The sequence below is a fragment of the Rhinolophus sinicus genome, linkage group LG02, assembly GCF_036562045.2.
Source record: "Rhinolophus sinicus isolate RSC01 linkage group LG02, ASM3656204v1, whole genome shotgun sequence".
NCBI lineage: Eukaryota > Metazoa > Chordata > Mammalia > Chiroptera > Rhinolophidae > Rhinolophus > Rhinolophus sinicus.
In genome coordinates this window covers 91195976-91340154 of record NC_133752.1, presented here as the reverse complement: position 1 = coordinate 91340154, position 144179 = coordinate 91195976, and the positions used below count along the sequence as shown (strand labels likewise).

Here is a 144179-nt window from a genome sequence, read left to right as displayed (position 1 = left end):
TTAGGGTTCTATATGACAAATGGTTCTTGATAATCTTCTCAGCTCAATTTTGGGAGACTAGACTCCCTGAAAAAGAAAAATGATTGACTACGTGTGAATAGATCCATCACACTTGAAGAGAGATTCAGATTGTGTTTAAATAAACACCACCACCAACAACAAAAGAACACCCAGAATAAACTTCAAAAAACATGTAACAACTGCCCCCAACTGCTCAGGAGGAGAAAAGAAATCAGAAATAGCTGAAAATCAGGAGCCTCAAGAATGAATTTGAAGACTGATACATAGACATCTTAAACAAAAGCAGCTTGTAACATTTACTGATGAATGACAGTCTGCTTTTGAAAAGGCTAGAAATCGAGATTGCTCAAACTAGAAGGATAGAGGATTCTGTACTTTGACTGTGGTCTGGGGATTGGGGTAGAATTCCTCCCACTTGTAGCTATCTTCACCATCTAGATTAGGCTATTTTCTGAGTATCATAAATAACGTGTAAAAACATTTCTAAATTTGGAAGTATATTTTGGTAATTACCTCATCTATTTGAATCTCATGAGATTTAAGAAAAACAACCAGAAAGTCCGAAGACTTCTTTACAATGGAATTTAAAGCGGTGGTGTTCACCTGAAGAGTCCCCTTTTTGAATTATCCTTCAAGAATAGGGAATATAGTCAATCATTTTGTAATAAGTATGTATGGTGCCAGGTGGGTACTAGACTTATCAGGGAGAATCACTTCATAAGTTATGCATATCTAACCACAATGCTGTATGTACACCTGAAACTAATATAAAATTGAATGTCAACTGGAATTGAAAAATGAAGGTGAAAAAAAAAATTCACTGTTATTCTGATTCTATCAGCACAGGTTCCTCACTTCCAGAATTTTTTCCTTACGATCCATTTTTCTTTATCTATTGCTGGAACAATACCTAGATTCTGCCACAGCACTGGTCCAGCCCAATGGTCCTGCTACATATATTACCTTCAAGGTTGTTTATTGTATTTTTCTGCTCTAGGATACACGTAATCACAGATTTTACTTTTGTGCAGATTGGTTTTCTATTGATTCTCAGTCTTAAATATTTCTTTGGTTAATTCGTCATTTTTATTTGCCTTATTCCAACCCATGAGAAAAGATCTTCATTCTGACTTTCACCTTAAGATATTTAAGTTATAAAGAAATTTAATATAAGGTGATCTTAAAAAATAACTGATTTATCTTATGAAGACCACGATTTAAGTGACAAAAAAATGATATTTCCTAGGTTTAATTATTTCAATAAGATTACAGGGGATGAAAAGTGATGACTGATTTATCATTAGTGTCAGCAAAGACCTCCTTAGGAAAAATATGTTGCACTTTTAGAGACTCAATATTATAACAATCTTCCTCATTTTACACATAATAACCCTTTGGTAATTAAAACTTATAGATTATATCATTATTTTTTATAGTACAGTGGGTTAAGTTAAACAGCTATTTAATTCAATGACAAATTCCGTTAAACTATTTTCCAATGTGTAAACTAAAATAGCTGACTGTTTAACAAAACTTTTCATTTTTTCAGCTGAAAATACAGACATCATATATAGATGCAAAGTCAGAGCAGAATCAACTGATGATCACTTTTTGACAATTATAAAGGTTTCATTCATCCCACTTAAATTCACTAAAAGAATGTCAACATTTTCTATATCTCAGATTTTGTTTTTTTCTGCCTACAACTTACTTTCTTGGATTACACAGACTACTTCTTTAATCTTTTATAGTTACCTATATTCTTTTCTTCTCCCCGTCTATCCTTTCATTTTTATCGCTTTTTCTCTGTTTTGCACTTTCAGTGTTTAGAAAAACAAAATGGAAAAGATATAAAGCTTACCATTTCTACCAAGGATAAATATAAGAACATCCCAGCAGTAACTGTCAAGATCCAGTTTTGAACACATGGGTCAGTTGATACTGAGAGGCCAGTGTACAGTCCTATGAAGGCAGTTAGAGCACTTAGGAAATTCATCAGGATGGCAATCTTAACTGGAAGTCCAGAGCTTAGGAGCACAGCAAAGTCTCCTGAAATTTAAGGAAAAAGGAAAATATAATTATCAGTTAACTGGTGATGGCTTTGGTAATGCGCTATCAAGTTGTTTCAAATTTCAGCAACTGGGACCAATTTTGTAAGTTAAGCTGAATGATTTCCTTATATATTTGGAAATAGATACCTATATTTCTCTAGGATCCATAGCTAACTCATTACACTGTTAGAAAGTTACATTTCAAGAGCCTATTCCTTTTAGTGCTCCGAAAGATAGTACGTACAGAGAGAACGCTGACAACCTCTCCAGTCACTGATGTCCTGTGGCATTTGCAGGTTAGATAAATGCAAAATAAAGCATTTGCTATTCCCAGGTTTCTAAATCTTTTTGCCTGGAGACTTACCAGGCAAAATCACAAGGTAGTACACATGCGGGCTTTTCTTATTTACTTATGTAGGAAATGCTTAGGGGAAAGAGAAAACTACTTAATATGAGATTTAAAAATCATGGCAAAAGTTAATTAGGAAAACAAATTTGCCTTTAGAAAATGTTTTAAGGCCTTAATGATTTTAGAAAAATCACATTCTCTCCTTTCGTCCAAAAAAGAAGAAGAATGAACTCTTCAGCTGAGAGCCTCTATCTCTTAGTTTGGAGGATCAAGAAGAGGCTGAAATTCAATAAAGACAGTCTGGGGACTGAGTTTCCTAGTTGCTGGCCTGCCTCATTTGTCACACTCCCCTGCGTTTTTGTTATAGTAGCTAAAAGTAGGACCATAAGATAGGACAGCCAGACCAAGCACATTTCAATGGAGTCAGGAAGAAACTTGAATAAATGTTTCAAGAGGGATGGGTCAATGAAAAGTTGACAACTGGACTTCAAATAATAGACACTAAACACCAGAGGGCAGAGGTAGCCCCAGGGGGCAGCGTAGGTCTGAAAATAGTTGCATGAAGAGTTATTGCCAAAAGCCCTCTCACTAGGGCATGTGTGGGCCTGGGTCCAGCTTCTACTCTTTCTGGGTCTGTTTTATAAACATTTCTATCTCATCCTGGTTCCTGGGAGGCAGGGTTTAAATTATAGCACTATTAAGATTATCTAGAAAAAGAGTCTTTTGCACATCTGCTACCATATGCCTGTCATTTCAATTTTACACTAGGCTTTAGATGTCTTGTATTAATAAAGTTGATGAAACCATGGTTTGCCTTTAATTTAAATGTTATTTTATCACATTGGCCTATTTGTTGATATAATGGGTAAAGTTCCCCTCTTAATGTTTTTCCCACACTTACTATGCAGATTTTAAAGTCCTTGCCAAAGTTCTTTAAAAGGCAGTTTCTCTAAATGACTTTCTCCCAGATAGAATTCTCTAGAATCCAAAGAGTCACTCTGGCCCTGGGAAATATCATAGGGTCTAAGTGAATTTTGTCCCAAGTTATAGGATTTTTTTTTCTAGTTCTTTTCTGCTGATGTTTAAATAAATTGTGAAAGGAAAGCATTCATCTTTTCATCGTATGCTGGAAAAGGAAGCTTAGGAAACCATAGCTAGAAATATAGTATGATTTTCTCAACAAGCAAGAAACAGCGATTCTACTGTCAGGCTTACCCATTTCATGTGGAATTTCGTGACACAAGATAGCAATTGTCGTGGTCACTCCTGACTCGGATGAAGATGAAAAGGCTGTTCCAATCACAAGGCCATCTGCAAAATTATGCAGGCTGTCCCCAACCAATATCATTATCGCTAACAAGCTAATGGATTTGCCTAAAGAACCAAACAAAGGTGTGAGAAGCATGAACAGAGCACTGCATATTTCAGGAATCCTTCAGATATGACCACGTTTCCCATCCACCTTTGACCTTCTTAAGTCGCATCAGGTTAAGTAACCCCACTTCGTTTCAACTTTCACAATCAGCCAGGACTGGAGATGCAAATATGGTAACCAACACGGCTTGGATGTACGGTCACTGCTTTTTTAATGGGTCTAACCAATCATGAGATAAATTATGCACTGGCATTCACTATTCTATCACCTTGTCCAGCTGAATGAAGTGCCAAATGAAGAAAATAAATCTGGTTATAACCTCGCAAAATACCAGCATGACCTTTCCAGGAGTGTTTTTCATAAAGCATTCTAAGATGATTTAAAAACTTACCTGCAGAATGTCATTAAAATGAAGTCTGTTTTCCAAAACTGTCCCCCTGAGTCAGACTGTCCCCAGTGTCAACCTGGGGGAGTGCATGTTCTGCCAGTGTGTGGTCATTGTGTTATCCTGTCTAGTTGGTGCTAATGAGCTTTCTAAAGTGCTTCATTCAACTACTACCACGACAGAACCACTACCAACTCTGTCGATCCCAAAGTTAGCTTTGGAACAGTTACTTAATGTTGTTTTCTTTCTGAAAATAACTTTTAGTACTAGACCAGCCTGATGTTGAACAAAATAAGGAGAAGCTGTTTGTGTGGGACTCTATTACATAATAAACATTATCTGATTGGTGGAGAGTCAATGCACTAATTTAGATCATAACAAGTGTAATTAATGGAATAATTTAGATAATAACTGGGTTCAAGTTTTTAATGCACAGAATTTCTGTTTTCAAAAACCTAACATTGTGTATTAGTATAACACAATTATAGAGTTGTATGACTAAGGAATATAAAAAGTATTTCAGAGATAACACTTACTCTGACAGTAAACAATCTAGGTATACCATTTGATAAGAAAATCAGTTACGATAGTCTAAAACTTCATGAATTACTCAGTTGCTATACACTGTGTGACAGGTGTAAATAGTAGCTATTGTTCCTGTTAGAAGTGAACACAGTATTCTAATAATAGTACACTCAAAAATAGGGAGAGGATGCCTCCTGATTTCCATTATATGGTCTAAGACTGCATTATAATACGATTTGCTGTTTTATTTGGGAAATACAGTTGGACTCATTTCATATCCCATACCATGAAATAAGTAACTTCAGCTGACTAAACAGCAGATATAGCCCAGACTATCAGCCAGGAGACAGCTGTTTTGACTGTGTTGCAAAGATGCCCCATGAATTTTCCTTCTAAAAAGCATGCTTTATTTAGAATGATCACAGCGCGACTGACTTATAGCCTCTTTGTGGTTTACTAAGTCATTTTATTCCTTACTAAAAATGAGAGGATTCCAGGCAGCAGTCATAAAAACACAGACTACATATCAAATTACTGAATTCAGGGAGTTCTTATTGGCATTGCCTGGAAGCTCTCAAAATCGAATAATGCTACCAGGTCACTTGGCTGTTCCTGCCAATTTTCAGAAATAAAGCTCTTCTTTGTGAAAATATAATAAAATGAAATAATTTAAAGTAATACATTTGACAACATTGCAGCATACAAATAAATTGGATTTCCACATGCCTACATGTAGTATTGATATTAGCAACATATATTCAAATGGAAATTTTTTACCCAATTTATATTCTGCTAAGAAACAGTATGGCCTATTTTTGTTGCCTGTTATTTTATTATCACTGATTATGGGTTTCTAAATGTCAAATTATGGACATGTGACAAGCCACAAGGCAAATACACACTTTTGCATATAAGCCACAAGGAATACACTGTGCATATTAAGATAATTCAAACATTATTCAGCAGAAGAAACAACAAGCTTTCACTGGTAATTTATTCATCACAGAATTATCGATAATATTTTACCTTTCCTTATGTACCTGGCAGGCGTATTGAGTTCCACGTTTCTGACTTACTAGAGATTTTTCCATGAAACATGGGCTGGACCTTGTATCATTTTGCTTTCTGTTTATTTAAATCAGACTGTGGATAGGATTTTCCCATCCTGTCTTTTGAAACACTAGCTGAGCTCCACCAATGAGGTAATATGAAACAAGTAATCAAATATTTGAAGCTAATTCAATATGTCCCTGGCAAAAGGGCAATTGAGTAATCGAATTTTGGTTTGTTCATTTTTCATAGTATATGCCAAGCTTGATATCTGAAGTCAAAAGATATGAGGCCTATAAAATATTTAAATAAGACCATGTTACTCCCTGATCTGGCATCGACTCCCTGCTCCTAATCTGCCTGCGCAGATCCTCCTTTCCTCTTTTTCCTTTCAAAAAACAAAGAAACAAACAAATGTTTATTGTAGGCCTACTAGGGGCCAGGCATTCTAAAATTTCTCATGAAACTGAAGATTTGGAAGGAAAAATTGTACTAACGATGTCCTGGAAGCAGAATTGTATAGACTATATAATTACATATTTTGAATCAAATAAATTACAAGAGTTAACGCATTTAGAATGGTGATTGGTACAATCATGGGTGTTCTGATCAATATTTATATCACCAACCACATTGCATACTAGAGATAAAGACCATTCTTATTTTTATTCTCCATTGCATACACAGTGCCAGAAACATGGCACATCTTCAAACATTTCTTGAATGAATGAAAGAAGGTGAGAAAACATATGGATGCATGCATAAATGAATGATCAGAAAGAAGCTTTTGGTGAATTTGCATTTCCTTAGTTCCTCCATGTTGGAGTTTACTCCTATGTAATCTTGGGCAATGACTTATCCTAAAAATTGGTTTCTTCACTTGTACAATTTGGATAATATTCTTACCTCACTAAATGTAGAAGGATTAAATAAGATAATCCATGTCTAGTTTTTAACACTGTGGCTGGCATATAATAACTGTTAAATAAATGGAAGCCATTTTTATTATTGGGTAACTAACTCATTATGGTAGAATTAGGAATAACTAATCATAGCTGTTTAACATTAAAACATTGGGAAATTGTGTCACAAAAGAGTAATATAATTGAGAAAAATGGGGCAAAAATTCAGGAGCAAATGATGAAAGCCAAAAGAGACCAAAGAAAAAATTCCAAGAATTATTCAGAAACATAAGCAAAAATAAATAAATTCCTATTGAAAATCAGTAAATTAAATTCAGAAATAGGGAAAGGCATAGAAATAAACTTAAACAAATTATACAAATTAATTATACAAATTATACAAATTAATTATAGAATACAATGTGAATAATGAGGTATCATAGATTTGAACTCCATCATCTTAATGACAATATTACAAATGAGATAAACGTTTGTGATCAATTTTTAGAAGACTGTGATAGAAGACAAAAAGAAAACAACAAAAAAAACCAATCATGTCTTCAGACTTCATAGGAAGTGAAAAGCTCAATCATCACGCAAACATGATTTTAAAGGAGCTCTGATAACCACATATGTATTTACACTAATTGAAGTTTTTAGATCAGTTTTAAGCAATTGTAGAAAACAAAATTTTTAAAGAATGGAGTAAAGTTGATATGAATGGTGTGTTTGAAAGACTGATAGGAATGAGTCTTTATTAAAAATTCTATTGCAAAGGTTGTAATAATGAAATACATACCCAGTATGAAATTTATATGGTTTTGACACATTTATTTTAAAGCAGACGTCACTTTTTTCTATGGCACTTTCTATATTTTGTGTTTAGCTTTTTTTAGTGGGTACTCACCTTTTCTGTTGGAGGCTGTCATAGTGCCTATAGGAATTTCAGCTGCCTGGAAATCTTCTGGTCCTCTCTATTTTAAATTAAAAATAATAATAATAAATGATGAAAGATATGCAATAGCCATCATTTTACTAGCAAATGAAACATCTGAAGTTATGCTGATTTTTAAAAGATATTTTAATACTGTAGGGAATATTACCATGTTTCCCCCAAAATAAGACCTAGCCAGACAATCAGTTCTAATACGTCTTTTGGAGCAAAAATTAATATAAGACCTGGTATTATGTTATATTGTATTGTATGATATTACATTACATTATATTATATTATATTATATAAGACCCGGTCCTATATTATAGTAAAATAAGACCGGTCTTATATTAATTTTTGCTCCAAAAGACGCATTAGAGCTGATTGTCCGGCGAGGTCTTATTTTCCAGGAAACAGAGTAGAACTTCTAGATAAACAAATATAGAAAGTAGGGCTGAGAGTGAGTCTGCAAGCATGCTTTCGTACTACGTGCATTGAGATGAAAATAGCACTGCTATGTAGATCAGAGTCTCTCATAGAGTGCTAGAAGCTACTGAGACAGTCTGTAATTCAGACTTCTAAATAACGTGAGCTTTTCTGAAACCGAAAAGTTGAAGAAAAAAAAAAAGATTCTTGATTCTTGACCTAATTTGGTCTTCTCCTGTATAGTGGGTTGTGACCTGATCTGTAAGCAGATCATGCACTGTGGATGGAGAAGTACCCCATGCCAACCCAGCACCTCATTTCACGCATCGTAGTATAATACTGGTTTTGTTGCTTTGCCAGTCAGTAAAAGAAGCTTGCTGATTAAGAAAGGAGATCAACAGACTTACAAGAGACAAATATACTAACAATTTTAAAGTCTTCTCATCCTTTCATATGACAGGAAAGTGAGATTTTGAAGTTGACATTTATAATATGAGTTAAGATTACGTGATTTATTTCAGAGACTGACTCACGGTTCAATTTCTGGAAAGTCACCTCCCCTCCCTATGCCTCAGATTCTTATTCTATTACATGAGAAGAATACTTTTTATCTGCCTTTTGAATATGTTCTTTTAAAAGCATATTCATATAATTCTATCATCAAAATTGTGGAGACACAAATTTAATGTGTAATGTAAACATCTTTTTTTTTTTTAATGTAAAACAGAGAAAGTAAACTTAAAGTGCACATGTTGGAGTAATAGCAACTATTCAAAAGATGTAATGACAGGCTATTTTTGGAAAAAGGATGCTGAGAAGGTAAGACCTGTCAGATACAGGGTTAGAGGAGGAAGACAGCCTTCTTGCCTGAAATTGGGAGATCTAGAAATAAACAAAAATATGATCTTTTTACATTGCATTAAAAGCCTGATTGTAAAAGAAAAAGCTCCAGAGTTCCATTAAAACACAGGAGGTCAAATATTTATTCTAGATTTTTTTTCCCCAAAAAGCTATATATTGTCACACTATGTAAAGTCATTTAGAGGCAAACATCCATGATTCCTTGTTGATTGAAAGGAACCATAAGCTCCCCTCCTTCCTAAAAAACCGGAAATTGAGCCAAATGGTCCCTAAAGTTCATATTATTTCTATTTGCTTAGGTTGATCTTGCAGCTTAAATAACAAAAGAAAGAGTGACTATATTATTAGTGAGCTAGAATATTCAAATACAACCAAACTCATTAAGTTAGCATCAGAGATTTGCTTCTGTGCATCTTGGTGTTATAGACCTGTCATTCAAACAGAAGGAACAAGGTCATCATTAGAGTGATTTTAAAACTAATCTCAGTCTGAAGTTAACTTCTTTCAAACTACATGTGAAGAATCTAAACAACAAACACTACATGGCTCTTAAAATTGTGTTTTTAAAGGAACTTTTTTTGTTCTTATCTCTGAGTTATCTCTAGATGTGCAGTCTACTGTATTCTATTTCGTTGTGTTAATGTCTCAGGAGGAGCTTACTTATCTCTACTTCGTTAGGGACCTATCCACTGTAAACCCCTACCCCAAAGCCATGGTTATAAGGAGGCAAGTTTTCTCACTATCATATATTCCTTTCGCAGTTTTCCTGTCCCTTTATTTGTTACTTTGAGAATTAGAATGGGAATATTGTTTTCAACCTGACTGGAGGTTGCGTTTGGAGAATTCATGTGGAGCATTTTTGTCATGGAAAATTCAGTGTAACAAAGGCCCTTAAGCTATGAGACATCTCATTGAACAGAATGGGTTCTCTCCTGCATTGTGATGTGAACACCCACTCCTGGATGCACTAACTAATTCCTTGTTCAACATTTATTTGCACCCACCTGGCCATGGCTAAGGATTACTCAGAATGGAAAACTAAAGGTCAAGTGGTTTATAAAAACTGATAAACAGAAGGATCAAGTTGCTGCATATTTTGTCAATCTGAGTCATACGTGTTTCAAAGTGGTGCAGATAGCAATGATTTAAGTCTGAGGAAAATGCTTTTTACTCTTTAAAACAGGTGCTTGGCAAAGTTTTCCCAACTATTTATTATAGTTGAGAATAGACAAATCAGGAGTGGAATCTGTATCTACCTAACTGATTTTTGTCTATTCGTCCAGGAATGAAAGAAAGAAGGTAATCAAACCAGTAAAATACTTCAGATCAGTAACCTACCAACTGGATAGTTGAAGCAGATTTGCCTTTGCTTGACTGGTCACTTAATTCAGAGTTGAGTGCAAGATGGTGGGAATGCCCCACAGGCCCATTAACCAATGACACGCCCTGCTGGATGAGGATGGTTGAAAATTAGTGCTGAAGCCAGAAAAACACAGATGCAACCTTTGTCAGTTCCGTGGTTCTGGTTAACAGTTTGCACATTGGCCAGAGTGGTGGTGACACAAAAAGAGTAATAGGAGGATTTCATCATTAAAAAAATACTTGCTAAAATGTCTCCCCTCAAAGAAGCACAGGACTGCTCTGAACCATTACGCATATCAAAGTTTTAAGAATGCAACTTAAAAAATGTCTAGCTATGATTTGAAAATGCTTAAACAGTGGTGTTTTTATATTGTCTTTAATATTTTTTATTTTTCAATTACAGTTGACATACAATATTATATTGGTTTCAGGTGTACCACATAGTGATTAGACAGACATCCACAGAACTCACGAAGTGATCACCCCAATAAATCTAGTACCCATCTGACACCATACAGAGTTATCACAATATTATTGACTATATTGCCTGTGCTGTACTTTACATCCCCATGACTGTTTTTATAACTGGCAATGTGCACATTTTAATCGTTTCCCTTTCTCACCCACTTCCTAAACCCCCTCGCATCTGACAACCATCAAAATATTCTCTGTATCTACAAGTTTGTTTCTGTTTTGTTTATTTTGTTTTTTAGATTTCACATTTATATTGTTTTTTTTTATTTACTACAAAATTAAATTTTGAATTCTTTCTGATGGCGATATCAAAAGGATGACCATTGAAACTGTACTGCATCCTGTAATGACTAAATTATTAGGTTGGTGCAAAAGTAATTGAGGTTTAAAAGGTTAAAAGTAACGGCAAAAACGGCAATTACTTTTGATCTAACCTAATAATATCTCTAGAAATGTATTCATCAATTAAAGCATTTATAGCTTCTAAAACATGCACATTATTTTTCATTTTATACAGTAGCACGAATGTTGAAATTATGTTCTTAAAACTCTTTTTAAGTTCCCTGACAAGTTCAAGGACAATCTGAACAAACTAGATTTATAGATGTTCAGAATCAATTTCATTCATTTCCATCCTGGTTGTGCTGTTGAGATTAGAACTCCTTTTGTGGAAGTTAAGTACCTACAATTCTAAAGCAGAGCCATGATCGAAGCTCGCTGTCCTAATCTTCAATTACTATAGAATCCTGGCTTGGGCCCCCGGACAAAGAACAACCATGCTTCATTAAAACGGAAATTCTTTTACAGGATTTTGTTTAAAACCTGTTTGTTATGAAAAGTTTCAAATATACAGAAAAGCTGAAAGAACTGTAACGTGAACACTCAGATACTGACTCCTTGGATCCTACCATCGGCATTTGGTTATATCTATTTTTGTCACACATCTATCCATCTATCATCTCTCTACCCACCCACAAAACCATCTTTTTTTGATGCATAGAATAGAATTTTTGAATAAATTTACAAATGATAATAAACAGAGGCTAATATTTGAAAAGACTACTAAAGTCTGAGCTGAGTATGAGCATTATGTTATGTGAACATAGACAGTCAGGGATAAGTAAAAAACCGTAAGTACTACAAAGCCCCAATACTTTGTAAAGAAAACTTGCTTTATTTTAATCTCCTGGAGTCTTTCATAAGTGTTTACCTTTTTAACCATTCCACCAAACAGTTCATCTATTTTTTTATAGGATAATGTGCACGAGCAAAAATAAAATAAAATAAAATAAGCCACACTGTATTTTATGTATCATATACGTAGAAATCAATGAAATACAGGCATGAGGAAAGCCATGATTCAAGCTACAGAAAAAGATCTGTCACAAATAACATCCCTGAACGTCTTTTAAGTGCCCTGAGAATAGAAAATAATGAGTAATTTTGTGAATTTTCAAAATTTTTGTTTGCTTGTTTATTTGCTGTTGGTTAGGAAAGACATTTGGAACGATGATTAGTAGCGAGGCTCTGGGCCCCTTCAGTCTCAGGCGTGAAGTAGTCTCCTGTTTCTAAACTAGCCAGAAGGTCAAATAGCGGGTAGTAACAAGGACATCAACGGGTCAGCAACAGATGTTTGAAAAATTAATAACCATACTTACAGAGTAGCTGCCAGTCAGAACGACCTGTGTATTTTGGAAATCAGAGCCCCTCTCTTACACAGACAACTTCATGAAGATGTCAATTTTGGACAAGTACTTTCTCAATAAAAAAGGAATATTATGAAGCCCTACGGCAAAGGACAAATACAATTTAAAATGTACCTTGGGACGTGGTGATACAAGAAGAATAAAACATTTTTCTATCAAGAAAAATCCATGGATGCCTCCAATTAATCCCAACAGTTTCCAAATGTGACCTTTGCTTTCATGGAAATGTCCAGACTCTGAGGCTTCCTGCTTATGTAAACCAAGAACCTGAAAACATAAAAATAAAAAAGAGAGAGAGAGAGGCATAAAGAAATAACTTTCGATGACTTAAATAATAATTAGTAGGTTCTGTGTTGAATATACTCGACTTTCGTTCCAGAGAACTTCATGACAACTTCTGAAAACATTCAAAGCCCAATTTGCTTTTAAATGTATGAATACTTCTGAGACAGGATTCAGTCACAGTAAAAGAAAATGTGTACAAGAGAAAAGAAGGGAGAGCTTTGAGTAGTTTCTGCTAATGAACAGAAACAAAGCCTAAACTTATTTCAGTAAGTGGCCTAAATTTTCATGCATTCTCAGTCATTTAGCTGAATTTTTTTTTCAGGAGTTCAATGTGTATCTGTTCACAGCAGTGTCTTATAACAATCAATGCATTTTATATTGAGAACAAATATAAAGATACATTTCATCTAGGGTTTATTGTCCCATTGCTCCATTGCAATTAAAGAACACTTTTAATAAATGTTCCAAGAAGTCAGAAATCCACCTGAAAGACATTTTTCCATCACGTGCATACTGTATACCCACCAATACTGTCCGCAGTCTGGGACACAAAAGATATAAGAAGCATAAAAAAGATATAAGAAGCATCAGGAATTTTCCTCTAGTGACTCGTCCCATTGGTTGACTCATTCAAATAGTTGACTTCATGACTTCTTGTGAGCTAGTAAATTGTTATGTACCACATTACCTCCCCAGGAGAGGCAGTTTGGAAAATTGCTCAGTGGTTACCACATTTGGATATTAATGACCATTACATTAAAAAGAGGAAGAAATTCTATGTGTATATAGTGTATATGTATATACTCATAAATATATGTAGATATTTACATGTGTATATATATATTCATACATATATACATGCACACATGAGTACATGAGTGAATATATACACTGAGCTTATGCACATAATTAAAAACCAACATATGTTAGTCAATTTTTCTTCTGGTAAAGACAGTAAACGATACCCACCTAATATTTATAATTACCATTATTTCAGAAAATAAAGAACTTTGTAATAGCATAAAACAGGAGGAAAAAATCCACAATCTCAGAATAAAATGTAGATTTATAAGTTGAATAAAGTTAGTTAAAAAAGGAAATCAAGACAGTGACTTCTTTTTCTCATTTCTGTGCTGTCCTTTGAACACCTATCATATATCATATCCAGGAACCACTGATTTTTCTAGCTTTCCACCATATTTGTACTGGATCATTCTTCCTCTTCCCAATAGTTTTTGCCCTTGTCTCTTTCCTCAAGTAAAGCAACTGCCTTCTAAATTTCATGAAACCCAGCTAATCTTTTAAGTTTCCCTCCATAACACAGTCGCTGCAGAGCCACTTGTCAGTCCCACTGGCCCCCAAATCCTCCAGCTACCTTGAGCTGTGTGCTCCCCCATCAGGGGAGACCCAGTAAGCTTTAAGATCCTTTTTTGTTTCCCAGGATCCTGGAAATAAACAGCTCTGTAGCCACTGTGGTGACCTAGAAAAAGGCCCCGGCTACCGCCTCAAGCCAATAAGCTCTGAACTATTTCCAGAAAATTAGATTACAAGGGAAATTAAAACGAATAATGGTTTGTTTCATTTCTCCAATGCTCACTTTTCAGTTTTCAAAACATCTAATAACTATTGAGCCTCTAAGCAACAAGAGTGACCCTGTAGGAAATTGCCAGAGGCTTGTGGAAATTTTTAATATCTCAGCCTTGGCGAGAGGGAGGGATCATTTGTCCATCATTATCCATCATAAGATATTTCAGAGGAAATAGATGCTCTCATCTGAAGACCCTTCTGCCTGAACTCTTTCGCATCTCAGGTCATAGTCCTTTCCTTTCTGACAAATAAAGAGCCTCAAAGACGTCAACAGACCCAGCTTCCTGGTGCTCACATTTTTCTTTAGAAAAATTTAGACGCTCTTAGTTGGGCAAGAATCAGAAATTCATTTTGATGGTTCAAATGCAGAAAGGTTAATGATAGTGCTATTACAGAGGTATGGGTAAAGTCAGAGTATGAACATGGGATAATGAGGCACCGAGAAACGATCCACCCCAGGAAACCATTACCACTCAGGGCTGAAAGGGCAAAGGTTGGAAGTCATGTTACTGGAGCTCAGTGGGAGGTGGAGCTGGGGAGAAGGCCTCCATGGGGGCTACAGGACTGCAGGTAGGTAATCAGCTGCTCCTCAAGCAAGTACCAGAGCCAGGAGAGAACTAGGGGGGAATACCCCTGCCGCCCTCTCCTCCTACCCTGACTTTCAGTTGCACCTCCCATTGGCTGAACCCAAACAACAATCCATCCTGCAAGGGAGCTGAGGCGATGCAATCTTCTGGGGCACAAAAAGCAGCAGAGGAGGGCAGAGAATGGGATGGATGTGGTTTGGGGTTAACGAGAAAAACCAATGCAACGTCTTATAGCCCATTCATTTTCTTTTACGGGTAATTAGTAGATGCTTCATGAATTTTTCTTAATAGGAATCTATATCTGATCACCTTTCTTCATTTCAAAAAAATAAGAATACCATAGGGTGAATGTAATGACTAGTCATCTATTTTCTCCTCCAAGTGCTTTGGGGGAATAATATTCACTGCCATGCAAACATTGGCCACTGTATCTATTAATATCATCCAACTCACTGAAATTTTGCATAAACACCTCCAGTGGCTTACTGTAAAGAGAAATTAGAAACACTTTGTGTGAAACAGAAAGCAGCAGCTTACCTCAGGGATAAGGTGGAGCAGAGCATCCCCAGAGAGTGTCCCAACAGCCAGGCCCACAAACAGCTGTAAAATAAGGCTGTAGTTCTCTTCACATCTGTGGAAAAGGATCAGTGTGGTCCCGAGCATGGAGCCCAGCGTGAGCAGCATCACAGCCGCTGTGCTGTAGCCGTATTCTAAGTCAGAAGGAGATTGTGAAAGCCGTCAGTGCTCAACACCCTCTGTAGTGCCTCAGCTAGTGAAAATGCCAAAAGAATCCATCTTACAGTACAGCTGACAGGGATATGAAATTGTTTTATCAGAGTTATAGTGGGCAAAAGGTTTTCATTGTTAAGGAAAAGAAAGATTTTCACCAAATAACCCCATTGGTTTAAAGTTACCCAGATGACCTCTTATTAAAAATCGCTGTGGCAAGATTTCATTCTTTTTTTATGGCTGAGTAATATTCTATTGTAGCTATGAAGTCTGACAATTAAGTTCACAAACTTTGTTGCAACAATGTTGCTAACCTTTTTTTTTATATCAGAGGGAGTATTCATTATGAATTTGCACCAACTGGACAAACAGTTAACCAAGTTCACTATTTGGAAGTGCTGAAAAGGCTGCATGAAAAATCTAGACGACCTGAACTTTTCACCAACAATTCATGGCTCTTGCATCACGACAACGCACCAGCTCACACGGCACTGTCTGTGAGGGAGTTTTTAGCCAGTAAACAAATAACTGTATTGACACACCTTCCCTACTCACCTGATCTGGCCCCCAGTGACTTCTTTCTTTACCTGAAGATAAAGGAAATATTGAAAGGAAGACATTTTGATGACATTGAGGACATCAAGGGTAATACGACAACAGCTCTGATGGCCATTCCAGAAAAAGAGTTCCAAAACTGTTTTGAAGGGTGGACTAAGGTGCTGGCGTCAGTGCATAGCTTTCCAAGGGGAGTACTTTGAAGGTGACTAGTGATATTCAGCAATGAGGTATATAGCACTTTTTCTAGGATGAGTTCGCGAACTTCATTGTCTGACCTCGTATTTACCATATCTTCTTTATCCAGTCTATTGATGAGCACTTGGGTTGCTTCCATATCTTGGCTATTGTAAACAGCACTGCAGTGAACATAGGGGTGCATATATCTTTTTGAATTACCATGTTTCCCCAAAAATAAGACCCAGCCGGACCATTGGCTCTAACGCGTCTTTTGGAGCAAAAATTAATATAAGACCCAGTATTATACTATATTATATTATATCATATTACATTATATTATTTTACATTACATTATATTATACCCACTATTATAGTAAAATGAGGCCGGGTCTTATATTAATTTTTGCTCCAAAAGACACATTAGAGCAGATGGTCCAGCTAGGTCTTATTTTCGGGGAAACACGGTAGTGTTTTGGATTTCTTTGGGTAACTATCCAGAAGCAGAATTGCTGGATCATAAGGTAGTTGCATTTTTAACTTTTTGAAGAAGCTTCAGATCATTTTCATAGTGGCTGCACAAATTTGCAATCCCACCAACAGTGTACCCTTTTCTCCACATCCTCACCATAGATACAGAGAACAAACTGATGGTTGGCTGAAGGGAAGGGTGTTAGGGGAGAAGGGATTAGGAAATACAAATTAGTAATTAGGAAATTATCACAGGATGTAAAGTACAGCATAAGGAATATAGTCAATAATTTTGTAACAACTATGTGTCGTGCCTGGTGGGTACTAGGCTCATCAGTGGGATCACCGAATAAAGTATATAAAGCTCTAACCGCTATGCTGTACACCTGAAACTAATATAAAATATTGAATGTCAACTGTAACTGAAAAAAAAATTTTTTTAAAAACCTTCAGTGGAGCTTTATTATCCACAAGATAAAAATCCAAGTCTTTTTGTTTAAAATAAAACATCTTCCATAAACTGAAGAAAAGAAAATCACTGTGGCAAGCAAAGACCGAGCTAACCTCCTATCTCCAAAGAAATTAATTTCTCTCACTTTAAATTACAACTTCTGCTGAGAGACTCTGGTAATGATTTCCATCTAGTCACATTTACACCTTTTGAAGGCAAAGAAACAGTGTTACAGAGGTAGCATATGGTTTAGGCCCATGTAGACTTATGTTTGTGTATAAAATGAGTACTTTCTTCCAAAAGTTCTCAAAATTATTTGTAATATCAAAAGTGTTTATCATGGGGGCCAGCCCGGCAGCTCCGGTGGTTAGAGCTCCATGCTCCTAACTCCGAAGGCTGCCGGTTCGATTCCCACATGGGCCAGTAGGCTCTCAACCACAAGGTTGCCAGTTCTATTCCTCGACTCCCTCAAGGGATAGTGGGCTCTCCCCCTGCAACTAAGATTGAACACAGCACCTTGACCTGAGCTGCCGCTGAGCTCCCGGATGGCTCAGTTGGTTGGAGCGCATCCTCTCAACCACAAGGTTGCCAGTTCGACTCCCGCAAGGGATGGTGGGCTGCGCCTCCTGCAACTAGAAACAGCGACTGGATCTGGAGCTGAGCTGCGCCCTCCACAACTCAGACTGAAAGGACAACAACTTGAAGCTGAATGGCATCCTCCACAACTAAAATTGAAAGGACAACAACTTGACTTGGAAAAAAGGCCTGGAAGTACACACTGTTCCCCAATAAAAGTCCTGTTCCCCTTCCCCAATAAAATCTTTTTTTAAAAAAAAGTGTTTATCATTCTTAATGAGTAAAATGAGTGATTGAGGTAGTAAAAACTGATCAATGAATGTGTAACAGTTGATAACATAAATTTGGATTGCCTACATTTGGAATTATTGCTATAATATTTTATAACCTCCAAATGTATTCCATGTTTCTAGGCTTCTAGATTTTAAAAATATATATATTCAGAAAGCACAAGTTTTAAAATTATTCAAACAAAAGCAAATGTGTGTGAGAGGAGAAGATACAAAGGAGAAAGGAAAGAGAAAGATTAAAAGAGAGGGAACAAATGGCTTCCAGAGTCAAGTATAAATGATTTGGGAATAAAGAGTTATTCACACCACTGGTTTCTTTTGGTTGCAGATAATTCAGAACAAATACTGTTTTCTACTTATTTATAAATTACTAAGAAGTCATGGCAAACTGGTTTGTAAATAATGAAGGGAGGTAATTACAAAATTAAACTATCACTTCCTTTAATGACTACAGATAAATAATTAGTTAAATCAAACAATTTAGTTATCATGCTACTTAAAGCCCATTGTAGATTTTAACAAACCATCATCTTAAAGTTTGTTATAATAAAAAATACTCCATTCTCATTTTGCTTGTAGTTTTCTGGAAGGTTCATCCTCTCTACATTAGATCATATTAATGACACTAGCTGGTCATATAATAGACTTGGGATTTTAAGGGGACCTTTACTAAAGTATAAGTTATAAATGGTACAGGGTCCAATATTAATAGAGTTCGTGATATACTCAGAGGAGACAAAAAACTTTCAAACTTCAATATTCCCAATGTCATCATCATTCTTTTGCTGTGAGGTAACCACTATAAAATGATAGTTGTTCAATGGATATGGAATTTCAGTTTTGCAAGATGAAAAACTTCTAGAAATCTGTTACACAACAATTTGAAAGTAATACTACTGAACTGTACACTTAAGAATAGTTATGATAAATTTCCTGTATTTTTTTAACCATAATTAAAAATGTAAAAATAAAATGGTTTGGAATGGTCGTACACCTGCCTAGAAGTTTCATTCTGTTCTAATTTAGTAAAAAAAATACCTTTGTCATGAAAATATCCCTAGAAATATTTAACCAAGTTTCAAATCCCATTCTTTCACAGGTAGAGTGTGTGGGATTGTCCTTCTTCTAATACATAAATTTAAAACATGAAGATTGAACTTGAACGTGAGCACTCGGGTATCTCATAAAGTTCAAAGTTCCCACTTGTTTATGGTAGTAGCTACTGAAGATCCTACAATCTCAAGAACTGACAAGGACAAATTAGGGTCTGACATTTCCCGGCCAAAGTTTCAAGTTCTTCCGTTCTACCCCCTCCCCATTGTCCTGAGGGCAACTATAGTGGTGCCAATTAGAGGAGAATGGATGTTTCCTGACGTTAGAGCTTAGAGATATTTTTAGGTCCTCTGTGAGTCAGATTTCACATGCTCCCATGTGGCAAGGACTTCCTCTCACTTCTGTGGCCACCGGACTCTGCTAACTGACTTACCCCACTAACTAACTCCTACAGAGGTGCCATGGCGTCTTGATTGGAGTCAGGCTGCTTGCATACTTGCGCTATGTAAATGTTTCCCATCGCAACAATAGAATTTGACCTAATAAATTCTTAGCCGCTCATGAACAGCTACTTGGCACGGGTCTGAAACGTGATTTGTACGTGACCATCATGCTCTTTCCTGGAAACTCAGTTGGAGGTGGTGCTTAGAGGTTGAGTTTCAGCACATTGGACATGATTGTCTTAATAACATCTCCCTGTGTCCTTCCCTCTCCATTTTACGTTTCTGTGATTTCAAAAGGCCAAACACAAACACATCCCTTTAGATACTTAATGCAATATTTTAAATTGAGGACTGAAATGTTTTTCTAGGTTCTTCAGTGAGTGTGATGCTTGAATTTTACTCAGGAAGACTATTCCTTAGAAGAGTCTAGAAGGTCATTAGAAAGACAAAAACTTTTTCACAGATCTTTAGTTCATAAATGCACTTCCCAGTGGCCTGTATGTACCGGACACTGGGCCATGTGGTGGGAATAGAAACACGCTCATGGAAACTCCTAGGTGTCATGGTCTATGTACTTCATCCATTTTTGAGCCATCACTGACCACCAGGTGCTGAATTATTTAGCTGCTCACTTTTAGTGAAGCTTTCTGCCTCTCAGTGAATGTGGAGTTTTAGATATTTAAGCCTGGCATATTTTTGTTCACTTAAAATCTTCAAACAAGCCTCTTGATGCCTTGGAATCAACTGTGACTTAGAAGTGAGTAGCTGAACCATTCAGCTAGGATGGACTTTGATGATTGTCTCTGTCTCAAAGAGAAAGAAAGGCATCTCTGAAAAAAATAACGTATATAAGGCCCTCAGATCAATGGTAATATTTAACGGTTGCATCGATTAACGGTCACATTTTTACTATCCATCATGGATGTTCTTAGGCTACAATTAATATATATATATATATATATATATATATATATATATATATATATATATATATATTGCTTTAAATTACAGAACACAGATTTGTGCACATTGTCCCATTTGAGCTGGGCAGGTACCCTAGAAGCCTAACAGTAGGGCTCACCTACTGCACTGATCCAATGGGACACAGGTGAGTGTTTATCCCAGGGGTACCTGCCAGGTCTGGGAGGCTGATACCTGCCTACACCGCTTGCCTCTGTCCCAAAGCAGCCTCTTTGGATTACGCCAGAGTGCCTTTATTTTTTGTATACGTGCCATGCTGTGTGAAAGGATGGAAAGCCATGTAGGACATCACTGCTTTTCATCGTGCAGAAAAAGAGATGGGCTCAGGGAAATAAAGAGATTTCCGAAGATCACAGAGTTGGCTGGGGATAGAAGCCATGACTCAACTCTATATTTCAGATTCTAATATTACATTCTTTCTCTTACACCATGCCACTTCTCAACTATGCACTTTTAAGTTGGTCTATGACTGAGTCCTACATAGGGGATAAAATCAGTTTATATAAATTGTATACAAAACATAAAATATTCGTTGCAAGCTAGCATGGCATAGTGATTAAAAACAAGGACTCTGGGGCCATCTTGCGTGGGTTTGAATTCCAATTCCATCACTTACCAGCTGTGTGTCTTTGGGCATGTCACTTAATCTCTATGTGCCTCAGTTTTCTAATCTGTAAAATGGGGATGATAATATCTAGCTCATAGCATTGTTATGAGGATTAAATGAGTTGATAAACATAAAATGCTTAGAACAGCACCTACTATATAGTAAGTATCCAGTGTTCACTGTTATTATTATATAGATTGTGTGCATAAGCCCTCTGAGAAAAGAAACAGAACTTACTCTCCAGAGTGGTAGGTGGCAGTTTTATTTGTTGGTCCTTGGGCAGCTGGCAAGAGCAGCTGAGCAACTGCTGGATGATTCCTGGACTCATTTGCTTAAAGCCCTCCTTAGAAATTGGTGAAAGGCTGTCTTGTAGAAAGATCTGTACCAGCTGCCCAGCAGAGAAGCAAGTCTGTGTGGGAAAAACAGATATTGTTACTAAGCTCAGCACTGCAAAGTCGCCATCAACTGCCATTCCTGGGGAGTCAGAACTAAACAGAATGGCTAAAGTGGACATGTGAAGCCATAGCATTTAGCGTTTACACACCAGCTCGTTCACACAGCATTTGCCAATTGACATCCCTTCGCCGTGAAAACAATGGAAATCATTGTTTTTGCCTACTGATATTTACCTAAATATTTGCAATTTTATATTATATAGGCATATTTATAAGAGATAAGGATTACAAATAAACAGGAAATGCAACCGGTCTCTAAAAATTGCAACAAGGCATTTTTCCATCTCAGAAGTGTTAAAGGCTGATGTTGTGTATCAAAAATCACACTTAAGGATGGCTGGTGGGCTCAGTGGTTGGAGCACAGTGGTCTCAACACCAAGGTCACCAGAGCTGAGCAGCGCACCCCACAACTAGATTGAAAACAATGATTTGACATGGACCTGATGGGTCCTGGAAAAACACACTGTTCCCCAATAGTCCCCAATAAAATTAAAAAAGAAAATTACATTTAAAAGTTTTAGTATGTGGGTGAGTATGGTATATAGTTCCACCAGCACAAATGGATATCTTGTATTGAAATAAGACCCCAATACAATATTTTTGTGATCTTTAGTTGCAATCAATATCATGTTTCCCTGAAAATAAGACCTAGCCAGACAATCAGCTCTAATGCATATTTTGGAGAAAAAATTAATATAAGACCCAGTCTTATTTTACTGTAAGACTGGGTATAATAAAACATAACGTAACATAACATAATATAATATAATACCAGGTATAATATAATATAATATAATATAATATAACATATAATATAATACCAAGTCTTATATTAATGTTTGCTCCCAAAGACACTTTAGAGCTGATTGTCCAGCTAGGTCTTATTTTCGGGGAAACACGGTAAGTTATTATTATTTTTTTAATCAGTGATTTAAAAGGCTTGTTTCTTCAGGGCCAAGCATCTTTTCCTTTCTGTTTCCATCTGCATAAATCTATTTCTTTCAGTCTGGCCTTCTCTCTCTTAAAAAACACCTGGCCATATAAGCCCAACTCTGAAGTGACTTTTCAGTCCACAAACCCAAGACTGGGTCAATCCGGCAAGTCCTGACAGAGACCTGATTGTTTCAGCAAAGCCACAGATGGGCTCTCCTGGGTCAGACAGCCATCTGGTTCAATCCGTTTTGCCCACAAGAAAGAAGGTGGGATCATGCTGCTTAAATATGGCTGCTGGCCTCACTCCTGTGGGTGAGGAAGGCAATTCTCAGAAAGGAACTGGGCAAGAACTCCAAAAGGTTTCTATTGCAAAAAGCAACAACAGAAAACTAAACTTGTGGGTGTTTTCCTTATCAAAATAATTTTTGTCAAAGACAATATTCTCTTTTGCACCATCTGTTGCTAATGGAATATAATTACCTCATCATTAAAAGTACTGACATCAACAAAGAAAAACTAGCAACAAATTTTTGATGATGAATCCTCCATAATAAACATTCTTATTGGAAAATACTTGACTGGGAAGTAAAACAGTGGAGAAATACATATGAACATGCATCTTTCCCAAGTTCACTGTCAAGAAATTGAACAGTTCCACTTCCGCAGTATCTTCTCATAGAGTAAGGTTACTCTAATATAAGCTTCTGTGCCCTCAATCTTTATTTGCTTTTCCTGTACTATTTAGATCATTGTTTTAAATTTCTTCTGAAATCACTAACACAAATATCCTTAAAGGTAATATGTCATATTCTATAAAATTTTGAACACGAAGTATTTTTAATAAAGAATAGAATATTTAGATTACCCAGGTAATAACCTTTAAAATATCTTTATTCCTTTACATAAAACTTCAATGTATGTGCATACTTGTGTTGATGTTATCAGACTTCCATGGTACCTTTACATATGCTAAAGCAGTAGCTCCTGAACTTAAGTTTTGAGAATTCCTTGGAGGGCTTGTTAAAAGACACAGTGCTGGGATCCATTCTCAGAGTTTATGATTTAGTACATTCTGGGGTGGGACCTGAGAATGTGCATTTCCAATGAGTTGCCAGGTGATGCTGATGCTGCTGGCTCAGGGACAACACTTTGAGCACCACCGGTCTACACAATATAGGCAAGATCTTCAGAATCTCCTATCTTAGGGTCCCATCAATAGTTACAAGGAAAGCGACATGTTGGGGTAAAGAATTGTAGAAGACGTTGTTTTGTTTATTTTGCACAGTCTGCACAGAAAAATGATGATTACTGTTCTTAGAAGATGCATGCTAATCCCTAAATTTTAAGAAGTATCCTTCATTCTTTATGTAAATAGGGTCTCCGCCAGGCAAATTTGTTCCCTCCTAAAAGCTAGCCCTGAAGAGGCATTTAAGGAGCTTCACAAACAAGGATTAACATAGGCAGTAAATCTTGTCACCTTCAACTGACTACAATAAGCATGAATTTGAAAGAATCAAATAGGTACCTTCTCACAGAAAAGTAAAGAAGTATTAGAAATTCACTTCTAAAAATATATAATAGCAAAAATTTGTGATACTGCCCAATCGTATATTCATATCTTATGGAAACAGCATTCAGTACTGATAGGACTATGTGAGGAGTTTTGCTCTTTTGAGATAAGATTTTGCTCAATAGGATTGCCACTTATCTAAGATACAAATGATAAAACCAGTTTTTTAAAATCAACATTTCTTAAATAATAGGGGTGCTGAACATGCTATCAGACAGCCTATGTATGCTGTGTTTCCCCGAAAATAAGACCTAGCCAGACAATCAACTCTAATGCATCTTTTGGAGCAAAAATTAATATAAGACCCAGTCTTATTTTACTATAAGACCGGGTCTTTATAATATAATATAATATAATATAATATAATATAATATAATATAATATAATATAATACCCGGTCTTATATTAATTTTTGCTCCAAAGGATGCATTAGAGCTGATTGTCCAGCTAGATCTTATTTTCGGGGAAACACGGTATATCCTCAGTTTCTGTGAATTTAAGCAATTACTTATTAGCTCTATACCTCAATTTCATCATCTGTACGATAGACTAATAGACTATAACCTAAACTGTTATAGTTGTAACAATTAAATGAGTCAGTGCAGGTCAAATAGCACAGTGTCTAATACGTAGTAAGTACTCAATAAATGTAAGCCATTATACATCAATCTGTCATGATTTTACATGATTAGGGCCAGGAAGAATTGTATGATCAAAATTTGAGAAATGCTAGATTCAATAAGATTAAAAAAGTGTGTTTATTAAAGGTCTTCCCTAGATACCTTAGAATGCTACAGTGCAATGTGTATCCCCAGCATTTCTCAAACAACTGGACTATAGCACCCCATTTCAGTAAGTACCAAGGTAGACTAGTGAATGTACTTTGGAACACAACTTTAGGAAATATGAATATGGCTATGTTTACAAGCTCATATATCACCTTTTCTCAGAATCCATCTCAGAGCTAGCTATCATACTATGCCAATATTTCTCCGTTGCTCACAGTCCAAATTAATCTCTTTATAATCTAATCTAAATTTAAAAATTTGTTCACCATTGTGAGTACTTATGTAATGCCTATATCCTCCCACTACCTTTAAGCTCCATAGGAGCTTTGCCTATTTTTGTTCAATACCATAATGGTGACTGGCACATAGTAAAAGTTTAATATATGTATATTGAGTTAATTATTCATGCATTCAATATAGACCCAAGGAGGAAAGAGTAATATATATTATTCATCTAACTATCTTGGCCTTGCATTTATGTTTGCAGAGATCCTCTTGTAGAAGACAAAACAGAACAAAACATGACCACTCTGTGAAAAAATAATATTTTTACATTTAAGGAAATACGCATTATCTTTTAAGTTTTCTACAACTCTTATAGAACTTTCATCACCAGGCTTTCTTTGACACTAGCAAATAATTGTTTAAGAGGAATAATGACAATACCTGATCCCAGGAAATTGGACCATCACCTGACTCTTGGTCCATGGATACAGACAGATTAGGGTAACTCCAATCATGGATTGTTATATTGTTTTGTTTTCTTTTAAGCTGATGGATTTTATCTTTTCTGATGCAGGTACTTTTGGTCCAGAGAGTGTTGAGGAGTCGGTCTAGTTCTAGAAATTTCATACAAAATCTGGTGTCACATAGAATAAAGACATGTCAATATCAGAATAATCACAATTTCACCTGGCCACAGGACAGATATTTTCTTAAGCAAATTTGGTTCTAATGAAAAGCCAAGATTTTATTCTGAACCATAATAAATAACATTTATATTTCACATGATTCCCTCATAAGACCTTGGGTAAGCTTTGGGACTGAATCAATCTTACAAAGATGTTCCCATAATTTTTATCTCCTGGAGATAATGAAATAATCAATTCCACCAATGGAGTGCCTTCCATTGGGCCAACTAATTAGTTTCTAGGTGTTTCCTATAAAAATGTAAATGAAAGGTGGTCTCATTCTTAAGAGTTTTATTCCCCTGAGGCACTACACATCGATTATAACTTTAATGTAGTTAAGCCAATCAAATTATTTTCCTCCTAAGTGTTTATGCAGAAAAGGGAAAAGAAATAAAAGAAAGTTGAGATTATAGAGATAAAATAGACCTTGTTTTCTAATGCTACTCTGTGGTATGGTTGTCAGTTCATAGATTGCAGTTTAGCTTCCCTTGGTACAGCTCTAGGCTTTTAAAAATTGATTGATGCAAAGAATAATCAAATATAATGGCGAATTTCTTTGAAGTTATCCATCTTCTTATTTATGAATAAAATATCTCTGATATTTTCCTAAGTGTTACCATAAGTGGCAGGAACAATTACAAACTAGAGTTACTACAATATTTTATTTTAACTGACTAGCTTTCAACCAAAAAAATTATGAGACTTGCAAAGAAATAAAAAAAAATGTGACCCAGAGTCAGGGAAAAAAAGCAGTCAATAAATATGTCTTTGAGTATTCCCAGATGTTGAATTTAGCAAAGACTTCAAAGCAGCTATTGTAAGTATGCTCAAGGAACTAAAGGGAATCCTATTTAAAGAATTCAATGACACTGTGACAACAAGTCAACAAACAGAAAATTTTAATAAGGACATAAAAATTATATAGAAGTCTAAATGGAAATTCTGGAGTGGAAGAATACAGTAATAAAAAAAGAATTTCACTGGAGTAGCTCAACAGCATATTTGCAATGGTAGAAGAAAGAATCATTGAACATGAAGATAAATAGAAATAATTCAATAGAACAGAGAAAATATGATTTTTTAAAAAAGAACAAGTCTCAGAGATTGTGGGACAACAACAAGTATACTTACATACATATAATGGTAGTCACAGGAGAGGAGAAAAAGAAAGAAGTAGAAGAAAATATTAGAAGAAAAAAATGACTAAAACCTTTTTCAAATTTGATGTAAAACCTTCATCTACATGTTTAAGAAGTTCATCAGACATCAAGGAGGATAAATACAAAAAGACACATTATAGTCAAACTGTTGATAGTCAAAGACAAAGGTAAATCTTGAATATCAGTAACAGAAAAATGATTCATCACATACAAGGGAACACCAATACCATTAATAGCTGACTTCCCATGTGAACAACAGAGGCCAGAAAATAGTAGAATGATACATTCAAAGTGCTGAAAGAAAAAACTGTCAATTGAAATATCCAGCAAAACAACACTTTAAAAATTAATGTGAAATAAAATCATCCTCGAATAAACAATCAGACCTGCCTTGCAAGAAGCGCTAAATGAAGTTCTTTTGACTGAAAAGCAATGACGCAAATGATAAATTGAGTCCACAGGAAGAAATGAAGAGCACTGAAAATGTAAATATGTAGATTAATATAAGACTCTAAATTTGTTTTTCCCCATTTGTTCTCTAAACTCAATGAGAAAACACAATTTTTTTTTCAAAGTCAGAAACACGATGAGAACGCAGACACTCTGACATATGATTTATCATTATTGGGATTATTAACCAATATAATTAGATGAGAAAGCAATAGAGACACAATAATTGGAAAGTAAGAGGCAAAACTATATTTGGAGATGATACTATATATCTGAAAAATCTAAAACAAATTAATGCAAAAATTAAAAATTTTCATCATGGAGCATGTTATAAAATTAATCAATTAATCCACAAAAATCAGTAACTTTCATTTATACAAACAAAAACCAGTTACAAGATACAATGAAAGAGAGGATGCCATTTAATGAAGCCAAAAAAGAAAGTTAAATGTATAGTATGAGTGTAGCAGAAAATGTCTAAAACTTATGTGAGAAAGTAATAAAACAGTCCACAAAACACACATGTAGACATGAACAAACGGAAAGACATATTATGTTCTTGGATAAAAAGATGCAACATCTTATGCATGTCATTTCTTCCTAAGTTACTTTATAATTTTTATTTTCTTTTTTGCTATCACAAGGTTTTATCCCACAGCTTGACAGGTTGATAATGTTTGTTAGGAAGAATAAACAAGCCAGAAATATCTTGAAAAGAAGATCACTGAAGAAGGCTAGTTCTACCAGATATTAAAATATACTATAAAGCCACTATAAGTAAAACACTATGGTACTGACACATGAATAAAGTGGGAAAATAGAACAAACTAGAAAACAGAAATAGACCTGACTGCATTATTATTGCATTATAAAAAACTTGCACCTCAAATCAGTGGGGGAAATAATTTTCACTGCATGTAAAATAAGAGGTATAAGGAAAACTATACAGTCACATAATAAAAAATAACCTGGATCTATTCCTCACAACATACACTAGAATCCAAAATGGATCAGAAATATAAACATAATAAGTACTAGGAGAAAGCATGGGTGAATTCCTCTATAACCTGGAAATGTGGGAAACTTTCTTAACTGTAACTGAAAATCCAAGAGCAATAAGAGAAAAGTTTGATTAACTTGTTTATATTAAGATAAAAAATATTTGGGAAAACAACTGATTCCAGCTCTAGGCAGGAAATGTACAAGATAAACCTGGAATATCATATCCTGGGGAGCAAGGAAGACATAAAATGTTTTAAGGGTTTTGTCAGAAGTTCTTAGGAGCCAACTTGAAAAAGATTCCACTGGTCAAAGAGGGAACAATCTGAGCACTAATTAGGATAATAATGACAATAGACTGAGAGCTATGAATCATAATGATATGAAAAGCTTATTGTTCTCCTTTGAAGCATGCAAGGAAACTATGCTATTTTTTTTAAGTGGTAAATTAAAAATCAAGATTATTTTTACTTTGAGAACCTCAATAAAATAAAATCATGATGAGGGGAAGTTTTTCCACTATGGAATTATTATATTATTACACTAATAGATGAAGAAGAAATGAAAGAATTGGAAGATCACCATTAGGTAAACACTAAATAATTAATCAAACCAGACAAAATCATCAATAGCTTATAACTTCAGAGAGACAACTAGATGGTATGTGCCTCCTGATGGAAAGTACCAACTATAAGATTGTATCCCCAAATAAATAAACAACCTAAAACTAATCAAGCCTCTACATATAACAACCAATATACATGAAACCCAGTGCATAGAAATACATGTTAAATGACTAGCAATGCAAACAGCAAAATCCAGGTGGGACAAACAATCCCCACTTGTTTCCAACAAAAAATTTGCAACAAAGTAGAGAAGGTGAAGTTGGGGGAAGGCATGACAACTGTAAAAGAAACTGAAGAGACATACCAACAATTTGCATGTTATGGACCATATTTGGATCCTCACTCAATAAAAAAATAAAAATATTTGTTTAAAATCAGGAAAATGTGAACATTAATGAAATTGTTATGGTATTAAGGCATCATTTTTTTTTAACTGTGATATTGCTACCAAGATGCTTTTTTTTTTTTTTTTTAAATCCTTCTCTTTTAGAGATTCACACAGAAATAATAATGATTATTTGCTTAAAAATAATGAAGTGCTGGGAGAAGAACGGGGCAAATATAACATAAAACAAGATCATAGGATTGCTAGTAATTGTTGAGGCTAGATTCTGTGCACACAGGGGTTCATTACATTATTGTTTCTACTTTTATGTTTGAGAATTTCTAAAATAAAACATGTTTTAAAAAATCACAATGCTAGCATACTTTTTTTCCCCTACTCCAAAATACAATTAGTAGCAGTAGAGCTCTAGCTTAGAGGCAGGTGTTAGAGAAAATGCCTTGTGGCTTCTGGAATGAGCATCTAATTGCACTGAGATTGAATGGTACTCCAAAATGGAACTTTGAATTCTCCAATGCAAAAATGGCTGATTTTTGCCCAAATGGGCGATACTGAACATCTCTCATGAGCAATTATTTGGGTTTTTAAGCAGGGTCCACAATGATCAGTATCTGAAAAAAACTTGTCTTGACCTTACCTCTTGCCTCTCACTGATGTCTCTTTCTATTTTTTTAGAGTGCTCAAGCCCTCGAGTGGCGTACACTTTTACATTATTGGAAAAGTAGAATCATTGCATGCCTTCCACTGGAATGAAAACTCTACTGCTAAAGTTCCCCAACTCCTTTTCCCTACATCAAAATTGTTCTCAGCATAACATGGCTTTCCCTGGTTTATTTCCTACCTGTGACAAGCAAGAAGCATGGTTTAATTGTATTTCAACTTTCCTCTTAACAGAAACTACTAATGAATTATAGAAAAACACATGTCTTTCAATTTGCTATGCAAACGAGTCAGAGTAAGTGCGACACTGAGTTGTATGACGCGCAGCTCTCAATCCCTTCTTTCAGAGTTGGGAGATTTATCCAGATCATAAGGGTGTTGTTCTTGATCCTTTGGTAAATTCATATGCCCCGTTATGTTGTTACTTCCCAAAAGGAAGTGTGTTGGCAACAGCATCAGCTATGCCGTAACAAACCAGGACCCCTTGGTATACAAAGTTCGGCATTTTGATGCAGATTTAAAAAATAAGTCATTTTACTTTTAATGTCTTGTCAAGAACAAAGAAATGTGCTAAACAAACATTCTGATCCCATTTATGTCATTACACTCTCCAAAAGCGGGCAGTCATAAATACAGACAAAATAGTTATTTTGTATTACTTTTATTCAAAATTAGATGACTTAACTTTTACAGTTCCAAGCAAACTACTATCAAGCCTCTTGCACCATTTGGCATACTATTTCATCAATCTACACAATATTTTGCCACCCATGGCTCAGCACTATAAACCAAATAGGAAAGTGTTCAGTTAGTACTCATGGCAGGTCATAAGAAACTCTTCTTTTAGCTCGACACCCATAATTTCATCATCAGTGCTGAAATGGGCTGAGTCTATATTTTTGGTTCAGCACCATATAAATACCATCATAGTTTGTTTGCCTTGAAAAGGCTACCCAAGCTGTCTTGCTACATGCGAACATAAAATGGTATTTAAAACATACCCAAACAAAATTAGTCTTCGAAAAGCGTCAGTCTTTCTTTTCCGCACAATTGATTTGGTAGGTGTGACTTGGAGGTTAAATTCATGAAAAACATCCTTACCTGACAGATGTAGAGTATTTGTACTATTCAAAGAACTGAAAATATATTCTGTAAAATAGTCTGGGGAAGGCAAGTTTCTTTGCCCCAGACAAACACCTTGGAGGGACAAAGCAATGATTGTTGCTGCCAACTGAGGAAGTGTATTTTCATCAGCCCCATCACTGCTTACGATCCCAGACTTTTTCTGTAGCACTTTGGTCTCCATACACTAAAAACAGACACAGAGTAAGAAAATTGTAACCTCTGAAGTTATTTTGATTAAAACATCTCCAGGATTTTCCCCAAAAACAAGGACTAGTTTTTCATCTAAAAGAAGATGGAACTGTGGGAATATGGTTATCATCATTCTCTAGTCTGAGATATAACTTTATTAGGAAAATGCTTGTTTCTTTTATCTGCCACAACACTGAATTTTCTAACTCCCATCCCACTGGTCCTTGTTTATCTAACCTTTCTCATTGCTCCCTTAAAGATGTGTTTTCTCCAAGGAGACCTCTCGTTCTTACCATTTACGTCCTTTCCTTTGGTGAATTGTTTCTTTCTAGCTTCACATACAGCCTGCAGTGTAATGACTTTCAAATCTGTATTCCTGACCTTGACTTCACACTGGCTCTGCTGCCTTGTATCATCATAGAGCATGTCTCCTTTCACACCTGCCTGTATTCTCAAGTTCAATGTGTGCTGTTTGTAATTCTAAGCTAGCATAGTGTCTGTGTTCTTTGAAATCCCATAGCACATAGGACATACGACATCGGACCTTTTTCATGTGTACATCAATTTTCCTCGATTAAATTATCAGCATCAAAAAGGCTAGAATCTTGCCTTACATCCCAGTACTATTACCATTTTTTATTTAAATATTTATTGAGTGTCTACAATGTGCCTACAATATGCTAAGTCTGTTACATATATACTCTCTCTTCATTCTCCCAAAGCTCTGTGCAGTGGATACTCTTTTTCACAGACCAACTGACCAATAAATGGCCGAGTCCCAATTTGCACTCATGTCTACTCCACAACCTATGCTCTCCATATATAGAAATAAATTGAAACCCAGGTGGGTGATGGGACTTTCATATCATCAAAACAAGTGCCACAGCATAGTGCTTGGGACAGATAAGTAAGGCTTTAATACCATCTCTGCTATTTCTAACTGGGTGACCTTGGACAAAATGATTATCCTTGCTAACCTTCACATGCATTATCTGTAAAAATAATGAATATGACAATGCCACCCACCACTTTAACCAATGCTCAAAGTTATTAACCGTGCTACCCGAAAATAAGACCTAGCCGGACAATCAGCTCTAATGTGTCTTTTGGAGCAAAAATTAATATAAGACCTGGTCTTATTTTACTATAATATATGACAGGGTATAATATAATGTAATGTAACGTAACGTAACGTAACGTAACGTAACGTAACGTAACGTAACGTAACATAACATAATATAATATAATATAATATAATATAATATAATATTAGTATAATACTGGGTCTTATATTAATTTTTGCTCCAAAAGATGCATTAGAGCTGATTGTCCGGCTAGGTCTTATTTTTGGGAAAACATGGTAAAACAATACAGTAGTTTGCACACAGGATACAGTCAGCTAATCTCAGCTACTATTATTGTTGTTTCTAGTGTCCAGGAATACATTTCATAGATAGCAGGCTGGAGAAGATGGCAAGATCCAAATCAAGGAAAGCATTATATTTAGTGTCATGAAAAAAATTCCCCTGAAGACTCCAGGGGAGCCACTGAGTGATATAAACCAGAGAATAATGCAATAAGGCATTTTATAAAAATATCACTCTGGTGGCAAAGTGGTGAATGGATTGACAGAGGTAGAATTGAAGGGCAGGAAGTCTAGTTAAGAAGTTATCAATGAATCCAAGACATTTCTTGACCCAAGATGATAGCACTAGAGATGGAAAGAAGTAGACACACTTGCGGAATATGGGAAGGTAGACTAAAGGACTTGGAGGACAATGTAAAGGAGAGCAGAGAGTCAAAAATGACTCCGGTTTCTAGGTTTGGCAACTGTATAATGGTAATGCCATCCCATACCCCTGACCCCCAATTTTTCCCAATTATCCAAGATCCAGTACCTGGTGCTTTCCTAAGTACTGCAACTGCAATGATGGCCAAGACCAAAGGCATCCCTGATCTGGAGCTTAAAGTTTAGTGTTCTTAATAAAATAACAATGTGATCAAATATAAGATAACAATTGTGGCAACAGCTTTGAAGGAGAAGCACATGGTACAATGAGGGTGAAAACAGACAACTAGTCTACCCATTCAGGCAGATCAAGGAAGGTTTCTTTGAGATTGTGACAGACAGATCTGAAGGAGTCGAGGAAGGAACATTCCAGGCAGAAGGAACAGCATGAACAAAGCTTTTGTAGCAGGAGAGAGGATGGCAAATATGAAGAACTAGGGCAGTAGTGAGAGCAGGTAGAGTGAGGGGAGCGTGGTGAAAGTTAAAGGTCCCCTGGCAGGTAATGGAGTCCCTTATCCTAAAAATCAACAGGAAGCTAAAAAGGGATTTTGAGCAAAAGATGAGAAGGGTGGCTATATAACTGGGTTTGTATTTTGATATGTTCACTCTGGCTACATGGTGGAGAATAAGCAGATTGGACAGAGACTCAGAGTGATTACTAGATAGTACAGCTAGAAGGCTACTGAGGTGATCCAGGTAGAAGATGGTGATGATGGCAACGGAGAAAAGTCAACAGGGTATAGAGAGCGTCAGGAGGTGACATCAGTAGGACTTGGAGATGGATTAGACATGAAGGGGGAAGAAATTTAGAAAACTAAATTTCTAGTTGGGCAACTGACTAGATGTTGATGACATTTACTGACATATAGAGAAATACAAGAGGATCAGGTCTGGCCAGGTTAATTTATGACCTTAATTTTGGATATGTTAAGTGAGAGGTGCCTTTACAATATCCTTAAAAGAAACACTGTGTAGGATACGTGGGTCTGGAGTCCAGAGTAGAGGTCTGGAATGGAGGTACACTCTTATGCGTCATCTGTATGTATAGATGCCCTAGTCTGGATTAAACATGGAATGACAGGCGAAGACCAAGCCTTAAGGAGCAATAATGCTTAAAAGCAGCATGAAGAAAGAAGAGGCTGCAAAGGTGAAAATGGATGCCAGAGAGATCAAAAGAAAACCAGGAATGTGTGGTGTTATATAAGCCAAATTAGAGAATGTTTCCAGAGCTCCAAAAGCAACACCAAATAAAGGGCAGGTTCAGGAAACAGTAAGGCTTTAGATTTTTAATATTGAGTTTCAAGTGCTAGGGAGATATCCAAATGGAGATTTCTGCCAGGTTGGTGTATATATGTGTTCACAGCTCAAAAGATAAATCTGAGCCGGCAGCAGAATTGAACGTAATCAGTACGTATTTAGTTGTGCATGAAGTTGTGAGAGTATATCACTCAGCAAGGGTATGGAGAGAGAGTAAAGGAATAACTGAAGGTGGGGCTGTGAGGACACCAAGATTTAAGGATGGCAGGTCAAGTGGGTCCTCCAAAGGAGCTTGATACAGAATAGCTGGACAAGTGAGAAGAAAATCAGGAGATATGGGTTGATGGCAAGAAAGAAAAACATGAAACATGGGATGATAGAAATCAATGGGCGAAAGAAAGCTTCATGGAGGCAGGACTTGACAAAAGTGAGGGAGCAAAAAGTAGGACATAGATTTTGAAGAAATAAAATGTATGGGAATAAAGGATGAGGGAGAACAAAGACAGATAGCTCTCCTATGAAGCTTGGCTACCAGAAGGAGAAAGCGGGCTCATCAAACAAGGAATCCAGAGAAGATTACTGTGGTCAGTGTTGCATTCTTGTGACATAGAACAAGAGTGAAAAGTGCCGATTGGACTTTGTTTTTAAGTTTGTAATTGGTGGAGAGCATATTCATAGTTGTGGTGTAGAGCAGACTGAAAGGCTGAGTGTCAGAAACCAAAGTTTTTATAAATCTGGAGAAGTAGCCAGAAGTTCCATAAATGAAGACAACAAGTTGAAATAACAGATAGTATGAACCTCAGAGAGGTATGAATTTTTCCATGGATGTTTTGAAAGAGTAAGTCGCAAAGTACCACTGAGTACCACTGAGGTACCGCCATTTCCAGCTCCAGAGTCCTTAGGGTGTGGTCATGATGCCCGTCCTCCATGTAAGAGGCAGGGCTAGTGGAGAACACTGTACAGATGCCTGTTCGTCTACAAGGGAAACGGCAAACAGTGGAAAGAACAGAGAGGTATGAGCATTAAGAGATTGACTCAGAAAGATGAAACAGAATAGTTTGGACAAAAGAGCATGAAGGAATGGAGGAGGCACCTTTACTTTCTGGGCTACCGGGGAGGATGGCTAGATTAGGGTACAGTGGTGCAAAGTCTTCTCAGGAACTGGAGACAGTGGTTTCCCCAGCAGATAATAAGCCTAATAAAGGGTTATGACTCAACAAGAGCTCAATTCTTTTTGACTGAATAGATGGTCTACACATGATATTGAATTATTCTATTCTGTTCTAGGATGGTTAATCTCACAAACATTTGGAAGCCCAGTTCTGTGCAGTGTGTATTGGATAACCAGAAATCTGTGTTGAATATACACACATCTTCTGCTTTTTAGGTGCTGGGTTTCCATTTCCATTTAATCTGCATCAAAAGGCAGTAACAGATAAAATGACTAAAATCCTGGTGGCTAATTTGAACCAATCTCGTATTATATAGCTGTTGCAAAGAAGAAATTATATGTATGCACACCTCCAGATTTAAGCAGAAAATCAAATTTTACAAAGGAACGCCATTTTCTTAATTGGAAATATAAACAAAATGATGGCCAAATTTTGAGATTCATGAGATTAGTTACTAAGGTGATGTTTACAAAGTCCTTAGTAAATAGTTTTCCATTTGTTCTGCCAATAAAAAGAAAAAAACTAAACATATGTAGAGCAAATTGGAGGATATGTTTGCTGGCCGATCAACCACAGCATAATTGTGCAGGTACTTTGAGCTTCTAGAAGCCAGTATTGAGGCCAAAAATTAAATTCATCAATATATGTTGCTATAGTCTGAATATTTGTGCTGCCCCCCACCCAAATCCATATGTTGAATTCCTAACCACTAATGTGACGGTAGTAGGAGGTGGGGCCTTTGGAAGGTGATTAGGTCATGAGGGGGGAGCCCTCATGAATAGGATTAGTGCCCTTATGATGGGGACACCAGATACTTCCGTGCCCCTTTCATCACGGCATCTATGAACCAGGAAGGGGTTCTCACCAGACACCAAATCTGCCCACTGTCTTGATTTTAGACTTCCCACAAAAACTGTGAGAAATAAATTTCTGTTGTTTATAAGAAACCCAGTTTATGACACTCTTGTTATGGCAGCTTCAGTGGACTAAACCATGAATGAATATTTCAAGAGAAAAAAACATGTTTCCCACACTCTTCAGGATGTGCTGGTGGCTCCTCAATTAATTCTTTCAGAAATATGGTTTTAAGAAACTTTCGTATGGTCAGAGAAATGTATCTGCTTAAACTTGCCAGGGCAAAGCAGAAAGCCAAAAGGTAATTGGAAGGCCAGCTTTTGCTGGGATAGTAATGAAAGCAACGGGAGATCAGGGACCCATCTCCTAACAGCTGTGAGAGAGAAAAAGCACTTGAAGGGGCCCCTGAAAACATGCATCAAAAGCTACAAAAGAGCTATTAACTGCACTGTCATGAATCATGCTTTCTGCAAGCTGCTTCTTCTGTGAAATAAATAATAAATCCATCTCTCTCAAACTGGCTCTGCCTTCTCCTTCCCTGGCCAGAAGGCAAGACAAATAGACACAACGCCTTCACCACTATGGGTTAGTCCTTGGAGATTGATCCAAAGCTGTGAGTCATACAATTTCATGCTCAGGAGGCCTCATGAGAAGAGAACTGCCCTGTCACCTGGCCGGCCTGCTCTCCCACCCAACTTCCAGCTCAAACTCATCCTACAATAATTAAGCACTACATTTCCCCTCTTAGATTTAAAATATTAAATTACATCACTTAACATCCCCTAAGTAATGATCACAAACACCTCTCTTAGAAGTCCTTGAATGTCTTAGAAAGAAGTAATTGATGAAAAATAAGGCTCCTAGACTGTGTCTCAGTGGCAGTGTCCATTGGCAATTTTGCCTTTCTTACCTGGCTTCCAGAAGTGTCAAAGTACTGCCTGGTAAAGGCCAAGATATCTTCTGTCTCGTTCTGGGAAAGGAAATAGGAGTCTTCTTCCTGCCTGAGGCTGAGGAGGCTGTGTAGGTAAAATGTATACTCCTTATGGCTCATGTTGAGCTTTGAAGAACAGATCTCCTCCTGATGAACAATGTAATAGAGCAGGAGAAGAGAAACTCTCTGGACCACTTCCTCTCTGAGCTGATCTTGGAAGTCTCCTCCAGCTATTAGCAACAGGGCATCTGGTTCAAAGCACTGGGAAAAAAAAAAAAAAAGAGGAAAAAGCACAAAAACAGAAAAACAGAAACAAGATTTAGCAAGTAGTCCTAGAACTCGAATGCCTAAAGAGTCTCTGCCACTTATAAATGTATCAATAGCCAGAGAAAGTCGGAAGGCTTACCAGCCAGATTCAGATAAGACAATCAAGGCTGGACTTTTATGTAACAATGGTGCCCTCCCAGGGAGTCCTTATTCCCTAAGAGTGGTCCCTCCATCTCCAACTACAGTGCCACAAGTTGTCCATTTGCTACCCTGAGGAAAACCAGATAACTCTTTGGCTTTTAAAGCAATGCCCCACTGCATTTAGAATGCGTTCCAAGCTCCTTACAATTTTCTTCTTGGCCTGGCTCCTGTCTACCCTCCCTCCTCGACCTTATCTTAGCTTCTCTCCACCTCTCTCACCAAACTTCTGCCCCTGTGATTTTTCTGTCAGTTCCACCAGGCTCTTTCCTACCATCTTTCCAGTCTGCTTGTTCCCCTCACTTCTCTGATCTCAGCTTCAAGTGCCACCCCCTCATGGATGCTTCCTGAACTCCCTGTCAAAGTTGAAAGACCCCAGCCCCGTCTCATGTTCTCCAGCACGGTGCTGTTCAATAGAAATACAACGCAAGCCACACATGTGAGCCACACATGTCATGTTTCTAGTAGCCATATTTTTAAAAGTAAAAAGGAACTGGTGCAGTTAATTTTAATAACATATTGTATTGAAAATTCTATATGCAAGATACAATCATTTCAACATGGAATCAAAATTTGTCAGAAGACAAATGCCATATGATTTCACTTACATGTCGAATCTAAACAAATAAAACAAATGAATACACAAAACAAAAACAGAAACAGACCCACAGATATAAAGAATACACTGATGGTTGTCAAAGGGGAGGATGGAAAAGGGAGGAAAAACTCTCAAAATTCAACAGTGAAAAAGCAAACAACTCAGTTAAGAAATGGACCAAAGACTTGACCAGACACTTCACTGAAGAGGATAGATTGTGGCAAATAAGTACATAAAAAGATATTCAACAACATTAGACATTAGGGAAATGCAAAATAAAGCCATGGTGAGAATCACTACATATCTATTAGAACAGCTTTTTAAAAGAAAGTAAGAAAAAAAAAAAGACAATACCAAGTGTTGGCAAGATCCAGAGACACTGCAACACTTATCCATTGCCAGCACAAGTACAAAGTGGTAAAGACACCCTGGGAAAGTTGGGCAGTTTATATCTTACAGTTAAACACAATTAATTATTAATTGTGTGAGCTATTTGACATTCTTTCTGTCCTGCTAAGCCTTTGAAACCTACACCATGTATCCTACACTGACCAGCATATTCAGACGCGCCATCTACCAAATACCCAAGAGTCACGTACAGCTAGTGGCATCTCATGGCACACACCATTTTTCGGTTTCTTCAGAGCACTAGCATTCTAAAATTACCCTGCCTACTTGTGACTTTTTTCTCTCCCCTTGAGGACAATTGGTCCATTAAGGCCCAATTTCAGCTGCTTTGTGCACAGTTCACCTCAGCACCTAGTACACCTAGCACTTATGAGGTGGGAAAATGGAATGCGTGAACATCTGTTTTTTTTTATCCTACATAAAAGAATTGCTAAAAATGGTTCCATGATGCTTTATTTGTTTCACAACCCACAGACCGACACCTGGCTCATCCAGTCTGGGAAGTTTACCGTGTTTCCCCTAAAATAAGACCTAGCCAGACAATCAGCTCTAATGCGTCTTTTGGAGCAAAAATTAATATAAGACCCGGTCATAATATAATATAATATAATATAATATAATATAGTATAGTATAGTATAGTATAGTATAGTATAGTATAGTATAGTATAGTATAACACTGGGTCTTATATTATTTTTGCTCCAAAAGACGCATTAGAGCTGATGGTCCATCTAGGTCTTATTTTTGGGGAAACATGGTACGTGGCAGAAGGAGGAGTTTGGGGTAATATGGTGGGACAGACAGTGAGAAAAAGACACAGGGGCTCTAGAGGGGACACTTTCCCAGCAAGACAGGTGCCGCCTTTCTTTAGAGACAGTTGGGGAGCTCTGGAGAATTCTCCCAGGATCCCAGAAGAAACCCACTGCAGGGCACCTGCCTCAGAACAAAGGCATCTAAGGAAGCAAGTGCTGAGTCCCAGAAGGATTTGTCCCACTGTGGAACAATTTACTATAATATTTTTTAATTGAGATATAATTGACATATAACATCGATTAGCTTCAGGTATACAACATCATGATTCGATATTTATAAACATTACAAAATGATCACAATACAGCTAGTTAACATCCATCACCAGACAGTAAAAAATTTTTTTTTCTTGTGATGAGAACTTTTAAGATTTGAAAGTCTTAGCAACTTTCAAATGTACAAAACAGTACCGTTAACTATAGTCACCATGCTGTACATGACATCCCCAGGACTTAATTTTTATTGGACGCTTGTATGTTTTCACTCCCTTTACCTATTTGCCTACCCCCTCACCATAATTGTAGTATTTATATCTCTCAGTCTATTCCCTGAGGTAGAATTTTCAGGGGTTCTAATTCTATGTCTGCTGTGCACCCCACTGGGTAATATCTGATACAAACTGTCTGAGTCAGGAAGGAACATGTCCGCCATCTCTGAAGCAAAGCATTAATCACATTCTTCACAAGCCACACAGACTACAATCTTGCCCCAATTCCACTGCACGGGAACGAGAACCAGCAACAGAGGGCTTCCCAACAAGACCAAGACGTGTATGAAGCTCCACCACTGAAACCACAGCAGCCCTCTTCTGTTCCCTAATTAGCCCACAAGAAAACTCCATGGGTTGGAGGCTGTTGGCAGGACTGATAGGAAGACCCAACGGGGGCAGGGGGTTGGTTGAAATAAGTGTAAGAAAACCATTCCTTGTACCAAATGACCTCCTGAAACCAGACTATTGGTAGTATTAACTACCATTTTTTTTGGACGCCTTGTGCCCAAAAACAGGGCTAAGCACCTTATGTATCCAGGTATTCCTTGGTGGATAAATCTAATTGATTCTGGAAAAGGTGTCAGATAATGAATTCTTCAATGGTGGAAACATTACTGCATTATTTTAAATGAAAAAAAAAAAAAATCCCCAGCCTATATAATAATCTGCCAAATATTTCTGCATAATATAAAGCATGTAGAATACCAATTACCAGATTATTTAATGCACAACGAATTAACAGTTACATTTAGATATAGTACATAAGGATACTGAACAGAATCAAGTGTAAATTGTGTTTTCCTTATGAGGGAGGTAAACCCACAGTATATGTGGAAATTAAGTTAAGAGAGGGCAAACAACATACCTGAGGCCACACAGCTAGTAGTGGTTGCCCAACCTTAGTTCCTGCTCTGCCACTGATAGACTTTATTCTCTCATTCCATTGTCTGGTGCCATGGAGAAGATAAGCTGTGGACCCACCTATATACTTGCTCTGCAGCCCCTCACCCAATCCTTTCTCTTGCTCCTATTTGGTAGGGAGGCATTTGGCCAATGAGGAGGCGAGGGGTTTGGTGAGGCTCGAATATCAGTCGATGTGAACATGGTACAACCAGAGGGTGGAACGAGTTCATGTTCATAGACTTTCAAGTGCTGTTCAGGGTGTTCCATGAGGCTGGGTAGGTGGAAAGAAGAGCATCAAGGACACGAGGAATAGGATCTCTGTGAGGCCACCAGACCATGCACGTGTAGCCAAGGCTCGTTTGGCAGCACACAGCAATGATGTGGCCACCCTTCGTCCCATCTGAGGTGCCTGAGACCCCTGCCAGCTCATGGCTCCGCCTCAATGCTCTTGCTAGGTCTCTTTCTAGGGCTGGAATAGGAGGGGTGTGGCATGAAGCAGCAGAGCATAGGGTAAGATCTGTAACCCTGCAGGGGTTCACTCCAGGCTTGGTTTGTAAAAAGCAGACAACTTGGAAGGTAAATTGGTTCCTGACTTTGAAAAGTTTTAAATAGTTGGAGAAGCCCTTCGTTTTGACAGACAAGAGATCTTGGTCGTCTTGAATGACCAGATGTTTGCCTACCCCTTGCTTTAATTTTTCTGAGGCCTGCTGAAAGAAAGCTTAACTGTGAATGAAATGACTAGGGCTAAAAACTGTGTGCTCTCTTATGGTATTCAAATCTTAGACAAGTTCTCTTAATGCAGAATGTGGTGGCTCCAGGAAAGAACGCTGTAGGGAAAGCCAGCCTAAGAAATGTGAATTTTCTGAGCATAGACATGACGAAAAGCACTATAGGGAGACGGAAGGGCGGGCGTGAAATCAAGGGGGGACTGGAATTTTCAGTTCATCACCACTAGTTTTAGCTGTTAAACTTTTTGCAGTAACTCAGTTCCATTTGGGAGAAGATGTTTAATAAATTTACAAACACTGGCACCCCCAAAGCATCAAAACCTGTCTAAAGTGCTGTCTCTAATGAAGTGATTCTTTGTTCAAGAAGAATGGGTTCATTCAGGAATAATCCATTGATTTTTCCCTTTAATCTTGTCAGGTGGAAACATAAGGTTTAAGGGGGAGAAAAGAAACACGGATTCTGGGAATTAGTTTTAAAGACTTCATAAACTTTGGGGAAAGACTGGTGAAAACTCAAGAAGCCCTCCTTATTAAGTTAAATGGACTACTCGGATATTTGGTAGAAATTTTCTGTGGCACCCGGTAGCCCATTCAGATTGCTTCCCCCAGCTGCTTAATTTAGCTCTGTTTATTGTTTGCCTGCCAGGTGAGGGCCTCAGTGACAAAGAGCAATATGAAATCTTCCCTCTTCTAACATGAATAAGGCAGTTGTCAGAACTGCAGGATAAACATTAAGGGTTTTAGACCAAAACATGTTTAGAATTTGATTTTGGGTTATAAGGAGATCCACTGACCTCTTTTAAGTTCTTAGATTTTTATAAAATGTGTTTTTCTTTCTTCCTTTCTTTTTTTTTTTTTTTTTTTTTTTTTTTTTTTTTTGTGAAGGGGTCTAACTATTCACTGTAAAATACAAGAGGGAAGTTGTATTTCTTTTTATTCCTCCCAAACAAAGCTCTGGAAGGATGTCAGCTGATGGCAGGCACTAGCTTTCTGTGCATCTGTACTAGATTTAGGGGTATTTCTGACTGAGAAAAAGAAAAGTTTTAACTGAGAAGAGTTAAGATAAACTTGTTAGTTAAACCGGTTAAGAAAAATCTCGATGCTTTTCACACTTTATCCCATGACAGTTGTTATGACAAATGGGGTGACAGGTGTGAATTAAATGCAGGACCTTAAAGCAGTGGTTCTCTTCCTTGAATGTGTCAGAATTGCCTGGAGGTCTTGGTTAAAAACCCCAAGGTGCCAGGACAGTTGAGGGGGTTGGGGGAGAGGCAGGAAGGGGTGCTGAGGAATGTCTGGTTCCTCACAGCACTGCAGGTGCTTTCCAAACACCGCTCCAGTGTCCCTGGAAGGAGGGATTGGACATTTCCATGAGGCCCAGGAAATGTAAGGGACAGAGAGAGCTGAGCACCTGCGTTGAAGCCTATACCTACATGGCCATGTGCCCTCACGGTCTGCTCCCTGAGGAAGGAATCACCACCTCGGTCTCACAGCAGAGGAAGCTGAGGTTTAGCGTGCCCTAACAGCTCTAAGGTGCCAGAGCAAGGATTCGGCCCTTCATTGGCTGACTCCAGACACCATGTCTGTTCCCTTTGCCATGCCCAGAACGCATGCAGGGTCAGGGTTCTCATTACTGAAGTGGAATTTATTCTTTTGGAGTTACTTAATCTTTCATTAAATTCATTACAACTTCATTCTGACCCTTCTCATGAAAAAGAGAAGCAGCCATGATCCGGCAAGACTCTCCATTTTCAAAGGCTGCAGCTTGAATGGATTCATTTTTAAATGCACAGTGCTCTCAAATACTTCAGATTGATTTTTTAAAAAATTCAGTTTGTACCTAGACATAAAATAAAATTGGAGACTCTTCCCCCCCACACACAAATTCAAGATCCCCACTTTCTACTTTTTTCAGACATGTGGGGATATGAACTCACCCTTTACCTCCCTTTTTACCATAGAATTTCTAACGTGAATGCTGCCTCAGTGAGCAAAGTCTCTAAAAAGACAAAAAAGATTCAACAACAACCTGAAGTCCTGTGGCTTGCTCCAAAAGGCAGGTGTTTGTGAAATACATAGGACACTGTTTCTCCCTGGCTTTTTAGGAATAACATGGGGAGATTTTGTGGCTCATTGCTTATGGGCAATTTGGGTGAACTGTAGCCCTCTGAATAGGTTATTCTGAGATTTTCCTTTTTTGACCTCAGTCTGTTTCACATAGAAAGAGAAATAGCAGCAATAAGAGGGTAAAACATTTAAAGACAGTGTTTTACTTCCTAGGAATGGAACTAATTCAAACAGAAGTTAACTTGGCCAAACTCTCAATAATGTCACAGAACCCAAAAAATGCAAAACAACTCCTCCCCTTCCCCAACTGGAAGACAGTTTAGCATGTTTACAGTCCCCCTACTTAAACTAATATTCCACCAGCTTTAATAAGGCTCTTCATGTCATTAGAGAGGAACATTTCCCTGCAGCAAATTCTCAGAGGACATTAATAAGATATGACTCCTAGTTATTTCCAGTGGGAAGTCTTATGTTGCTATATATATAAATTAGTGTCATCACAGAAGCGTTGCCTATTGGAACACATGTTTTCTCTGGGAACCCTTGGGAACTGTACTAATTGTTGAATTGTTTATTGTTTGCACAGAACAGAACATTTTTCTCTATAAGACCCTTCTGTCAAAAAACAAACACACGAAAAAACAATTGGCCAGGAAATGTATCCCCTAGAATTAAGCAAGACTGAGAAAGTCTGCCAAAATTTACTGGGGGTGGGAGGGGTGGGGCAGTTAGTTGCTTCTTTTATTAATTTTTTGGCATCTTCATTTATTTATTTATTTACTTGTGGGTTCATTCTGAAAAATCTCATTGGTGAGGAGAAGAATGGTAAACTGTATTTTTGTTTTTTTTGTTTCTGGTGATTTTAAGACATGGGTTCTTGGGGCAGCCGGATGGCTCAGTTGGTTAGAGCACAAGCTCTGAAGAACAGGGTTTCTGGTTCGATTCTCACATGGGCCAGTGAGCTGCACCCTCCACAACTAGATTGAAGACAACGAGCTGCCACTGAGCTGTGTCCGGATGGCTCAGTTGGATAGAGTGCGAGCTCTCAACAACAAAGCTGCCTGTTCAATTCCTGCATGGGATGGTGGGCATGGGATTGTGGACTTCGACCCCTGCCACTAAAGACTGAAAACAAGGACTTGGAGCTGATGGGCCCTGGAGAAGCACACTATTCCCCAATATTCTGAATAAGATTTAAAAAAAACACACACATGGGTTCTTCCCTCTTGTGCTGCTCTTGGCAATCCCCCCACCAGGCCACCCACCCATACTAATGGGGACATTCTGATTTTACATTAAAAGCTGGTTTAACATCAATGCTAATTTTATATTAAAGTGTCCTGCAGAGATTTTTTTAAAAATTCCATCCCAGGCATGTTCAATTTCAATCTCTGGAAGAAGAAGCCCCCACCTGGATATTTTGTGAAACATGCCCTGGTGAAAGCAATGTGTAGCTAGGATTTGAGTTGGGTCTCATTTCACCTCCTCCTCTGGCACTTCCCTTCCCCAAATCAGATTCCTCATTTTTTAAGAAGATGATTATCCAATTCATTAAATATTACCCACCATGCAAAATATTAGAAAAAAACAACCAATCCTGGAGAAAGTACTTAAAAATCCAACATTAGACAAATATCAGATAGTTATTATTATTCCCAGAAAACAAACAGCAGCTATCTAACCAGTCACGTGCACATTCATTGCAAGCTCATAGAGAGGATTAGTAAATCAGAAAGAGAGAACTAAGTTCACACTCACAAATCAATACCTCTCAACCTGCAGAAAGGTAGTAGAAAGGCTTACACGAACATTACCACTTTCATAAAAAAAGAAAAAGTCTCCCCTTCTTTAAATGCTATATGTAGGATACTTAAGGATCTGTTGTCTCCCGAGTATGGGAGTTATGATACCACAATGCACTGCACACTTGGGTATTGGAAGGTTCATCTTTGGTTTTGCTTTACCGAAGTAAATGGCTAGAGATTCCATCGCTCTCTTTTGAACATGCCCTAGAACCTGATTCTCATTCTATGGCACTAACCAGATTGCAGTCTCCTTGCATCCTGTTTGTCCTCAGTGGGCAGCCAATTTTCTCCAACAATGTTTTGATGAAGCTTCTTGAGTAGTTCAGGGGTGGGTGTTTGTCAGCAGAGAGAACTCGGAATACTTCTGTCAGTTGGCCATGACTCCAGGGGCCATTGCTGTCCTGGGTGGAGGGTTTTTCTGTCTCAGTTGAGGGCACAAGGCTGAGTAGAAGGAACAATGGCATCCAAAATACTGAAAGCTTTGTCCAGAAGCACATTTCCACTCTTCCTTTATCTCGAGTCTGTCTTTGATGGAGATGGGTGGGTTGGTGTTCACAGCGTGAACTTGTAACTAGAGGAATTTCTGTGGTAAAGGGGGAAAATAAAGGCTTTAATTATTGTGCCTGCAACATGTTTGAAAGGATTCATTAATTGGGTGGCTAAGCTGATTTGCAATGACAAGCTGTTTCTGAACAACAGGGGCTCTGTAGGTCATTTATAACCCCAAACAGCAGGAAACTATCATGGTTGTAGACTTTCAAACTGTAGAACAGCCAAGAAGTTTGTTATATTGCCTCTCTCTGAACTAAACCTAGAGTCAAAAATTAGGAAGAATAAGTTTTTCTGTTTATGCTGCAGGTGGTACAAGTCATGGGACCAGGGACAGGAAAACACCCTCATTTTACCTCATTGGTAAGTAGAACTCCCATTTGTCTGTGGTCCTCATCACTGAGGAAAGTAAATAAAAGAAAATAAATTTTAGTAAATTACGATAGAATGTTGAGTGACAAGGTTTTAGACAAAGAGGGGTACTAGAAGAAAATGGTAACATCCAGAAAACACTGGTCATTTTCTAGATTTTAGTCTATTAAAAGTACAAATTATCTTTAAAAAACAAAAGAATTTCAAGACCTCGTGAACCCCGATAAATCCACATACTCAGTTGTCTCTAAAGGGGTGACGGGACGACTTTAGAACCAATCAGCTTTCTGGTAAAAAATTAATCTCTTCAACCAATCGCTTAAGAAATGCAAAATGTCAACAGCATCCCATGTCAGCTCTTGGCCCAGAGATGAGCTAATAGTGACTGTGGGTAGTGAGTGACAAAGATACTGGGATTACATTTATGGTTTAAAAAAAAAAAAGAATAAGAAGTTTAAGATTCTTAGGTTAGCATTTTAAAAATGACAGAGGTTGATACAAACAATTCTAAATCCAGTGCTTACCTTCAGAAGAAAGATAAGTGATTATTTATCTGGAGCTCTGCGGCTTTTTAAATCTCGGAGAGTACTGTGTGGTTACAAAGTCCTCTGTTTTTAAAATTCCTTGACCGTGCGCTGGGAGCTGGAGAGGATTATTTCAGCCCAGCAAGTTTTCAGTTGCTATGGAGAGAGCTGCTTGAAGGTAACAATGAAGGTGGATAAAAGTGAGAACTTTCTGTCTGGCAGGTTTTCAGGAAAATCAGATAAATGTGACTAATGAACCCAACTTTTTATATCAATATTTACTATTTTTTTCTTAGATTCATCTACAGTCACTTGTCTTGTAAGGGACAGATCGAGGTCAAATGATTTCACCTTGCAAAATAGAAAGATTTTAGAGTTAGACCAAGATTTTTTTTTTCTAGGTTTAGGAGCTAACCTTTTTGCACCCCTAGGTTTAGGAAATAGTTCAAAATGATTAATGAGACTAGAGAGACTAGAGAGAGGCAGTATCAAAAGTTGAGTTTAGGAAAGGTAAGGACAAGGAAACTTGTGCACCCTACATAAAAGTTTGGACCGCCTTATGTGCAGAGCAGAGCTTTTGAAGACTTTTAAACATGGTGCCATGCTCATATGTGTGATTTAAATACATCTGTCATACAGCAACATGGAGGATGAACTGGAAGGGATTGAAACAGTCAAACCAATAATTTGTTGAAAAGATAAGCTCTTTAGCACCTTATTTATTTCACAAGGTGCAGAGGTTGAAAAGATTGAAGGCAGTGGTAAATTTGTAAATAAGATATTTTCAAACAAGAGGAAAAGTATTTGTTGGAGGAATAAAGTTCTTATCTGGGAAGTGGATGCAAGTGGGGAACTTTAATTAGCTGTATATGTTCTGATCTCGGAGTCTGCAGCACAAGTGATTACATAGGGCCCTTCAGGCTTTGTGAAACAAGCTCTCGATACATTATTACTGAATAAGTGACTGACAGAACAAAGTGGTAAATTTTATAGGAGGTAAGAAGATAAACCCAAGATTTCAAAGTGAACAGAGTGCACATAAATGGCACATAGTACGTGAAAACATGAAGTGATTCAGAAGAATTGAGGGGGTGGGTAGACTTGTGACTTCAGTTCTATAAAAGGAGGAAGGGACCTACTGTTGAGGAGACAGAGGAAATGAGAAGTGAAAGAAGCTGGGATGATTAGTCTCCTCAATTGCTAACTGGATGTGAAAACTGGGAACAAGAGGGTGACATAATCCTAAGAGAATGCTGGTAACACTAATAGAAATATGGAAGGCATAAAAACGCCCAGAAAATGCCTTGGCCTCTCTTTAATTACGTATCACGAGCACTTGGATTTATCTAAACTCTCAAGGGAAGGGACGTGGTCCTTTTCTCTGGAGCTCTGTGGTGAGATTAACTGGAGTTAGAGTCAAGAATGGTCAGTCCAACCGAGGGGCAAGGAGCTGCTCAAGAGCTTCCAGCTGCAGATGGAGTAAAGGTAGAGAAGTGAGAGGGAATGGACTCAGGACCAGAAGGGCACTGCACAAAGTATCCTGCCAGCTCCTGCTCAGCTCCTGTTGCCATCCCCACAGTGGGGACCACCTGAGCATCATTTGCAGGCTCAGCCTCATCTGAGTCTCAGAGACGAAGTTAGGTGGTTGCTAAGGGAAAGTACAGGCATATCTTGGAGATATTGTGGGTTTGGTTCCAGACCACCACAATAAAGCAAATTTGTAATCACTGCTGATTACAAATGGAGGGTCTTCCCTTCAGTACGTTAAAAAAAAAAAAAGAAAGAAAGAAAAGAAAAGAAAAGAAAAGTCAACATCTGTGAAGCTCGATAAAATGAGGAACGCCTCTTGTCCAAAACCTATTGAGCAAATTACTTGGTTCTACATCATCTGCTCCCTTTAAGTATCTCAGCTTTGCCTTATATCTGGAATCAAGCCGTCTCCTCCTGGCCCAACTCCAATGAACAGGTCCGAAACCCTGCCATCCTGAACATCCAGCCCAAGTCCCAGCATATAACCTGCCTCGTTGCCGCAGAACTGCAGCCGAATTTGCTCTGCCCAGTACTCCCAGGACAGTGCTCCTGCTGGGACTTTGGGACCTTTTTCCTGATTCCCCTGTGCTGGCGTCCGGTCTGGAAGCCCTATATTTCCTGGTCTCTTATTTCCAGTGGCTACAGATTCCCTGGTAACAGGACCCCAGCAAGTTAGATCCTGCAGAAATTCTTGAACACCATTCACTTGTCTCAGCTGTTCCCAACACCACCATTATCCTAGTCACAAGCCTGAATCCTCCCAAAGTGACCTTCCTCCCATCGTCCATCACAGCTCCAGTCTGCTCCATTTGCCCCAAGGCTTATTCCACCTTCACAGTCATACTTACAACTCAGCCACCCCCCAGGTTCCCAGTAGTTCTGTCCCAAGGTGAGCCAGCAACACCGAGGGGCAGGGAGAAACCCCGGATGTAGGCTTTAAGGCAGGTAAAGCAGTGGAGAGCTGTCAAGCAAATGACAAAAAGTGGTGACATAAGAAACGTCCACTTTTGTATTTGGATTTTTATAAGAGTTTTTATAAGAGTTTATTTGAGCCAAACTGACCTTATGTGCCAGAGATCAAGATTTTAAATGCTCCAGAAAATAACAGGTTTGCAGCTTCTTGTATGCATTTGAAATTAAGGCGGGAACCTGAGGAAGTTTACATGGAGGTGGGAGAAAGCAAGGTGGGGACTGGACTACAGGATAGTTAACAAGATTATGTGCTTTCTTGGGGGTGGTATGGTTTCTTTCAAAGGTGAGCTAACCTAGATGCACAGAAACAATAGACAGGGCTTGCTTAAAGGCAAAGATACACCTTTTACTATCCTCTATGACCTGGTCGGTTAGGAATTTATAATCAGATCACCCTGTGAGGTTCTTTTCCCTAGAAACCCTTTAAACCCAGGAGTAAGAAGGAAACAAAATACTCAGCTGAACATGGTGGCATCATCTTGGCTTGTCCTTGGGTTGTAGCTTGAACTGCGGGTGCCCAATCTGCCTGCTTCCCCAGCAAGCCTGAAATCAGCCTTTCTTATACATGGCCGTGTTTGCAATCCAAACCAACTTCTAGGGGTAATGAGTTTCACTTGTTAACTAACCAGCTATGTAAAGAAGGAGGTAAATTACTCCTGAGGGATACTTCCCAGGCAGTTAGCCCCAGGTGGGAGCAGTCTCAATGCACTATCTCCTGATATACACACTTACTTGTGCAATCACGTGCAGTGGCCGGGAGGTGGGAAGGAAGGGAAGAGGGGCCTGCTGACCAATCTGTCCTTCCTTCAGTTTTGACTCTTTACGTTTTGGTGTGGCCTGAGTTTCAAACTTCTTCCTCAAGTCAATAGGTAATGTGTTTACATAGGTACCCTACCTTGACCTAAAAAGAATTTAAAGGGGCCCACCAGAAAGGAAGAAAACAAGATGGCAGCAACTGAAGAACAGAGTGAAACAAGCATAGCACCATCTTGTGGATGTAGCTCTGGGCCACCTACTGTGTACAGTTTTGCAGGTTGGGCATTGCACAACTCTGGGGACCATCATTCACTTCTGTAATCATCACAGATTTATATATTTATTACACTTGCCAGCAAATGCCTTGAGAAGAAGAAGTGTTGAGCTGGTGGAAAGACTGCATGCGCTTCTCTCCCCCAGTGTCCAGCCTACCCCTATGTGGCCACCTCTGGCAATACCGTGTTTCCCCGAAAATAAGACCTAGCCGGACCATCAGCTCTAATGTGTCTTTTGGAGCAAAAATTAATATAAGACCCAGTCTTATTTTAATATAATATAAGACCAGGTCTTATATAATACAATATAACATAAGACTGGATCTTATCTAATACAATATAAGACTGGGTCTTATATTAACACGTTGTGTATGGCGGGGTTTAAATCCCTCATGAAGATTCTCGTGATCCGTACGCAACGTGTTAATTTTTGCTCCAAAAGACGCGTTAGAGCTGATGGTCCGGTAAGGTCTTATTTTCAGGGAAACAACGGTAATATGAGTCCCTACAACTCTGAGCTACCTCTGGACCTAGCTTCTCCCCATGTGCCCCTTTACACTGACTTCTTTCCTCTTTCTCAAGACACTACACTCTCTAAATAATGATAATAAAATGTTGTTTAACATTTTTGAGTGTCTTTATGCCTCACATCTATTTTCTCATGTAATATCAATTGAACCTCATGAATTTCTCACTGTGTATTTCAGAAGTACTCACGGTCACACAGCTAGTAGGTGCCACCAGAAATCTGGGCCTGTGAACCTCAAAGTTGGTGCTTATACTACCAAGTGACTGTCTGTTGTGATGCCATCCATGCTTTACTTGTCAATCCCAGCCTCTTTTTACAATGCAGCGTGTGAGTACACAAAGGAATCAGCCGAGAGCCCATCATAAAGGAAATAGTCTGCTACCTTTTGATTGTTACTTTCTCCCCAAAGCCCCTTCAATGCAAAAATTCTCTGAGAAAAATAAAATTTAAGAAAAATGTAGAACTTTAAAACAAATAGAACCTTAAGCTCTCCTCTTCTGTGATCCTTAATAACAGGACTACCCACCAGACATTTGAAACAAATGTTACTCCTTCTCTGAACTCTTTTCTTAGAGAAGCAGAATATTCAACTGAAATGACAGCTCCTACAGGCAAAGGACCCGTCTTCTACATCTTCTGATTCAGCGACATGGCCAACATCCCTGTATTTCCAACAGATATAACATGTCAGTTGTTTTGAATTTAACTATTTAGGTTGTCTTTGATTTGGCACCTGATAGCAAAAACGATCTTTTTTAACAAAACATACATTTTATGTGCAACTTTCAAACAATATTTTTCTTCTTATAAAAGCCATATATGATCACTAATTATAAAAAACCTGCAGAAAATACCTAAGAGTATAAAAAAAGGTAGCCTCTCCACTAGAGATAACACGTATTAATATCTTTTAGTTTCTATTTTTTAACATAATTTCGATTATGTTATAGGCATGATTTTGAAGCTCATTGTTTTCATTCATTATACTGTCAGTCTTTCTAGAGATGAATCTATTTTATTAGTCATTCCAAAAATTCACCCTTCAGGTTGGCTTTCAGTGATTCTCATTATAGCTCACTTCCCATGTCATTAATTTCTACTCCTTTCTTTATTTACCCTTTGTTTTTCTTGTCTTTCCTTAGTTCTTTCTGTGGGAATGCAGCCTTCAGTGGCAGGCTTTGCAGATGTCTACCTGATATCCATTCCTCCTTCTTCCGTTTGTTTAGGGCAGCAATGTGCCCAACTGAACGCCTTCACTTTCACAGATTCATTAGGCAAGTGACACAGTTTTGAGATTAGTGTGAATGGACATCTACTGGGGACATCAACGAGGGCCTCGTGCCTGGGATACGGAAGTGACACCTCATGTGGCTCCGGTGAGGTAAAGAACAAGAGAACAAGGCACCTTCCCACTCAAGCTGGAGGAACAGGAAGACACAGCAAGGAGCCTGGGCCCTAAGTTATCATCTAAGTCACACGGGAAGGAGTCCTGGCAGACTGTGCTTGGTGTTTTGGTTGCGTGAAACCAGATGCATCCTTTTCTCCCTTCTTCCTCAGGGGCCCCTGGCATAATCTCTTTGATGAAAGTTGGGTCTCATAAAAGACAGGAGAAGTCTTCAGTGTCACATAGATGTGCCTTCTCTGCAAAACCCCAGACGCAGAAGAGTGCTAAAATCTTAACTTCTGGTTCAGAATAAGGCAGGAAATAGAGAGATTTTTAAGAAACAACTAATCCCAGAATAGTTAATGAAAGTCATCCTTACCATTTATTAAAAAAAAAAAAAGTTTCCTTACCAGTATAGTTCCTGAAATAATTTCCAGAAAACCTTTAATTCAACAACTAACAACTTAATTCAGTGAGCATGTGTTTAAAACCTGCTATGCGCAAGTTATTGTGATAGTTTCTGTGACGTACAAAGATTTATGCGATCACTGCCCGGCTCTCCCATGCCCTTGGTCTAAGTGGGAGACCTTGACCCATCCCCAAACAATCCTAATACAGAGTGGTTAAGAGTGTGTTCTGTGTGGGAGGAGGAAATACTCGCTCTAATTAAGGAGAAACGGAAGTATTTCACTTTCAGTGAACAATATCCAATGAGAAAAACTCAATCCAGGGATTTCCCTTTGAATTAAACTTTGGAAAACAGGAAGGAAAATAAAAAGATAGTTTCCACTCGGGGTTTGTAAAGACTGGGAGCCAAGAAATGGGGCAGCCCCACCTTGAGTAGTCAGCCTCCATCACGTTCACTCTGTGCCTTTCGGCCTTTGCGTCTTCTCCCCACATACTCTTCCCGGACCACTCCCCAACCCTCCAGTGATCAACGGCCTAATCTTCCTCAACTATGAAGTGAGGATAACAATAGGCACTTGCCTTACTCAAGCTGCTGTGAGGGTTTATGCAAATAAAATTAAACAGTAATACAGTTAATGACTTGCACATAGAATATAGGACGTGTTTGATGAAGGTTAGGCATGACTTATGTATTTATGTGGTGTCTTACTCAGATATTTCTTTAGCATCTGCCTTGGTCACTGTATATTAGTGATACAGTGATGAACGGGACAAGATCACTGCCCACAATCGCAGTTTGTCAGAGGAAGAAAGCCTGGAAAACCATCCCGCAGGATGCAGGAGGATAGGTGACAAGGGTAAGCTCAGCACATGCTATGGGAACCCCTAACCATGTGCTGAAACCACGGGCGGCTGCTGGCATCTTCAGCATCTTCCTAAGCTCTGCCAAGACTACTGAGAGTGGCTTCAACCCTCGATTTATTTTTTTTGTCACCAATAATCTGCATAATCTCTCAACTTTCTTGTTGAAAGTTGGAAGGTTGGGTGGTGTCCATGGGGTGGTGGGTGTGGTCTTCAGCTCCGTGTCAGGTGGCTGGTATATTTGCTGTTGACTCAACTCTTCATGCCTAGTGGTGGTCACTGATGTCTTAGACATGGATCCTTAGGGGGAGGGCACTGAGCATCTGTGACAGCAGTGTTGGCTTCTAAGTTCAACCAAACGAACATAGGTCTGCTCTCAGTGCTAACTACGAAATGGCCTGCTGGTATCTCCAGGGTGATACCCTTTGCAGACGCGTCAAATGTCTGGGGAGCTGTGACCTTACAATTGGTATGTTCAGAAGCACTGAGTGTGTGGATGTAACCACTTGCCCTTGGCGAGGTCCCAGCAACAGCTTTTCAGCTTGTAACTTACACTGTTGTCAGTTTTCTGCTTTGGTTCGTCACAGCATTTTACTACTTGACACTTCAGTATCAGATGAGGTGGAAACAAAAATTCCATTAGTTGAAGAGAACAAGTTCAGAGCTGAAAAATGCATGAATTATAGATGTTGATGGCTACCCAGGTGTTGTTTCTATGATAGAGGCATTGAAACACTTTTTTCACTTTGTTAGTCCTTTCTGTGAGTTCCTTAGGGTTGATGGCAGCTATCAGATTTCCTTTGGTTTGACTGATAATGGGAACTGTTAGAGTGTCAGAGGAGGGGCGAGTGTGGCTCTTTCCACCAAGAACATACTCTCATTGTCTTTAGGCTTTTTTTTTCCTTTCAGTTTTTGTCTCAGCCTGTGTGACATGTGTTGGCAGAGATGCCCTCTTGGCGAAATCATGGTGTCTCACGAGAAAGGGAGGATTTTGTAAACGGTTCTTTGATATCCTGAGGCTTGGCACTGGGGAACACACTTGGTTGAAGATAGGCCAAAAGAACACAGTGGCTTGGATTCTCTGAAGATGAACTTGAGGAAAGGTTACCTGGCTTCCTCAAACTCATTCTCCCTGCTCCTCTCTGCCTGCACGAAACCTACAGAGTACTGAGATTTTGCTGACTTTCAAGGAAGAAATCTGGCTTCTACACAAGGACAAAACAGAAGCAAAACAAGCACAATGACTGGACACATCTTGAGGGGGAGCTCGGGGGAGAACTGAGGCTCTGGAAGTTTCGGCTGAGGCCCCTTGCAGGTCATGCCTCCCTCTCTGCTGCTCGGCAAGGGAGTGTGTGTCTGCTGCTCAGGCAAAGGTCCCAAACTGAGTGCTTCCCTCTTCCTGCTCCGTGGGTTTGGCTTGGTGGTCCACCCCAGGTGAGGAGTATAAAAGGATGGAGGATGGTAAAAGTACCTGCTCCAGTACCTGCTCTGTGACACATACACCACAGGTACTTGAAACCAACACAGGCTTACCAGCCAGGCTGCAGTCCATATATGGAGGAGGCTCACCGCAGAGTTAGGGGGCTGGCAGGGTACGTAGGACATGGGAACAGACTCTTCTCACAAAAGCAATTCATATGTAATCCATCTCTAATTACAGCCTACTGACCCATGGCAGCAAAGGCCCCCAGAGAAGCCTAGACACGTCCAGAGGACACCAGGACTTTTAGTTATGAGACCCAAATCAGTAACACAAAACACATAGAGACTGTAGAGATTCAGTCCATCCATCTCTGAGCCTAGGATCTCCTGAAGGAGTCAAACTTTGCCAGATACATAAACTGTCATACTCAGAGAAGTAGGTTCCTAGAGACTACAGATCCCGTTCCTTCCCTTCTTCTCCACTGGAAACTTCAAGTCCCCTCCCTCTGTCCCAGCCAGCTCAAAAGCCAGGGCCGCTGAGTTTCGGAAGTCACCCCTAGCGTGGCACATGGCAGTCAGCAGAACAAACGTCTGGACCCTCTGGATGTCATGTAAATGAGCCACTGTGCCTAGCATATGATAGGCACTTAATTACTTTCCCTATTACCTTGAGAGGCAAGTTTGACTCTGATTTCCAGAAAATTGAGGGAAAAATAAGAGACGGAATTTTCGTCGAAATATTTATTACAATTTTTCTCAAAAACGCTGATGAGGTTTCATCTGCTCTTTCACTTTTAAGAGAATAAAACTGACTTACAGAGTTATGATGGTCATGAGCATTCGAAGGTTTCCATTTTCTCCCTTTTATAACATGAATCATCTCTGACCCAAGGAAACTGACATTTTTATGACATGGGAGTCTCTATGGGGACAAACGACTTTCTGTTACCACCCACAGCATGGAGAAGTGGTTCTTTTCATGAAGATCTAGGGTTCTGCCCAGGACCATATAATTTCTGACCTTTTCCCTCCTAGAGTAAATTTATATTCTAAGATTACACACACACTAAAAACAAATTCTCAACTTACACGTACTCATTAATAGTGATTGTAAAGGCAATGTAGGAAACATAGGGCATTGGGAGAATGTCTCAGTCCATTCAGGCAGCTGTCACAAAATACCAGAGACCTGAGAAACAACAGAACTTTATTTGTCACAGTGCTGGAGGCTGGGAAACCCCAGATCCAGGAGCCAGCAGATTCAGTTCTGGTGAGGACCTGTTTCCTTGTTCATAGACAGCTGTCTTCTCCCTGTGTCCTCACATGGTGGAAGGGATGAGGAAGCTCTGTGGGGTCTCTTTTATAAGGACTCTAATCCCATTCATGAGGGCTTCACTATCATGACCTAATCCTGTCCCAAAGGCCCCACCTTCTGACATCATCCCATTGGGGGTTAGGTCTCAATGTATACATTTAGGGGATCATGAATATTCAGTCCATAGGAAAACATAATGGAGTTCAAGACAAAAAGTTCAGGAGTGGATTTTAGCATCTACAGTTTCTGGTTAATTAACAGACAGAATGGGAAAACTGGGGCTTTCGTTAATGCTATTTGGCTATACTGCTTTTACCTTATGGATCATGTGAGATTTCTAACAGCTTTGGGGAAATGCTATCTCAATGGAAAATGATTCCACAATAAGAGTACTTCTCACGGTCACAGCCTGACAGCATCAGACTTTCCAGGGCCGCTTGTTGAAATGCAGATTCCAGGACTCTGACCCAGTTCTACTCTAATCAGAATCGTAAGCACGGGACCAAAGACCTCTGCATTTTGAATCAGCTCTCCATGTGGCTCATATCCTCATCAGAGTTCGAGAATCCCTGCCAAAACCCCAAATCAGGAGCAAGCCCAGAGTCTTGAACTTTCTTGCCCTTAAAGAAAACTATTAAATCAACAGAAAAGAGTGCATGGTGACTTTGTAGGGTTTCTCAAATCTCCTAGAGAATTCTGTGTACATGAGATGTAATCAGACCCATAAAGAGAAAACTGTGATAGGAAAGGTTTTCATTCTACCCACAGAGCTAGAGGAATAAGATCAACAATCTTTGCCAAAACCTAATCATGCTGAGCTGCCATGAATAACTAATATTTTAAAGCCCCACAGTGCAGCCAAGATCTCGGGCCAATTCAGCGAGCTTTTGCAATGTCAGTGTCAACTGAAGTCGTGAAGAGACTCTTAAGTTATATGGTACTTTAGTTAATGAAGATCATGGAGAAAAGTGAAACATATGAATATACTGGAAAAGATTGAAATTTTTAGCTGATTTGACACAAAATACCAACGTCACCAAAAAAATCGGAATATGCCATTATATAAACAACTGTCAACAAACTGATAAGTGACTGTCATCAATTCAGAGGTATTTAAGATCACTCATTGCACATACAAAAAAAAAAAAAAAAAAAAAACCTCAAAATGAGTGCCCTGAAATATTAGTTCTTGTATATGAGTGAAATTCAATATTGTCCCATATTTCACCATAATCCTAAAAGTTTATGCCATATTAGCAATAACAAATTATGTAGCTGAAGGACCTTTTCTAAACTATCAAAGATTTTTAAAAATTCTTATTGATCCTGCTAAAAACTGTATTATCTTTCTATTCCCTCCATAAAAAAAAAAAAAATTACAAACCCACTGCCATATAAAAGGGTATGATGCTTAATTTTATGTGTCAAATTGACTGAGCCATGGTGCCCAGGTATTTGGTCAAACATTATTCTGGACATTTCTGTGGAGGTGTTTTTTTGGATGAGATTCATATTTAAATCAGTGGACTTTGAGTAAAGCAGATTACCCTCATCGTGTGGATGAGCCTCCTCTAATCAGTTGAAGGCCTTAATAGAACAAATAGCCAGGAGAATTCCACCAGCAGACTGCCTTTGGACTCAAACTGCAGCGCTTCCTGAGTCTTCAGCCTGCTGGTCTATCCTGCACATTTTGGACTTACAAAGCCTCCACAGTTGCATAAGCCAATTCCTTAAAATAAATCGATAGGTAGATGATGATAGATGGTATGGAAGATAGATAGATAGATAGATAGATAGATAGATAGATAGATGATATAGAAGATAGATAGGAGAGAGAGAGAGAGAGAGAGAGAGAGAGAGAGAGAGAGAGGATAGATGGCAGATGGATAATAGATAGAACAGCCCCTTGGGGAAACCAAGGATGAGCTGGCAGTACGGTACATGTGTGAGATGTGAAACCTCCAACATATTTCGCAATGTACATGAAATTTTAAGGCAAAATTCTTAAGCAAGAAGAATTTGTTAAAGTGAGAATAAGATATTTAGAAATCTAATTCCCAATAGCAGTGCCTTTGATTGTTGAATTCTGAGCTGGGTCAGTGGTATAGGGAAAGATCTGGGGGGCCTATGCAAGTCATTACGGTAAAACTCATTTTATACACGGTGTTTTAGCAACCTGTTCCAAAGAGATGAAAAATTTAATTTAAAGAATTCCTTTACTAATAAGATCGTTTGTTTAAGAGCAAAGTTAAATGTAAAGTAAATGGATAAGTAAATCTCATTTAAAACAAACTGTACACTTATCAAAATCACCAAAATACAAATCTATTAAAAATAGACCTTGTCTTTGATGTTTATTTCACATTATCTAAGTACATCCAGTTATGCAAATTTACATTTTTATTTCACACCTTTGTATTCCTGATATACATATAACAGGACAAAGAACTAATTTGCAATTTTCAGCCTCAAAAACCCTGCTTGGAGAAAACAAGATTCTCAGCTGTCTTATTCTTTCTGCACATGTATAAGGACAATTCTAAATAATTGGAGTGAATATCAAGACGGGTGGAAAAAAAGTGACTAAATTTTTATGCCACCTGAGGTTATTTGTACTTGATTTTTTAAGTGGTCTTCTCATTGGCGAATTACAATTCAGTAGGTAGCATTTCTCTGGGAACTTCTTAAGCTATTTCAGGAAGCTTAGTTAGTTGTTTCTGGGGTTCTTATAATCCGCATGCAGTTGACAATAGCTACATACCAATGATGCTTAAATATTGTCATTATTGTGCTGTGTATTCACCTGAGATATTTTTTAAAGTGGTAGTCATTATTATTAACCCTCTTTTGTGAAAATACCTTGCCAGGCTAGGAAATGAGCAATTATTTCTTCAATTAGGCAAAGAAAAAGGACAGACCAGTGCAACACAGTACTAATTTTAAAGGAAATAATCAGATTGAATTAAAGACCTTAACATTTTAGTTATAATCTTATGAAGTTCAAATATACTTAAATGACATTTATGGTGCTAGATGACTGCATGTTCATTCTGCTCAATGCTGCCCACGAGGTCTTTTGTGTCACTCGTTCCTGGACCTGATCTACTGTTAAAATAGAGGGTGTTTTCGAAAGTGTTCTCTTGAGGAAAATGCACACGTCTCTTCTTATAAAACAAATACATCGCGAGGCCAGCACCCATTACAATCAGGAGGACCACAATAACTACAACGCCGGCCGTGCTGGAAGACTTTTTCACAGGGTCCATCTGCCTTGGGTCAGCTATAAATAAATAAAATCATTAGGAAAAAGGTGGAGGGAGGCAGAGGGTAGAACACTCTAGAGAACATTATAACTTTCTTTTTGAAAAACTAAAATACATAAATATTCCTTCCAGTGGTATTTGACAAACAGAAATGCAGGACATGAAAACAAGATAAAGGATTATTTTAGATGTTAAGATTATTGTTCAATTGCAAGAATATTTCATCTACCTATGTAGCATGGAGCTAGTTAATCAGTGTTTTAAATTATTTAAACCTGTGTCAAAATAATATAAGGCTGCTGGCAAATACATTATATGAAGATAAATAGACTAGTAATGATGATGATGATGGCAATAAAAAGAAAGTGAAAAAATTAGGGGAAGGAGAAAAATAATAGTAGTGGAAATTGGGGTTCATGAGTGTAATTAGTTGACAAATAGCACCCATGAGGTTAATAAGGGGGTTTGCAGGCAAGTCATAAATCTCACTTTTTGACTTATTTTAGCAGCCAACCAAATGAGTGAAACAGGATCAGTTCTCTAATTCAAGTTAGTATTAAAGTCAAGTTAAAAACAGTGCTTAAAAAAAAAATACTACAGGGATTCCTGAGAGAAATTTTTTCTATGGGTTCTCATAAGGCAACTCTTTGTAACAGAGGAATCAATGTCTTCAAAATGATCAATGGTAGAAGCACCAACCCAACTCCAAAGCCTGCTTTTCTAGAACATCATTCAAGGGAGGCTGATGACATAAGGACAAAGGCCAGTGTAGCTCAAGCAATTCTACTGGGAGTGCAGGGGATATAGGCGGGGATTATTATGGTTTTCAAAACAGACTATATTGATGCATTAATAATATGGAACTTGAACTTTCATAATGATCTTACCTTTTGTTGTCATTAATGTATGAGTTGGTTCAGCATCAATAACTGTTTGTAAAATAAGAAATTAATTAAATGTGTATAACATCCCATAATAATTGCATATAGATAGTATTATTTGGTTCACAAATGCATCAAATCCTCCATGTTTGGATTATGGTGATATGATTAGATAGATAGATAGATAAATAGATAGATAGCTGTTCTATAACAGCATTATACAGCTGCATTGTGAGTTTGAATATATTTGAAAATCTAAAAATACAGTCCTCTGATTTGCATTTAAACCACTGATAGTCACCCTCAAAATCTACCCAATCTACCCATGAATAATGTATTCTAGGCTAGTAGTTTAAAACTGGTCCACAGAAGCCTAAGGTATTACAAGGCATGTGAATGAAAAGTGAAATAAGATTCCCAAAACAACACCAAACGGTGTGACATCTTAGAGCAGAGTTTTAAAAGACTGAAGAACTACAGAATTCTAAAATAATGAAATCTACTGGGGATGGAATGTTAATTTATCCAATTAATTTCTTTAAATCTATTATCTAATGAATAATTTTATCTTGGGAAGGATGTTATGTGTAGTGGAATGCCATGAAAATAGTATTAAAGTCCAGAAAGCATCACATGATGGGCATATGACACTATTAATTCCCCCAATCCTGCCCTTCCATAGTCTGCACTCAGTCTCAGAAGGAGACTTAAGTGGTCTTACATGATTCATTCCGTAATAAATTCTGACTCTTCTCCAGAACCCTGGCCCCTTCTGGTCTGGCCAGGTGACTGCTTCATCCCTTTTCTTCTCGTGCCATAAGGCTTTGTAGCCTAGCTCTCCAAACTGCTTGCAACTTCATAAATCCATATGCACGGATATCCCATTATAAATGGATTGATAAATCAAAACCATTATGTCAACTAAGCAGACAGAGACTGTTTTGTGCTCACTCAGAGCTGCAGACATCAATTGATCACTATGGCAGACTGGACTTTTCAGTTATGCCAGGGTAGAGCTTGCAAGGAACCTGCTGTCACATTATAATCCCACACCTGACATCTTAATATTTGAAAGTAATAGTGGCGTGTGAACATATGTACTGTGGGATAAGCTCTTACTTACTTTTTGGTCTTTTACAAATATAGCCTTTGTAGGAAGAACAGTGAATATTGTTCCAAAATCCAGAAGATGCGATTAAAGCTACACAATCATTTCGTTCACCAGAGGGGTCTCCTGTGTTCCAGTTCACAAAGGAGATTGGATTGTTGTTTATCCACAGCCACTTTCCTGAGTAATAAATAAAGCCAATAAAAATAGAAGTTAAAAAAGAACCCATCTTAAAATAAGTTCAACTTATCCGTGTAAAATTTCTAAGCATATTATTTTATACTACTACAATCAATAGTTGTTTACAACCAGACTTTTAGTAGGCAAGATTATAACGACTAATTATTACAGGGAAGGAAACTGAGAAGAATGTTTCTGATTTAGCTTTAGTTGAAAATTTATTCCTAAATAATACAAATATGTACACTTATCTTTCCTTAACATTCTTTTTCTGGCAAAAGATAGAAAATATTTTTTAAAGCTTCTTAAACTAACTTAGCTACAGAAGCTATTTTAGCAACTTTCAGGATAGCATAATATGTAGATCATTTTAAAATTCAGGTCTCATCTCAAATAAAAATATAGGTTTGAATTTTTGAACTCTTCACAAATTCACCATAATTTAAGGCAAGACATTTTGAAACTGAAACTTTGTTTTAAATACAACATTTTAAAATATCTGTGAGTAAATACTCATCCTGCAAAAATTACCTTCAACATTTCTGTATAATCCTATCCAAAAATTGGTTTTGCCTTGAAGTGGTTCAGCTCGATGTGATAGAAAACTCGATTCAGCAGTAGTTTCAATGGAAACCAAAGCGGAATCTGCAGAATATAAAAGAACAAATATGATGGAGGTACATTTACGTAGCTAAAATGAAGAAATATGAGAATATATTCCAAACAAAATAAAAAGATTTAATGAAACAGAAGTTAATGAAACTAATGTTAATGACACAGAGATAAGTGATTTATCCAATAGAAAGTTCAAGCTAACAGTTATAAAGGTGGTCAATGAGGTCAGGAAAACCATGCATGAACAAAGTGAGAATTTCAACAGATAGAAAATATTGAAGAGTAGTAAAGAAAAATCACAGAGCTGAAGAATATAATAAACACATTAGAAAATTCAATAGAAGAATTCAAGAGTTAACTATATAAATTGGAAGAAAAGAACACTGAATGCAAAGAAAGGGCAGTCAAATACATCCAGGGGAGTAAAAAGAAAAAAAAAGGAAAAAAAATGAAAAAGAGTGACGTTAGCTTAAGGGACTTATGAGACAACAACAAGTGAACCAATCGATATATGCATTATAGGAATCCCAAAAGGAGAAGAGAAAGAAAAAGGGACAGAAAGCTCATTCAAAGGAATTATGGCTGAAAACTTCCCTAACCTGGAGAAAGAAACAGACATCCAGATCCAGGAAGCCTATAGAGTTCTAATTACAATGAATCTAAACAGACCCATATCAAAACATGTTATAATTAAATTGTCAAAAGTTAAAAGACAAAGAGACATTCTCAAAAACAGCAAGAGAGAAGCTATTTGTTACATATAAGAGAAGCCCTATAAGACTGTAACCAGATTTTTCAGCAGAAATTTTGCAGGCCAGAAGGGAGTGGGATGATATATTCAAAATGCTTAAAGAAAAAACTGCCAACCCAAAATACTCTACCCAGCAAAGTTGTCCCTCAAAATTAAATGAGAGCATTTTCCAGACAAACAAAAGATGAAAGAGTTCATCACAATAAACCAGCCTTATAAGAAATGTTAAAGTTAGTTCAACAAGTTGAAACAAAAGGACACTAACTAGCAATGTGAAAACATTTGAAAGTATAAAACTCACTGGTAAAGATAAACATCAGAATACTCTGATATTGCAATAGTGGTAACTAAATCACTTTTAACTCTAGTATAAAGGTTAAAAGACAAAAATACTAAAAATAACTATTAATACAATAATTTGTTAATGGATGCACAATATAAAAAGATGTAAATAGTGACATCAAAAACATAAAATGTAAGGGAGAGTGTGAAAATGTAGAGCTTTTGTCTGCACTCAGAATTAAGTTATTATCACCTTTAAATAGATTGTTATAATTATAAGATATTTCATGTAAGCCTTATGGTAACCACAAAGCAAAAACCTAGAGTAAATAACAAAAGATAAAGAGAAAGGAATCTAAGCATACGACTAGAGAAAATCATCAAAGCACAAAGGAAGTAAAGAGAGTAAGGAAAGAACAAAGAAACTACAAAACATCCAGAAAACAACAAAATGGCAATAGTAGGTCCATATCTATCAATAATTACTGTAAATGAAAACAGACTAAATGCACCAAAAGACAAAAAGTGGGTGAATGAATTAAAAGAAACAAGATTCAGATAAATGCTGTTTACAAGAGACTCATTTCAGCTTTATGGATGCCCATAGGGTCAAAGTGAAGGGATAGAAAAATTATTTCATGCAAATGGAAAACAAAAGAAAGCAGGTGTTTGATACTTATATCAGACAAAATAGACTTTACTAAAACTACAATCAGAGACAAAGAAGGTCAATATATAATGATAAAGTGGTCAATTTATCAAACTATATAACAATTGTAAATATATATGCACCCAACATTAAAGCATCTTAACATATAAAGCAAATATTAACAGATATGAAGGGATAAACAGACATCAAAACAATAGCAGAAGACTTCAATACTCCACTTTCAACAATGGATAGGTCACTCAGACAGGAAATACCATATGGACCTAACAGATATATACAAAACATTCCATACAACAACTGAAGAATTCACATTCTTTTCAAACACACATGGAACATTCTTCAAGACAGACCATGTTAAGCCACAAAACAAGTCTCAATAAACTTAAGATTGAAATTATATCAAACATCTTTTCTGAGCACAATGGTATGAAACTAGAAATCAATTACAAGAAGAAAACCAAAATTTATATATATATATATATATATATATATAAATTTTTGTTTATATATATATATACACATATATACACACACATATATATATATATATAAAAATTTTTGTTTTCTTCTTGTAATTGATTATATATATGGAGATTAAATTGATTATATATATATGGAGATTAAACAATACGCTACTGAACAATCAATGGGTTGTGTATACAGAGGGTGCCAAAAAAACGTATACACATTTTAAGAACGGAAAGAACTGTATTAAAATTACGCTGATGGTAACCACTTTGAGCACCTCTTGTAATTGCAGAAGTCGAACGTGACTGGTATTCATCTTCTGTTATCGGTATATATTGAGTATTACAATTTTAATACAGTTTTTTCCTTTCTTAGAATGTGTATACATTTTCTTGGCACCCTCTGTATGTATACAATGAAATATTACTTAGCCTTTAAACAGAGGGAAAACTTGCCATTTGCAACAACACTGATTAACCTGGAAGGCATTATGCTAAGTGAAATAAGCTAGACAGAGATACACAAATACTGCATGGTATCATATATGGATGGAATATTAAAAAAAAAAGTCAAATTCACAGAAACACAAAGTAGAATGGGGGAAACGGAAAGGCTGGTAAAAAGCGTACAAACTTGCAGGTATAAGATGAATAAGGTCTGAGGATCTAATGTATAGTGACTATAGTTGATAACACTGTGTTGTATAATTGACATTTTCTAAGAGAGTAGAACTTAAGTGCTCTCACCAAAAAAAAAAAAGGTAAATATGTGAGGTAGGTGATGGATGACGGGAAATCCTCTCACAATGTATAACAAATCATCATGTTGTACACTTTAAAAGTATTATAATTCTATTTGTCAATTTGACCTCAATAAAGTTGAAAAATATATAAAAAGTCAAACCTCAAGGTTGACTTTTGAATGGACCTGAAGGAAATGAGGATATAGCTCTTGCACACCACTGCTGATTCAGTGATTTAGCAGTGATGTGCAAGAGATATATCCTCATTTAGGTCATAATCAAAATTTAGTAAAAAAGAAAAAGATTTAAATAAGTGAATTTTTAAACGTATCCTGAAAAATTAACTTTATTTGACATTTTTATTTCTATTTGACATTTTTATTTCATGGGGAAAGCTATCTATCCATATCATGTCTATTTGAGTTTTCTTTTGTTTTTCTTCATAAATAAGATAACCAGACATAAATGTTTTCCTGTTAATGGTAAAGCAAAATGATTCCTGGGCACTTGTAAAACCTGAGCACTTGTAAAACCTGGGCACTTGTAAAACCTTTTAAGAAGTAAACACAAAATTCTGAATAATTGAGAATGAGAATCCTAACACTTTAGAATATTAGAGTGGAAAGTAAGAAAGACTTGTTCAGCAAATGATTGTTTTCTACAGGAATTCTTTAAGATTTTGAGGTGATCGTGTTAGAAATTATAGTTGGGGACATGATATTGACCATTCTGTTACAATATAAATTATTAAGAAAAACAAATAGATATTTTTGTATTCCTTATGTTTTAATGCATAGTGTTATCAGTATCATGGTAATCTAGAATAGATAATTGTGGGATTTTCTTACAGTAAATGTGGCACTTACCCATCCGAAGGCACTCCAGAGATGCTTGGCCCCAGGTCTTTGTATATGAAGACTCAATATAGTAACAGTGACCATGGAAAGGAATCCACGCTGTGTGTTCTGACTCGGGGCACCTGCCAGGCAGTTGTGGAGGTTCAGTGGCAGGGATCTCTGTTAATAAAAAGACATTTACAATAAAGTAAAGCCTGAAGTTTCTGTAGTACTTAGAATAATATATTAGCAGCTATGGAAAATTTCATCACCTATCATTATTTTAAAAACTTCTAATGCTAATCATTTGGATCCACTATTTTTCTTATTAGGTTTTATCTTTCTTTTTCATTTTAAATATATTTCAGTAGAATGTATTATGGTTGCAATCCATCACACTCATAATTATGAATGTAGATCTATAGATATTTACAAAGATGGTAAGTTACCAAAAAAAAAAAAAAAAAAAAAAGTTACCCCCCAAAATTTGCAAAGAGTCTGACTTAAAGACCCTCTTTTCCATTTTTGGGATCCTAACCTCTATAGAGCCATCTTAGTTATGACTGACATCTGTGATATAACTAAATGCTATAGTTAGAACTATGGGACTTTTTACCACTGTCCAATTCTACGACTGCTTTTTAGAACTGTATCACTGTAATATCACTGACTCTGATGAATATACATGTATTCTGATAAAATTATATTGATATAGCTGTGCTGTCAACATCAAAAGTAATCATAATTTCCTGGGGAATCTGATACAGATTCAGAGGATAATCTCGGTACTAAACATTCAGAAATTCTAAAGAGCAAATAAACTCTAGCAATGAAGAAAATCTTCTGTTTTGATCTATGTATATTTATTTATTACCAAGTCAGTCTTTTGTTAGGTGAAATAATATGTTTTATCTTATTCTTAAGCTCCCCAGGACATGTGGCTATTTAATAATATCGACAGTCTAATAATATCGACAGAAATAATATCGACTGTTTAATAATATCGACAAATTTCCTTATCGAGGAAATTTCAAGTCCCTTGATCGCTTTTGTGTATTCATTTACCATCTGATCTTTTGCAGAGAACAAAAAAACTTTCGTTGCAATGTGCTGTCTTCCAGTAGCCATCAAGATCCAGATAAACACATGCTGATTTCAGTTTGGGTTCATCAGCAGCCCAGTTGGTGTACCTCACCCTCCATTTATCAATCCAAACATATTCACCATTGGTCTGCAAGAACACAAACAACAATTAACATGGAGCCTTGCTTCATTTAGAAACTACCAGGAGAACCGAGTGAGGAGTTAAAAACATATTTAAGAATATGATTTGACAAAGAATCTTCAACATTTAGGAATTCTTAAAAAAATCGTAGATAATTTCTACCAATTCAAATTTAGTAAATGCAGCCTTACTTTAAAAAAACAAAAACAAAAAAAGGACTACCTTTTGGAGATCCTCATAAATCTTTGGAAAATAATTTGAAAAACTGACTTAAAAACCTATATCGTATTCGTTGAAACTCTTCTTACTTGTAAGCTTTCAGTGCAAAACAGAGGTTTTAGCTTCCAAACGAATAAAATATTTATCGTCACTGAAGTAATAGTCAAAAGTAAATAATTTTCATTGAACACATGGGCCCTGGAGAGAAACACATCTTTTCTAATCTTATTGTTCAGTTATTGAAACAGGCCAGGGACAAATGACTTAGGTAAGATCCCACGTGTGAAAAAAAAAGGAACTTAGGTCTCTTGCCTTCCAGTTAGGTGGTCTTTCAACTACAACTAATTATGATGGCATTTTTTAAAAAGCTGACTGTTTTATTCACTTTGCACACTGAGTTTCTTATTAAATTTAGTCAAACAAATTTATGACTGCATACAAATTAATAGATAACATGAAATAGTATTTATCAATAATATCCTTTTAACAACCTAAAAGAGATTTTATAGGTAATGCCTAAGAACACATGACATACACCATTAACCAGAGGAAATTGATTTTTTAAACAATTGTTCCATTTTTAACTGCATTCTTTAATTGACCAAGCCAATTACCATAGACTTAATGACAAAATCAAAAGCATACGTTATCTCGTTAGAATTTTGTAATATTCTACCACGTTTAATCAAATAATTCTTACATAATCAGTAACTCCATAGATGTAAGAAAGATAATAGTACTGTTTTAGGTATAAATATTGGTATAGTGGAAAGCTATTTAATCTTTCTAAAAATAAATAAAAGCCTATTTTAAACTCACAAGAGAATTGTAACCATGTCTATGAAAAGAAAACAAATGAATTATCAAGAGTATTGATTACTAAAAATAGTCAACACAGACATAAAAATGCCCAAGTTTAATCACAGAAATCACTAAGAAGCTACTTACTTTTAAATATCCACTTCCTTGCTTAGGAAGTGAATTGCACAACGCATAAATTTCTATTTCTGCATCATGGCATTAGAAGCGCTATAAAATCTGACACCAACCTACCTTCCAGTGTTATCCCCTTCTATCCTTTTTCTCTTCTTGGTACTCCTTCCTATGTTTCACCATCCCAGACTTCATCTATAAAGCTTGACTTTCTCTGAAAAGCCCTCTTGGTTCTCTTCCCTGGTACAAATGATCCCTTTTCTCTCCTCTCATAGCACTTTGCTTATACCTCTCATTGACACTTCTTGTATCATCCCTTGATTACTTGTTGATACCTCTGTTTCTTCTACTACCCTGTTTACCCGAAAATAAGACATAGCTGGACAATCAGCTCTAATGCGTCTTTTGGAGCAAAAATTAATTTTTATTTTACTATAAGACCGGGTATAATATAATATAATATAATATAATATAATATAATATAATATAATATAATATCGGGTCTTATATTAACTTTTGCTCCAATAGACGCGTTAGAGCTGATTGTCTGGCTACGTCTTATTTTCAGGGAAACAGGATATGAAGTTGGCTGGTTAACTAGCTAGATGGATGGATGTATGGATGGAGGATAGATGGATCACAAGGCATCAGAGAATGCTCACTTTAAAAATATTTTGGCAACTCCATCACCATTCTTAATTCTGTGGCTCATCTCTGACTCCACCCCATTCTTTGCCAGGCTTTCTTTCTCTGTCATGGAATACAGGGAATTGACTGCAATGAAATTTCTTACACATACATGGAAGCTCCACAACTTCAGGACTGATAGAAACTCTAAAATGGTTTGTCACAAAAAAATAAAAAATATCATCATCGCCCAGAAACTCTACCCCTGACCTACTTTCTTAATTCTAATGGCATAGTTGTAATCATGACACTAGAAAGAAATAAGTTAATAAATAAATAAACCTGTTTAGATGTAGAATTTAATTTTAATATTCAAAAGCAATCTGAGAGTTGTCTATCAATAAATGAATAAAGAAGATGTGGCACATATATACAATAGAATATTACTTGGCCACAAAAAAGAATGAAATCTTGCTATTTGCGACAACATGGATGGATTTAAAGAGTATTTTGCTAAGTGAAATAAGTCAGACAGAGAAAGACAAATATCGTATGATTTCATGTATATGGGAATGTAACAAATTAAACAAACAAACAAAACAAAACGGAAACAAATGTATAGATACAGAGAACAAACCAGAGGGGAAACAGTGGATGGGGGATGGGTGGAAAAGGTGAAGGGGATTAAGAAATACAAACTTCCAGTTATAAAATAAGTCACGGGGATGTAATGTACAGCATAGGAAATAGAGTCAAGAATATCATAGTAACTTTGTATGGTGACAGATGGCTACTAGACTTGTTGTGGTGATCACTCTACGGGTATATATAAAAGTTGAATCACTAACGTAATGTTGTATGTCAACTATAAGTAAAATTAAATTTTTGAAAAAGCAATATGAGAGTTAACATAAGTTAGAAAAATCTTCATTTGATTTCTAACATACATCACCAAGTTCTTAGATCCTGGAAGGCATTGGATCCTTGAGATATTGGGCCTTTTTCATGTTTGTATCATTCACATACCTTGGCACAATTTCTTACACATAACAAGTGTTCAAGAGAATGAACAGGAAAAAAATCATATTCAATCACAATGTATCAATCATGTCAAGTTGCATACGTTTCCACATCTTACCAAGTTACTGTTCAGGCCGATCCACACAGGTTCATTAAATGTTTGCATTTGCATCCACACAAACGCATTACTATAGGGATCTAGAATGCTAGCGACAAGGGATTTGTGCATCTGGCAATATTTCTCTGCCTCAGGCCATTGTAACTTTAATTTCATGAGTGAATAGCTGCTTTCACCATATTTACTAAAACCATCTGTTGGAACTGTTGCTGGAGAATGAGGCAAGGAAGCGTCTGGAATAAAAAGATTTTCATTAGCATTATCAATAAACATTACTTGAGTGCCATTAGTACTCGACTACTGTATTTCATACATCATAAAAATAATCAGAATCCAAACCATCAGGTGTTAAAAATATTTTCATGAGCCATTTCACACCTGAAAGCAAAGCTCTAGTTTTGAATCAGTATGCCTGATTGAATTAAATAATTTCCAAACTGTATTTAGAATATTAAGGTAATTATGTGATCAAGTTTCTAAACTAAAGAAACAAAAAAATCTTGCAAATTCAATGAGATCTAGTATCTGGATGAAAGGAAGGGCACAGTTTAACCCCATCAATTAAAGAACATCTATCATTCCATTGTTACAAATCTTTATTTTTCCATTTGGGTCAAATCCTCAAGATCAAGAACCGTTTCCTCTCCCTCCTCCTACATGTTCCACTCTGTCCATTAAGTTACATCTTATTTGTACCTATTTGACTCTATCTGTGAGTCCCTGGTTCCTTTAACCTTGATCTCAGGATCAAGCTGTACTCTTATTCATGATGTCCTGTGCCCTTCACCCAGGCCACCCATATTTCAGCCGTACTGATTCAGGGGCTGGAGCCCATTGTAAGCCAGAGTCATTTGGCTTTCTAATCTTGTCTCTTCCATCTACTATCATGGGTTTCTAATTACTGTTCTAGGTTCACCAATACTCTGAGCCACTTCCTGTCAAGACACCCCCAAAAGACCTTAGCATGCTTTAGCTAATGCTCTGGGGAAGAGGTCAGCAAAATCTAGCTAGAGGGTAAAATCTGACCTGTGGTCTGTTACTGTTACCCATGAACTAAAAATGGCTTTTAAATGGTTGAAATATAATCAAACAATATTTCATGACATGTAAACATTCTATGAAATTCAAATGTGTGTCTCTAAATAAATGTGTGTCTCTAAATAAAGTGTTCCCGGAGCACAGCCACACTTATGTTTTTATGTATTATATGATTGTCCATGATTACAGCAAAGTTGAGTAGTTGCAAGTGAGACTGTATGTCCTTCAAAGCCTAAAATATTTGCGATCTGTCTCTTTACAGGAAAACGCTTGCCGACCCTTGATGTAGGTAGGGTTCTAGATATCTTTGCCTTCCGATTTTGTCTTGGCCACTTCTCTGCCTATTCCTCTACGGACCAACCCAATCCACCCGGCCTTGTTCTGTCACTACACAAATGCCAAACTTTCTTTCGATTATGCTGGTAAGGCAACAACTTGAATTCAGCAAGTGAAGGCAGTTTCCCCTTTCTTCTGCTATTGCTGCCACCTCGTGTTGGTAGAATATCATTAAACCAAGAGACCCAGGCCAGCATCCTCAACATGGTACAGCTTCAAAAAGGAAAGTTGACAGGTCTTATCATTTCCTGGCGTGGGGAGATCTGCGTTTGTATTTACAAACATCACTGGGAATTTTTTGGACCACTAAAAGTGGCAAAAGAGGTCAAGCTAAAAAAAAAAGTTTCATCGAAGGCTGTAAGGCTGTATACAACTAGGCAACTTAGCTCATCTATCCAATTTGCTTGTTTATTAAAACATTCTTAGAAAAATTATTAAGTAAAAACCTAATATTGAGAAGTTATTTTCAAGTGGTTAGATTATGGGTAATATTGCTCTTCTTTATGTTTTTCCATATTAGTTAAATTTCAACAAGAACATATGTATTTTTTAAATAGTATTTTTTATTCACATTTATTCACACATATTTGTGATAATATAATATAGTATAATATAATACAATGTATATAGTGTATATATGTACATACTATGTAGAGAGCAAAAATGCAGAAAAATACAATAAATGAAGGAACTAAAAATCACCCTGAATCCCACTATCCAAATATAAGCACTGTTTCTATTTTGATGTGTTTCCATTGTCCTTTTTTGTTCTTACCTTTTAAAGGGAGTTCATAGTGAGTTTTTTTGCATAATTGATATTCTATAAAATTTTATATTCTGCCTTTTTCTCTTTAATGCTGTGCACCTTTCTGAAGCCTAAAGTCATTAAAAATCTTCCAAATCTTCTTATTGGTGGGAAATATTCTGTCACTTATGTTTATAATAAAAAGAAAAAGATTTTAAAGAAGTGTGTGCATCCTCATGCAGTCTGAGAAGGAACCTCCCCACTTCGCCCCAAGAACAGAGGCTTGGATGGCATTTCTATGGCGTTACTGGGCCTATGATCCCGGTGCTGGGGGGCCTCGTGTACAGAGAAAAGTGACAATGGCCTCTACCGGCTTTTGGATTAATAGAAAGTGAGAATGTCTGCAGTACTTTACAATCATCTACAAATATCTTAAGAGGTTTTCAGTCTTCACTGGTATTAGTCATGAGATAGCATTAGTTCCCTGATTCTCCGGAAAGTATAGAAAGACCTGTTGGATCTGGGAGAACAAGTACATTTGAACTCACATTCACCCTCTAAGAGCTGTAGTCAGGATGAAGCACCCAGCCCCTTTTCAACCCTCATCTTGAACCTATTTTCTTAATTTCTGATCTTCTTGTGGTAGCTAGACATTTTTTTTCCAGTTTCACTAGAAACTGAAATGTGTACAACCATAATCTGGACTCTCAGTAACTATCCACAGACTCTGTTTTATTTTTATTTAATTATGCTCAGGCTTCCTAAGATGAAAAAGGGAACACAAATCAGATATCTCTATTTTTTTAAGACACGGACTATAGAACAAGTAATGGGGCATATATGATGTTTTAGGCTCACGTTTCTCATAGATGTTTCTCAAATTATGCAAGTTAAACTGAGGCATTCTTGCTCTGACATTTTTAAAAAAGGTACAGGTAAATCCATAATTTCTAACAAAATTAGAAAGAGTTTCAGCTTCAAGTTTAGTCTACACAAAACTTTCTGGTAATGGATGAATGGGCATCCTCCTAATAAATTAGAGAAAACATCACCCCTATTGTCTGTCACAAGCATACACAGATTAAAGTGAGAATGAAATCTGTTGATATGAAAGGGAATGGTCATTTTTTAAAAATAAGTCTTCATTTTTTTAAGCACTTTCCTGTTCACAGCAAAACTGAGGAGTTCATTTAAAAAGAAAAAAATTTAAACCCCAGCTCTTGTAGACATGTGAGGTTTGGTAGAACTTACCAGGAGATGTGTGGCATATATAGCCTCGTTTACTGTCACAGGTGTCATCCATCCATTTTCCTGCCACTTTAGATTTCCCTCCAATAATAACAACACAGTCAGCCTGTATATTTAGGGAGCAAAGTGGGGAGAGGGAGAGAAATTGTGAATCAACAATTATTTAAATCATCTCATTAATAAGCCAAAAGTATCCCTCACCCCTAACCTTCAAATTTTAAGATTGTCCTCACTCACCTACAGTATGTTCTATTCATCCCTACTTTCCAAACACATTACTCACACTGAACTTTGGCTATTTAATTGAAAACCAAATGGAGTTGGGTACATTTTGGAGACATGTCTGAGAAACTTTGCTATCAGAAATTTCATTAATTCCCCAGTCCAACTGCTAACACAGTTTGCACTACAGTTAATTTCTTCTCAGCTTCCCTGCCTCCAGCCTCATTATCCTTTGGGCCTCAACCATTAGGAACCCCCCCAATCCTACATTTCAGAGATTCTCTCATACCCTTGTCCCTAACTGGCTATTTTTATCTTCCATTGTCCTGGCTCAGAGACTCTGCTCTAGTTCCAAAAACATGTATGCAACAAGCATGTTTCCACCACCAAATGCATTTGAAAAGTTCTCTCCACTCCTTTTATCAAACTATTTAATCTTTCCCTTTTTCAAGTCCTGAAATTATAATAACACAGTATGTATTTTGGTCCCATTTTCATGAAATAAAAACTTTATATTTTTATGCACACTAAACAAAAGTCTAGAGATAAAAGTAACAAAAAATTAAGGTTTTCTTTGTTTGTTTGTTTTTTACCTCTGAGGGATGATATTGCAGATTTTGTTTCTGTTGTTTCTGAAATTCTTCATATTCTAAAAACTAAACAATTGGGTAACAAAGATATTTTTTGCTTTACATAAAATTGACCTCTCGCTCCTGAAATCTTTCTGAGCAAACTCTATCTCACTCCATTCTACTTTAACTTCTTCAGTAAGTTTTCAGCCCTCAGTGATGTAATAATAAGGATTCAAAGAATTTCTCCACAGAAAATCACTTACCCACCACAAAAACAGATCTACTCTGCACAAAGCGACCAAATTAATTCTCGTAAAGATGCCATTTTGATCAGGTCATTTTCCTGCTCAAACCTTTTTTCATTGTCCATCTGACAAAATCCAAACTCTTTCATAGGGCATCTAAATTTCTCTATTTTCTGCTTCCCACCTTCAAAGCTTATTCCTTCTTCTTTTCTGCATAAAACCCCTGCCACATCCAAAGCCATTTATCCCTGACCAAACCTACCTAGTGCCTTTTTCGTGAAGATTTTATTCACCTTGCTCACTTAAGAGGGCCTTCCCTAGCCTCTTACCAAATTCCCCTGATCATTATGTTTTAAACTTCTTGAGTAAAAGACCCCTAGCTGATTCATATTCCTTCACTCCATTCACAAAGGGTTCCACAGATATGTGTTGACTGATGAGATTCTTCCACCCCATAGTAAATTTCTTTCCTCCTAACTACTACAGTGCTTTATAGCTGACGATAATTATGCACTTTGCTTTCTTTACTGTCTTCTTTCTTATATAAGACTTGTGGGCTAGCTTAAGTGTGAGCTGCTTTAAGGTAAGAACAAAATCTTATGTTTCTTCGTGTTTTCACAATGCTCAGTACAGTGTTTAACATTGATTAGTTCACTATTCAATCATATAAGATTAAAAGTAGTTAAATAAAGAAGCAATCATCTGTCTCTTGGGTTAAAGCACTTAGCACAGTATTTGACACGTAGTAAGCACTCTGTAAATGTGAGCTTAATGATGATGATGATGATATCTTAGAAGTAGTAAGAGCTTCCAGACCTATACCCCAAATACTACAATAGCTTCAAGAGCTTACGGGCAGCTAAAATAGTCACAGGGAAATAAAGTACAGCATAGGGAATATAGTCAACAATATTATAATAATTATGTGTGGTGAGTTGGGTACTAGATTTATTAGGGTGAGACGTGGAAGGAGTTTGGAGGGAAGAGTGAAAAAGGTAAAGGGATTAAGAAGTACAAATAGGTAGTTACAAAATAGTCTCTGGGATGTAAAGTAAAGCATAAGGAATATAGTCAATGATATGGTAATAACTATAGTACCAGGTGAGTACTAGACTAGTCAGGGGGATTATTGCTTCAATTATATAAATGTCTAACCACTATGCTGTACACCTGAAACTTATACACAATGATACTGAATGTCAATTGTAATTGAAAAAAACATACATAAATAAATAAATTTTTAAAAATAATTTAGGGGCAGCTGACACACAAACAAGTTGATAATTCTGGATTGCAGTGTACCTTTGACTACAAGAGAGGTCCACACTGGAGCTGGTTTTCCCTATCCCTCACTGCCATCACCACCTGCCCCCAAGCTGAAGAATGCTTAACTGAATTTGTACCCGTTGTCAAGGCTGGCTCAGTCTACAACAGTTAAAATCTGTAAGAATGTATCAGATCAAAGAGTACTCTGGTGGATTTTTCACAGAAGATGAATCGCTAAGATGATGATTTGAGGCAAACTCATAGTGTACAGAGAGGTGACCTGAAAGTGATATTTACATCTTCATAAGAAAGACTGCTCCTTCTTCCGCCAGGGTAACCTTTCCCCCAGTTGGTATAATGAACCCCACGCCCATCCGTCCAAAGGAACGTGTGCTCTGAATTGATATCATTCAGCCCAATCCAGGCATTAAAAGTGGAGTCCTTCATTTGATAGGTAAGAAATGCTGTAAGAAAGTTTCACAAGATAATTGTTAACATTGGGGAAAAATACTGAAAATACGGAAAATATTCAAATATGTTCATCTTAAAATACCAAGCATGCGATTAATGTCTTTAGTATTATTTAAAAGCACCTACTCTGAAAACAAGCACAGTCTAACCTTAACATTGTATGATTGCTTCAGCTTTGGACTTTGAAAAGTTTCGCACAATGAAAGTCTAGGTTTTTTCTGCGCTACGACAGATAGTTTTACAGGTCGTGCCCTGCCCAAGGGCACTGGAGTACTGGGAAAATTTGTAAATTTGGAACACTAAAGTCCATCTCATGCCCCACTCTCCATTTCACACACCCCGATCTGCATCATGGCTACCTACCACCCTGCAGTAAGAGGTACATTTTTCTAATTCACACACAGTCATCCTATGAATTAGCAGGTGTCCTAATTTTATAGATAAAATCATCTGATTAGAATAACTAGGGGGCAAATGCAGCTTTTCATCCAGAAAGGTTTTGAAAAACGAACACTATCTGTCAAAACAAGAAGCATTAGGCTGTCAAGTGATCACCACCTTGGAGTGCCACCCCAAAAGAGCTGCCCAACTGGGACTTCCCCTGTGCAGCCAACTTCTAGGGGTCAGCTGCTGTCCACAGAGTGTGCGGGGACCCAGTGGGCACCCTCATGCTATGTGGTCACATCACTAGAAGTTCTAGAGAAATTCAGAGACTGTAGAACAAATATGGCCTCTTGTTTCCTTATCAATTCCATAGCAGACAGGATGGTAGAAAATATCCAGAAGCAAAAAAAGGCTTGAATGTACACATGCCTCCTGCCCACTCCATTAACCCATCCCCATGGCTCCCACAGCAGCAGCCTTGCGTGCGAGCAACTGTACCTGCCAGCAGCTGTGGACGCCAAGGAGGATAAGCATCAACGCCACAGAACAATTTCTAAACATACATAGTTGAACACGACTTCTGAATGCAAATAGGAAACCGAATGACTAAGCACTTGGGTTACTAATGGAAAATACAAAATAGAGAGAAACCCTCAGAGGCACAATTATCTATTTATTCGTGAACAATTTCATGGAAGGGCCGCTGCTCCACGCTTACTCTTCTACAGAGTGGTGGATGCAAATACCACCTTGCTCAGAGATTTCTTTATTTTTCAATTAAGTAAGGTTAAAAAAAAAATAGTTTTTGCCTGCCAATATTTTTCAGAGAGAGAGAAGAACATGGGTGGATGTATATTTTGGCCTTATTTTATTTCCTAAAGATCATAACTTTCACCCTATCCCCAATTCCAAATTAAATGTGGAAAGGCTCTACCTACCAATATTTCAGCACTGACTTTTTTCTGCAAACAACCACAAAAAGAATTCAACAGCATGTACCTGTTTTGCCAGGAATAATGTTATTTTATGTGAAAATTGTTTCCTTCTGCACATCTCTATTACCTAGGTTCTAATTTTGTTATGCCAGGAATCAGCACTTTGTGGTTACAAGAGGAATTCAATTCTTCTGTTTCTCTGTGGGTAGCTAAGCCCAAAATGTGGTAGTCTAGTTAGAGAAATGTGGATATTAGATTCTTAAAATGTTTTTATGATATGCTATGGTTTGACCCTCTTCTTTCAGTGTCTGGCAAATTGCTGAACTTGTCGACGGTTCTCAGTGAAAGCCTGGTTGATTTATTGTACAATATGTTCCAAGAGAGCAACAGTGGCGTTGATGGAGTAAAATAAACATTCGGGAGAGCGCCATACATGGTTCTTGTGTCTTTTTTTTTCTCCCTTATATATTTTTGAGCCATAACCATTTTTTTCCGGTAAATGATTTTAGACGTCAAAGAATCTTGGAACCAAAAAGGAATTTAGAAATTACCCAGACCACATCACTCCCCTACAACATTTGCATTAATTCACGCACAACAAGCACTGAGCATCTTCCACACTAGGTACTAGTCAATATATGGGACTCTATAGCATCCGTTTGAGTACCTTCCAGTTTAAGCATTTTCACAGCCCCTTAGAAAACTCAAGAAGCAGCCCATCCAATCGATTCTAATTGCTAGAATGACCTCATCAGTTTCAGCCTAAATCTATTTCCCTATAACTGCCACTCGTTGGTTCTAGATCTTTCTTCGGGAGCCATAGAGGTTGATCCTTCTAAGTCTACATCCTCTCTTTTCCAGGCTATGAAACCTGAGGGCCTTTCGAACAGTCCTCACATGCTGCCCACTGTCATTTCTAAACCCTTCATCAGTTTAGTCACTTTTGTCTGAGTCACCTACAGCTGGTCAACATTCTCCTTAGAGTGACAAGTCACAAATTTAACCTAATATCTATTTCAGATAAGGTGGCCTGAAAAGACCATGCAGAAGTGGTCCAGCACCTTTCTTTGGACTTCTTTGAGTTTTTAAAATCTGCTACATGGCTATAGCGAGTTTTCTTCTTCAAAGCTCTGGCTTACGCTTATGCTTTATCAAAATGATTTTATCCATTTGTTCAAAGTTGATATTTAAAAATCAGTTTTATCACATCATAATGTGTGTGGTCACATAATTAGAAGAGCAGTAATTGGGAAACCATCACTTTTTCAGTGTATTGCTAGCACTACTCTATTCCTTTGCTTCTTTGGGGGAGCAAACTGGTTTGGTGGAAACTCAATGGGATATAAGCTGGGAGATGCAGCTTGAGTCCCAACCCTACCTTTAACCAGAAGTTCCTTGACTCAAGGCTCTCTGAACACCATTTTCCCATTCACAAAATGGCGTGATGACACCTGCTTCACAGAGTTGTTCTGACAATGGAAAGGCACTTTATAGGTAAAATGTCTCACAGGGTGCCTACAACTGAGTAAAATAGTTCTCGGTATGATTTTTTTCTCTTTCTACTTTTCACTCCGGAAAACCAAAAAGCCATTTACTGTCAGCAATGTCCTACCATTTTATGAGGAAAATTACGTGTGTAAATGTATCATTGACTGTACAATGTCTGCATACCTTGCTCTTTTTCATTGCGTATGGATACCAGATTTCCTTTCAATTTAATGCAAGCTTGTCGTGCGTCCTGCCAATTTTTTCTTTCTTCTTCAGCAAATCCAAAGATTTTGAAACACTGGAATGGAAGACAAAAAAATCCCATAGGGATTAACTAAAGATAATAGTAAAAAGACTACTGAAAGACATCAAAATTATTTATGAAGATTATAGCTAAATATAAATTTCCTCACAACCAAATAAAGATCTAAAAAATTAAATCTGTTTTATTACCCACTAACTTTCTTAGCAACGTTTTTCTTTTTCCTCTCTCTTGAGACAACTATTTGGATAATATCTTTATATATATATATATATCCCCAATTTCCATAGAGAATTTGACGTGGGACTCTCCACCTATTCTTGCCTAAAATTTTCTCCAGTGATGAAGTAAGCAAACGCAAACTTTAAGCTGAGAGATGTGCATTGTCACTGTCAAGACACCTTGACAGTGGATCAATGTCAAGACAGCTACTAATTTTCTTATTACCTTGTTATTGTAAAAATTCCAACCTTCCTGACAACCTCCTGGGACCGGGGCCGTGGTAGGAATAGCTGTGGCGTTGATGCTGCTGTTATGACGCTGGCAAATGAAGGGATTAGGATAACCACAGTTAATGTCATTCCAAAACCCTGGCAAAGAACGAAATAGTTAAGTTAGATGATCACGTTTATGTTTAAAAACTCTTTTTTAAAAAAATGCATTGATGTACTATAAGGGTTCTCAAAATTGGTTTAGACTACAATCCAACTTGAATTTACACAAGTGACTCAAAAAATCTATGCAACATTCTTTCACTCTTTCACTTGAACTCATAACAGTTCAACTTTACAGGGAGCTCCCTATGAGCCACGCACATTCCTGGTGTTGCAGATATACTAAATAGCCAGTAATTGCTAATGATAATAATTGTATAATACCTAAACTTTATATATACCAAGCATTTGCTTGGTGTTTTAGATGTACGATCTTGTTTAATTACCTGAACAAATAATTTGTCATTATTCTCATTTTGTAGATAAAAACAGGGAGAGAGAGATAAAGGAGATAGATAAACATTCTAGATATTTTCCTTAAATCAGAACATGAAAAAATATTTCATAAAATGAGAAGAAGTAAGAAGATTGACTTTACCATGTATTAGGGTAAATGTTAAACATCCATTCTCTTTACAATTTGAATGGTTATGCTACTAAAATTATTTTCTCCTTTATTCTCTCTCCTTATCTTGCCTGATTTAAGGACATAATTTGTTACTCTTAGCCTAGGGAGGTAGCAAATGACACGTTATACCACAAGCCAAGTAAAAGAATATTTGTATATTGTTTACCTGAATTTGAATACATGACTACACAGTTTTCATCATCATTTGCAAAATTGGGTTCACCCGGGGCCCAAGCCACATAATCGACCTTGCTTTCGTCCATCCAACTGGAAAAGAAAACCCAGGCATTTAGCAACGTTGCAATTATTAGCTGATGGCTACAGCCAACTGGTGGGAACAGGCAAGTCAGTTAAGAGGAAGGGAGCCCAGATCCTAAGCTAACAGAAGAGAAGATCCTAGAGAGAGGTTCTAGAGAGAGGGTTCTAGAAAGTTTCTAGAGAGGAGGTTCTAGAGTGAGGCTCTAGAGAGGAGGGGTTCTAGAGAGACTAGCAGGAAAACCCAAAGATGGCTGGTATTTCCCGTGCTTTGTGCTTCTCTGTAGCAAACTGATTCCTTGCCTAGTCCGCCTTCTTTTTCATCCTTGCAAAAGCTGCCTGTAGTCTTCAGGTGGGTGAAGAAACGGAGAGACCCCAGTTACTCCGGAAGTGGGCCAGAGCACAAGTCTTCCATAGTACTTCTTAGGCATGATTCCCACAAACTACAACCACCCATAGAGAGGCTGAAATACAGAGTTTCTCATGAGGCCCATTTTCCAAATTTCACGTTTACTCTGGTTTTTCCCAAGTGATGTGGACCAACGCTTATTTTCACAAATTACAGAAATTCAGAGACAGCTGGAAAAGGACTAAGAGATCTCTCATTTTAGAGATGATTGAAACAGGTACTTGTTCAAAGGAACCTGAAATATTTCTGATCTTTAAAAATAATGAGTGTGAGTTTAGGTCTCTATTGCTCAGAAATGGCAGCCATAGTCACAGAGAACACATGTGCCTAAAACATCTGTGGATGAGGCTGGAAGACATATCTTCTCTTCCAACTTAGGGGAACGTGTGTATTAATGAACAAGGAAAGAAACCCCCCAAATGTACTAACGTCCTCACTCCCATAGCTTTTCCTGGCTCCTGTGTCTAATGGAAAACAGTACAGTCATTCCTTTGAAGGGATAGCATTTCATGCAGTCAAAAGAGTTTTTCAAAGTTGTGCTGTTAAAGCAGTGAGTGGGGTGATGTACAAGGAATCTTTGGTTCTGGGCACCAAGGAGTCCAAGTAGAAATCATAAATTTTAAAATCAATTCAGTATTCCTATCTATATAATACATCTTCATAGACAATGATTTAGTAGTAATAGGTGATAATATGCCAAAACAAAGACAGGTGAAAGTTTGCAAGATTAAATCAGATTTTGAGTTATTGGAGAATTAGAATGCTGAAAAGATTTAATAGGATTATTTTAAATTTGTTTTTGGTCTTTTTAAGGAAGCCTTTTAGATTGAGAATCCTGGAAGATTTTTGAAACTGCATTCAGCAAGAGAAAACCCTCGAAGTAACTTAGGTGTTTATCATCAGATCACCATCCTAAGCAAAGTTATTTTAATTTGATTTACTTACATAAACTTTTTATCCAAGCTGATCAATAAGCCAATAAAATAGGCTGGTTGTGCATCATTCTTGTTTACCTAAAACATGGAGGTTTGAGTTATACTTTATATAATAAGCAAATTCTTAAATAAAACCTACATATTAATGAGGCAGCGTGTGGGACTTTTTCTAAGGAAAAATTCATGCAGAAATTGTGTTGTGTATATTCAAAGTTATTTTTTCATAGAAATAAAAAGAAAAATCTGCACACTATATAACAACCTGCATTTATAAAGCAAATAGCTTAAGGCATTCTCTATACTATCAAATGCCTACACAGTAATTAGTTTGTGGAAGACACTCTTTAAAACAAAGTAGCTATTTGAGATTATGCATCTGAGGAAACACTTCTTTATCCACGTATATTTTTGTGCAATATTAGGAAATATCCTGGCAATTTCAAACCAAGGTATATCCACAAAGATTAAGAAAGTCAGACTACACTTTAATACTTTTGTAATCAAATGGATTTCTATTCTTTTCATTCCTGTTCAGCTTTTTTTTTTTCCTGCTCTCCTTCTTGCCTCCTTTTTGATGAGGATTTTTAAAGAGAAAGATTGAGCCACGCAAGCACTCTTGGAAAAAATTAATTATACCTTTACTGTTAGCTGACAATTTGGGTACAACCAAGAAAGATTTTTATATGAATAACCAAGCTGTACTATCTATCAACCAACAGTTTGGTCCAACTAAGACAGATTTTTAAATGAATAATCAACCTGCAATGTACACAAATCATTGATATAAACAACTGATGAGGAATTGTAATCTCTGAAAATCAAATTAGTGAATTCAAAGCCATGAAATATGGATCCCACAAAGGCCAAGCTAAAAGAGTGTCTCTGGGTTCTGTGATTCTGCACTGAATAGTCAAACAATCAGGTCATTCACTTCTATTACGGCCAATACCCACACCCCCTCCTCTGGTCTTCACTTCTTTACCCCGACCTTAGCAGGTTCAAATTCAGCACATACTTTAAAATTTCACCCAGAGGTACCAATTGTAGACATTATGTTTGCTTCTCCCATGTCACTATTCCATTCTTAAATTAATCATTGTCTTACGTATTTCCATAGAAACTTCTTTTCACTTTCACTTTGAATGGAAACAAGATCACCAAAATTCTTCTTGCAAAATCCTCGTGCATTGTCCATGGTTTCCTTCTCTTTGCTAAAATAATACTGGTAGTCTTTGTAAATAACCCAACCATCTTCAGTGACTGGTGGATCTGAAAAATTCATGAAGGAAGGGGATGAATTTTATTTTGGTGAATTCCGGCATCTGGTATGTATGGCACACAAAAGTGAAAAAGGGCAGAGTAGCTATAACAGAGGTCTCTGCAACTTTGAGATCCCAGGACGAGCAGGATGTTTCTGCCAGATACAGACTCATCACCTAAAGCCAAATGTCTACTTTCCATCAACTCCGTAAAAACTAGCTACTCTCTCTTCTCACTAAGTTCCATGCATCATTATTGGGTCAACAGACTCCCAACATTAGTCTCATCAGTAGGATCACATAAATGGAAGGATTTACATCCAAGCTCTCATGATGACCTAGGTTCAAGGAGTAGAAGCTTGAGAAAGCAGTTTTCATCTCAATAGAACAAAGAACTTGTAACAGATGGACTTGGGTATTTCAGTGTATAACTGGAGAACCAAGGAATTCATATACCGTGTTTCCCTGAAAATAAGACTGGGTCTTATATTAAGGTTTGCTCCAAACGACTCATTAGGGCTTATGTTCAGGGCACATCATCCTGAAAAAGATGCTAGGGCTTATTTTCTGGTTAGGTCTTATTTTCGGGGAAACATGGTACCAGGAGGGCACCTAAGGCTCTTGCCAAGCCATCTGTGCTGTTAGTGGCTTGAATAAGAGACCCCAAAGATGTCCAGACCCTAATAACTGCAATCTGTGATTATTGCCCCACACAGAAAAAGGGGCTTGGTAGATGTGATTAAATTAAAGATCCTGAGATAGAAAGAATATTTTAGATTATCTGGATGGGACCTAGATGTAATCACAAGTGACAGAGGGAGGCCAAGGGATATTTGACTACAGAAGACGAAAGCCATGTGACAAATGAAACAAGATGACACATTTCTGGTTCTGAAGATGGATGAAGGGGCCATGAAACCATAAATGCAAGGAATACAACTCACCAAGCTGGAAAAGGCAAGGAAACCGATGAATGTGGCTTTAAGCCACCAAGTTTGTGGTAATCTGTTACAGCAGCCATAGGAAACTAATACATGTGCTAAAGAAGAAACATGTGTCTTTGGATTTGATTCATGAACCCTTGAGAAATTGCACTAACAATGCCTTATGTTTGTGCATAGGAGCACCTGTCTAGAGAGAAAAATCCAAATTTATATGAGATTCCCAAAGATATTAAGAACCTTTGCTCTTCACCTTCGTAGGGTAAATATGTTTTTCATTGTGAGAGGAAAGAGGGGGAAAATATCAATATGGATATCAGAAAACAAGAAAACACCTACTGTCTTCAGGAGCTGGTGTGGGCTCAGGATTTGGTGTTTGTCCTGAAAAACAAAAGAAAATTATTATAAAGTGTGCTGTACTTCTGCTATTACATATCCTTCTGGTTTCAACTATTTTCATGAGTTGATATAGTTAAAAATTTAATTGCTCTTTTTTTCTCCTCCCTCTCTTCCACTCTCCAATTCTCCTATCATGCTGTAGAGGAGAATGAAGGAAAACAAAATTAGGAGTTAAGAGATAAACAAAGTAGTTATAATAATAGCCACCAGAAGTCGCAAGAGAGTTTTCAGGTTCAAGTAGTGTCATCTAAAGGAAAAAAAATAGAACATGAGTTTTGGAGACAGACCGGGGTTTAAAATGCTTACCCTTAATCTTGTCCACTGCAAAAAGAAGTTAGTAATATGTGTAAATAGGTGGGGTAAAATATGTGAGTTATTGATATTTAGAAGCTGCTCAATGGATGTTAACACATCTTATAATTAGCTGTGAAATTACTTACAATATCATTATTTGAAACCATTAAATATCAACTTTTTATTTATAAAATATATTTTTCATCAAAGGATATTTTTATTAAATGTATGTTTCACTAAAAGTTAAATGAAACACTTTTCTTTCCAAGTAGTTACTGATATATCTGAACTTTGTTGGAATCTGATAAAAGGACTTGGATTACCTCGCTTTTGGTTTAGTGTATTCAACAGCCGTAGGAACAGAGCTACTAATAATATATAAGGAAACTAATCATTGGTAGCTAGAAGTTTTAAAGAAAACTGGCCACTATTTATTCCTCCTTTCTGAACATTTGAAAGCACTAATCTAAGCAGGAGTAAGGAAAATAAGCAGTCAGCAACAGTGTCTCTAGCAAGGCAAGTTGGGACAGTAGCCAAGGCTTCCTGACAGCAGAGGGCAATGTAGTTCCATCTATCTGTTTCCAAATGAGAAAGTTGACTCATATTTTGGTTCAAGGGTGGGTCTGTTGGTTTGTTTATTTTAACATAAGAACCTGAATCCTCTGACCTCACTCTCTGACTTGGAAATATGGAACTTTCTGAGTCAAAATCATGATTGACAGCAAGCACAGATACATTTTGACCATCATAACATGGTGGGTCCAAATATTATCAGGGACCTCAAGTCGGTGGTTGTTCTTTGTGTTGAACATTTCTTTGACAAATCAATATATAAGAAATTCAGACTTAGGGAAGCTTTCACCTGACTAACGGAGGTCAGAAGGTGAAAATTCCAAAAAAGAAATCGCATATTCAATACTCTGCTCACAGAGTAGAACACCCACTCCCACCACTGTAGGACCGAGTCAGAAATCACAGCTCGTGGGAACTATTTCCGCGGACGTGATTTTGGTCTAGGATTCTCGGTGGCCTTTTGATCCTCCGTTCCTTTGGAACATTTATCTGTGCTCAGTGACTTCATTCTTATCCTGTGAAACGATGGTCCCTGCCAGTTCCCTTATTTTGTTATTTTTGTTTGTTTGGTTCCCCTAATGAAGAGAAGACATTGGGATGTAAGGAGGTCAGTTCTTTAAGCTGAGATAAAAGAGAAAACAGGTTATCATACCTTTTTTTATCTGGCAGATCCAGTTCTTAAGATGTTCACAGTTAATATCATTCCAGGACATACCAGGATCACCTTTCAAATCTCCACAGTATTCAGTATTTCCATAATTATTAGGTTCTCCATAAGCCCAATTTTCATATGAAACCTGTGTTAGAAACATTACATTGCAATCACTTAACAATCAATGTCAATTAACAAGCCAATGTCAATCACCTATCCAAACAGAAAAGATATATTTACATTTTGTAATCTATTTACTTTTATTTTCCAAAGCTTGACTTTGATAGAAAGATTTATAAACACGACTGGGAAAGACATAGGTTTCATTACATGGAAACTTTTGAAGTAGAATAGAGTATGCTACTGGTTATTATAAAATTTCCTTTACTCTCATTAAATAGAATAGGCCACAGAAGTGGCATTTATATATAGGAAAAATCAGACAAAGAGCTCCATTTCTCAGTATTAGGAGTTCGTACATTTATAACTTGTTCTTAAGGGATAATATGTGTGATGTTGGAAACTTTCTCTTTATTCGATGGGTAGCACAAAGGAATTCATTAGTTCTTTTTACAAAAGAAACAGGCCTATAACATGTTGCTAACAAAAACTACCAAATTTTACTAAAATGAACAGTAGAAATAGATGAAAGGCTGGGTTTAGGTCCCCTATGGAATTTTCAGCATGGACTCCTAGCCCATAGGGTTTTAGACTAAGCATTCTGATTTATTTTCCAGCAATATAATATATAAAATTCAAATGTCAATGGAGCCATCAAAAATACCACCTTACCCAAGTTCTTTGAAAAGTTGCTGCTGTGTTATAAGGAGATAGAACTGAAATCACAAATCACTTCCTGTGACAACTAGTGTACTAAACATTGACAGCAAGTGCTTAGTCTCTCACTTCTCCTTTTCTGAGAATGGAGAAGTCTGACAAAGTCTAATGGGTATTCATGAAATATCAAAAGTTGTTTCCAGATCTTCTGATCTATTAGAGGTTATAAAATACTCAATTTTTTAAAAGTTTAACTACTTGCATATCAATTTTACATGACAGAATAAAGATTTTATTTTATAGAAACTAGTGGAATGAGTTCCCCACTTTTTTTTTAATCTAGTCAACATGGTTACACCTTGTGTGACTAGGAGAACTCTACTAGGGCAGGGGCAGAATAATGACCCTAAAATAGAATTTATTTTCCATAGAAAAATGTCTCTAGCTATTATGATAACCTTTCTTACCAAAAGTGTGCATTAAGCCAAGGATAATAAATACTATGTGATGAAGTAAGAAAACGATATATATAATCAAATTACTCACAGGAGAGCCATCGCTCCAAGTAAAGCCCTCTGAAGGACTTCCATACGTCAACCCCAACCAAAACAGTTCATGGTAGCTTCCACTAGTCCTGCAATATACAAGATATAAAGAAAGCTTATGCAATAGCATGAAACAAATTTGGTCACCTATGAGGACTCATCAAATTTGAAAGTTACCTCCAAAACATAAATTAGTTAGTACACAGGCAAATTCAATGACTAAATGTAAGTATTATGAAATAGATACACATTTTGGTACAACCCACAAATATCCCAAACAGAAGCCACCATTTGAGAAGATATCATTGTAAAGCATTGAAAGATAGCCGTTCATTATTCATTTAACAATATGTATTGAGTGTCTTGTACTTTTATAGAGCCATTCCTCATAGGATTTATACAAAATTAAAGCATTTGGAAGTGAAACTAGATTTAAAAGGGCACCTGGATTTGGGATATGCTACATGGACACAAAGTAGTATCATGAGACAACAATTTCAGAAATGTAAGAATTTTTTCAACATCATTAGCACCATATAGTTAAAAGAAAGGAGTATTATATAGAAAAGATACGTACGTAATTAATCGCCATATTGTTTGCTGTTCCTCTTTGTTATTGATACTCGCTAGATCTCCACCCAAAGCTCTACAGAAATCTCGAGATTCAAACCATGTTTTCTTCTCATGTTTTCCTTTTGTAAACAGCTAAAAATGATATGGTTTCAGATGTTATTTTACATGTCATAGCTTATCAAATCAAGAAAAAGAATTATTCACTTTTGATGAGATTTCATTTATAGAAAAGCAAGACATTGCCGTGGCCCAAAACAACATAATTCTCTTGGTTAAAAATGAATTTATGACTGAATATTTGGGGAAAAAAATTTGGGAGATCATTTTTGTTGAGAAAACCTTAGAAAATAAAATTATTTGATAGCACAGGAGAAATTAGATTAAGATCTTAGAAACCTTAGGCATATGGGTTAAGCTCATTATCGAAGACAGGATTGATTTGGTTAAATGTGAAAAGTGGCATTGAGATGGAGAAAAAATGCAACTTTTGAACAAAGTAAACATGAATAAAGCACATTTTAAGGATAATAACCTCCTTAAGGTCGTGCCACAGATTGTTGTCTTGTTTAGCTTAAATAATGAATAACCTGGCAGTCTTTCAATATTTCGTTGGTAGTATCTTTCAAAACTGTCTTGTCTTTTTTCCTATGGATGTATATTTTCACAACTCTTGGCGCACATGCCAAAACAGACACTCATCTGGCAGAGCATCTAACAAGATGGGTTATAAGCTAAACTCAATTTAATAGGTTAATAATTTAGGGAATATGTCATATTATCCAGAGGACTGCAGTGACATGGAATTCACAGTGACAGTTTGGGAAACACCTATCAGTATGCAAATGATATAGCAGTTCCTTGTCTCCACCAGCTTTTATAATTTTTATTTATCTTTTCTGAGTCATGGCTCCTTCACCCAAGGCTTGTGGAGAAAGGGATTTGCTTCCAACGGAGTATGGCTGCCCAGCTGTCATCGAACAACCCAAGGTGACCTTCACCTTGACCCTAACTTGAGTTATCTGGACACAGGTGTCTTGAGTAAGTTTCCATGTCAGTAACCCCAAGTCCTGTGAGTACCTTGACTTGCTAGACTGTGATATAAGACTTTATTTTCTTAATTCAATCAACTATCAGCTGAATTTTATTCGTATTTCCCACATCTTAATCTGTACAAAGATGGTCTGTATATTTCCAAACAAACCCTACCCCAAACTTTCTAATGAAGCACATACAAGGGTTTATTGAACATCCACCTGGATAACGTCTGATGGAAACTTGGTTCGCTTCCCAGTTCTGCAGGATGCTGCTGCTTCTCTCAAAATGCTGCGATAAATCTCAGTAGCCTACCACCCTCAGGCTGTGTATAGGATGAACCTGGCCTCCCTGGAGTGAATCAAAAGCGTCCAGAGGCAGCAATAAATACCTGAGTGGCTTTGTGTTGGTCCTCAGTCCATTTACAAAATCCTCTCTTGTCTTGGCTCAATACATCCCCTTCCATATAAATTACGCTTTTAGCCCCCACCAGCTAATCTGGATTGAACAGTTCATCAGTCTCTATTGCTACTAATGGCAGTTTCCTACTTAACAAGCCATACCCCTCCAGTTAGATATTAAACAACCTAATTCTGACACACACTATAGTAATTCAAGTTCTTCATCAACCTTGCCAAACTGTTTTACAAGGCACGCCATGGCCATCTGCCACTGAAAGGATTGAATAATAGAGGTCCCTGAGAGCAGGACTTTTAGAGAATAATAGCATTAAGCAGTAGATAAGTGTATTTCTGTATTTGGCTAAATACCACCTTCTCTAGAATGGATATGACTTACGAGAGAGAGAAAAAGACCCAATGCTGAACTCGCTGGGGTTTTTGTTTACTTGTTTAGGTGAACTCGATTGCATTAGGAGAAAATGGATGGTCCTGCTTAGGACTGCATAAAATAACAGCAGAGGATCGATCACACTGTCATTTAAAGGGCGCTGAACGGCCACGTGCCCTTACTTAGCAGGGCCTTCATATCCCATTAGCCTAATCATCAGGGGTTAAATCAGAACAGTGGAGCGTTATCTTCAGGACACCCCTGTGGCATTAGTATAGATTCCTCTATCAACTCAGTTAACTAAAGGCTAGGGTTCTAAGAACAGAGCGAAAATGAGATGCAATGGGAGACAATGAGGAGGAGAAGAAATTTTCATTAAGATGAAAAGAAATGCGAGCTCAGACTAGTGTCAGAAAGCCTGGGAGAGAGGCGGGACGCAGAGAGAAGGGTGATGAACGGAAAGCACTGGAAGAAAGGCTGCTGTGACCTGTGTCTGTGTTGTTCGTTATGTTTGCTGGTGTTAAATGCAACTGGTCACCAGCATCGAACCAAGGAGAGCTCTTTAAAAACAAGTGATGTCCTGTACTCCTCCCAGATCAATAAAACCAGAATTTCTACAGGTGGAGCCTGGGCATGGTGGTTTTGGTTTTTGCATTTTAATTCCTTAGGTGATCCCTAAAGCTGAAGTATATTCCCAATTCTGTATTAGCTTAGTAATTGTGACTTACCTTGAAACACAAGCTTGTTTTACTGGAGGTGCCCCAATCCTCTGGACATTTGGGTTCAGGTGTTGTTGTGGGCTCTGGCGGGCGAGTTACTCCTTCTGCCCAGTGTTTGCACACGAATTTTGCCTTTTCTTCGCATCTCAAAACATCCCATAAGCCCCCTGCTCTCCCAGTTCTCATGGCAACACAGCCTGGTTTTCGCCCTGCATAAAATACATACAGTTCACTCAAATGGTGCTGCTGACGGTTGGCCATGCTTACAGGAGACCGCTCAAACCTGAGGGTCCGATTCTGTGGCCAAATCTACATGTGATGAGAAAATCCTGCAGCATTTGGCAATTCATTTGTGCTATGTGAACCACTATTTACCTTTCATTTGTGTGGCCTATGTCCCCAACTGAATTATGATTTCAAAGGTCACAAAGCAACTGAATTTATGATCTCAAAGGTTTTGATAACATTTTGTATTTCTAACATCTGGCAGGGTGCCCCCCCCCATATGGACATTTAATGATACAATAATTACAGTATAATAAAATTGACCACAATAACAAAAAGAATGGTTTAACATTTCTTTTTTTTAAAACACATTCTTCTAGATATTTTTGTTCCCTCGGGTCTGTGTAGATCCTCTAGAACAGAAGTTCTTCACAGACTTCAAAATGAGGTACACCTGGGCTGGGGATTTTCATCATTACTCAGTCACTCGGAACGTGTTGGCTCATCTTAAAATGCAAATATCATGTTTCCCCGAAAATAAGACCTAGTCAGACAATCAGTTCTAATGCATCTTTTGAAGCAAAAATTAATACAAGACCCGGTATTATATTTATTATATTATAACATATCATATATCATATCATATCATATCATATCACGTCATATTATATTATATTATATTATATTATATTATATTATACTATATTATTTATATAAGACCGAGTCTTATATTATAGTAAAATAAGACCAGGTCTTACTTGAATTTTGCTCCAAAAGATGCATTAGAACTGATTGGCTCGGTCTTATTTCCGGGGAAACACAGTAGCACCTCCTACCTTACAGAGTTGTAATGAATGTTTTCATGGATAAAAAAGTACATAGAATAAAATGAGGACTATATTAAGCTTCATGGTTTATAATTCTGTTTTAGAGTCATGGTTATTACCAAATAGTAATTAATTAAGGTAGAGCTTGGCAAACATTAGGATTCCTTGCTGCGAAGATGAGGTCACCTTTTATTATTATTCTTTTAAAGGACATTAAAAGTGTTTAGAGCAACTCAAGTTCTGGGGAGATACATCTTTTCTAAAGTGTTGTCATTAATGTCTCTGATTCCCTATGGCTCCTGTTTCATTCATTTTTATTCCGTAAAGACATTCCCAGATTAATCTCTCATAATCCTACTAATGAGTGAACAATACAAGCAAAATTAAGGAGTGCATCCTAGAGAGTAAGAATGATCACTCCTAACAACTCCTAACATTTTTTTCTGTAAAGTGTGCACTCAGCTCTTAATATTGCCCAGTTATTTAAAAATAAACTGAAATTCTACTATTTTTTCAGAACACTCAATAATTAAACAAGAATTGCACTATCCAGTTTACTGATCTATTTTCCTATAGAGAACTGAGAATACAAATGAAAAGAACTGAAGATTAGGACTTGTTAGGCTAAGCAGTAAATTCATACCCTTGAGCTATTATTCTGTCTTTAGATTTTTGCCCAGGCACAATGAAACATTTGCAAAAAGGATGTTGAATTTCCTGGCAGTTGTCATATGTTATGGCACCAGTGTAAAAAGAAGGTAAAGAATCTTTCAGAGGCTATTTCAGAAGCTACCTACTAAGGAAGCAAATCAAAATTTATAGGGAGGGAGGGTGGTGTTAGTGCAAATACCACAGATTTCAGAAATACACAGATTAGTCTAAATCCATGGTCCAAATCTTTCTAGTGATATAAATTTTCTGAGCCCCAGTTTCTACATCTTTAAAATGAAAATATGCAAACTTGCTTTGCAGGTTTCTTATAAGGATAAAATACAATCTAACATATATGAAGGATTAAACAGGGCAACACATACACGATATAGAAAGAATTCTATGTAAGCACTATCTTTGCTCCACCAACTCAAGCACACTAATATTTCTATTCATTGAAAGTTTTATATCCCTTTAGTATAGTTTTGAGTTTTTAGAATTAAGTTAACCATTTGGAACATTTGTGACCATGCAGGATTTCATAAATACTTTTCAAATAGAACAGTACCCGATGACCTAGAGATTGTGTCCTCTTTGTTTTCTTATACCACTGCAAACTAATTGGAAATTTAAAAAAAACAACAGAAAAACAAAAAGAGAATAGAATATAAAATACTGAAAACACAATTCATTTATACTGTCTATTTGGAAAGGTACATGGAGGAGTAACAGGCTTTCCCAGTGGATGTCCAAGGTGAATGAAATCCACAGGCTAAATTGTTGCTCATACCTGGCATGTCAGAGTTCCAGTGAGTGAACTGAACCTCTTCCTCAATGGTCCACTGAAAGGTCCCTTTGTTTTGTACATCTGAAAGTCCTGTCCAAAAATATCTTTCAGGCCTCAATCCAACCAAACTAGTTAGAAAGGCTTGCTCATATCTAAAAAACAATAATAATAAAATAATTTAAAATAAAATAATTAACTTATTTCGCTTAGCATTATAATCTCAAAATCCATCCATGTTGTCACAAATGGCACTATTTCATCTTATCTTATGGCAGAATAGTATCCATTGTGTATATATACCACAACTTCTTTACCCATTCATCTATCAAAGGACACTTTGGTTGTTTCCATCTCTTGGCCGCTATAAATAAAGCTGCAATGAACATCAAAGCACATATGTCTTTACAGATAAATGTTTTCAGATTTTTTGGGTAGATACCCAGGAGAGGGATTGCTGGGTCATATGGGAATTCTATTCGTAATTCTTTGAGGAAATTCCACACTGCCTTCCCCAGTGGCTGCACCAATCTGCCTTCCCACCAACAGTGTATGAGGGTTCCTTTTTCTCCACAGCCTCTCCAACACTTATTTGTCTTGTTGATGATAGCCATTCTGACTGGGGTGAGGTGATATCTCATTGTGTTTTTTATTTGTATTTCTCCGATGATTAGTGATGTTGAACATTTTTTCATATGTCTATTGGCCATTTGTATGTCTTCTGGAGAAATGTCTATTCAGGTCAAGTCAGACAGAAAAAGTAGAGAAATATGATTTCACTGATATGTGGTATATAAAACTGACAACAAAAGAACAAGAAAAACAAATAAAGAAACAAAAACTCATAGACATAGACAATAGTTCAGTGGTTACCAGAGGGTAAGGGGGGAAGGGGGCGATATTAAGTTCATGAAAAAGTAATTGCGGTTTAAAAGGTTAAAAACAATTGCTAAAACCACAATTACTTTTGCACCAACATAATAGATGAGGGTAAAGGGGATCCAATATATGGTGATGGAAAGAGAACTGACTCTGGGTGGTGAACACACAATGTGATATATAGATGATGTATTACAGAATTGTATACCTTAAATCTATGTAACTTTGCTAACAAATGTCACCCCAATAAACTAATTTTAAAAATAAAAATAAAATAATTAACTACAAGCAATTTTAGAAATATTAATGTAAACTTTTCTAATTATCAACATGAAAAGTATCTCATTTCTACATTTGAGCTATTATTTAGTTGGTAACTCAAATATATTGTGTTACATTTATGTGTCATTGGTATGCAAATTTCACTAAGGAAACGTGATCTTATAAAGGAAAAATACTATATAGGTGACTGAATAAAATCATTCAAATATACTCAAATCATTTCTCTCTACCCCTCCTCAAAATGTAAGAGATTCCTGAAAATGCAAAGGAGAAAACTATAGCGTTTTAAAATACGTTGTTTAAAAATCAGTCCACTTTTCAAATATTTCAAATGCTCTACACAATTTTTGGCTAAGTAACTTCAGAGGTCATTACATTATCGAGGATAATACAAATCTGTGTGGACTTTACCCTCAATTTCATTCTTGTATGTCAGGTCAGAAATAGAAAAGAAAATTATCAAGAAATATTTATTGCACTAAAACACAATAATATTTTACCTTCTTACTGCAAATGGAATGGACATTTAAAAATTTCTTTTAAGTTTCTCCTGGACCTATTCTAGTGCTTTGAAAAGAGTAGGGGGAAAATAAATAAATACTAAAATCTTAAAAATAGATGGGACTCTAGAGGTCAAAAGTTACATGAAATCCTCTATGTCCATGTGATTTCCTTGATCTATTAGTCTAGTAAACCTAACAAAGAAAAGAAAAGAATGGAAGAATGGGAAAAATGAATAAAATATTTAGTAAATCTCTCTGCCCTACTTTTTGGTGGAAAAAATGGTAAAGATAGAAAGTGAGATTTTTGACCTGAAAACCCTACTTTCCCAGCTTACAAAAATAGATATAGAAAAAAGTTAGATCCATAAACTACATTTACTAGTGCATGAGTAAACAGTTCTGAATATTGCTTTATAGTACTAAAAGCAGCAAAATATTTTATAATGTTTGTAATGAAGAATTCAAACGAGAATATGATTTTTAATTCTTCTACTTTTACAAACTATACCTCATGATCACAATGTAATTTATTCAGAAATTTAGAACACATTGATACTTAGGCTTTTCTGAAAACTTTTCATCATTTGACATTTTAAAATAAATCGTTGCATACCTGTCTTCAACAGTTGTTAAGTAAGCCTTCTCATTCACACAGGTTTGGTTTGCTTCTGCAAATGTTGAAAGTGTATGTCCAATCATGTAGCAGTAGAAACCATGTCTTTTCCAGCCCTGTTAATGTTATCAAGCAGATTGCCATGCATATGTATTAGATATTATTTTAACAATCTATTATGAAACACAAATTGATAAACAAAAGAAGTGTCTAAAGAACTCAAATCTGAATAATTTGAAATGCGTTTTTGCATTTTCAAATTATTTGCAAGTCATTTGAAAACCATTCCATGAATACAAATAACAAGTAGATTGTTCCTCATAGAACAAATCATGGTACAAAATGGGGGGAGGGCACTCATTCTCTCCAATTAGGGGGCATCCTCCAACAAAATGATTTGGAAAATGTTTACTGAGGAAACTGAACAGAATAACTAAGACTTGGGTTTTAGAATAGGTAACCACAGGAAATAACTTGCACAGTGGCAAGCCTTGTTGCCTACTGAGGCCAATAGCAGGCGGTGAGCTGAAGGCATGTCAGCTGGGAGAGTACGCATCAAATTTATGGCAACACGATTTGGCGTGGTTCCCCTCCCATACTTCCAACACAGAGAAATGCTAAATGAAAATATAACGACAAACAAAAAAATCCATACTACAGCTTGAATGAAAGAAGGGGACATTCCAGGTATAAAAAATAAGTAAGAAACTAAAAACTAGAACTGAAAGTGTATCAGCTGAGACTGAAGTTGCCCAGGGCGTATCAGACCTAGATTAGGTCTGGGTTCTACTGTCCATGCAGACGAAGATAACTGGCCATCAGCCCATCTGAGGCAGGGAGATAGAACTGAAATCCTTTCATGAAGATGATACCCATTACAGATAGCCCCTCTGGGCAAAGAGAACAAGAACATTCTAGCTACAGAACTAGGAAAGGACAGAGATTCTTGTCATCTGCCTGGGGTTCTGGGTGTAGGAAAAAATTCTTCTGTTGGGAAAACAACTAACCCATGCCACAGATGGGTGCTGGTTTTCACTTTACACTACCTACATTGTATGAGCATTCACAGGCAAAATAAATAAATAAATAAAATTGTAAAATTTAGTCTACAAAAGGAGAAGCTCAGGTATTTAGAGAAGTAAAATGCAAAACCACACAACATAAATATTTCTACAACACAAGTCATGCAAGACTATAATATTTGAGGGATGGGGTGGGAACTAATTAACAATAAAAAATTACAAGCCATGTGAGAAAATGTCTCATTTTAAGGGAAAGTCAACAATCTAACATGATAACACAATCTGGGAAAATATTATAAAAATCAGCATGTTTGAGATTAAGTCACAAAAGAAGAAAATAAATCAATAATGAAAGATCATATTCTATGAACAAAGAACAAGAAGATCTGAACACACAAAATATGAAATTTCATGAAAAGAAAAATACAAAGTTAAAAACTTCATGGCCAGGTTAAATGTAGAAAATAGGGTTGTAGAAAGATTGGCAAGTTGGATGAATGGAGCAGAGGAATTAAAATATGAAAGGAGATTAAAAAAACATATTGATTGAAAATAGAATGAGAACATCAATCTAAGATAAAATTCAGAAGCACAGAATAAAATTAAAGACTGACAATTTGCAAGAATTGAAAGATACTAGTCCTCAAAGTAAAGAGGCATATCGAGTTCCAAATGGAACCAATAAAATCAATCCAAATTTCAATACATTGGACTAAGCCTGCAGAATGACAAACATAATGAGAAGATCTGAAAATCAATCAGAGAAAATATAGAGGACACACTTTAAAAAAAAGAAGGATGACTCTAATCATAGGAATTGCAATGGCAAAAGTAAAAGCCAGGAGAAAATGAAATAATATACAAAGCACAGTCAGAAAACAGCTGTCAATCTAGGATTCTAAAATGACTTACATAAACTAGTATGCAGGATGAGGATAAATTCAAGACGTTTTCAGACAAAGTTTCCCTCTCTCACATCCCAAGTGAAAGAACTACTAAAAGATCTATTTACTTTGGCAAGAAGGAATTTTAAGTCAGGAGGAATGAGTGGGCTAAAAGTGTACACTGAACAAAGAAATCAACAAATGTCTTAGCGAATCCAGGTCTAATTGCCTGTAAAAATGGCAAAGATAACTAACTGGGAATGGGGAGTTAAAGAATGGAATATAAGTAAGACCAGTAGTTTAGTTAATAATATTGTCAATTACCTGGTTGTGATAATGTACTCTAGTGAGATGTTATCAGTGGGAGAAGTGAATTGGATGATAAACGGGAATTCTCTGTATTCTTTTTTTCAGCTTCTTGTGAGTCTAACATTACAGTGCCAGGTGGGTACTACACTAGTCACTAATTTACAATCATTTATTGTAAATCAAATGCCAGGGGATCATTTCTTAAATCATATAAATGTCTAACCACTATGCTGTATACCTGAAATTAATATAAAATAATATTGAATGCCCCAATTTGTTTTAATCTTTTAGAAGTCTAAGTGGAATTATAATCTTCATTTTGTTCAGGAAGCAGAGAGAGACAGTGATTAACTTTAACTTCAAGTCAGGAATGCATGTTAGAAACATAAGTTAACCACTTAAAAAATAGAAGTAGAATGTATAATTCCCAAACATGTGGAGGAAGAAAATGGCATAAAGCTATTCAGTAGAACGAATGCAATGCAGGAAAGGAGAAAAAAGAAAACAGAATGTAAACAAAATAAAGCACAAAATAAGATGATAGAAACTGATCCAAATATATAAGTATAGAAAACAAATCTAAATTCATGTTTGCCAGTTAAAAGCCAGATTAGATTAATCAAATTAGATTAAAAATAAAAGTGTAAATATATATTCACAAGATTATTCCTAAAATATAATGACATTATTAGAAAAAGAGGTTCTAGGGAAATACCAAGCAAAAGATAGCTTCTGTGACAATACTGATATTATTTAAAATGGACTTTATGGCAAAAATAGCATTATTATGAATAAAGAAAGTAATTACATAATGAAAGGACTGATTCATTAGGAAGATATAACACATATCAAAGTATATAAAGCAAAAATTGACAGAAATGCAAGGAGAATATTTTGTCAAGTAGACAAAACATTAGGAATATAGAATATCTGGATAATATAATTGCTAAATTTTACCTAGTCAGCATATATAATATACACCCCTGAACCCAATTACCAAAGACCATCTCTTCAAGCACACCTGGAATATTCGCAAAACCTGACTGTGAACTAGACCATAAAGAAAATATCAACATAAAACAACAAAGACTTTATATCTTTATATGATCACAATGCAGTGAAATTAAAATCAATTGTATCTCCCAATTATTTAGAAACTAAGAAACAAAACACTCATCACTACCAACACACACATGCCTACACACACACACACACACACACACACACATACAATTCATGGGTCAAAGAAATCTTAATGGAAATTGAAAATATTTAGAATTGAATCACAGCAAAAACAATGATACAAAAACTAACAATAAACCACTGAATATTTAAACCATTGAAAAGTTTGGCTAGCTATGACAGTAATAAAGTACTTTCACGGGCAAAAATAAAGCCAAGTATATCATATACTATTTCCTGATCTGGAATCATCATGTACATTCTATACTCACTTTCCGGCAGCCTGCTTCTACTTCCACTACTTCTGGTCCCTGGGTTTGTGATTTCATCTTACAGATGTAACCAAGAGAACGCTCGCAGGCCCAATCTGCCCAGTACCCCTCCTGCGGAAAGCAAAGAGGAAAAACGTCATGATTATCAGTTGTTTGACTTTGATGCTATTGTCTTGTAATTGTGCCTCAGAAAAAGAAAAACAAAGATTTAAGTTATTAAGAGAAAATGGCATCTATGAAAAAAGCAAAGGTAAATTGACTTTTCACAAGTAAACGGCAAATCTGAATCTAGCTACAAAGATGTAAAAGGAGATTGTAGCCCCCATATGTTTTTATATCTTAGCTGTCCAAGTCACTATTTAGAGGGATCTAGAGAGAAACTAAGATTGCTTGTAAGCGATGGTGCCAAAGAAAGTTTTGCATACAGCCTCTACAGTCAGCTGGTTTCAAGTTAAGCAAGTATATGTAAAACCATCCAGAATACACTCCCTCGCCCAACACAACAAACTTGAAAACACACCTGAAACCAGGCATCTTTCCTCCCTTTCCAAGTTTTATTAATGACTGTCCTCTTGGATCTAAGGCTTCAACTTTAGCTCTACTTCCAATTCCATCCTCTCTCCTTTCCTTAGAAATTTCATGGGAAAATGACCTCTCTTATCCTTCACTTAACTTCCAAACACCTTGAAAAAAGTTTTCTGTATTGTCTGCCTCTAATTCCTCATCTCTCACTCCGTCTCGACACACTGTATTCAATCCTTCCACCAGAGAGATGCTTATAAATGGTAGGTTTGGTCTTCCCACTCCTGGGCGAATCCATGCTTTCTCAATCTCGATGGGTGTTCCTACCCACCTTTCTTTCTCTGACTCTATGCATCAGTAGGATTCTTTCTGGTTTCCTCTTCCCAGGACATACTTCTGCCTATTCTTTTGGTAGTTTCCACCTACTCTCTTCTTAAGCTTTCAATTAATCGCAACAAAAACAACCACAATGACAAAACAGTAGCTAATACTTATTTGGACAATAAGTTTGGGTCAAGTGCTATGTACATTATATGTATTAACTCATTTAATCCTTATACCCACCATACGAGCTGGGTATAGTTATTATGCCCATTTCGCAAATGAGGAAATACTTCTCACATCAAAACCTTGCTTCTTAACCACATTCGTTGTCTGTTAACAAAACTGAACTTGATGATATCCTTCAGTTGCCAAAGTCATATTTAGGATATGGAAGCAATCTTTTCATATTTGGGACTTCCATATAATCTAAAAAAAAGCAAAAGCCCTGAATTCCAGCTGTGGGACCCAGAATAGATCGAACTAGGGCTACATCTATTCAGAGCAACCAGTTGAAAGTAGAACCAAAGCTCTGAATTGATTTCTCAACCCATACATACATGGTATCATTTAGAACCTAGCACAGGATCAATATACGAGTATTAGTTATTGGTTAATTTTATACTTGACCCAGAAGTTTCTGTCTGTTGCTTTTCTGGGCCTCTTGAAAATTTGACGTTGCTAAACAATTGAGAGAGATTCAAGAAATTGAATCTGAGTTTTGGTTCAAGTTTGATCTATGCCAGGTTAACCTAGACTAGACATAATCTAAACAACCAATGTAATAAGTGGGGAAATCCCCTGTGGCCTCTGCTCGATTTCAGTCATTAAAGTTACCTCACCTTGCCTTTCATGACAACGCAATCTTCCTGCCTGTTGTTTTCATGGCTGGGTTCTCCGCGAAGCCATTTGGTAAATGTCACAGGGGTCCCATCACTCCATTCAAAGTACATTTGAATCTTGAGGTCATTTAAGCCAATCCATAACACATCGTCTGGCTCTAAGCAAGAAGAAAAACACAACAGCAATTTACACAAAGTTTTCTTTCCAGAGATCAGGAGGTTATCAGGAAAGGAAGGCCCTCTGTTTTAACAACAGTTCTACTCTGTTAATATGATAACTATCATAAAGGACCATCCTATTAAGTGACCTACCTGCTGTAGATTGCGATGTGAACTATACTTTATGCTGTCAATTTTATTATCGTTGGATTGTGTAATGTGTTCTTTACATTGTGAACCTGACTGTATTGTTTTGTGGTGCTACTGCCAAGTACATCACCTGAGAGGTGAAAAACTGAAATTGAGGTGGGTCTATCATCACCCTCTATCTTGTGGAGCTTCTTTTTTGTCATAAATAACTTACCAGGCCAGCTGCACTCATTGTGTCGGAAATATGGCGCTTATGTATATAAAAATCTCTTTGAGTACTAGTAAGTCTTAAGTTATGTTTCAAAATAATAAATATTAAAAACCACTTTTATTTGACTAACTGTTGTTAACAACAACATTCTAGGTATTTCTGTTAAAGCTCAATCACTGTACTAGGAGTGAAAATGACCTATACAGTGAGAAGATGCATAAACTGAGGAGTTGGGCTGTGTCCTGACATTTGGCACTTATTTATTAGCGTAGAAATATAAATTGATGTGAAATTATTTTCACCATGAAATACAAGAAAAACCCAAATAACAAATAAAGGTTAAAACAAAAATAACCAGGTCTAGATATAAAATGTGATCCTTTCGTTTTAAAATCCTATGAAGAGCATTATTGATTTTAAAAATAGTTATAATTCTAAAAATTCTAAATATCATGAATAAAATGGGACAAAATTGAAGGCTAGAATTTCATGGCCAAAAACTTATAATTCCAAATTTTTAAAAAATGAAAGAACACACAATTCAATATCCATTTAATTTGCTCTACTGGGAATTCCATCATGAATGCTTGACTTATGGTCTTTAAATGGTAACATAAAATTACTTGCCAAAGGATTTTAAAGATGATATTGCATATAGAAAAAATGCCACTATACAGGAATTTCCCGAACCGGTTTAGTCTCTTCCTCTTACAGTTGTCAATCAGCTTTGCTTTTGGAGAAGTCCCTGACTGGCCTAGCGCCAGTCCCAGCAGATGTTTCCAGCACTATAAAGAGTGAATGACATTGCCTGGATAATCCTTTTTCCTTTCACTTAATTTGGCAGATGATGGTCTTTTCGAGCAGCCCATACAGACTTCAAAATGAGCTCACAGACACCTCAAGGATTTAGGTTCAAAACTGATGAAGACCTAACTCCCAAGTTGCACAATTATAATAAAGTATTAAGAGCTTCCTACAGACATCTTTCTGACTAAACTGTTCTCCCCTTCCACCTTTCTAATTCCTAGGCACAGTTTTGACCCTACCGAAATATGTAAGACGTGAGTATAAAGTTGTAAGGCTGATTTTTATAAATTGGCTATGGAAGCTGTCTCAGTTGATGTAATCATAATGTATGTGTGCAGGTCCCAATGTATGCACTGTATTCCCATGACTAACGTAAAAGATATCATCTCAACTAGCTGCAAAATGTTTCCTAAGCTTGGGATTTAGAAACAGTAATTTTAATTTTATGTCTTTCTTTACTGTTATCGATATTGTTTTTATTGTTTTAAATAAGTAAGTCCTTATCAATAATAAAAAAGAAATGTTTCCCTAGTGAAAATTCACTCATTTTCAAGCTGAATTTAAAATGTTATCCAACTTCCCAAAATAACTATAGCAATAAACATGTAAGGTTCTCTGGTTACTACATCATATTACATAAAATAGAGCAAAATTTGCACATTAGCCCTAGAACATTATAACTAATCTGTTTTTCACTGATTTATTTGCAAATTTTAGTACCTACTATAAGTATCATGACTTACATGTCATGATATTATCCAGATAGATCCATTTTGATTACATTGTTATCATCTGATCTGAAGTCTCCAGGATAGTAAATAGTAAAAAAATCAAGAAATCGTTCATAGGCTGCCGCAGTCTATTATCATGGCCTAGTAAACTCAAGTGAGGTAAGCAGAGAAGAAAGGATTCCATTTGGCACAGGAGCAAGGAATCTTTCAAATCTTTCTCTGAAACGACTCTATTTTTCTCATCTATTTGTCAATGGCCCTTTCCTCTTCCCTACCCCCACTCCTATCAATTGTAGGCAGGAAGTGGCAGGAAGCAGTCCCCACCATTGCCTCCATCCATTTCCTCTTGTTTTGCTTGCTAGAAATGAACAGCTGCAGTGACTCAAAAGTCTCATCAGTGGAACAGAAAATGATAATCATTTAATCAGCAAGTACTGCAGAGGGTCCATTACCATTAGCCTCCTCCACATTCTTCTCCTCTTCAGGATAAGCATTCCCATCTCATTTTACCCACTTTTTTTTTTTTTTAATAAGCGTTTTTCAATTTTTGAAAACTTTACAATATTTTGGTTGGTACATTTTCTATTCACGTGTTACATTATGTACCTAAAATGCAGACATAAATTTCTTTAATAGGTTGAGGCCAATATCTAACTACTCCAATAAAATATCTTATTTCTTTCCCTGCTCACCATTCTAGCAGCATTAGCTATGTTAATAAAGAAAATACAATCCAAAGTATGAGATGATTCATTTTGAGACCTTTCTTGTGAGATAAAATATAGGCCTCAGAAAAGAAAATATACAGACATACACAAATAATCACAAAAACTGAAATACTATCGACAAGTTTAAGGTAGACTTTTCTGAGTCCAGATTATATATAGAAAAATATTTTTTAAATTATCCATGAATTGATTACATATTAAAAGAAAAATAAATCAAATTAGCTCTTAGTGATAAAAAATTCTTTAAAATGCTAAACAATTTCAACATTTTAGGCATGGTTAGTATTTATTACTAAATATATGAAATTGGTAATTGAATCATTAACTTGAATTTATAAAATTTAACATTTATGATTAAATTTTCCAGAGATGCTCAAAGATTGGAGTCAAGCCTGTTATTGATGGAAGTTCATACCATATCCCAGCTGAGAGAGGATGAAGTCAAATTCTTCAATGGTGTGCACACTTGCTAGATCGCCACCTTCCTTCCGACATGCAACCAAGGCATCTCTTTGGATTTTCTTCTCTCTGTGAATCTTGTAACAGTGACCTGCGTATGGCCACCACTGACTCGGACATTTAGCAGGTACGTCACTTTCTAGGAAAAAAAAAAAAAAGAGTTTGGGAAACATTTAAAAGGGAAGGTGTTTTTCTTTTTCTTCTTTTTTCTTTTTATTGTAACAACATTTTCTATCATTCTATATAAAAAACAGTTCAGAGTTATGGGCAACTAAAGGCAATCTTTAGTTTTCATTTTTTGGCATATTCACAAAAGATAAACGAGACTGTGCCTTCTTTTAGACTGAAACGGATATGAATCCATCTTTCATTTTAAAAATGATGCTAGGGAAATCTCTGTTTATAAAAAAAAAGAAAAATTATCTACCACAACGCCACATGAAGATATAATAGACTGTATCATTTTATCTGCACTTTGTCATTAGCAAACCTGTACTAAGCATGTTGTGTAAATGCTGGAGGTGCGAGGTGTGACATATCATACATTCCTTAAAGATTTCAATGTACATCTAGTCTAAGGACATTAGGGGGCCAATCATTCCTCAGAAGAGGGCAAGACTCATTAAACAGGCATGAGAGAGAGGTGTTAAAATGGAATAAAACGGGGAGGCGGGGCACCAAGGAGCCTCTGAAACCTTAGCAGTAGGAAGCTCTGAACAGACCCACTGCCCCTGACTTTCTCCCAAAAGATGATGTATGATATTGTGGAAATCACAGGGATCAGATTCAGAAGTCTTTCAGGTAAAACCTGAATTTGCCACAATTGCGTAATCTTGGGCCAGTCACATCCTATGAACCAAAGTATCCATATATTTAAAACATTTTAAATAACATTAATACTAATATTAAACTACCCATCCTCACTGTGTTCTGGACTAGCAAGCTTTTGCGATAACGTGACTGTAAGTTAAAAATGCCACACGATTATTATTTAATCAAATCAGTAATAGTGGCCAACATCCTACTAATTGTTATGGTCAAATTTCAGAACCTTAATTATACATTACAAAAATATACTATTACGGTACTGAGCTGGGGAGGGCACGGGCAGAGACTCACCATATTCATCCCCATGTGCCCTAGAACTGACATAGGGCATGGTACCTGGTAAGGGTAATATGCATGTTCGTCCAGAAAAAAAATTAAAGTTACATTTGCTATACTGCAGCTTATGCTTACCATTTTATGCATACTATTTCAAACAGCAATTTAGCAACATACCTTGCGTAAAAAGGACTATATTACCAAATGAATGTCAATTTATATATTGAAATTTGATATTAACGTTCTCAAATGTGCTGCCTTAGTAAATATTCAGTGTAGGGCACATAACAATATTTGTTATGAATTTAATGTGTCAGTCGCATTTTCCCTTTAAGGCTGAGACTATCGGCAATATCTTCGTCAAAGCCCAGGATTCTGAGTACAGTAGTCACTCAAGTAAATAGACAGTCATGATGACCAAACACTGTATTTTTGTAATAGAAATATGCATATTTTAAAAAATTATATCCCCTCAATACAATTTAGATTCTGTAAACTTCCAATGGTTACAAAAAAAGAAAAAAGAAAAAAAAATAGTTTGTATACCTCTGGAGCCCTCTGGTGGGATATTTTAATTTTGCTGCCTAGGAAGCTGAAAATAATGTCAGCAAATGCTCAGGTCTTCAAACATTGAGCAGATGAACTTTAAGGATATTTTCAAACATAAAAACCACCAGTGGAGGGAAGTTCCCTGTGGAGTAACTACAAAAGGTCACTTATTGCTCGGGAGCAGCGCTCTCCGACAGAAATGCAATGTGAGCCACATACTTGTAAACTCTTAAATTTCCTAGTTGTCATGTTAACTAAAAATAAAAAGAAACAGGTGAATTTAATTTTAGTAATATGTTTTATTTAACTCAACATATCCAAAATATCATTTTAACACGTAATCAATAAATGATTTTTTCCCATAAGTCTTTGTCCAGTATGTAATTCATACTGACAGCACATCTCAGTTGGAACGAGCCACATTTCATGTGCTCAGTGGCCACCTGTGGTTCAGTGGCTCCTGAACTGAATGGTGCAGCTCTAGAGACCTAGGAATTATGGACAAACAGGATATCACTACAAGGGCCATGAAGGCCCAAGGTAGAATTCTCACCCAAGGGGTCCCCAGTCACATGTGCTGCATAATTTGACCTTTGATATTCTCTGTCAAGCTCTGGTTTATTTGACTTTATACATAAGAGAGAATGGTTAATCCAGGAAGTATAGAGAAATTTAAGAACCAATAACAAGTGAGGCATAGGAAGCAAGGTGAGGCATAGGAAAGAAATAAGAATAGTTTACTGAATGCTTGACAATGTGAACAAATGTTCACAGGAAGAACGATTGTCAATATTTCCTTTTCACAGAGAAGGAACCTAAAACTAGGGGGGTTAGGTAACAAGGCCAAGTCAACAGAATTCCACCTCCTGGACCAAGAAAACTATAAAATAACCATTCTTCTCTTCCCCAAAGAGGCAATTCCAAGTCTTCTGAAGGAGAATTGGATAAGCTCATCCAAGGAGGGAGAATTATACTATTTCTCCTACTGGAGGGCTAGAAGAGATGAAATACAAGAAGGATTGAGGTCTGCCTGAGCCATGTTCACAGTCATAATGGTGATATTGAAAAGTATGACCAGACCCAATAGCCAGACCCTCACCTATTCCCATTGGAGATCCAGCTATATCTGTAGCTATTAAAAGTGCAAACACACCTACTCTTTGATCCGGCAACTCCACTTCTAGGAATTAACACACATGTGAAATGACATGTGTGTAAAGTTATTCACGGTAGAATTATTTATGATAATTAAAAAATTGGAAGTAAACTAAATGTCCATGAATAGGGAACTAGTCAAAAAATAGAGAGTCTTTCTCTCTGCAATGGCCATTGTGCAGCCATAAACATGAACACAGGAGCTATTTGTGTACTACATGGAATGAGGTCCAAAATTAGTTATTAGGTGAAAAACTAAAGAATATATGTATAGTATGCTGCCAATGAATAAAACAGACAAAAATACTTATAAATATACTTGTTTCATAGAATAACTAGGAAAGGATATACACCCAGAAACACTTATTCACCAGAGAGGAGAACTGGGTGGTAAAAGTAAGAGGTTGGAAGGAAATATTATTATTTATCATTTGGTACTTTTTGACTTTCCAGCCACTTCAATCATATTTTAAAATAAAATAAATTGTTTTTAAAAGTCAAGGAGAAAAAAAGTCTACAATGCCACACAATCAGATTTCCCAAGCAGAATACATACATACATACATACATACATACATACATACATACATTTCTTTAAAGTACTGTGCCCCTTTAAAAATAGCTTAATTGTAAAAAAAAAAAATGGAGTTTGTTTGCGTTTTACCAATTTGTAGAAAGGATGCAGTCTTGCCTTAGTAGTTTAATTCTTCCAGAAAATTATAGTAGAGAGCATAATTGATTTTTTTTCCTCAGGTCTAGCCTATATACAAAATTCAGTTACCACTTTTGGGATGTTTTATTCCATTTCTATAAAGACTTCAGTGTACAATGCTAATTTGAATAGGATCAGAGCCCAGATAGACCCTTAAACAGTGAGGCCATTAAAAAATTTTTCTTTCAGATATTTATTTCCTAGGTTGGATTCCAATTTTGTCACATGTGCAAGTTTTATAAACCCTCTGAATATCTTTTTTCCTCATCTAGGATGTGTGAATAATAATAACTCCCTCATAAGGCTGCAGCAAAAATAAAATTTTTATTTATGTTCTGTCAAAGGCTTTGCACATACCTAAGCACCACACCACACTCAGGAAATGTGACCAGTAAGTAGGAACCAATAAAAAGAAATTTTGTAGGAATATCATTAACCTTGTTCCATAAATTATCCACAAAACATGTCATTTCATACAGTTATGACTAGGTTGTAATTTTATCTTTTAATTATAATATTTTATACACTTCAGATCAAATAAATCACTTACCTGAGGGAATAACAAAAGGATTCAAAGTTGTGTTGCCCTTTTTACAAATATAGCCTAGTCTCTGAACACATGCCAGATTTTCCCATTTAGCATTTTTCCCGGGATTTAGAGACACACAGCTTTTTCCAGGTTCTGTTGATGGACTTCCTGTGAGAAAAAGAAAAAATTGAAGTGGGACTCTTATAATTGTTACAAGTAGATAGCCTCTTCAGTCTCATTTCTTCATCCTTGGCATTTAATGGATTCCCATTCTGTCTTTTGCTATAGATTCACAAATAAATATTTACTGACTGTAGAGCAAAAGCTATGTTGGGTTGGATCTCCCCAATGCCTATCTTGTTGTTGGATCTCTCCAATGCCTAAAGTGTTGAATATGCGAGTTTGCTTCTTTGAAATAACTTTTCCCCACAGTATTAAATGATAAAGCAAGACTTCAAAGCCTGAGTGATTTGCGCACAGGGTATTGTGACGTGTGACAGAGAGGTAGCTAACCAGTGAATACTTGGTGTTCCAAACCAGCCCCATGAAACACTATCAATACCTACCAACAAAACTAAGTCTACCTAACTGTGAGCACCAGATTAGAGAGTTTCTGGACATGGGGAAACTTTCTCCGATTAGAAAGAGGAGACAGGAAAGGAAGACAATGGACAGGAGAAAGGCAAGGGAACAGATGCTGGAAGCAGCAACGTGCCCGAGTAAATGCTGATCAAGTATGCCGAGAACTAAAATTCTTTCTCAAGATTTTCAACGCAGCCTGCGAAGAATATTTTTAACAACTAACCCCTCATCCCATGTTTTACCGGAAACTGATTAAGGAACCAGATAAAGTCAACTTTGCTCATGTAAACAAATACATGCATGGATATCCACATCTCTCATGCTTTTTCACTACATTATGATTTCAAAACCAGTGCTCTAAAAACTAGCTCCCTTTCACACCTGAAGACAGGTGAATGAGCCACATTTTCTTAATGACTCTGCTTTGTGATATTTGGCCTATGTATGACCTGGACCTGGATCTTACTACCCCCAGGTAATATGAAAAGCATATTACCTGCTCCATAAGCCTTTGTCAAAAATTTTTGAAAGTTGCTTGAATACCACACAAAGAAAAAACTTGTTAGTGATAAGGATAAAGATGTTTTTAAGGATAAAGATGTTGATATTGTGACCAAATTCACAGTATGACTGAACTAACAGATACGATGTCAGTATCAGTAGAAGAAGGAAATTTTCAAGAAACAATAATGTATTTTATAGCTATTGGTTATTAATATATAAACTAGAAAATCATGTTAGACATTTATTTATCACTATACCATTACCAACTTTAATGTATTAGTTGTCTTTAAATGGTTGCCATAGTTATATATTTAAATTCATAGTTGTATATCATTTGTACAAAACATCCTCACTTCAAGTGTGAATGTATTTTAATAGATGTATTACTTAGTAATAAGTACTCAATTGAATGCTTTTTGAACAATTTATACAATAACAATTTCTAATATCGCACAAGCTTTCTAATTTTAGGTTGAAAAAACCCTCATACTATTACAGAAAGTGATTTAATTTTGCATCTACTTCTCAGGAACTTAGTTTAGTAAGGAAGATCATTTCTTTTTTTCTTATTACTATTCCCATTTCACTTCTCACCTACACTGAAACCAACCTCCAAATTTCCTCACTGAACTCTTACAACGCAGGTGGTTAAATATGACAATGATCACCCCCCCCAAATGAGTAATAAGTAAAATGACCTGCCCAATGATTAAGCAACAAAGAAAAATAAACTCTACTCCCCTCATAAATGACTATTAATTATCTAGTCATCTGATTGAGCCCAATTGTATCCTCCAGTTTAATTTGACTGCGTGAGTAGGCAGACAACTCAAATCCTCATCCATGAAAAAGGGGATCTTACATTCCCTTGCAGCAGTTTTTACTTCCCATTCCAGGGAAAATAGAACTGATACTCATTGTAACACTTTAGTGACAACCCTGTAACCATCCCGCATTGAGAGTGATATTTCATAGTAAAATCTAAGCAGTTTAAACCAAAATATAGCCTCTAAAATTTCCCTCTCATGTTTCAGCATCTATTCTGAATATTATTTTACTGAAGTTTTCCTTTTTTTAATAGCATAAGTCAATAATATAGAAAATTGAGAGTTTAATTCTGGAAAACAAATGCAAAATCCATGCAAAGCCTTTAACAAAGAAGTCTAAGTGTATGAAAAAAACAACAATACTCCATCAGTATGTTCCATAGCAGAACTTGGAAATGAAGAAGTGACCCATATTCTATTCCTTTCCTTTTGCCCACACATGGCAGACATCACTAATTGTTCGTTGTACTCTTTTGTAATAAACTAAGACTGGTATGGGGTGGGGATGGGGTTAGGAGTGGGGTGGGCATGGAGGTTCAGAATCATACTAAATTGAGTGCCTGGTTGGTGTTGGTGAATCAAATGAGATTTTTTTGTTATCACTGATTTTGTTTCCTTTGAATAGCTGCTGTATATGTGAAGCAAAATTATTATTTCGTCTCCTTTTATGTTCTGCTACCTGTATGTTATGACAATGTAGAAATAATTAGTTCAGACAATTTTCTGTCCTCCACAAAAATTTGAAAGCTGTGGAAGGCTTGATCACCCAGCCCACCAACTATTTTATACCTAGCAAATATAGGATCCTCTAAGAATTGATACTGAAACAGAGACCTGTTTTGATTTGTTTGATAATCCTACCACAAGTTGTTATCCCAGGAAGCTGGCATAACCTTACAGTTTTAATATATTCAAATCTAATGGGAAGATTTCAAATCAAGGTGGGAAATAAATTGTGTTTGATGAAGTCTCCCACACTCTTCTCTTTGAGATCTACACGTGAGATGGTGAAGGTCCCCATGGTATCCAGATAAATTAAACTTAGATGAATTCAACCACTGACAAGCTTCACCCTACCTGGTAACCAGTTCAAATATCGGAATGGACTGCCACCACTCCACTGCCATCCACTGTTGAGACTCAGACTGTTAAGGCCAATCCATAGTCCTGAAGTTAAGGAATTGGTTAATCCTGTACAAACAAAGGAAAAACAGAAACCAAAGTCACATCTGGAAAAGACACTGAAATCGAATTCAGAAGAATGTTAAAGTGATCCTTTAACATTCCTCATCTGCTTTAGGCACTTCTAGGCTTGTTTCAAAGAATTAAATGAATTATTAAAATGACCTGACACATAGTACGTGTGCAATAAATGTAAGCTATTGACATTATTATTATTGTTATTATTATTATTATTATTATTATTATTATTATATGTTGAAGTAGGGTTGGCAAAAGTGTGATTTCAAAACAAAATTCAAACTTAATGTTAAATATATAACTTAAAGCAAATGAACATCAGCCACAATTTTTTTCTCTAATGCACTTGAGAGACCAATTTTGTTTGAGTATTACTATAGAAAGCATCAATTCCACCTGTTAAATATTTTCATTCTTAACTTTTATGCTTGTGCTGTCTGGACTGGTTATATACCTACTTTTGAACTTGGTTATAACAGAAAATGCATTTATGTCCAATATTATGCTGCTAATTTTTTTTTTCTCTCTATTGAGGTCCAACTTGTTTTCCAGCCAGCACCAAAGGAAACCGGCAAAAACAATCAGAGTAACAAGCCAAGTTTCACTTCCTTATTTCAGTTCTGTAATGCAAATCCTGCACATTTGTAGTTATAAATCTGATTCAGGAATTGAGGATTAAATAGGGTGTCCCCAAATTTTTGAGGTTAGAAACAGAAGTGAGGGTGATGAAGTGATGGTGGTGATGTCTGTATGAGCTGCTGGGCACAAGCAGTAACCCTGCAGAGCATGTGAAATCAGATTGCCAGTTTAGAATAAATTTACTGGAGCAAAGGAGCTGTGGACTTTTTAATTAAGGGTTCTTTCTCTAGAGTGCTTTGGGGACCACCAGATCCTTGTTTATTTTGTGAGACTCAGGCAAACTGAAATGGAATGACAGCACTGAATTCTAATTCGGCTATTTTTCCGAACATGAGACTTTAGACAAGTTTTTAACTTTTACCTTCCAGTCTGTTGTCTCATTGACAATAGTGTTCATTTAGGAGATGGGTGTGAGCTTTAGAGATAAAGCCCAGTGTCTGGCACATAGGAGGTGTTCAATAAATGACAGGGAATTTGATCTCTGAGCCATAAAACAGGCTCACATATTTTTAAAAAAATGATATTTACGTCACGTCTTAAAATTTTCACATATAAAAGATCTTATCTTAAAAATATAACTCTTTGTGGGTGCTTTTTTAAATTATCATTTTAGTGACATAGTTCCCAAAATGGAGTAGCTCATCGTCCTCATTGACACCATTATTTTCTAGATTCTTCCCCAATATAGCCCAATAAATCTCAAATGTCATGAATATCTACCCTCCAACAAAGCAAAATTCTGTTTTAGTTTCTAAGTTCCTCCTCAGACTTTCCCCTCCCCCATCCCTAAATGCATGATGTTTTTGACTTAAAGAAAAGCAGGAAACATTATAAATCTCATTTGAGAAATCATTCTTATCCAGGTTTCAGTTAAAAATGTGCTGACTAAAATTCTGGAGGCCTGGATAAGATTTCAATAAGAATCTGAGGTGAACAAAGCCTCTGAATCTTAGGGCTTGTTTGCTCTCCTGAGGGAAACCACAACAGCAGCCGCTGATTGGGGAAGCACTTCCTGCAGCTGGGGCCTGATAGCAGAGTCAGGAACCAAGACAGGAGTCTAGGGCCAGGCAGAGCTGCTGTCCTGCCACATCACCCCCTTCCTCTATGTAGCTGGGGAAGAGGGTTAAAAAGTAACCTGTGTTCTGTCCCTTGGCTTTGAGAAACCAGAAAACAAGTAAAACTTGTAAGAGTCAGGAAAACACAACCCCAAAACAGAGTCCTTAAAAAAAAATCTTTTAAATCCAATTGAAACCATTTCAACTCTGATAGATTTTTCTCTCACCCATGTAAGTGTGCTCAGGTAACATCAGGATGGGCTTATATCATCCTTTCCTTACTCACCTCCATGAATTTAGTTTTGTCTCTTTCTGGGCTTTCTTCTCTCTCTTATTTTTATACACAGTTGTAAATATTAATCACTGATACTTTGTCCCACTATTCGAAAGACCCAAGAAACTAACCCAAAACAGAACAACTGAGCAGAGGGAGGTATACTCTCATCTTTGAGCTTATGAGTGCTCACAGTGAAGGCAGGTTGCTTTCCTACCATCAATTTCCTCAATAATAACTGAAAGAAAATGGTGAGTAGCTGCCTATCCTGAAAGGAGAAGATTAATAAATGTTAAGCTTGGTGCTGAACTCGTGTAAGAAATATTGCATTACAGTTGAGCAGGTCACGATTTAGTCCTCCGAAATGGCCTAGGAGTAGAAAAGCACTTCTTACCCAGTTACACTTTGTGTATTTCACAAGGTTGTAGTACATAAACGTATATCGCATTTTTCTACCAAAAATAGAATGCAATAAACATCTTCAAATTCAATTAAAAAACAAACAAATAATTGATGGGAGAAATGTGTTCCAGTTGATGCAAAGTATCATCTGCAAAGAGTTGGAGAGAGTGGAGTCCTAGAAAATGAGGCAAGGCTGGGGACATGCTCTGTTGGTTGACACACATGCTCCCCTTTAATAGATGAAGTCACTGAGGCATAGAAGTCACAGGTGATCCCCCCAAGACTCCCCAGATTCACGGTGTTGGGACCCAGGCATCCTGGCTCCAGAGTTTATGCTCTTTACTCTTGCACTCTGCTGCCTAGCATGTAGTCAGATGGAATTGGTATGCATTGCTGACAGCAGGTACTAACATCGTGTTTTGCCAAGTGTGGTCCCCCAAACCACTTGCTCCAGAATCACCCAGAAAGTTGGCAGTATGCAGATTCCTGGACCCCACATCACACCTAATGGTTGAGAATCTTTACTTTAACAAAGCTCCCTGGTGATTAATAAGCATTTTCACATTTAAGAACTACCACTCTCACTGCCCTCCTGCCATACACGGACCGCGTGTCCAAACATGAGTCTGATTGCTAAATCATTATTTTGACTGTGCTGCACCATCATTTGTCAGCCAGCAAGCATTCCCTGAGACTGTCATCCTCGGAAGGTTCTGTACAAATCTCTTTCAGAACGGGGGGCAAAAATAGTCACAAGACATTCCTCATTTTTAGCTATTTGCCCCTCTAATCCATTCTCCACGCTGCCTTCAGTTTCCTTTCTTCACGGCACTTATACTTTGTATTTATTTCTTGGTTTATTTTCTTATTTGTATTTGTTTTCCACATTGGACTGTAAGCTCCATGTGGACAGGATATGGATGGCTCTGGTCGCCACTGTGTCCCTGGGAGCTGGCATAATGCCTCGAACACAGATACCAGTTATCTTATTGAATGAATGAATGGATGAATGAATGAATGAATGAAAAATAACAAATGAAGGTATTCATAGCCTTGTAGGGGAAGTGGGACATATTATAAAAGCAGTAAACAAAAAGGGAAATGCAGATGGAAATGGAGAAGAAATCCATTTCAACTGTGTAAAATTTGGGGAACTTCAAGTACAAGAAATGGCATGGAGAAGGATGTAGAAGTGAGAAAGGATAAGACATGGATAAGGAACCCAAACTTCTCATGTCAAAACTGTGGTGGAACGCATGAAGGGGAACAGTAGTCAGTGACAGATGACAGCCTTCGAATGTCAGGCAAAAGTATTTTGTGAATAGTTTGATAGGAAACAAAAAGCCAGTAAGGGTTCTTCAAGCATGGTAGTCTCAGGATCAGAGATGCATTCATCTAGTAGCTGTGTCAGGGTGAACTGGGGAATCAGAAACAGGGAGCTGGGGATGCTTTTTCTCCCACACTCATTTCTGGCCCGAATCTCTCTGTTCCACCAATGTGGATTTTAGAAGCTAAAAAAACATTCTCATTTCAAGCAAATATTAGCTCTTTTAATCTTCACCATGCTCTGAGAACAGAAGCTTAAAAAACAAACAGCGTGTTGTGGAAAGAGTGTCAGTAAGACCTGAAAGTCTAGGAGTTCAAGGGACAGGAGACAAAGGACTCAGAGTTTCAGAGCAGTTCTTGACTTGTCGCTGCTTATGATGGCAGCATTGCATTTTATCACTTGGAACTCTGTGATGCTAATGGAAGCTCTCTGGCTTTGGGTTAGACCTGGATACTTGACCACCACGATACCCCGTCTTGTGTCCACAACACCATCACTCACGAATCGTGGCATCTTCTATTATGAGCCCAGGTTACTCCTCACAATCCTTCTCAGCACAGGTCCTAGGACTGTCACAGAACAAAACTGGCGCATGAGACTACACCTATCTGCCATCCCGGATGTCTTTTTCAGCGTGCCAATTTGTCACACTCTCTGTACCACCTACTTGGGGACTGACTCTATCACGATGGCTGGAATCACTTGTGGTGTTTGCATTGATATTAAAGTGTGTAGAGACAAAATAATCCCGGTCTTACTTACAGCTTTTTCTTTTCATGTCATTACCTGTCAGGTAGGTTTGCTCATGTATTTCTGTGATGCTCAGGAGTTCGGCATTCTGTTGTTGGCAGCTCCTCCGTGCCTGGTGCCACGTTAAAGCAGATTTGGAGTTTATCTGGTAGGAAATGCCAGTCAATGGATCTTTATTCCACAGGCTTTCACTGCCCTCAACTGTAAAAGAAGTCAAGTAGAATCGGCTGTTATGCCTAGAAAAAGACTTTCAGCGAACAATATTGATTAAACAATCCTAGTAGAATCATTACCTAAAGCCTTGTACTTCTATCCTTACTTTTCTTTATCCCCCCTTTTCCTTATTTTTAAAGGCCCATGAGATTTTCTTCACTCCTGAAATGAAGAGGGGAATTTTTCAAATGATCAACCCCATTGAATCTCTTCCATGTACCTAATTCCGTGTACCTAATGAAAGAAAGGGGGCATCATCTCCCTATTTTTAATTTGGGATGTTTAGGACCAAATGAGTTGAGAAGTGAGGCAACCACAAAAACTAAGAATAGAGATACCAGCCCAACTTCCTTAATCTAGAAAAAAATAAAAAATAAAGGGAGACAAGAAAATAAATATACATCTTCTCTCAGCAAGTGAATATTTTTTCTGCAGATTCTAGTTTGGTCTCTTTAGACTAAAGACTCAGGTATTGGTGGGGAAGGTAATGGACTCCACAGACAGACCGACCTAGACTCACATTCAGTGCTGTCCTTCACTAGTGGTTTGATCTTAGTTAAATGAATGTTGGGAGTCTCACTTTTTCATCTCTAGAATATACTCAATATAAGTAGCTCCTGCCCATAGTATAGATGCTGATAGTTAGGTTGTCTTCCCTCAGAGTGAAAAATAAATATTGTAGCTTATTTTTCTTTTATTATTTTATGATTCGCAATACACTCTATAAACCTGGCTTTGCTCCATGGAAGACCAGTGACAGAGACAGAGACAGAGAGAGAGAGAGAGAGAGAGAGAGAGAGAGAGAGAAACATTTTATTTGCAGCCTTGTACATATAAGGTGCTTGGGAAGTTAGCAAACAAAATATGTTTGTGTGCTTCATGTTATGAAAATTTCTTTTGTCTTTTTAATAATGTAAAATTCTACTTACAAGTTGTATGAAGTAATAATCTTTTCATTTACTTGCAAAGAAAAGAGAAAGGATTATGAGAAGTATTCAACGTGCTAAGAAATTGGATAGTTTTCCATAAGCATTGAGCCTATGCGGCCAGGATTCTTTTCATCTGACAAGGGGGCAACGTTTTTCATAAACATATTTCACACTATGATATAAACCTGTGGGCCTATGGCACACCAAAGAAGACGAAAAACATATCAACATTTCATCCATGCAACAGCATAGAAATTCCTAAGATGTTTTAAGTACAAAATCAATATATATATTTATATACAAATAAATTTGAATTAGTGATGTTAAACTTAGATTATCATGATCTGAGGCTGTACCAGTTTAATGTCCAAATGGATTCTTCCCCACCTAAGTAAGATCATTCAACTGAGACTGTTTGAGGTTTATTTGAACATGTAAATATTGTTAATAAATAGTTTTAGAAACCTGGAGGTTTTGCTTAAAGATACTAAAAACAAAAAATGTGAGATATAAATAAAAAAGAGAGAGAGAGAGAGAGAGAGAGCTATTTTCTTGTCCAGGAATAGGGGAAAGAGATATAAAAGACCGAAAAAAAAAGAAAAAAAAGGAAATGCAATTTGACTCTTCTCTTCATTTAAAGAAAGTACACTCTGCATTTTAAATCAAGGAATTAAGACCTATTTCTCAATGCATGTTTAGGTTTGCTGACTATACTTCTCCCCAAATTGTCCAAATTCCCACGGTACACCAGCACAACTGATGTTGAAAGCTAAAGTTGTAAGCTATGAAGAAGCGAAAGGGGTCTTTTCCTTTTCCTGTTCTCATGATATTTGAAAATAAATGTCTAAATAGAAGGAAAACATTACAATAAACAATGCAAAAAAACAATGAAGATATTAAGTGTCACTAGGTCAATAACGGGTACCTCATCTTCCTGTATTGAATCTTCTTATTTAAGGCTAATATAAAATAAAACGTTGTTTTCAAAGGAACGCAAAGCAAGGAAAATGAAATAAATTGGGAAACTGCAAAGTCCTTTAAAAAAGGCATGAACTGTATAAACTGTGCTTTATATTTTTAATGCATATTGAAATGAAACATTTTTATAACATTTTCTACAGTTCTTTTACTTTTATGTGTAACAGAAAAATATATATAATTTGGTCTGGAAGACATAAATTAGAAGTAACAAGACTAAAAGCTTATTCTAGAACATAGTATACCCCTCCAACACATATCATCAATCCCAGATGATGAGTTACCTTTGTGAGTAGCACCTGGCCATTTGTCTTCCATTTAATGATTTATGAAGCCCTACGCGCGTCTAACAAATCCATTGTCAACACCACTTAAGTGCAGGACTCCATAGGTGGACCCATGAACTCTATGACGACAAATTTGGAAAATACCATTCCTACTAACTAAGTAAAGGAGTATGACACTCTTTGATCACTGGAAAATAAGAATTGCTTCATCTTAAGGAAAATATAGCTCAGTTTTGACTTCAGACAAAAAGATTTCTGATACAGAGATCAGACATCTATAAATCTTTCATGTTACCCAAACATTGAAAAATTGCTGACAAGAGAGGTGAATACATTTACTTCACCAAAGAATGGGAGAGCAGTGCCACTCTGAATGGGAAACCCGTGAGTGTGGGTGGGTCTTCACACAGAACAGAGGGACTGCATACAGAAGAGAACTGCAGTACATGGGGATGACAAATCCAATTGGTTTTTAGTGAGATGTTTGGGGATTATACATCAAATGAGATCAATAAGCACGATTCTTGGGATTCTGGCTTTCCCTTGACAAGCTAACATATTTTTGTAAATTGGACTGTTTTACAAAAATACTTGGAATAACATGGCTGTGTGTGGATGTATGGTCCCGAAAGTAGAGTGGTAAGTGCCACAATTGCAATCCGGGTGGTCTCACAACCATCCCAGATGCCACCTGATGACCTCCCTCTGGAACCACCTCTTTGCAGAACCGCAGTAGAGAGAATTCTGAGTAATAATAGAAAACGGGAGCTGCTCTGATCCATAAAAACTGAAGTGGCAAGAGGTCAGGGGGTAAGAAGTTCAGGGGGAAGAACTGGAGGTGGGTACCAGGCATTAGGAGGCGGATGTGGGGTGATAGGGAAAGTGAAGCAAAGAACTCCTGCTTTTCCTCCTTTTTCAGCCCCATCCCTGCCTCTTAATGCAATGCCCACCTCCTCTTCACCCCGAACCCACTGTACCCATTGTTTATAGATTCTTGAACATGGAAAGAACACCAAGAATTCTTATGTTCTGGCCCCTTCCCGTCAACATAATGCAATATTATTTATGTTGCATTTCTGCAATACTACTTAAATTGTCATTTTTTAAAACCCTTCATGCATAGAAACAACCCACTTCCACTTGATTCAGTGCTGTGTTAAATTAAATGATGCTCTTCATAATTAAATTTCAGAAGAGTATCCTTACTGTCTTTTTCACAGTGAGGAGCCTTTTCATTACATTGACACAAATTTCAGGAGCTCCTCATATCTCTCTCTCCACGTGCTTGTGGCATTGTTTAAATTCTGTTTTTGATTTATAGTTTAATTAGGGAATATCATTGGAAGGTTGGGGAATGGCAAGCCTACATCTAGTATTAAGCATACCTTGAATCATAAATAGTATAACTTGCCTTAAAGATTTAGAAAATAGCTGTCAGTAAAAGGGGAACTTGAAGAAAAAAGTAGTTGGTGACATGAAGGGGTCACTTGATGCAGCCCAGGTCTGACAGTCAGAAGATCTGTGTTTTAGTTTTCAGCCAAGATGGGAGACTTTCTCCATTATAACACAGAGACAATGACAGCTATGATGGGTTACAGTGGGACATGATGCAATAATAAATGTAAAATAACCGGGGGGGGGGGGGATGTTCTAAATAAATGCAAGGTGTTATCACTACGTTGCCATACTAAATATGCCAAACTTTTCTAGATGACAAAGTTACTTACATTTCAGTGGGCAATATCCAAATAGCTTATCCGTGTCATAATCTGTAGTAGTTCCACACCAGAGCCATCCATCTGATCGCCCAACATTCGTGCAATCCGCATACCACTTGTTTTCAAACTTGAATGGAAATGCACAGCTGGCTCCATTTGCGTTGCCCAGCAGTGTGTACATGTCTAAAAGAAACATATTGACTCACCCTTAGAATGTAAGTGATGCTTCTGAACATTGACTTCCCAATAAGAAGCATCCTGAAAGAATCGGTCTTACTCTTCTGATCACACTTGGTGTCCCCATGCAGGGGATTCCTTTATATTTTCCTTCTCTCTCTATCCCACTCCTTGCTGCATATATACAATTGTCTGTACTGAGAAATAAGTCTACCACCACTTCATTTCTGCCATGTTTTAGAACAGATTTTCCTCTTTCTTCTTGTGAGGCAAAAGTAGTGACCTCCAATGACCAGCCTTGACCTTTGCATTTCCTCCAAAACAGAGAAGAGACAGACCATCCTTCCTCATGGTTGGAAGCACAGAATTACAGAATCTCTAGATTGAAAATAACCTTATAGCTATGTAACTCAAATTCACAATCAATGCTTAAATCCCCTCCAATCACTTCCTGTCAATCCAGTCTCCACTTGAGTCCCTCAACCAGGTAGGAATTTGAGCATAACTCTAATTCACGTGATGGAAGGAAATCACTCAAAACCATTTCATACGATCTGCTATCAATATTGTCCTTTTAAAAAACTAAATTCTAACAGATCAAAATAGGAAACTCTGGGTTCACCTAGAAAGGAAACTTGAAAAAATATATAGATTCATTGTTGATTATGATTTGGCTCAAGCCAAAAGGATTTTGTAGGGTTGCTCCCTTTGGGAGATAATGATGATAATGACCCTCTCTAGGGAAGTATTCAGCCTCTTGCCACCAGCTGACAGTCTGAATTTGTCCTAAGTAGGAATACTCTTTTCTTAATTAAGTTTTGTAGATTCTATGACTTTAGAAAGTTCTTAAAGGATATCTTAAAAGTCATTTAGATAATATAAAGTTTGTAAAACATGTAGCATAGCACCTAACATATATTAAGAGCACAATACATGTAACTTTGTTACCTCCTTTCCTTTCCCTTTATTCGTACTTTTTCCATCCTCCTTAAAAGCTAGCTTTATTTTCAAATACTTCAAAATTACTTTTTTGTCAATTAGCTAGTTTAATTCTACTTTTTTCCCCACTAAGTTATAGGACTAGTTTTCCTAATCATATATTGTATAAGGAAAATGCTGGATTCAGAAATAATTATACCACACTCAAGCCCTAAGTTATCTGGTCCCTCATATAAAGAAAACCTGTTAAGAACACCTCAGGACTAGTTGTACTGTTGATTAAGTTAGCCGAGGAATTTTCAGTGCTAGATTTATAGACATCAGTCAGAAACGGCCTTTTGAGGGCTAGCTCGACTTACTGAACAAAGCACTGATGAGGCCAAAACAACCCAGCATTCCACTCCAGCTACTTCACCGACACATCATGAAACTGCTGTCAATTCACTCTTCCTCTTGTGGTCCAAACTTCCAGACAATCCTTAGATCCTTCTAAGACTACAGTTCTGATTCTATTATTCTAAAACAATCCCTGGTCTCAGCCAGTTTTTTTTTGTGTTTTTTTTTTTTAGAAACTCAACATATATTCTCTCTGCAATGTCTTCAGTCCTCGTGTATGTCCCAATGAATGGAGTCCAAGATCACTCTGAAGGGCAAGGTCTTCTATAGAAATGTCTTAAGTATTGGGAGAAAGTTGGAGAATATACAAAATGTGGTCAATGGACCACCTGCATCCAACCACCCAGGTTGTTCATAAGAATAATTCAACAGATTCCTAGGTTCTACTCTCAATATGCTAATTTAGAATTTGGGTGGCAGGGGACCTTGTGATCTGCATTTTTAACAGCTCCACAAGTGATTCTTAAGCAAATTAAAGTTCAAGAACCCTATGCATATTTTTCTCAAAGCAAACAGAAGAACAGAAAAGGGAGGGGGTCTACAAAATTTCAGTGATATATTTTAAATAGAATAAGAAGTCCAATGTCTTAGCACCAATATTCCTTGCACTGAATCCCTCAATTAAGACTATTGTTCTGTTTGTGGAACTTGACTCAGTCAAGTCTGGTTCACCCTTATCCTACCCTGCAATTTTCTATCTCCTGAAGGTCATACTACATAAGTTGTCTCTCATGTAATTTCTAAACCTACGTTGTGTTCAATAAATGCCTCCAGATAACTTATTTCTGAACTTCTCATTCTTTTTCTTTTTTTAAATTTATTTTTTAAATTTTTATTGGGGAAAATATTGACCCATCAGCTCTAAGTCCTTGTCCTTTCGATCTAGTTGTGGAGGGTGCAGCTCAGTTCCAAGTCCAGGTACCGTTTTCAATCTTTAGTTGCAGGGGGCGCAGCCCACCATCCCATGTGGGGATTGCTTGCTGTTGAGAGCTCACGCTCTAACCGACTGAGCCATCTGGCCGCCCTGAACTTCTCATTCTTCAATTCCTACTCTCTGTCTTCTTTATACAGAAAGAAAATGTGAAGCTGACAAATTACCGCCTTGCAAAGATCTTAACTCCTCTGTTCTGCTTAGCTGTGATACTTGGGTTCAACTCTGCTGCCTAAATAACACAGTAATTTTGGAAACAGGTAATCTCTTGTCCCAAAAGACAAGCTCTTTCTCTGTCCTTGAGGTTGTTCTAGATAACACTTCACAATAACCCAGTGTCCAAACCTGGAATGTGGTGATAACATCATCTGACTAAAGAAGCCTTCCTAAAGGGCTTCAAATTCTTTTTCCTTTTTGTTTTTTTTTTTTGTTGTTTTTTTTTCCCATGCAGCACCCAGAGAATGAAATTTGGCCAAGAGAAGAGAAGACTAAACACTCTGATTCTATTTAACCTTCAAGAGCTTAAGGAACCAACTACATAGAAAACTATTTCCTGCCCCACTGGTGCTACCACTTTCTAAAAGAGCTGACTATATATGCTGCATGTTAATTTGCAAATTAATTCCACAGCTTTTCAAATCTTCTGCTTATTACAGTCTTTAAATACGCATAAGGTAAAAAATCAGAGACAGTCTGAAACCCAAACGGGCAAGGAATGCCAAGATTTTATTTTAGGCAATCTGACTTGGCAAAGAATATTGTTCTGTGGATCATTTCTGCAGGGATAACTTAAACCAAAGGAAAAGAAACAGTGCTAGATTCATTTATCACTACAACTGTATAATGTCAGACAGGAGGCTTTCAATCAAAGACTACAGTGAAAATCCATTCCTAAACCTTATAACCCATAGTTTTTAAAAAAATCTAGCCAAAGTTAAAAAACAAAAACCAAAAACAAACATGTCTTCCCATTAATTACAAATAGCTAAAGTATCACTGAGGGCTTGCTACCATATTTATTCACTGTTCTGTTCTTATAGAACACAGAAAAGTTCAAAACACAAAGATAATCAATTAATATTTCTAGTACAGACTGAAATAGGCTTATTTTCTTAAATTAGTTTCCAACTAAGAAGATGAGGAAAAGTTGACGGAAAGGTAAAGAAATGTCCTGCTTCTTACCTTCATAACCTCTAGAGCATAAATCATCTGTGGTTCCATAGATCTTCCATCTGCTCCACAAGCCCGATCCCTTGTAAAGCATAATATTCTTTTCTTGTCTATTGCCGTAGTTAAAATATAACTCTTCATCCTTGATCCCCAAAAGTGTGTCGTTTTTGCACTCCCATTTCTGCAATTCGCTGCTCGAGTCACAGGCATAGAGAGTGATAGCGACCCAATCCGTTTTTGATGGCACCCCCAAGCATAATTTAAATGCAATGCTCATAATCTGTGAATCAGACACCCATCGGAATTTCTGTGCTTCAGCGTCCGGGTTGCAAACTGCTGTTTGGACGGCACTGGGGCTTAATGCTTCCACACAGCGCTTGTGGTCTTCATTATATATTAAAAACTGCCTCGTGTCTGTCAAAGAAAAAAAGAAGGGAGAAAGGATGTTTAAGTGGATACATGTGACAAAGACAATAGTTTGGGTCAAAAATTGCTAAGATTCCCATTTCCCTAAAGACTTAGGATCACAGGAAAAGGGGTGAAGTGGGCTCTGCCTGCGCCAGCTCAGCTCCCTCTAGGGGGGAGTCCCTGAGGCTGGAGAGAGACTAGGTTGAGGGGCCTCTCTTGGAAGCACGTGACAATGGAAAATACACTGGAAATCTTCAAGCTATCCTCATTCATTATGAGGAGCATTACAGAAAGGCTTGTCTTACACGTACACTGATTGTTATGGAGTAAATATAAACAGCAGATAATAGGAAAAGAAATAATACCCATCAGAGAAAATAAAATCCGGATATGACTATAATACCCTATAAAATTAAATACATTTGGGATAGAGTTTTGATGTCTGACTCATTCCTACCCTCTTTGAGATACATGAAAGGTATACATGATTATTCAAAGGATAACATGAGAGAAGTTTTTTTGTAACAGAAAATAATTTTTTTAAAAATTTTTATTTATTTTAAGTGTGTTTTGCCAGGACCCATCAGCTTCAAGTCAAGTAATTGTTTCAAGCTACTTGTGCAGGGCACAGCTCACAGTGGCCCATGTGGGAATTGAACCAGCAGTCTTGTTAAGAGCACCGCACTTTAACCAACTGAGCTAACCAGCTGCCCCAGAAAATAATTTTATTTTAGGAAATTTTACCTTCCCTTTAGGTCCAGAATAAATTTTTGAACTAAGTGCTTTCTGGGTCGTCCAGATCTGGGCAACTAGAGAAGTTTTGGGTTTGGGTTTGTCCAACAATAGGTAACTCAGAGACCTACTGTCTAGAGATAAATTAGTATGTGTTATATATTTTAACTTTTGATTCATTGGCATACTCAGTCTAGCCTTCGTATCAAAAAAGAGATAAAAATGTATTTAAAAGTGTAATAATTTGTGAAGTTTGTGGTAGAGCTTAAGTAAATGTAAGTTTTATATCATTTAAGGTAATATTTATGAGAATAACTTTACAAATAACTATTTTTTATACTTGTAATTTGGGGTTGGTGATTTAAATAAATATATGTGGATGACTTATGTTTAGAGTACATAGCTGCTAGCTGGCAAAAATCAACTTCCTCTTGGCAAAAAAAAAAAAAGAAAGAAAGAAAAAGAGAAAAAGGATATGGTAAGCATATTTCTTTTTCCTTAAGTCAAAATTGAGTTCATGTAAAGGTTTGTCTTTTCTGTTGCTGTTGTTTACTTTTTTAAGAATAGACAAATGAATTATTTTAATTTTGTGACATAACTATAAGTTAAGCATTTCTTGTGAAGTTTTACTAAATTCCTTCTACGTAAGTGGTTCTTTCAAAATGAGCTGGTAGTATTGCAGAAGTTTGAGGGTCTGACTAAATGTGCTCATTATTTTTAATCAAATCACGCCAGTGAAACAGAACAAAATAATAATTTTACTACTAGCCGAGTCCCTCACTGTTTTACAGAGCCCTTTTACAAGCCAAATTCTATTTATTAATATTTTCCTCAACACCCCTGTGAGGTTAGCAACACTTAACTCTCTGAGGTCCGTTCTTAGACCATCAACTCAGACCTTATAATGGATCTTTGCCTCAAAAAATTATTTTCTCCTGCCACACTCCTATAACTGCTCTTGTCCCACACTCGTTAGGGGTCTTCTGTCTCTGTCTTGTCTGGGTTTCTGCTTCAAATCTCTGCCTGGATTCCTGGGTTGGGTTCCTCATTTCTGCTGGTTTGATTTCTTGTAATCTTGACTCAGTCGACACTGATTTCAGAACACGTGCTTCTGTTGACTTCCTTGGACCTGACATCTGTCAACCCAACATGCAATGCTGGGCTGAATCTCCTCCCGTCTAGCTTGTCTTAGCGTGGTAAGATGAGCACCCTTCTGCACTGGCAATAAAATTAAGAATTTACTAATATGCTGTTTGGTTTACAGGACATCAGAAAACAAAGTTCTTTTTTTTTTTTTTTAAAGAGTTACTATGATCATTTACCATACACAAATGTAAATCTAAGCTCCTCTAATCTAAAACGGTAATGAACTATGAAAATTTTGTCATATATATCTGTAACTCAACTATACTGCCCTTTATGTTTAATTTGTCTTTGCTATTCCACCTATTGTTTTTCTACCTAGACTTATCTTCCACTTCCAGATGGTTTTGCTCAGTAACATCTCATCAACAATAATAAATATATCTTCCATCTCATACTTCAGTCATTTCATTGTATTGTCAAGCAGCCAACACTTATTAATGCCCAAATCTAGTCAACCAATCAGCTGGTAACCAGCCATTTAAATTAAGGTGCTTGACAGCTGGCCTTGGCATGCCCCGTACCTACTAAGTAGCCCCAAGCCCGGCACTAGGAGCAGCCAGCCTCAGTTCACAGCTTAGTCTCTCGCAGGCACCTCCTAGCCCACTGAGTAGCAGCCATCTGCAGATGGCTTTGTGGTGCTTGCCAGGTGGTCCTGGGCAGGGCACAGGTGGGAATGATCTTGGCCAGCAGAAGGGCACCTCCGAAGAGGCCCTGGCACACCCGGCGGCTGGATTTGGACCTAGCCAGAGCACCATTAGGCCATCTTCACAAATGACACACCCAAAGTGCAGACAGGGCAGGCTCCAGAGCCCCACCAAAGTGAATCCTGAACTGTAGGGTCAGCCCCTGCAAAACAGCTCTTCTGCTATAGTCATGACCAGGCCTCACAACCAATCAGCATGAGGGTCAATCACTCCCATGGACATGCAAACAGCAACCAAGGCTCAACTACAACAGAAGGGCAAACACAAGCACACAAGGGACACTCCTGGAACACCCAGCTCAGGTGACGAGGGAGACTGCACCTCTCAGCCCCACGGAACACCTATTACATAAGGCCACTCGACTAAGACTGGGAGACATGGCAGCCCTACCTAATACATAGGAAACAGAAACAGGGAGGCAGCCAAAATGGGGAGACAAATAAACATGTCCCAAATTAAAGAACAGAACAAAAATCCCCTCAAAAATCTAAACAAAATGGAGATGAGCACTCTACCAGATGCAGAGTTCAAAATGCTGGTTATAGGATACTTAGTGATCTCAGGGAGAATGTCAACAAAGAAATAGGAAACATAAAAATGGAGATAGAAAGCATAAAAAAAGAACCAGTCAGAAATGAAGAATACAATAACTCACATGAAGAGTACATTAGAGGAAATCAACAGATTAGATGAAGCAGAGGATCAAATCAGCAATTTGGAAGATCAGGTAGCAGAAAACACACAATCAGAAAAGAAAAAAAGAATCCAAAAAAATTAAGATAGTTTAAGGGGCCTCTGAGACAATATCAAGAGTACCAACATTTGCATCATAAGTGCGCCAGAAGGAGAAGAAGGACAGCAGGAAATTGAAAACTGTTTGAAGAAATAATGATGGAAAACTTCCTGGCAAAGGAAATAGACATACAAGCCCCAAAAGGGCAGACAGTCCCAAACAAGAGGAACCCAAAGAGGTCCACACCAAGACATCATAATTAAAATGCCAAAGGTTAAAGACAAAGAGAGAATCTTAAAACCAGCAAAAGAAAGGTCTTTACCTACAAGTGAGCTCCCCTAAGACCGTCAACTGATTTCTCAACAGAAACTTTGCAGGACAGAGGGATTGACAGGAAATACTCAAAGTGATGAAAAGCAAGGATCTATAACCCAGATTACTCTACCCAGCAAAGCTACCATTAAAATTGAAGGAGCGATGAAGAACTTCCCAGACAAGAAAAAGTAAAGGAGTTCATAAAGACCAAACCAGTATTACAATAAATGTTAAAGAGACTTCTTTAAGAAAAAGAATAAAAAAAGATGAAAAATATGAACAATAAAATGGCAATAATTACATATCTATTAATAATTACTTTCAATGTAAATGGATTAAATGCTCCAATCAAAAGACAGAGAGTGGCTGAACGGATAAGAAAACAAAACCCTTACATACGCTGCCTAGAAGAGACTCACTTCAGATCAAAACGACACACGCTGACTGAATGTAAATAGATGGAAAAAGACATTTCATTAAAATAGAAATGAAAAAAGAAGCTGAAGTAGCAATATTTATACCAGACAAAATATACTTTCAAAGAAAGGCAAAGAAGAGACAAAGAGACAAATTCTCAGTAGTCCCACTTCTGGGTATTTATCCGAAGAAACACAAAATACTACTTAGAACAGATATGTGTATCCATATGTTCATTGCAGCATTATTTACAATAGCCAAGATAAGGAGGCAATCTGGGTGTTCATCAATGGATGAATGGATCAAGAAGGTACAGTGGAATATTACTCAGCCATTAAAAAAATGAAATCTTGCCACCTGCAACGACATAGATGGATCTAGCAGGTATTGTGCTGAGTAGAGTAAGTCAGACATGGAAAGAAAAATGCCATATGATTTCACTTATATGTGGAATCTAAAGAACAAAATAAATTGACAAACAAAACAGAAATAGAGCCAAAGATGCAGAGAACATTTTGATGACTGCCAGATGTGAAGGAGGTTGAGGGTGGTGGGGAAAAAAGGTGAAGGGATTAAGAAGTACAAATTGGTAGTTACAAAATAGTCATGGGGATGTAAAGTACAGCATAGGGAATATAGTCAATAATATTGTAATAACTATGTATGGTGTGAAATAGTACTGGATTTATCGGGGTGATCACTTCATAAGTTATATAAATGTCTAATCACTGTTATACATCTGAAACCAGTATAATATTGTATGTCAACTGTAATTGAAAACTAAAGAAATTATTTAAAAAATAAAGTAAGATGCATGAGTCTCTATGCACAAATAGTATTCCTCTTTCAGAGGTTTTAAAACTTATTTGATTTTTATTTCATGTACTTAATCTGTAGTTCCATCTTAATTTAACTCTAAATATGATGGTATTTAATGCACAAACATACAGTCTTTTTTTTTTTTTTTTCTCATTAATGGTACCATCATTCACCCAGATCCAAAAGCCAAAAAGTCTAGGAGTCATCCTGGACTCCAGCTTTCCTTCACTTTCTAGGACAAAAGTAGATTCTATTGACTCTACCCAAATATATACTGTGCTGGTTAATTTTATGTGTCAACTTGGCTAGGTCTCAGTACCCAGATATTTGGTCAAACACCAGCATAGATGTTGAGATGAAAGGATTAACAATTAAATCAGTAGACTTTGAGAAAATCACATTATGCTCCATACTGTGGGTGGGTCTCATCCAATCAGTTGAAGGCCTTCAGAGAAAACAGACTGAGGTCCCTGAAGAAGAGGGACCTCAGACTGCCTTTGGGCTTAAACTGCCTTTGGGCTTAAACTGTAATATCAACTCTTTCCTGAGTTTCCAGCATGCCACCTCCATGACTGCATGAGCCAGTTCCTTAAAATAAATCTCTCTTGAAAGATTAGATAGATGAGATAGATAGATAGATAGATAGATAGATAGATAGATAGATAGATAGATATACACAAACACACATGCACCCCCATAGGTTCTATTCCTCTGGAGAACCCTGACTAACATATACACCTTAATCCATTCTTTTCTCTCCGTCTCCACTGCTACCACCGTAGACCAAGCCACCATGATCTTGCTCTGGTCTTCTTCTCCTTGAAATGGAATCACCAGAGAACATAACAACTGATCTCCCAGTTTCCTGGATGAGATGGACTCAGCTGACTCCAAATTGCAAAACAACTGCAAAACAAACTAATGTAGTGGGTAGTTTCCACTTAGATATATAAGAGTCAGATTTCTTTCTGTTTATGCAAACTCTTTAGCAGATTGTCTGTTGATGTGAATGCTTACTTAATAATAAAATAATTTTATTTTTCTTCCAGCTTTGTGGAGAGGTTTTCTAGGTAGGGAGGAGATTTTGTTTTTAGCTATAATTCTCCCAACAATTTAAACCCTTCAAAAGTGTTACCAGCGCACATAGGAAAAAAACAGCCAGCCTCCACGTCACAGCTCACTAGAGAGGGCTGGATCCAGCCGGGCTACCCCTCTGCCCTCTCCTCCTCCCTCTCACTCTCCCCTCACCACATCCAGTCACGGGCCTTTTTGTTCCTCAATCACCTCTAGGTCATTTCCACTTTAGAAGCTTCATGTTTCAAGTTCCCTCTTCTTGGGATGCTTGTTAAGGTCCCAGTTCAAGTGTGAACTCCTTAGCAAGCTTACTATCCTAATTTTACTTTTATTTTCATAGCCATCGTAAAATACATTTTTTTTTTTAAATTTTGTTTACTTATGTTTTGTTTTTGTCCCTCTACTGGAATGGATATTCCATAAGTGAAAAGACTATCTTTCTGGTTCAGTACTGTGTTCTCTCTTTTGGGAGCATAATAATCTCAAACAACAATAGTTGAATGAATGCATATTATTCAACTTTACTTAATGAGAAAAATAAAGAATACTTATTAAACCTGAGGCATGTTCCCTAGTAACCCAAATACATCACTTTATTTAATAATTGATTAATGATGATGGGTCTATTTTAATATTACTCTTCCCCCTGAAAGTTTATTTTTACCAAAGAGCAATTTATAAATGTTTATACTTATGAAAGGAGTACTTGGAAATGAAAAGTTTCTATTTCAATACAAACTTATCTATTCTTGTTTCCTTTATTTATCTTTGACATTAGGAAGCAGAGCAAGTTTGATATTGCCTTTGCCAGACAATAGGAGGAAATGTAACATTATCGTTTTATGGTGCTACATTGCTACATTATTCTTCTACCCAACTAATCAACATGTAATTTTGCTTTTATCATTGTTTCTGTGCAATGTCTCTGATTTAAAATGTCACACTCCTTCCTCTTAAAGTGATTCAAGGCCTTGACCAAAGGCAACTTGTGGCATTTTTGCCACTATTAACCACACCAATGTTTTCTATGTATACGTATTCCAATTTTTTGTTTATACTAATTAAATTGTTGTAATACAAATATTGCAAGAGGCTGAACAAATGAGGACACTTGGATAGCTATATTCATTTCTCTGGGATTTCATTTATGGGCTCCAATGTGTGTGTGTGTGTGTGTGTGTGTGTGTTTAACACACATCAGAAATTTTATTTACACAATTGAAGAGACCCTCCTTCCATCTTAACTCTCTCTTACCAATCTCACATTTTCTTTTCAATAAATATATGCCAGGCTCGATGCTAGTGACAGTACAAAGACAAACGAGAAATGAGTTCCCTAGCACACTGAGCTCACACTCTGTTGTGGTTAATTCAAGGACAGAAATACCAAAGGCCAAAATACATTGAGGACAGAAGCAATAAGTTTCAACTCAATTTCTCAGGTTAAAAATAACTGATATCCAATAACATGGACGTAGATTTTCTTTTAAGTGTGTTTTCAATTGTTCCATAACATTGAGCAAGTAATTAAAATTTCAAACTTACTAGCAAAGAAAACCAGGTTATTAAAGGTAACTCTTTAGAGATATACTTATTATATGCTAGATTCCCTTATACATTTCTAGACTTCCCCCATTATCAAAAAATAAAATGCAGACATAAGAAAGAAAAGCCCTTCTGGAAGATAAAGAGGCTGGATGCGAGGAACATAAGTGGGTATTTTGTAGCAGATACTGTCAGAACTCCACTCATTTCTTCTTGCTGTTTGCCCTTCAGTGCATGCCAGCCCCCCTGCCCCGTGTCAGCCCCGCATCACTGGGCATGGGGGTCTTTTCTGGCTGTGGGAGTCCCTATGCCCACACACTGCAAAGACGAAAAGGGTCAGAGAACTAATCCCCTAGGAGTACGGTATCACTTTGCCAGTGACCAATGGGAACTGACGAGTGAACAGCCCAAGTCCCTCGAGCCTTGGTGGGATGACTCGAGACACAGTTCTACATTGTCCCCCAGCAGGGCTGAGCTCCAGTTGTCCCCAGTGGTCACTGGCTCTTTAACACACCCTTTATCGGTGCCTCTCCATCTGGTCTTACGCCCCTGCCCTCTGCCAGTGTCTCCTGGGGCCGACTCCCAAATAGACTACTTCACTCAAATGTTGTCAGAGGACGGCGTCTTCAGCAACCCAAACTAAGAAACTCATCCATGAGCCTCAGTCCATGAGCATAAAGCCTACATGTGTTTCCCCAAAGAACTGAAATTAAGTGAAAAACAAATATTTATCATGTACTTAGTATACACACAAAAAAAGAACAATGAAAAACTATGCCAAGTGCTAGGGGCAGGAGGAGGGCTGGGATCACAGGGTTAGGTTTTGCAATACTGAACAAAAGAATAAAGGAAAAATTGAGGATTATTTGATTTTCCACTTCAATCCATTCATTCCTCGCCTATTCAGAGAACCTACTACTGTAGGTCACTGCATTTGGCCATGGAAGGAGGTACTACTAGGAATCCAATATGGGTTTTGACCTCAAGAAGAAAGATAGAGGTCAAGCGTAAGAAACTCTGCCAACTTCCTGCCTCCCTCCCTAATGATATGAATATCTACACCCTCCCTGGGGTGCGTTCACTCCCATCTCAGTAGATTCCCCTCAGCCTGCTGTTCCCTTTACCTGTGCCCTGGATTCCACCCCCTCCCGCCTCTCTACTCTCTTTTCCTCTGTCTCCTGTATGTTCAACCTCAGAACGCCAGCCTCTCCCCCAATTTTAAGACAAACAAACAAAGCCCGTAGGTAAGAAGTTGCCACCACAGCCCTCTTTCTTCTTCCACTCATAGCCATCCTAACTAATTAATGAGTCTGTATCCCTCCAACCTGATCATGACACAATCAGAGCTTCCCTGCTCACGGGCTGTGTGAACTTGATCAGGTTTCCCAACTCCTCTGTGCCTCCTTTTCCCCATCTGAAAAATGAAGGGGCAGTCACAGGGCCCGCAGGTCCTTGTGAGAATGGAAGGACAGCATCCAAGTAAAGCGCTTGGCACAGTTCTGACACACAGACATGGCTGGATACATGTTAGTTCATTATTGTCAGTAACTTGGGGACAATCAGCCTTGAAAAATCAGTGGGAAATGGTTCAGAACAGGATGAGACGAGAGAAAACAGAGCTGTTGCAGCAGCCCAGAGAGAAGGAAAGGATAGAGCCTCCGTCCTCAGGTGACAGGTGATCTGGTGGAGAGAGGTCTGTTCTTTGGGGTCACCAAACTTGGAATCAAATTCTGGTTTCACCACTCACGAGCTGTGTTACCTTAGGTAAGTTAATCCTTCTAGCCTCGATTTCCTCGTCTGTAAAATGGGGAGTGTCATGATCTCTGACCGAGTTGCCGTGAACTTCTAAATGGGATCATTTATATAAAGCACCCAGCATGTCATTCTACATACAGAAAACACTGAAATGTTCACGGCCTCCCTTCCCTTCTAGAAGTAAAATGTCTAAACAACAGATACAAATAGAGGGACTAAATCCTTCTTCCATACACTGTTGTTTTGAAGCACGTTTATGTCTTTTCCTGATCAATACACCCCAGCTGGCAAATTATGTCCACTTCTTAGCCTCAGAGCTGGAAGGTCATAGCCAAGAATTAGCTCTGGTCGTGTCTGGCTAGCTGACTTCTCATGTAGTAAAAATAAAATGTGGTTGGTAACACCTCAGTTTTCTCATGTAGTAAAAGTAAAACGTGGTTGGTAACATGTACGTGTTGTTGTACAGATCTGATTAAGGATCTGAAAGTGATGACTTAATGGAATTAAGGATTTGAAAGCCCTCTGTGACCTTCACTTGGTTTGTAATTGGAAGAATTTGTCTTTGAATCCCTCCTTCTTTTGATGTCAGCTTCAATTCATTTTGAAAGAGCCCTTGACTTCTTATCTCCTCCACTCTCATTTTTGTTCCACCTAATTTCCACTAGTTTCCTCTGTGGACAGAGCTAACCAGATGATTTTCCCATTTAATAATGCTGGCCAAGAGGCAAGATGCCACTTCTGCTCTCATTTTGACACCAATTTCACTCCTTCTCTGCTACCACATACACTCTACTTCTGAAGCTATTTTCCTTTGTTCAACTCCTCTTGTGGCCTCTGTCACCTAGTGTTCCCTTAGCCCCTCAAGATTCAGTGTCAAAGACCAGGTGACAGGTTGTGAGTGTCAACGGATACCTATGATCTCCAGCTCCCTTTTAAAGATAAGGATCTTTGTCTTTAACTGAATTGAGCATTTTTATTCTTTAAATTTCATGTTTAACCAACGATGACTCTTCCTACTTAGAAATTAGGTCCAACATCCTCAGAAGATACTGAAATTGTCATGCAAAAAAGCGGTTGTCTTCTTACCTATATCAGCCACATCCTACATACACAGATCTCCATCTCTGAATTATAGAAAAATCAGATGTAGTTTGCAACAACAACAAGAAAAATACACAAATATAAGAGCAATCAGGAAAAAGAAAGATGTTAAGAACTTGGTTTTGCTCAATAATTGCAGAAAGTACGTACATTTTCAGTCTGGTATCTAAAAATGTCATATATATAGACATGAGACACTATAAGTAAAGCAACAGAAATATTATAAGAAGAGTTTTATGAAAATTAAAACTAATAAGGAAATGGCAATGGGAGTTGTTCTTTGAAGAAATCCTGGATTGGTATCGAACCAGTCATTCATTCATTCAGCAAACATGCATTGCTTCTGTGTAATAGAAAGAACTCTCCCCTGGTAGTCAATTCCGAGCACTAAACTAGTTAGTTGTGCCACTAACAAGTTGTGAGACCCTGGAAAGATCACTTAACCTGTCGGGACCCCAATTTTCTTATCTATAAACCATGGAGATTGGATGCAGCATGGGCCTGTGTTAGACAGCAAATTCACTGTATTCTTTTTTTTTTCACTCCCTTCCCAACTCTGCCCCCAGTGGCATCACATTGGTCATTTGAAATCCACCATGGTGGGAGTGTTACTCCACGGAAACTGGTAAATGCCACAAATCAGTGCTTTCTTCTTCTGAGAACCAATTGTTAAGTTTAGTGAGCCAAACCATCTCATTTCAAACTACACTTTTCGGCTGAGGTCCAACCTCTGTGTCTGAGCAACTCTCGCTGCTTCTCTACTGTGATGATGTCCCCACTGATGTCTAAACGAAAACGCTGAATAAAGCTCTTCCTGCTGAAAAGGTAGCAGGGCAAGAAAAGCAGCAAAACGGGAGAGTGCCTTTCACTGTGAGGCTTGGCCTCCTGGGTCCTTGAAGGTACAACACTATTGCTCACGGCGCTGCTGGCGTGGGATGCTCTCGGGGAGGGAAGAGAAAGGGCTCTGGCCTGAAAAGAAAGAAACCTCCAGAAGAAGACAGGCCTCTCTGTGGGTTGTCTTAGTGGGTAAGGGGTCAGGGGAAGGGTACAGAGAATTCATATATCCTTTTCTACACGGTCTGCTTTTAGCCAGACACCTCTGTTCATATGCTACTTTGGCAAAGAAAAGGTAAAATAAGAATTACAGGTTCTCAAGCGTAAAACATAATTCTGGAAGGGGCTCCCTCACCCGTGTTTTTGTTTATTTGTCGTTTATTCTCTAAGAAAACAGCTCGGCATCATCTCCCTGCTTCTTCTATACCATCAGAGTAAGGTATCCGGCCGTCTCAAGGAGGGAAAATTCCCAAACAAATTGAGAAACACTTGTGCCCCGAAACATTCAGAGTCTGTTTAAAGAAAATTAGGGGGCTGTGTGTGTGCTGCCTGATGGGTCTACAGCACCCTTGAAAGGAGGCCAGTCTGAACTGAGACGTGCTGTAAGTACACAATACACCCCAGATTTTGAATATATTCATCTTCCTGCACAAGATAAACTGTTAAGATGAACACGGTGAGATGTCTAAGCACACACTGTAGTCTTCTCACACCGGGTTAACTGCTGCCCCTGTCAACCCCCGTCCTCTTTGAGACGTACATTTTGCAGCCAAGACTAAAGTGAACTATCTCCTCAGGCTCCAGGAATTTTTCCTCAGCATTGTTCTTGGGAAACCTTTCCTTGAAACACTTACTATGCTGCTTTTATTAGACAAATAATTCCCACGATGGGAACAAAAGTCATTCCTTTTAACAGCTAATACTGACGAAACAATGACCACAGATCATACTATGTCCTAAACTGTTTCTATATTATAACTCCTTAAATCATTGCAGCCAGGAATGACTGAGGCACGGGGCAGGTGATATTAGGCTCCCCATGTGGTAGACAGGGAAACCAAACCACAAAGAAATTAAGTAGCACGCAGGGTGCAAACCATGCTGCCTTCGCTTGTGTTTTTATAATCACTACTGCGTAATGCCTGAACGAAAAACTTCCTGGGGGTCCATAGCTTCTGCCTTACCTATGCCCGCCCGGTCTGGCCCCTACCATCTCAGCAGTGCTTAGAGTGCCACTGGCACAGACCGTGCACTGACAGTGTTCGCTGATTTGAGAAAAATACAGAGGGATCTGAAACCAAAAATGCAATGTTGAAATCTGTTGTATTTCATCTCAAAAGAGAACTGGGAATGAAAATTCTTACAGGCACTCTCATTCTGAACTTTAGACAGGTTAAATCTAGAGAAACAGAAGGACTCGAGGATGTCTTTGAGAATTTGAAAAGCTCTGAATCTGTTCCTCGTGAGTACCAATCTCCAGAAAAAAAGAAACAAACAAACAAAAAAGGAAATGAAAACAGAAATAAATCAGTCTGAACAGCTTAGACTACAGGTAAGGATGATCTTTCCAGCAATAAAAACTATGAATGATTAAAACAGTTCATGGGGGGGGGGGGAAGACAAATTGTGGAAAACACATGGAATGACCTTTGGGGGGGGGTCTGTGATCCTGTCTGTAGTTAGACCTACAGCTGCCCTCCTTTCAGCCCCAAATACTCAGAAGATATTCCTTAGGGGTGAGAAATATTGTGAAATGAATACTAGAATGCTCAAGCCATAGAGGTACTCTCTCTAAGAATAAAGCAGAGAAGGAACCATGGGAGATGAGCGACGTCAGAAGGAAGACAGGGCTTCTGTGGAGCTCAGGGACAGGGGACACCTCCCACCTGAGAAGCAGTGCCCCCACCCCCACCGACCCCCCTGCCCAGCTTCCAGGCCTGGCATCCAGACAGAGGCAACAGGTTTCCTGCAGAAATGGTGGTGCATGGGAGTGTTGCTTTCCTCCTCACCACAGGTTTGGCAAGTAATCCCTTCACACGGACCAACCAGGGAAGGTGTGCCATAGACCCCAGGCCCGAGTCAGAAAGCCTCCACCTCAGAGCCAACTTACCCAACAGCTGCACAGCAACTGGAATGAGAGACAGGAAAATCAGGAGCAGGAACAGCCTCATGGCTCAGCGTTTATCCTTTTCTTCCAGTGATGGAAAGGAGGGGGTAAAAAAGAACCAAAACAATGAGGGCACTGGGCCACCCCTTCCCCTACTCGATTCTCAGAGTGGCCCTGCTGAAAAGTAGGGTGGGGAAGCACTTGCTTTTAAAGGGCTTCTGAAATTAGGGAAAACCTCCAATAAGGAGATATCCTGTCACATGAGGGTGGTTGGAAAAACAGGAATTCAAAGTTACAACTTTGCTTCGTAAGCTAACTTCTGAGAAGAGCAGACACAGAGGAAGGGGAGAAAAGGACACATGTAAGAGAAGGGTGGGGGGGGGAGGTGAGAGGGCAAGAAAGGAGGAGCGAGGGCTGGCCTGCTGCAGGGAGAGAAGGGAAACAGCTCTGGACCTCACAGCCTTCTCAAATGGGGCTGTGTGGAGAGCAAGCTGGAGGCCATTACCTGCGCAGGAAAACTGAGGAAGCAGTGGTCCCTCGGCAGACAGCCCCCACTCCAAAGGGACAGAGTGGCAGGCGTTAAAAGGGACAGTTTTATGGTGGCAACATGTTCTTGAGGGCTGAATCTGATCCCTGTCCTTCTCCATAGGAAAGGCTTAGAGTATCTCTCTTTTCTTAGGAAGCTTTAAAAACAAAACAAACAAAAAAAACTGTTCACATCAAGTTTTGTTCCTTTACGAGAAGCATAGTGAAAGAGAGGGCAAACCTAAGGGAATAGCAGTCAAGCCAGGAGGGAAAAAGTTCTAGAAGTCTTTGAGTTGAAATTTCTCGAGACAGTCAGAAAAAGGCTTTGTAATCAAGGCTTGCTCAGCCTCCTCAGCCATACTGATCACCTTCACGTGTGGATGGGTCCTCTTGCTGGGAGAACACCTGACTCTTTGGTTGAAAAGATGTACATTCATTACACAACAGGTGGAATTTTTCCTTTTCGAAAAATAGTGGAAGATCTTTCATGAAGCAGGATATTAACCCCTGAATATCCATTTTATTACTTTTCAGAAGTAAAACATGAATTAAGAACACTTTGAAGCAGATATTAGTAATTAGATAGCTGACTCACAATTGGAATACGGGAAATGTTAGCTATTCAGAAATAAGGTGCTGGAAACACCGTATTTTTGAAATTTTAAATGAATTGTTTATCTTCTAGTGGAAAGCTCCAAGATTCACTCTCTTTATGATAAATTTATAAACTTTCTTTCCCAATAAGAAACGTTCTCTTACTGTTTGTTTTGTTTTTGTTTTCTTGTTTGTTTGTTTTTAACATCCTAAATTTAAGATTATTCTGACAGGAGGAAAAAGATGGGGAAAATGTAGGACACAGGACAAATGTTTCTTTTTCACTGAGACTATGCTTGCCTGACAAAAAGAAGTTGGTTACAAAATAGAAGAGATGAAACAAAAATGTTTCTTTCTAAAACATTGCTTCACTGATTTATCATGAAAAAAAATGTAAATGAGTTATTCATGCTTTTAAATGTAAATAAATTATTTAAATTAAAAAAAGAATGGCCTACCTTGGATTTATATCAATTTCAGAAGCAAATAAAATTTAACTGAATTCTCTCTATTCTCACATGCGGGTTTTTGTTTTTTTCCTACACAGATGTGTCATATGGCCAACCAGGATGAGTGGTAAAAATCAGATTACCACAAAAGGAAGCCAACCATCTCACAAAGAATTTACCCCATGACCTTGACCTTACTCAAACAAAGATTTATCAGGCTAGAAGAGGGTGACCAATTCATTCTACCTAAACAACTACTGAACTGACAGGCACTGGGTGAAGTAAATACTGTGGACTTAGGGCTCTAGCATAAAACTTGGAGCGTCCAGTGGAGAGCTTGATGGAGAGGCTGATAAATGTCAGTGAATTTCACCTTTTTCCTGGGGTAATGGCTACCATCCTCCAACCCCCATCTTTGTGGCAGGCAAAAGTGAGGGTGACAGATTGAGTTTCTGGGGCAGTTTGCCGGAGACAGGGTGGACAATAGGACCTTATCCTCCAAACATCAGAGTTGTGTGTTCTGGAAGACCTAAACCTATAAAACGTTTAGAAAACAAATCAGAAAAGGTCTTCAGGACATCGCATTGGCAATGTTTCTTTTTGTTCTTGTTGGGTTTTTTTTTTTTTTGGGGGGGGGGTGTTTATTTCTTTGTTTTTGACATGACACCAAAAGCACAGACAGCAACAACAACAACAAAATAGATAAATTGGGCTTCAGCAAAAATAAAAACTTGGTGCATCAAAAGCCACTATCAAAGGAGTGAAAAGACAATCCAGAATGGGAGAAAATATTTGTAAATCATATACCTGATAAGGGACTAACTTCCTTATCCAGAAATATAGACAGAAGTACAACTTAATGGCAACAACAACAAAACAATACATTGCAACAAAACAATCTTTGTGCATTGCTGGTGGGAATGTAAGATGGTACCGCCACTGTGAGAAAGAGCTTGGTGGTTCTACAAAAAGTTAAATCTAAATTGCCACAGGATTCAGTAATACCCCTCCTAGGTATATACTCAAAAGAATTGAAACAGAGAATCAAACATACCTGTGTTCATAGCAGCATTATCCATAGTAGCCAAAGGAGAGAGAGGCAACCCAAGTGTTTATCAGCAGATGAATAGATACACAAAATGTGAGAATGAGCATTATTGTTTAATGGGTACAGAGTTCTTGCTTTGAATGATAAAAAGTTCTGAAAAGGGATAGTGGTGCCTGTTACACAATATTGTGAAATACTTAAAGCCACTAACTGTACACATAAAAACGGTTAAAATGGTAAATTTTATGTTATGTATATTTTACCACAATAAAAATAAAATCCAACTCTTACCATGCTCTTCTTATAAATTTTAGTTCTGGCTTTTGCTTAGCTATTGATGTTGGTGGTTGTTTTTGACTAGTATTTTCTTCAAGCTAAAGAGTTATTTCTATAAGATAAAGAAAATCCTTATTTTTCTAAATTTGCAGGACAATTGCTGAACATATTTCATTTCCTCCTAGACTTTCTCAAACATCATGCACCTCACACCCACTCAATTCCATGTAAGATGAACTTAGTGAACACTTCGTTCTGAAATAGTTCCAAGCACATTTGCTCAACAATTTCTTTGGTAACCTATCATTTCTCATATTTCAGATTGGTAACGGATTCAGAAATTTGATTTATTTAAACAAACCTATTTTTTTAATGGGCAAATTTACACAAATAGTATCAAGATAATTTTGACTCAGAAGAAAGAAGATACAATAATAAAGTTGAGTAAAACTTTAAAAACATAAATGATGGAATACTTTTTATGTTCTTACTCCTCTCATTTTCCAGTCCTTCCCAAAATATATCAAAACACCTAAAATTCATTTGCAGTTTAATAGAAAACAATTACCTTATAGCAATCAAAAATCTTTGTAGTGGATTATTTATCTAAATTTGGCTTTAATCATAATTCTCTTCAGATCATATATTTAGATTTATTGTAGTCTACAGTATATATATGATATGTATGCAGACTATTTGAAGGGCCTGTGATTTGTAGTTCTGTAATAAATGCAATGTTTTATTTAGCACAGCACACATCTTTATAATATACATATTTAACTTTACAAAATAATTTAATTAGAATGTTATTTGACCCATTTAATATTTGAAAAAAATTTAAGAATAAGATGAAAATACATATTTTATGATCTGAATATGACCTAAACTTCATAGATAGAAATCAGGACATACACACACAAAAAAAAAAAATCAGGCTTCTTCTTCAGAACTACACCAAATATGTAATGTTACTTATAAATTTTAGTAATTTAGAGTGTAAATTTTATATTTATTCACTCAAATATTCTTGAAAACCCATTCTCTAAGGTATCTAGATTTTTTTAAAACAAGAAATACATTGTAGAGAAAAAAAGGTATTTCTTAAAAATCTATTAATATTTCAATTTCAATGATACAAAAATTATGAGTTTTTAATAGGCACATCCTAGAAAATTAACATTTGTGTATGTATAAACGTAAAGTTTCACAGCAAATATTGCTAAATATTATCCCCCAAAACATATAAAAATTACTTCGTGATATAGTTAAGACAACACTACTTTTTAAAAAGTCTTTCTTTTTAGAGCAGTTTGCATTTACAGTAAAACTGCAGGGAAGGTACAGAGATTTCCCATGTACTCCTTTGTCCTCAAACATGCGTAGCCTCCCCCATTATCAGAATCCTCTGCACTCTGCCTGTTCATTTTTCTTCCCTCCCCACCCCACAACCACTGATTGTTTTACTCTCTGTATAGTTTTGCCTTTTCCAGAGTGTTGTACAGTATGTAGCCTTCTCAGATTGGCTTCTTTCATTTAGTAATATGTAGTTAAGGTCCCTCCATGTCTACTCATGGCTTGATAGCTCATTTCATTTTAGCACTAATATTCCGTTGTTGGAATTATTGCAGTCTATCCTTTCACCTATGAAGGACATCTAGGTTGCTCCCAAGTTTCGGCAGTTATGAACAGAGCTGTTAAAAAACACCCATGTTCAAGTTTTTGTGTGGACATACATTTCCAACTATGTTGGGTAAATACTAAGGAGCACGATTGCTGGACGGTATGGTAAGAGTATGTTTAGTTGGGTACAAAACCATCAAACTTTCTTCAAAGTGGCTGTACCATTTGCATTCCAGAGTTCCTGTAGCTTTACATCCTCCCCAGCATGTGGTGGTGTCAGTATTCAGATTTTGGCCATTCTGATAGGTGTGTAGTGGTTATCTCATTGTTTCAATTTGCATGTTCCTGATGACATGTGATGGAGCACATCTTTTTGCACGCTAATTTGCCATGTGTATATTTTCTTTGGTGAAGTATCTGTTCAGGTCTTTCATCCATTGTTTAATTGGGTTGCTCATTTTTCTTATTATTGAGTTTTAGGGATTCTTTATATATTTTGGATAACAGCATCACATATTTTTTGCAAGTATTTTCTCCCAGTCTTTGATTTTCTTTTAATGTCTTTGATATGGTTTTTCACAAAGCAGAAAGTTTTTAATTTTAATGATGTCCAGCTTATCAATTATTTCTTTCATGGATCATGTCTTTGGTGTTGTATCTAAAAAGGCATCACCAAACCCAAGGTCATTCAGGTGTTCTCCTATGTTATCTCCTAAGGTTTTATAATTTTGTGTTTTTCCATTTAGATGTATCTTGACTTAATTTTTGTGAAGGACTTAAGGTCTATCTATAGTCATGTGTTTTGCATATGGATGTTCAGTAGTTCCAACACCACTTGTTGAAAGACTATCTTTTCTCCATTTTATTAGTTTTGCTCCTATGTCAAAGACAAGTAGACTATATTCATGTGGGTTTTGTATGGTTTCTGTATTCTGTCCCATTGATTTTTTTGTCTCTTCTTTTGCCAATACCATATTGTTTTAATTACTGTGGCTTTATCATAAGTCTTGAAGTTAGGTAATGTCAATTCTTCAACGTTGTCCTTCTCCTTCAGTACCGTGTTAACTCTCTGGATCTTTTGCCTCTCCATTAGGATCAGTTTGTCAATATCCACAAAATAACTTGTTGGGATTTTGATTGGGATTGCACTGAATGTATAGATCAAGTTGTGAAGACCTGACATCTTGACAATATTTAGTCTTCCTATTCATGAACATGGAATATCTCTCCATTTATTGACTTATTCTGTGATATGTTTAATCAAAGTTTTGTAATTATCCTCATATAGATCTTTTATATATTGTTAAATTTATACCTAAGTATTTCATTTGGGGCGGTGTTCTAATGTAAATGTTCACATGTTGTAATTTCAAATTCCACTTGTTTATTCCTGGTACATATAAAAGCAATTGACAGTTATATACATATTAATCTTATATCTTGCAACTTTGCTGTAATCACGTATTAGTTTCAGGAGGTTTTTTTGTTTTTGTTTTTGTCCATTCTTATGGCTTTTCTATACAGGCAATCGTGTCATCTGTGAACAAAGAGAGTTGTTTGTCTTCCTTCCTAATCTATATACCTTTTATTTTCTTTGCTTGCTTTTTATTGAATTACCAAGGACTTCCCATACTCTTATGATGTTGAAAAGTAGTGGTGATAGGGGACATGCTTGCCTTGTACTTGATCTTAATGGAACAGCTTTAAAGTTGTCACCATTAAGTATGATATTAGCTGTAGTTTTTGTAGATAGTTTTTGTCCAGTTGAGAAAATTTCCCTTTAGTTTTCTAAGACTTTTTTTATTTTTATTTTTTATAATGAATGAGTGTTGGATTTTTTTCAAATGCTTTTTCTGTATCAATTGATATGATCATGTGATTTTCTTTGTTTAGCCTGTTAATGTGATAGATTACACCAACTGATTTTAGGATGTTGAAACTAGCTTTGCATAACTGAGATAAATTCCACTTAATTATGGTGTATAATTCTTTCTATACTTTTCTTGGATTTTATTTGCTAATATTTGGTTGAGAATTTTGTATTAGTGTTCATGAGAGATATTGGTCTCTAGGTTTGTTTTTTTCTTTTTGTAATGTGTTTAGTTTTAGTATTAGGGTAATGCTGGTCTCATGGAATGAGTTCCCTCTTCTTCTAGCCTCTTAAAGAAATTGCAGAGAATTGGAATAATTTTTCCTTAACTGTTTGGTAGAATTCATTCCTGAACACATCTGGGCTTGGTGCTTCCT

At 37.1% G+C, this 144179-nt stretch overlaps 2 protein-coding genes across 4 annotated transcripts in view; both read right to left on the bottom strand.

Moving 5' to 3' along the window:
• Positions 1-47266, bottom strand: part of SLC39A12 (solute carrier family 39 member 12) — a 70136-nt gene extending 22870 nt beyond the window's left edge. Inside the window, exons 1-13 of one of the 3 annotated variants that reach the window (XM_074324830.1) lie at positions 47145-47229; positions 46605-46647; positions 45936-46282; positions 37406-37687; positions 31210-31417; positions 25626-25798; positions 21451-21622; positions 15418-15590; positions 12536-12688; positions 10218-10328; positions 7566-7632; positions 3637-3795; positions 1883-2070 (exon numbers count right to left, since the gene is read on the bottom strand). In XM_074324830.1, the coding sequence (XP_074180931.1) occupies positions 1883-2070; positions 3637-3795; positions 7566-7632; positions 10218-10328; positions 12536-12688; positions 15418-15590; positions 21451-21622; positions 25626-25798; positions 31210-31417; positions 37406-37687; positions 45936-46196 (1947 nt within the window). In that variant the 5' untranslated portion in view covers positions 46197-46282; positions 46605-46647; positions 47145-47229. Of the gene's footprint in view, positions 1-1882; positions 2071-3636; positions 3796-7565; positions 7633-10217; positions 10329-12535; positions 12689-15417; positions 15591-21450; positions 21623-25625; positions 25799-31209; positions 31418-37405; positions 37688-45935; positions 46283-46604; positions 46648-47144 lie in introns of all 3 variants that reach the window. The other 2 variants (XM_019752086.2, XM_019752087.2) reach the window with 2 other exon arrangements.
• An 11658-nt stretch (positions 47267-58924) lies between these two features.
• Positions 58925-137613, bottom strand: MRC1 (mannose receptor C-type 1). The gene is made up of 30 exons (XM_019752082.2): positions 137424-137613; positions 123743-124144; positions 120127-120300; positions 116029-116193; positions 111423-111536; positions 108454-108600; positions 104340-104522; positions 101139-101296; positions 99454-99564; positions 95785-95900; positions 93514-93662; positions 91030-91229; positions 88485-88612; positions 87909-87996; positions 86586-86730; positions 85007-85048; positions 83573-83736; positions 82478-82545; positions 81035-81135; positions 80194-80336; positions 79668-79782; positions 76504-76670; positions 73905-74007; positions 70535-70767; positions 67458-67623; positions 66423-66572; positions 62560-62673; positions 61864-62028; positions 60747-60788; positions 58925-59876 (listed from the first exon to the last, which is right to left on the bottom strand). The coding sequence occupies exons 1-30, from the start codon at positions 137482-137484 to the stop codon at positions 59626-59628; spliced, it is 4365 nt and encodes a 1454-aa protein (XP_019607641.2). The 5' UTR covers positions 137485-137613; the 3' UTR covers positions 58925-59625.
• Positions 137614-144179: the final 6566 nt, after the last annotated feature.

Bases quoted from the DNA above. Each gene is read 5' to 3' on its own strand.
- MRC1 (XM_019752082.2), bottom strand. From the start codon at position 137,484: ATGAGGCTGTTCCTGCTCCTGATTTTCCTGTCTCTCATTCCAGTTGCT. The intron at 111,537-116,028 runs GTAATGACATGA...TTGTTTGTACAG, and splicing joins TGAGCAAACCTACCTGACAG to GATTAACCAATTCCTTAACT. The intron at 60,789-61,863 runs GTAAGTAAGAGC...TTTTACAAACAG, and splicing joins TATTTGTAAAAGACCAAAAA to TTATTGATGCTGAACCAACT.